At 45.6% G+C, this 144179-nt stretch overlaps 1 protein-coding gene across 1 annotated transcript; it reads left to right on the top strand.

The window, feature by feature from the left end:
• The first annotated feature begins 54310 nt into the window (after positions 1–54310).
• LOC143988051 (cytochrome P450 3A9-like) lies at positions 54311–126045 on the top strand. Its single transcript, XM_077487314.1, has 13 exons — positions 54311–54528; positions 63329–63422; positions 75338–75390; positions 77195–77294; positions 85243–85356; positions 85529–85617; positions 91656–91804; positions 102918–103045; positions 103891–103966; positions 112209–112369; positions 119225–119451; positions 120611–120773; positions 125425–126045. The coding sequence occupies exons 1-13, from the start codon at positions 54458–54460 to the stop codon at positions 125500–125502; spliced, it is 1503 nt and encodes a 500-aa protein (XP_077343440.1). The 5' UTR covers positions 54311–54457; the 3' UTR covers positions 125503–126045.
• Positions 126046–144179: the final 18134 nt, after the last annotated feature.

The following is a 144179-nucleotide window of genomic DNA, read 5'->3' as shown; positions in this document are numbered from 1 at the left end:
TATGGGTTTTTCCAAGTTAGCAGTTAGAGTATTTGGATCTGTTGACTTAGCATTTTTGGGGGAGGGAGGGTTCCAAATGAGTCTAGGCCCCCAAAAAATGGCCTCTTGCACTTTGCCTGAATTTGAGGACACCAGTAACATGTGTACACATTTTAGGGGCTGTTTAGGGTAAGCCAAAAAAATATAGCTGAAAAAAATAATTGTTAAGTTACCAGGCTAGGTGTGTATGGGCCCAAGATAGCATGCAGGGGAGGTTATTGAAGGAAATATGCATGTAGGCCAAAAAAGCGTCAGGAAAAGCTTACAGCATACATGAGGACAAAGAGGTCATTCACAACATATTACAATATTGATAATTATGTAATCAATAAAATACATTAACAAACATAAATACATAAGAGAAATAGGAAACCACCGCTCCAGGTCAGTCCACCAAGAGATTGCTCGTTCTCCAAGCAGATAGGGGTCCCAGGTGCAGGCTAATTGCGCAAACCAAGTAGATAAAAGATGAACAAACTCTGGACAGCTGCACTCCGGATCAGATGAAAAGTAAAAAGTGCCTTTTATTTCTTCAAACTAAAAAACCTCACATCACATAAATAACAGCAGCAAAGGGAAAAATGAAAAAAAAAATTCTGACAAGTTTCACGCTAAAACTAGCGCTTACTCATAGCTGAGTATCAGCTATGAGTAAGCGCTAGTTTTAGCGTGAAACGCATCAGTAATTTTGTTTTTCATTTTTCCCTTTGCTGCTGTTATTTATGTGATGTGAGGTTTTTTAGTTTGAAGAAATAAAAGGCACTTTTTACTTTTCATCTGATCCGGAGTGCGGCTGTCCAGAGTTTGTTCATCTTTTAAACATAAATACATAGAATGTGATCTTAAAAGGTAAAAACGTACCCTAATATAGTCCATCTGCGGGACTTGAATGATGGCTGAGCAGGTTTCTGGAATAATGACTCCCAGAGCCTTGGGGGGAGATCCCAGTAATAAACTTGAGTCCTGGAGACTTCTCCCCGTCGCCAAGTACCGCATGGTGGCTATGAGTCTTTGCTCTGGAGTGATGGAAAGCCTCATACATGTGTCCTGCTTCTTAATATAGGGTTCACCAATGCCAAGAGGTGGTAAAAGCAGGGATCTGTCATCTGGAGATAATTCCAAAAATCATCCGGATTATTATCCTGGAGCTCCGGCAGCAATAGCATATGACATAAATGGTCATAATTAAGCAACCAATTTTTTGTCCAAGAACTCCTGTTCCTGCACTGGGCTTGGGTCAAAGCAATAACTCCTAGCCCAATAATCACACGTTCTCTCCTCTGATTAAGCAACATGGCTGGTTGATGAATGCCCGCTCAGAAATTAACTGAAAAGGCACGAACCAACACTCACCAAACTTCTACTAACACGAAATTAGCAGAAGGAGCCCAAAGGGTGACGCTTGAGAAATTACCTTCCCCCTTATAGTCTTGTATTATGTCACTACGTTTGAGTTTGTCAAACGACAATTTGCGTACCGTTAATATGCAAGACAAGATCCTGGCACACGCCTTTTGACAAAAATAAGTTCAGTCGGGCAACAATCGTACCGAGTGTACTAGGTTTTAGGGCCCATTAATGCCATTGCATTTTGTTAATGAATACACTTTTCCACACATTTTTTCATACATTAACATGCACTGTATTAAAACAGCCCGTACACTCCCCCCTCCCTTTTTTTTCCTCCCCCCCCCAACCCCCCTTCTCCCCAACCCCCCTTCTCCCCATTCCCTCCCCGTCTGACTTGGTAATTACCAAGACAAGTTTAAATTAATATGTAGTTGCATATGTTAGTTTACACAATAGATGTATTGTATGACGAAGCTGAGATAGATCCGTATGTGTCAGGCGGACCCACTGTTGTTGTGAAAACTGAAACATAACCAACCAGTTTGTTTTTTTTGTCACGAAAAATTCAATAAAACTCTTTTGAATCCTCAAAGCAGCCCGTACATTGAGTGGGCTTTCAGTGCACTTCAATGCATTAAAAAAAAAAGAACACCTGTGCTATTTCTAGCCAATGCAGTACATCTCAATACATGATGTATTTACCTGTATTATGCCTGTTGTGCGCTTCAATGGAGGAACATTTTAACTTGGAATATATTCAGAATATATGATGGCACACTGCAATATAGATATACTCATGTATTAACATACACTGTGATAATGTGCATTAAAATGGGGGGTACCTCAAGTCAATGATAAAAGATACCTTGTCAAAAAGTGCAGAAAGACACACATTAGAATCTGTTCACAGCCACAGCCTCCATCCTATTCCTTAATGCTTGCATGAACTTCCTTTTGGGTACCACTCTCTCTAAAGGCTTGTACACACGGTCGGAGATTCTGACGGAATGTGTCCGATCGGACCGTTTTGTCGGATAATCCGACTGTGTGTGGTCTTCATCGAACTGTTTCCGTCGGAGTATCCGACGGACCAAGTTTTCCAACTTGTCGGTAAAATTTTCCGACAACATGATCCGATCGGACCTTGTCCGATCATGTGTAGAGAATTCTGATCGGACAAAGTGCCATGCTCAGATCAAATCCCTACACCAAAGCTATTGGCTACTAGCCTGAACGTAGTCCCATCGTAACGAAATAACGTCATCACGTTCTGAACGATCGGATTTTCCAACAAATTTGTTGGACCGTGTGTATGCAAGAGTTTCGGAAAAAATCCGACGGACAAAATCCGACGGATTTGGTTGTTGGAATGTCCGACCGTGTGTACAAGGGCTAAATGCAATCACAAGTGCCCTTACACATATTACTATGAACTACATGTCTCATCATTCACTGAGCCAGAATGCATGCATGCCCCTAATTGTTATTATTTACCTGAACCGAACAATACTTTGTTAAAATTAAACACAATTAAATAAAAAAGAAAAAAAATGTTAAATGTAAATCAAGATTGATTAAGGAAAATATTTTCTTTTATTGGTGAAGTGACAGCTGCTGTCAATCATTTCCCTGGAAGGAGGAGCAAAGGCATATCTTCTGTGGCTCCCCGTTTGTATTTGTGCATGCAGTGTCCCCACATCAGCATGTAGTCCTATTCACATAGAGTACATGTTAAAATGCCTTTATAGGGACCCTTCAAGAGATAGGAACCACCCTAAAACCAGAGAGTGACCAGCAATGAGAACACTGGATAAAACTGAAGGAAAGGCAGGTTTACTGTGAGTTTCAATTATGGGTTCTGTGTTTATATTAGTGCAGACAGTGTCCTCACATTAGCATGTAGTCCTATTCATGTAGAGTACATGTTACAATGGCTCTATAGGACCCTTCAAGAGATAGGAACCACCTTAAAACCAAAAAAAAAGTGTGACCAGCGATAAGAAGATTGGATACAACTGGAGGAAAGGCAAGGTTTAAAACATGAAGAAGAGGCACACTAAAAAATATTTACATCCAGAAGTTAAACTGCTAACAAATTGAGGGTTTATTATAAAACTTTATTGTTTGTAAAAGGCATACTGAAGATGTTTGTTTGTGGGTTACTGCTTTACACGTAATAAAAGGTGTTAAATGTTGGATATTGTTGTGTTGTTTTCCCCCTGAAGAAGTCAGAAGGCAAAATCTAAGTTGGGTTTTTTAATGTGTGATAAGCCGATATTTTAATATCTTGTGAGTAGTATAAATATTTTACTGTGGGCATGTAGTTTTTGGTCTGCACTCCTCTGTTCCCCATGCTAGGATTTTGACTATACTGTATATTTCATATGGTGATTATTTCTTCCATCTAGTAACTTCTGCAGTATGTTGCTCCTATGATACTTACCTGGGGCAGCTGTGGACAAGTAAATGTTTTTATTGTTTAGCTAGTTATGGAAATTTTTCTTGCCTTTTGTGTCCATGTTTGAAATCTCTCTCTAACTTCTTATCCCAATGACAATTTTGTAACAAGGAAATAAGGGCAGATAGCCTTAGTGGAGATACAGACAACAATGGTTCTAACATACTGTATCTTTATTCACTTATAAACTAATGACAATGTTTTGGGTGGAATTACACTTTAAACAATATATGCCTACAGAGGAAATGTAGAACCTCAGAAATGAAAAGAAACAAAGTATCATCTATTACACTTTTCAACAGAACAGATAACAGAAATTTTACCATGGAGACCTGCAGCCTATAATTCTACTTTACTCATTCAATATGCAATTTGACATAGATGGATGGAGGGAATTGATTTTATTCCATATACAGTAAATGTTGACAATTGTTAGATTAGCACATGTTTCATTAAGTGTAGGCCATTTGAATGGACACTCTAATTCCACGCACACACGAGCAGAAAGTCTGACAGAAAAAGTCAGATGGGAGCTTTTTATTGTATATTCTGAACGTGTGTGTGCCCCATCTGACTTTTTACATCGAAAATTCTGACGGACCTAGAAAGAGAACATGTTCTAAATTTTTCCGACAGAACCAATTCCTATCGGGAAAACCGCTCGTCTGTATGCTGTTCCGACGTACCGTACCGTGGTGGGTAGTAGTAAATGTGTAATGGTGAATGTGCACGTATGACGTATGGAAAACAGGCGAGAAGATCGTGGGACAACAATCAATTAAAAACAAAACCTCAGCCTGTATAGATCTGTAGACGTGACAGATCATGGATGTGAGCACAAGCAAAACGGAAATGCAGCGTAAGGAAACAACATGAAAAAAGGCATGTGACATGAAAGTTGAGAAACACTGGAAACTTAATAAAACACTGGAGACGCAAGAAACACTGGAGATGCAAAAGAAACACTGGAGATGCAAGAAACACTGGAAATGTAAGAAAAACATGGGACACGCAAGAACATGAGAAGAGAAAGAAACATGAAAAATGTAAGGAAAACATGAACTGGCATGAGAAACCATACCTTGCACGAGAAAACATACCTTGCATGAGAAAACATAAATTGCATGTATGACGTATGGAATACAGGCAAGAAGATAGTGGGCCAACAATCAATATAAAATGACACCACAGCCCTACAGAACTGTAGCCGTGACAGATCCTGGATGTGAGCACTAGCTAATGGAAAAGCAGTGAACTAAAGGGATGTGAAAAGCAAACGTGAGCAACATGGGAAAACGTAAGCAACATGGGAACACGTAAGGCGGCGTACACACGCGGGGACTGTCTGCCGAAACTAAGTTCGTCAAACAGTCCGCTCAAACTTTTGAATGAACGAACACGCCCACACACGGCACTTTTTGAGCGGACAAATACGGCAAACTTTGTTCGTCGTACTAAGTCCGCGCAACTTTTGAAATGAGCGGACTCGCCCACACACGAGGCAACAGTCCGCTCATTTCGAGCGCGTGTGCAGGTAGGCGGGGCCCGCGACGGAGACGTCGCGGGCTCCGCCGCCTGGAATGGACTTAAAGGGGAACCCCAACGCCGAAAAAAATCGGCGTGGGGGTCCCCCCAATGTCCACAACAGACCCTTGTCCGAGCACGCTACCCGGCCGGCCAGGAAAGGGGGGCGAGCGAGCGCGCCCCCTCCTGAGCCGTACCAGGCCGCGTGCCCTCAACATGGGGGTGCCTTGGGGAAGGGGGGGCCGCGCGGCCCCCCCACCCCAAAGCACCTTGTCCCCATGTTGATGAGGACAAGGGCCTCTTCCCGACAACCCTGGCCGTTGGTTGTCGGGGTCTGCGGGCGGGGGGCTTATCGGAATCCGGGAGCCCCCTTTAATAAGGGGGCCCCCGGATACCGGCCCCCACCCTATGTGAATGAGTACCCCTACCCATTCACCTGTAAAATAAAAGTACCCAAAAAAAAAACACAACACACGAGATAAAATATTTTATTGCACAGCTCCGGGGGTCTTCCGTCTTTGGGGGTCTTCTCGCCGGACTCCTCCGCTATCTTCTTGTAGCTCTTTTGCTAGCGGAGGAGTCCGGCTTTCTTCCTCCCCGCCGCCGGCCTCCTCTCCCGACTTCGGGGGTCTTGTCCCCCTCTTCGGTTCTTCTGCCGGGCCACCGCGCCTTCTTATAGCTCTTTTGCAGGCGGTGGCCCGGTCTTCTGTCGCCGCTGTCGCCGCCGCCTTCCGTTCTTCTTCTTCTTCTTGCTCTTCTTGTTCTTCTCCAGGAGATGTTGACACCTCGCTCTCTCCGGCCGGAATGCCAGAGCCGCGCTGAGCGGCCACTTATATAGTGACAATGGGGCGGTGTCACATGGTATATGTCACATGGGTTGGTCACATGGGTTGATGTCACATGGGGACTATGACATCGTAAGGGGGCGGGGTCACCATGTGACCAACCCATGTGACATATACCATGTGACACTGCCCCATTGTCACTATATAAGTGGCCGCTCAGCGCGGCTCTGGCATTCCGGCCGGAGAGAGCGACGTGTCAACATCTCCTGGAGAAGAACAAGAAGAACAAGAAGAAGAAGAAGAACGGAAGGCGGCGGCGACAGCGGCGACAGCGGCGACAGCGGCGACAGAAGACCGGAGAGGGGGACAAGACCCCCGAAGTCGGGAGAAGAGGCCGGCGGCGGGGAGGAAGAAAGCCGGACTCCTCCGCTAGCAAAAGAGCTACAAGAAGATAGCGGAGGAGTCCGGCGAGAAGACCCCCGAAGACGGAAGACCCCCGGAGCTGTGCAATAAAATATTTTATCTCGTGTGTTGTGTTTTTTTTTTTGGGTACTTTTATTTTACAGGTGAATGGGTAGGGGTACATTGTACCCCATACTCATTCACATAGGGTGGGGGGCCGGTATCCGGGGGCCCCCTTATTAAAGGGGGCTCCCGGATTCCGATAAGCCCCCCGCCCGCAGACCCCGACAACCAACGGCCAGGGTTGTCGGGAAGAGGCCCCTGTCCTCATCAACATGGGGGACAAGGTGCTTTGGGGTGGGGGGGCCGCGCGGCCCCCCCTTCCCCAAGGCACCCCCCATGTTGAGGGCACGCGGCCTGGTACGGCTCAGGAGGGGGGGCGCGCTCGCTCGCCCCCCTTTCCTGGCCGGCCGGGTAGTGTGCTCGGACAAGGGTCTGTTGTGGACTTTGGGGGGACCCCCACGCCGATTTTTTTCGGCGTTGGGGTTCCCCTTTAAGTCCATTCCAGGCGGCGGAGCCCGCGACGTCTCCGTCGCGGGCCCCGCCTACCTGCACACGCGCTCGAAATGAGCAGACTTCCCTCCGAGCGGGAACAGTTTGCTCATTTCGAAAGTGGCCTACACACGGGCGGACTGTTCGCTCAAACCAAGTTTCAGCGGACAGTTTTTCGGAATTTCCGAAAAACTTTGTTCGTCAAACTGTCCGCTGAAACTGTCCGCTGAAGCCCCACACACGAGCGGACTGTCCGCTGAAACACTGTTCAGCGGACAAAGTTGAGCCAACAGTCCGCCCGTGTGTACGCGGCCTTAGAAACATGGGACATGTAAGAAACATGGGACACGTAAGAAAAACATGAATTGGCATGAGAAGTGAAAAGATTGCATGAGGAAACCATAAATTGCATGAGAAACTGTAACTATATGAGAAACTGTAACTATATAAGTATAGTTGCATGAGAACAGTAAATTGTATGAGAACCGTAAATTGCATGACAAAATGTACATTGTATGAGAATGTAAATTGCATGAGAATGTAAATTGCATGAGAAAACATAAATTGCATGAGAACGTAAATTGCATGAGAACGTAAATTGCATGAGAAACCGTTAATTGCATGAGAACCGAAAATTGCATGAGAACGTAAATAGCATGAGAACGTAAATAGCATGAGAAAACGTAAATAGCATGAGAACGTAAATTGCATGAGAACGTAAATTGCTTGAGACTCCCTGGTGTCCAACTTTCAGCAATGACCCGGAAATGACGTGAGGCGGCGTGACTACACGAGAGCCAGCTACCATGTGGAGAGGAGGCAAAGGAGGACAGGCTTTATACAAACACAGGCTGACCTGCGGTCAGCCTTACACTTATACACCAATGACACCCAAATCTGTCTACTCCTCACCTCACTCCTTCAGTCTCCTCTCGCATTACTAACTTACTAACTGACATATCAGCATGGATGTTGCACCACTTCCTTAAACCAAATCTCTCTAAAACGGAGCTATTAATATTCCACCCTGCACATGACCCCCTCCATGACTTTTCCATCAAAATCAACAATGCATCAGGCTCTCCCTTCATGCCAGGGTACTAGGTGTAATCCTAGACTCTGACTTCTCATTTCAGCCCCAAGTCCAATTATTGTCAAACGTTTGTAGAATTCACCTCTGTAACATCTCTAAAATTCACCCCTTTTTAACAAATGAAACCACCAAACTCATCATTCACTCCCTTGTTATCTCTCGTCTGCCTCTCCATAGGCTATCCCCTCTTCAGTCTATCATGAATGCTGCTGCCAGACTTATCCACCTTATTAACCACTCAGTGTCTGCCAACCCTCTCCTCCAATCCCTACACTGGCTCTCAATCACCCAGCAAATTAAATTCAAAAATACTAACAACAACATACGCAGCCATTCACAACTCTGCCCCAAGCTACATAACCAATCTTGTCTCCAAATATCACCCAAATCGCCCCCTCCGCTCTTCTCAAGACCTTCTACTCTCAAGCTCTCTCGTCTCCTCCTCCCATGCTAGTCTACAGGATATCTCCAGAGCCTCTCCCAACTTCTGGAACTCGCTACATCCACTGGTCCGGCTATCCCCTACTCTTGCTACCTTCAGGTGATTAGGGCCCATTAATGCCATTGCATTTTGTTAATGAATACACTTTTCCACACATTTTTTTATACATTAACATGCACTGTATTAAAGCAGCCCGTACACTCCCCCCCCCAAACCCCCCCTCTCCCCATTCCCTCCCAGCCTGACTTGGTAATTACCAAGACAAGTTTAAATTAATATGTAGTTGCATATGTTAGTTTACACAATAGATGTATTGTATGACGAAGATGAGTTAGATCCGTATGTGTCAGGTGGATCCACTGTTGTTGTGACAACTGAAACATAACCTACCAGTTTGTTTTTTTTGTCATGAAAAATTCAATAAAACTCTTTTGAATCCTCAAAGCAGCCCGTACATTGAGTGGGCTTTCAGTGCACTTCAATGCATTAAAAAAAAAAAGAACACCTGTGCTATTTCTAGCCAATGCAGTACATCTGAATACATGATGTATTTACCTGTATTATGCCTGTTGTGCGCTTCAATGGAGGAACATTTTAACTTGGAATATATTCAGAATATATGATGGCATACTGCAATACTTTGTTAAAATTAAACACAATTAAATAAAAAAGAAAAAATTTGTTAAATGTAAATCAAGATTGATTAGGGAAAATATTTTCTTTTGTTGGTGAAGTGACAGCTGCTGTCAATCATTTCCCTGGAAGGAGGAGCAAAGGCATATCTTCTGTGGCTCCCCGTTTGTATTTGTGCATGCAGTGTCCCCACATCAGCATGTAGTCCTATTCACATACAGTAAATGTTACAATGCTTTTATAGGGACTCTTCAACAGATAGGAACCACCCTAAAACCAGAGAGTGACCAGCAATGAGAACACTGGATAAAACTGAAGGAAAGGCAGGTTTACGGTGAGTTTCAATTATGGGTTCTGTGTTTATATTAGTGCAGACAGTGTCCTCACATTAGCATGTAGTCCTATTCATGTAGAGCACATTTTACAATGGCTCTATAGGACCCTTCAAGAGATAGTAACCACCTTAAAACCAAAAAGTGTGACCAGTGATAAGAAGATTGGATACAACTGGAGGAAAGGCAAGGTTTAAAACATGAAGATGAGGCACACTAAAAAATATTTACATCCAGAAGTTAAACTACTAACAAATTGAGGGTTTATTATAAAACTTTATTGTTTGTAAAAGGCATACTGAAGATGTTTGTTTGTGGGTTACTGCTTTACACGTCATAAAAGGTGTTAAATGTTGGATATTGTTGTGTTGTTTTCCCATGAAGAAGTCAGAAGGCAAAATCTAAGTTGGGTTTTTTAATGTGTGATAAGCCGATATTTTAATATCTTGTGAGTCGTATAAATATTTTACTGTGGGCATGTAGTTTTTGGTCTGCACTCCTCTGTTCTCCTTGCTAGGATTTTGAATATACTGTATATTTCATATGGTGATTATTTCTTCCATCTAGTAACTTCTGCAGTATGTTGCTCCTATGATACTTACCTGGGGCAGCTGTGGACTAGTAAATGTTTTTATTGTTTAGCTAGTTATGGAAATTTTTCTTGCCTTTTGTGTCCATGTTTGAAATCTCTCTCTAACAGATGCCTACAGAGGAAATGTAGAACCTCAGAAACTAAAAGAAACAAAGTATCATCTATTACACTTTTCAACAGAACAGATAACAGAAATTTTACCATGGAGACCTGCAGCCTATAATTCTTCTTCACTCATTCAATATACAATTTGGCATAGATGGATGGAGGGAATTGATTTTTATTCCATATACAGTAAATGTTGATAATTGTTAGATTAGCACGTTTCACTAAGTGTAGGCCATTGGAATGGACACTCTAATACCACGTACACACGAGCAGAATGTCTGACAGAAAAAGTCAGATGGGAGCTTTTCATTGTATATTCCGAACGTGTATTTGCCATCTGACTTTCTACATCGAAAATTCTGATGGACCTAAAAAGAGAACATATTCAAAATTTTTCAGACGGAACCAATTCCTATCGGGAAAACCAACAACGGCACATTCTCTGAAGCAAGTACGAAACGGAAGCGCTTAGTGTGGTAAAACTAGCGTTCGTAATGGAGATAGCACATTTCTCAAATTCTGTGGTCTTTTAATGCAACGCATTCTTTTCTTCTTTATAATGCTAGAATAATAAAGTTGTTTTGCTGCTCATATTCACACAGAGTTCTCACCAACTTATTTCTTGATTATTTCTCCTGATCTCGTGAATGATCTTTTAATTTTTAAAAGCCAGATCTCCATAATAATGTTTAGAAGTTTTTTATAGTCTTTTCTTTTTTTTTTTTTTTTTTTTATCAAGATCTCCTTTTTTTTGGATTATTGAAAAAAATATTTTTTGATTATACATCACGGGACACAGGAGCTCATTACATAGTGGGTTATATAGGCACCTCTGGTGATTGGACACTGGTTAACCCCAATTAAGGAGAATTCCACCCCTATATAACCCCTGCCATATGGGAGGCACCTCAGATTTTTTTCGCCAGTGTCCATGGTGGTTGGTCATGTAAAACATGTGCTATGAAGAAAGCTCTGTGCAGGTCCCTGCGGGGGCCTAAGGGCTACAACAAACCGGATCCATATCTCGGGCCGATATTTTGACTCCCAAGATGGTATGGTACCCGGGCCTCGTCACCCGAAGAAACAAGGTATTGCCTGTAAGTCCTCTCCTATTGGAAGACTCTGGGAAAACCAGACTTGCCCGCCGTGATGGGTGAAGGCTGGGATCTGTCTGTTTTCAGCAATTCCTGCGGTGAGGACAGGTAAGGGAAGTTAATCCTATATATAATTATATTATGGATTTCTTCATTTGAGTAGTAGTATGTCTTACCTGGTTTCCACCACTGGAGGGAGTAAGAGCAGCCTGATGCATACTTACATGCCTTTCAGTACACACGCTCAGTGAAGCCTGGTTCTCCAGATGTCTCACGTCTCCACTGCAATCCCTGGCACAATATAGGTAATACAGGGGTCCCACGCAGTCTGGGGGTCCCGCGCAGCTCCGATGGAGCTTCCCTCCCCCCCCCCCTGGATTTCGGCGGTCCTCATGCATGCGCGCCGAGCGCGCTCCCGGGCTAATGGAGGAGGGGGGAGTGTGGTTGTGAGCCGTGCACGTCGGTGTGCACGGCGCTGTACTGCGCAGGTGCCAGGCGGCACTTTTAAAAAGCCCAGAGCATCAGGGGGCTGTAAGTGTGAGACACAGGAGCTGTGGGCAGTAAGCATCCCAAGGGATTGGATCCAGGCAAACCTAAGACACCTACTCAGCATTAGGTTGTGCAGTTTAAGCATATATATTTATTGTGAGACTTTAAGCACAACAGTGATTGCACTTTGTACTAGTACCTCTGCTTTGTAGCTTAGGACTATGTCTCCTCGTAAGAGGGTCTCAGGGGGAGGTAACAAGGGCACTGGTAAATCCCCACCTAGGTCCAGGGGTTCTAAAAATGCCTGTAAGTTACCACCCCCCCCCCCCCTGCAAGACTGGAGCCAGCCTCACAGGATGAGCCAGTGCCACTGTCAGGTTTTGCAGCCTCCCCTAATGTCTCAGCCCCGGTATCCGTCACTGAGGACTCCCTTAGGGCTACATTGGAGGGTTTTAAAGGGAGAATCATGAATTTTATTTCTGCTTCCCTGAAAGATAGCAGGAAAAGGCGTAGATCCCCTCCCTCTGCTGAGATTCCTCTTTCAGATGATCCTTCTGACAATGAGGAGAGATCCTTATCTTGGGACAGGGATCTTGAGCAGTCGGAGGAATCAGAGGAAGAGGAGAGAGTCCCCTCCTCCCAGGGGCTCAGAAAACAGGTGCAGTATTATACTGAATTGGTGCGTACCACATTCAGAATGCCTGCTGCTGAAGTCGCTACGTCCTCTGTTTCTTCCCTGGGAGTCAGGAAAGTCCCACAGACTGCTTTTTCCTTTCCAATTCATCCCTTAATGGATAAATTGTTGTATGAGGAGTGGGGACATCCCGATAAACTATTTGCCCCTCCTAAAAGGTTTTCTATGCATTATCCTCTGGAGGAAAGTTTCACCAAGAAATGGGGGGGTCCCATCTGTCGATGCGGCTGTTTCTTGCGTGAATAAAAACCTGACCTGTCCGTTGGATAATGCTCAGGTATTTAAAGATCCAACTGATAAGAAGCTGGAAACATTATTAAAAGCCTCCTTTTCCATGACTGGCGCTGTAGTGCAACCTACAGTCACAGCCGTGGGGTTGTGTCAGTTCCTCAAGCAACAGGTTATGCAGATGAGGCCTCCTTCCCAGTGAGGAAGTAGAGAATTATGTAGAAATACCTCAAATTCTGTGTTTCATGATTGATGCGATTTTGGATTCTGTCCAACAAGCATCTCGTTTGTCTCTCCTGTTGGTACACATGCGAAGGGCCCTATGGCTAAAGAATTGGGCAGCTGAGCTATCATGCAAGAAGCATTTGATTGGGTTCCCTTTTAAAGGGGAACGTTTGTTTGGAGAAGAATTAGACAAATTTGTCCAAAAAATTTCAGGGGGTAAATCTACTCTCCTTCCAGTCAAAAGGAGCAAACGTCCATCATTTAGGCGTTCTCTCTCTCCCGGAGCATCAAGCTCTAAGCAGTGGCGACAGCCTTCTCAACCCTCCTCTACAGGAAAGGCTCAAGGCCGGGCCCAGGGGCAGAAGAAATCCTGGGGGCGAAAGCCTGCCAAGCAGAGCCCAAAAGCTTCCGGGACAAGTGGGTGATCTCTTCGGTATCTCTGGGCTACAAGCTAGAGTTTCAGGAGATTCCACCTTCTCGCTTTCTAAGGTCAAGGATCCCCAGGGACCCAGTAAAGCAAAAAATGCTTAGATCACTTACTATCCCAGGGGGTGATAGTAGAAGTGGACCCAAAAGAACAGGGTTCAGGGTTTTACTCGAATCTCTTCACCATTCCGAAGCCAAATGGAAGTGTCAGACCTATCCTGGATCTGAAGGATCTGAACCGGTTTTTACGCATCCGGTCCTTCCGAATGCAGTCAATTCGCACTGTGGTCCCCTCCCTGCAAGGGGGAGAGTTTATGGCATCAATAGACATCAAGGATGCATATCTCCATGTGCCAATTTTTCCCGCACACCAAAAGTATCTAAGGTTCGTGGTTTTCAATTTGTGGCCTTGCCGTTCGGGCTCGCTATAGCCCCTCGAGTCTTCACAAAGATTCTGGACCCTCTCTTGGCAAACCTAAGAGCTCAGGGTATAGCCATCATGGCTTATCTAGACAATTTGCTTCTCATGGAGAAAACAGTAGCGTCCCTGAACCACAGTGTTACCAGAACGCTAGAACACCTGGAACGCCTAGGTTGGATTATAAACCTAGAAAAGTTGTCCCTACAGCCTGCTACCAGGTCGGAATACCTGGGTATGCTTATCGACACTGCTCAGGGCAAGGTGTTTCTTCCAAGGCCAAAAGCCTTGGCCATTGGGGATCTGGGGTGCCTAATTCTGGGCCGGAGATCTTCCCCCATTCGGTTGTGCATGAGACTGTTAGGGAAAATGGTCGCCTCCTTCGAGGCCGTTCCATTTGCCCAGTTCCACTCAAGGCCTCTGCAAAGATGCATCCTTGCGGCTTGGAACAGAAAGCCCCAGTCCTTGGATCTTCCTATGCGTCTATCCCCAGGGACACGCAAGAGTCTCATCTGGTGGTTACAAACCGAGAATTTGCTGAAAGGCAAAACTTTTCTTCCTCTTCCATGGAAGATTATTACGACAGATGCCAGCATGACAGGCTGGGGAGCAGTGTTGGAGGAGACGTGCTCGCAGGGGAAATGGTCTGCGATCGAGAAGCCCATAAATGTCTTGGAGATCCGGGCAGTTTATATGGCTCTCATAAAGTGGTCTTACAGACTACGGGGTCTCCCTGTTCGGGTTGAGTCCGACAATGCCACAGCAGTGGCCTATATCAATAACCAGGCTGGTACCAGGAGTCTGGTTGCACAAAAAGAGGTGAATCACATACTTGTCTGGGCAGAAAAGCATGTTCCATGCCTTTCTGCAGTCTTCATTCCAGGAGTGGAAAATTGGCAGGCGGATTTTCTGAGCCGCCAGCAGTTGTGCCCAGGAGAATGGGCTCTGCACCCCGACGTGTTTTGGAACATATGTCGCAGGTGGGGTACTCCAGACGTAGATCTGTTTGCATCCAGGTTCAACAGAAAACTGGACAAATTCGTGTCAAGAACAAGAGATGCACTTGCTCAGGGGTCAGATGCTCTGACAGTTCCCTGGGATCAGTACAATCTGATTTATGCCTTCCCCCCATGCCCGCTTCTGTCGCGGTTCCTGGGAAGAGTCAAGAGGGAGACAAAATTGTTTCTTTTGGTAGCCCCGGCTTGGCCCAGGCAACCGTGGTACGCAGAGATCATGAAGTTGGCAGTAGGCAGGCCGTGGATCCTCCCTCTCTGGCCAGATCTGCTCTCACAGGGTCCAATTTACCATCCTGCTTTACACAGTCTGAATTTGACGGTTTGGCTGCTGAGACCCACATTCTGAGAGACCGTGGGCTTTCGGGGCCAGTCCTTTCTACTCTGGTCAATGCCAGAAAGCCGGCCTCCAGGCTTATTTACTACAAAATCTGGAGGGCATATGTTTCCTGGTGTGAACTCAGGGAATGGCATCCTAGAAAGTATGTCATTAGCAGGATCTTGGCCTTCCTCCAGTCAGGCCTAGAAATGAATTTGGCCGTAAGCACTATCAAGGTGCAGATTTCGGCCTTGTCTGTGTTTTTTCAGAAGCCACTTGCATCGCATTCCCTGGTGTGGGCTTTCATCCAGGGGGCTATGCGGATAAGGCCTCCAGTCAAACCCCATGGGATCTGAATTTGGTTCTCTCGGCTTTGCAGGGGCAACCTTTTGAACCTTTGCATCTGGCTTCATTAGTTCTGTTGACTAAAAAATTGGTTTTCTTGGTAGCCATATCCACGGCTAGAAGAGTGTCAGAACTAGCAGCTCTTTGAAGCAAAGAGCCGTATCTAATTATTCATAAGGATCGGGTGGTCATGCGTCCCAACAGGTCCTTTCTACCTAAGGTGGTTTCGGGATTCCATTTGAATCAAGATGTAATCCTACCATCCTTTATTTCCGGACCCACAGTCCGCAGAAGAAGAATCTTTGCACACTTTGGATGTGCTTATTTATTTTGCCGGAAGGCCCTAGGAAGGGCCAGGCGGCATCAAAATCCACTCTCTCAAGGTTGATTAGACAGATTATTTCTCAGGCCTATAGTGTTAAAGGGAAAATCCCTCCTTTTCAAGTGAAAGCACACTCTACTAGGGCTGTAAGTGCTTCTTGGGCAGTGCATCACCAGGCCTCCCTGGCTCAGATCTGTAAGGCTGCAACTTGGTCATCAGTCCACACATTCACCAGATTCTACCAGGTGGATGTCAGAGGGCAAGAGGATATCGCCTTTGGGCGCAGTGTACTGCAGGCTGCAGTTTAGGTCCTCCGGTCCATGGCGGTCTATAATTATGATCTGTGTCTCCCTCCCCTCAATCTGAGCATTGCTTTGGGACATCCCACTATGTAATGAGCTCCTGTGTCCCGTGATGTATGAACAAGAAAATAGGATTTTTATATACAGCTTACCTGTAAAATCCTTTTCTTGAGAATACATAACGGGACACAGGGCTCCCGCCCCTCTTGGGTTTTACGTGGTTTCCTATTGCTTTGCTACAAAACTGAGGTGCCTCCCATATGGGAGGGGTTATATAGGGGAGGAATTATCCTTAATTGGGGTTAACCAGTGTCCAATCACCAGAGGTGCCTATATAACCCACTATGTAATGAGCTTCTGTGTCCTGTGATGTACTCTCAAGAAAATTTTTACAGGTAAGCTGTATATAAAAATCCTATTTTTCTAGTGATCTCAATATGTAATTTTATTTTTTGTGTGTCAAGTCACCACAATAACATTATGTAGCGGCCATAAACCTTGGCAGGGCGGCCTTAACTTTTGGGCTTACCGGTTACCTCTGCTTGGCTTGTTCTTCCACATCTAGGGGTTCCCAGGGTTAGTACCCAACAACTTTGGACGCTGACACCATAAAAGTCCTTTGGAAAGGTTTTTATTTGCAGGGGTAACATCCAACAAACACAGTCTCATATGGGAACAGAGGGCAAGGGTGAAGAAACTCAGGCACCTTGAACTGCTAATCATCCGAAAGTCTCTAATACCACCCAGAGAGTAGCCACTCGCAGCTGGGCATTTCAAAGCTGAACAAATCTCTAGCCAGAGATTATGGCAGTCAGTACTTTGATCTGGAACTTGCAAAATCTCTGACCTTGAATAATTGGTAACAGAAAGCGAGCAGGAACCTTTTCCTCAGTGCCTGGAACATTCTCTGTCTCCTTGGCAGTACTGGAAAAGCGTGGATCCGTTAGTGTCCTTCACAACCCAGCAACCAGGCACTTCTTGGGATGCCAGCTTGTTGGCCCTCCTCCGAAGCGTCCTCCCCCGGTCAGCTTGGTGCCCCTCCAAGATGAGAGCACACCCAGACGCCTTGAATCCTCCCTCAGTTACTGCGCCTCAGACCAGCCGGTTCCGAGACTCGGGAACAGACAGATCCTTACCCCAGACCAGGTGGGTCTATTGGGGTTAGTCAACCAAACCATGTTGCGGAGCGACACACGCTCCTGTGACCGGGACCCCTCGCGGGGCTACCCTGGTTCCGAATCAGGAACAGGCAGCTATGGCCTCACGAACGAACCCGGAACACGTGACTTCAACATCTTAAGTACCCTTCCCCAGACTCCTCAGCAGGGCCAGGCACACCCACCGATTGGCTCCGGGGAATGCGGATACCCAAAGCGTCCAACAAGGCCTGATTCTGAGCCTGTCATGTGCACTTAACTGTACACATGACCAGGCAGAACTCTAATACAGCCCAGCCAAACTGATGTCAAAGTTAATCCTGCGTAATTAACCCTCAGAACCCCTTTACTGTTCTGAGGCAAAAACTAAATTTGTACATGACAGACACCTTGTCCAAAGTGTCATCGCTACAATTATTATCTTGTATTTTTTTATTAACCTCAAGATGATCGGTGTCCCTTGTTAATTTGACATTGTCTTTTAGAAATGTACCTGCCTACTCGCAAACAAACTGTCCTTTTTGTAGAAAAACACATAGGCAAGTATTTTCAGAAAATAAAATCTCCATTTATTCTGGGTAAAAAAATAAATAGGAAGGCAACGCTGGAGAAACTTTTGGAATTTGCAAAGCCTTTTGGCCCCCAGGGCACACATCAAGTCTGTGGAAAATAAAATTGGTAGCTTGAGGAGTCCATATAATTTGGAGCCCAATCTGGTCCAGGACTCCCAGAGATTAGGACCAGCAGCAGATGACATATATGTCCCCAGGCTGTGGTACTACACCAGCTTGTGTCTTCTGTCAGACCAGACTGAACCACTTTCTTCTCTTGAAAAACGGGGTCCGTCATCTGGAGAAAGTTCCTGAAATCATCAGGATTATTCTCCTGGATCTCACGCAGCAGAGGCATATGAGAGAATTGGTCATGCTGGAGTAACCAATTCTTGGTTCATGAACTCCTCTTCGCCCTGTTCATGGACTGAACTTGGGTCAAAGTATGAACCCCAACACCAAGCCCCCACACAGCACCAACTGTACGACAAGTACATACCCACAAACATGGTTTCAAAACGGTCGGCTGGTCAGAACGAACTTAACAGAACGCACTGAAGAACAGCAAGGCCTGTGAAGAGCGAGCTGAAAATCAGCAACGAACGGACAAGAACGCACTGAAAAGCAGATGCGAACTGACTGCACGCACAGAAAAACAGATACAAACCCATAAGCACAAACTGAACAGCAGTTCAAACGATCGGAAAAGCAAGAGTCTGAAAAACTCGAATCGTCTCTAACCAAACCTCTACTAACACAAGATTAGCAGAAGGAGCCAAAAGGGTGGCGCATTGGGTATTGAACTTCCTTTTTCTAGTCCCATCGTACGTGTTGTATGTCACCGCATTCTTGACGGTTGGTCTTTGGTGTGATCGTGTGTACGCAAGACAGTTTCGTCGGAATTCCATCAGAATGCCGTCTGAAAAACCTTCAGAGTTCAGTTTATTCCAACGGGAAAACCGGTCATGTGTACAGTGCATTAAAGGTACCTATTTAAAAGAAAGTTATAATCTTATACATATCGGACTCCAACCTGACCATGTAACATAACTTTAGTCCAAAATTTGTAAAAAAAAACACTTACTATTTAGAGTCCTTGTATCAACAAAATCATACATATATGGTATCATTCAAAATGAAGTTGCTCTTTCTTAGTATGTCACCACTCTCGATGGTGGTGGGCACACACTTAGCATGCTTTGCACTGACTTTAAATGGCCTTATAGTAGGGCAGAGCAAACAACAAATTCTAATTTAGGAAATCAGTTCATTTTCAGGATTAATAATAATAATAATAATAAAAATAATAATATGTTTTTCATTGACAACTATAAAAAAAAATTTGTATATGTTTCCACAAAGTGTGCATTGCATGGTAAGTGCAGTGGCACCATGTGGTGCTCAGCCTACCTGCTAGTAGATATGCATTGAAGTGCAACGCAACACAATGTGCATTGCAGTGCAATGCACTGGCAAAAATTGTGCATGCACAATGTCTTGACAGCACAGTGCAATCCTGCATGATGCGCTGCACTGCAATGTGCATCTGTTGGAAGGTATGTTGGGATGCCAATCAGAATGGATGGCACTGCCTTACACCAGGGTTCTTAGCTTGATTGTGTGTAGGGTTGAGGTGATGACAGAAGTTGTGTCAACCTGGGTCTAACAGCAAAGTCACTGGAAGATTCCTGTCAGTGTTTGTAACATCACTGATACACTGCTGAAGTTACGCGCCCAAATGCTGAGTAGAACAAGTGAACCCAATTACTCCAGTTTCACCCGCTGATTTAGTGAGGGGAGCGGAAGATGAGATCCCCATAGAGAAGTTCTACTCACAGAACACTCCACTCTCACCCAAGTGGAAGGAGAGAGCCTAGACTCAGCTTCTGAGATGGTGGGAGAGGTTTTTGTAAAGTAACTTTGATGTGCGGTGTGCAAAGAATGCCCAGAACCGGATTTGCCTTCAGGAAGACAAGCTGTTCAGAGAAAGGGCCTGACGGATTCCACTGGGTGACTTGGAAGACCAAAGTGAGCAACTGGCAGAGTTCAAGAGGATGGGCATCATCCAAGAGTTATGGCACCCCTACGCCTCACCCATACTGGGGGTGTGGAAGAAGAATGGTGCCCGGGGGATGTGTATTGACTATCGCACACTCAAAAAAAGAAAAGACTGTCCATGACCAGTACACCTCCCCTTGGATAGAAGATGCCCTATAATGTCTGTAGGGGGTGAAGTGGTTCAGTGTTCTTGACCCGAAGAGCGTGTATTATTAGATTCCCATGCATCCAGAAAACCTAGAAAAGATGGCTTTCATTTGCCCATTAGGGTTCTTTGAATTTGACAGAATACCTTCAGAGTGCCTAGAGAAGGTCCTGACAATGCTTAATGATGAGGGGTTGAAGTTGTCCCTAGAGAAATGCCAGTTATACCAACCCTCTGTCACTTATCTTGGGCATATTTTCAATGGTGAGAAAGCTGTGATCTCCTAGGCAGGACCCACTGTGACTGAGCTGAAGTCATTCCTGGTGTTTTGTTTTTATTATCAGAGGTTCCTATAGGGCTTTTCCAAGATAGCGTGACCCCTCAATGAGCTACTGAGTGAGGAAGGTGAAATGGACAAACTAAAGCCCAACAAGCAAGCGAGAGGGTCTAGGACACATCAAGAATCAATCTAAGACCAGTGGAGTAACCAATGTAAGCATCCTGGCTTATGCAGACCCAACCAAGCCATACAAGCTGCATGTCGATGCTAGACAGGGGGCTGTACCAGGACCAGATGCATGATGGCCATTTTCTACCCATTGCGGATGTGAGTAGAAGCTTTTACACCCTCTAAGAACTACCCTACCAACATGCTGGAATTCCTTGCCTTGAAATGGGCAGTGGTGGATAGACAGAGGTTACCTGTATGGTGCAGACTTTATGGTCAAAACTGACAATAGCCACCAGGCATAGGTGGTTGGCTGCCATATCGGGATTCCATTTTAGTTTGCAGTATCACCCGGGGGTTGGGAACAAAGATAGACTGGAGAGAGCACAATCATTTGGCAAACAGGAAGTGCAGAGACATGGCTTAAATCAGGAAATTCATGGGAGGAGCAAAGAGTTCAAGGTTCAGCAGAAGTCAAGACACAATGGTTGTCCAATGGATTAGACCTAAAAGGGTATGTAGGCCACATAAGATAGAACTTGAAAATGCCATACGAGAAAGCCAAGACTACCTTGGATATCTGAAGTGCAGTGAAACAAAAGGAAATTTGACCTAAGAGTAAGCCCTTGTACACACAGTCGGACATTCCGACAACAAAATCCGTCAGATTTTTTCAGATGGATTTTGTCCGAAACTGGTGTTGCATACACACGGTCAGACAAAGTTGTCAGAAAATCCGATCGTTCAGAACGTGATGACATTCGTTTGTACGACGGGACTACGTTCAGGCTAGTAGCCAATAGCTTTGGTCTCGTAATTTGATCTGAGCATGCGTGGCACTTTGTCTGATCGGAATTCTCTACAAACGATCGTAAAAAGTCAGATCGGATCAGGTTGTCGGAAAATTTTATATCCAGCTCTCAAACTTTGTTGGTCGGACATTCCGATGGAGCCCACACACAGTCGGGTTATCCGACAACATGGTCCGATCAGACATTTTCCATCGGAATTTCCGACCGTGTGTACAAGGGCTAAGGGTGTAGGACTTACAGCCCAGTAATAGAGTTCTGCTAAGAAATCTAGGCATCTCCGGGAAGCATAAGTTAGCTGATCTGAGGAAGTCCTAGCCTTATTGCAGCTGCCCAGATTTCCATGACAACAGATTCACAAAGGAGGAAGAATAGGTCCACTAAAGATTTGGCACTGTAATCACCTTTTGTCACTAGCAGAAGCAGTTTGTATGTTCCAACAATCAAGTTCACATTGTACCCAAGCTGGCACCCAAAGATCATTCCCAGTGACCAGTTCCCAGTCTGTCACCAAACACAGATGAAATGGAAAACAGTGAGGAGAACATCTGCATAGGTCGACTGTGGCCACCTGTTCCGTCAGAGACCTCCACCCCCCCTTCCACTCTACCAGAGAGATAGATGCAGGTACTCTCAAGCCTGAGGCTCCCGAATTTATTCCAGTCAACCTCAGAAAGAAAGATGACCCTTCAACTTCCCTGAGTCTCATGGCATGTTCCACATACCTGGTCGGAGGCCGAAGTGCTGAGAGGGCTTCCCTTGCAGCTGAGTGCAGGGCACCCCTGGAGGTGATGACAGGGAGTGTTATGACCAAAGAAGCAGGGGTTGCCAGCTGTGACACGCTAAGTGATGAGACGTCTGCTCAATGGCGGCTGGACAAGCAGGATGCACTGCTGGGCAGGGCTCCCTCAGATAATTCCAGATGAGATTTGGCAGAAGGGAGAGCCAGGAGCAGGGTCAGGAACCAGGCCAGTTGTCATACACAGAATATCAGCCAGGGGTAAGGCAGCAAGCAAGGTTAGGAGTAAGCTGGGGTCATACACTGGTAATCAGGCAGCAGCAGGGTCCAGAAGAGCAAGCAGAGGTCATACATGGGTCAGCAGACAGAAGCAGTCAATTGAACAAGCCAAGGGTCAAAGACAGGTCGATAATGGAAATCCAATATTAACAGAAAATCAGGAACACTGAAGATCATCCAGCAACCATGTGGGGAGCTGGACGTATGGATTTCAATGGTTTTATTTGGAAGCATAGGATTAGAGTCTGAGGCTCTAATTGGTTTAAAAAAAGGGTGGGCTTGGGGCGCAGATCACTTAATATTCGCTATTGTCTTCCTTAACAGGAAGCGGGTCCTGAGACACAATTGGCCAGGAGTCTTAGGGCTCCTGGCCAATCGGGGTCCCAGGACCAACTTCCTGTTTGGCCGGAAGGAGAAGCAACCTCTGTTGCGGCCGGGAGGAGAAGCCCCGGCTCTTCCCTCGGCTGGAGCGAAGTGTAGCAGCTCTACCCCTTGTCCTTGATGATCCTCGTCATCTTTTAAGGTAAGGCCACCTTCTCAGGAGTTATGACATCAGTGGCTAACCAATGGCTAAAGAAAGAGAATACTGGACCTAAAATACAATGGGGTGATACTGGCGCAAGCGCAAAATTATGGAAAACAAGGCCGGGGTGGGAGAGCAGGGATTCTCAATACAGAGATCAGTAGTCCGAGTAAGGCCGGTGGAAGATGTAGATAGGGGAAATACGTCTCTAAAAACAGGCAACAGATCCAATGATGATGATGATGATGAGGGACAGTTCTGAACTTAGGGCAAGCCTCTTGAAGGGAAGCAGAAGCAAATTCCAGGAATGTGTAAAACGAAGATAGAGGCACCGCTGAAGTAAACTGTAACGTTTATCCAGTTCCGGATCCTGTACATATACAGAATGGCATGGCTGGGCAAAGTAATATACCCGTACGTTACTTTGAATTTCCCGCCGTTCGCGCACCTGCCGAGTGCTACGTGACCATAGTCGCGGCTCCCGTGGAATCGATCGCCGCGGGGATACCAACGATCATGTCACGGAGCTCAGGAACGGGGAGATGCCGATGTAAACAGCATCTCCCGTTCTGCCTAGTGACACCACACTGATCGTCTACTCCCTGTCATCGGGAGCAGCGATCAGTGTGGTGTCACACACAGCCATGCCCCCATACAGTTAGAAACACGCCCCTAGGAACACTTAACCCCTACACCGCCACCTAGTGGTTAACCCCTTCACTGCCAGTGAAATTTTCACAGTAATCAATGCAATTTTATAGCATTGATCGCTGTATTAATGCCAATGGTCCCAAAAATGTGTCAAAATTGTCCGATGTGTCTGCCAAAATGTCGCAGTCATGATAAAAATCGCTGATCGCCGCCATTACTAGTAAAAAAAAAAAATTATTAATAAAAATGCCATAAAACTATCCCCTATTTTGTAAATGCTATAACTTTTGTAAACCAATCAATACACTCTTATTGCGATTTTTTTTACCAAAAATATGTAGAAGAATACGTATTGGCCTAAACTGAGATACATTTTTATTTTTTTTATATATTTTTGGGGGATATTTATAATAGCAAAAAGTAAAAAAGAATGCATTTTTTTCAAAATTGTCACTCTTTTTTTGTTTATAGCACAAAAAATAAAAACCGCAGACGTGATCAAATACCACCAAAAGAAAGCTCCATTTGTGGGAAAATAAAGACACCAATTTTGTTTGGGAGCAATGTCGCACGACCGCGCAATTGTCAGTTAAATCGACACAGTGCAGAATTGCAAAAAACGCTCTGGTCAGGAAGGGGGTAAATCCTTCCGGGCCTGAAGTGGTTAATAAAACAAGGTATAAAAGCACTTACATCTGGGTAAGTGTTTCCGAGGCTAGCGAACCACAGCAGAAACCCAGCCAGCGCAGAGACTCACTCCACAGATTTCTCCGATGTGCCTCACTTCACTTACCCAGATGTAAGTGCTTTTATGCCTTGTTTTATTAAATGTTATACAGTTTTTTTGGCGGCACCTCTTTGTTTTACATTCCTTGATACAGTATTTCATATTGTGCAAATATGCTATACATACCGGCACATTATGGCAACTGTTCTGGCACCAGTATGGATTATTTTAATGAAATAACAGGCTTTCCATCTAACTTTGCTACCTATTTTAACCACTTTTCAGATCGGACCATTTTCCTGGCTTAAGACCAGACCACTTTTTGCGATTCGGCACTGCTTCTCTTTAACGGACAATTGCGCGGTCGTGCGACGCGGCTCCCAAACAAAATTGACATCCTTTTTTTCTCACAAATAGAGCTTTCTTTTGGTGGTATTTGATCACCCCTGCGTTTTTTTTTTTGCGCTATAAACAAAAATAGAACATTATTTTTTACTTTTTGTTATAATAAATATCCCCCAAAAATATATAAAAAAAACATTTTTCCCCTCAGTTTAGGCCGATACGTATTCCTCTACATATTTTTGGTAAAAAAAAAAAAAAATCGCAATAAGTGATTATTGATTGGTTTGCTTTTGGTTTGGTTTGATTTTTTACTAGTAATGGCAGCAATCAGCAATTTTTATTGTGACTTCGGCATTATGACAGACACATCAGACATTTTTGACACATTTTTGGGACCGTTGTCATTTATATAGAAATCAATGCTATACAAATGCATTGATTCCTGTGTAAATGACACTGACAGTGAAGGGGTTAACCAGGGGGTGGCAATGTAGGGGTTAAGTGTTCCTAGGGGCGTGTTACTAACTGTGGGGGGGCTGGGCTTTGTGTTAGTGAACACTGATCTCTGCTCCAATCACATGGAGCAGAGATCAGCGTCACTTGTTGCTAGGCAGAACGGCGAGATGCTGTTTACAATGGCATCTCTCCGTTCAGCCGCCCCGTGAGACGATCATGGGTATCCCCGCGGCGATCGAGTCCGCGGGATCCGCGACCGAACTCACGGGGGTCCCGACCGGCACGCACGCGATGGCAGGGCGGCATATTAAAACAGACGTACCTGTACACCAATATGCCTGCCCGTGCCATTCTGCCGACGTACATCGGGAAGTGCGCCGGTGGTTAATAGAATTCGTTAAAAAAATTTATATATATCAGACTGAGAAATTTGACACCATCAGCAAATAGAATCAAACAGAATACAAACATTATAAAAAAATAAATATATATATATATATATATATATATATATATATATATATATATTTTTTTTTTTATAATGTTTGTATTCTGTTTGATTCTATTTGCTGATGGTGTCAAATTTCTCAGTCTGAGCGATTTAAAAATGAAAGCACCTTAAAGTGGAAGTCCGCCTTAACACTTAAATTCTCACCTGCAATCATTAATGTGAGCCTAATGCCTCAAAATGAAAAAAACGAATCTGTTTTTCTACCTTTATATTTCAGTATCCAGTGCCATCACATAACTTCAATTCTACTCCCTTGTGAGTCTAAAAGCAGCCAGTGGGTGTGGTTACTGAAAGCTAGTGACATCACTTCCAGGGAGGTACCCTGTTCCTGTGTAGCCAGTGGGCGTATACAGGATGGGAGGAGCTGATCATAGGATGTAGATGCATCCTTACTGATGAAAGAACACTGGATGGAAACCTAATTCATGAGAAAGGAAGGTTCAGTGCACATAGAGTATAGTTGTGCACAGGAGAGGGGAGCTGGACGGGGGGGGGGGGGCGACTGTCAGTGTAGATTCAAGTGCTCTGGGGTCTCTCAGCTCACAGTCTACAATGTTCATAGTACAGGCAATCACACAAAGGCTCAGTTCTCACTTTCCACTAGTGTGAAGTCACAGCCCATTGATTTTAGAGGCACCTGTTCCCACTGTGCGACTTTGAAATTCAGCAGCTTTGAAAAGGTACCTGCACTACTTTGATGCGACTTTGATCCAGAGAGTGTATAGTTGGATCAAAGCTACACTCAAAGTCACATCAAAATCACACTTTAAATCATGCGACTTTGGGGTTGCAATAGTGGAAATGTGACTTGTCATGTGACTATGTGTCCAAAGTTGCATGACTAGTCACAGTCAATTAATTTTAATGGTACCCATTCCCATCTGTGCGACTTTGAAAATCAGTGACTTTGAAAAGTTAAGTATACTACTTTGATGCGACTTTGATCCAGAGAGTGTAAAGTTGTATCAATGCTGAATTCAAATTTGTAACAAAGTCACACTCCAAAGTCGCACTCTAGTCTGAGGCCGCGTACACACGGGCAGATTGTCTGTCCAACTTAGTCCGCTGAACAGTGTTTCAGCGGACAATCCGCTCGTGTGTGGGCTTCAGCGGACTTTTTCAGCGGACAGTCTGACGAACAAAGTCTTACGGAATTTCCGTAAGACAGTCCGTTCAAACTTGGTTTTGTCCGTCCAAACTTGGTTTCAGCGGACAGTCCGCTCGTGTGTAGGCAAGTTGGACGGACTAAGTATGGCGCATGCTCAGAAAGGGTTTACACGGCCGAAGGTTGCATTGCAGTGTATAGGACGTCGTTTTTCTAGTCCCGTCGTACGTGCTGTACACGTCATCACGCGCGCTTTCAGCGGACTGTCTGCTCATCGTGTGTGGTCAAGTCCGTTCATGCAAATTTTGAACGGACTGTCTGTCGGATTGTCTGCCGAACTTAGTTGGGCAGACAATCCGCCCGTGTGTACGCGGCCTTAGGCTACATTTCCACTTGTTCCTTTGTACCCCATTTCCTTCACATTTCTTCCCCAGCTCCCTCCGCAGTTCACAGCAGCTGGGTGTGTGCCACACCATGCACACAGTAGCACACCATGCACACAGTGCCCATCACAGTACCATGCAGAAACAACCACGTGGTTGTACACTGTAAAAAAATCTGCAGCATATTGCATTGTAATCTATCTTACAGTTTCTAACATCCTCTCTCTCTCACACAGATATACTGCGACAGGTCATCTCTCCTGCACGAATCTACGTACCTGTACGTCGGACCATGCAAGGAGGATAGCGGGCACGGGCAACCCGGATTTGCGCTGAGAAGAGACAGAACGGGGAACTGCCTATGTAAACAAGGCGATTCCCTGTTCTGCCTAGTGACATGACAGATCTACTGTTCCCAATGATCGGAAACAGTGATCTCTGTCATGTTCCTGGCAGCCCATCCCGCCTGCAGTTATAACACACCCAAGGAACACACTTAACCCTTTCCCTGCAAGTGTCATTTTTACATTGATCAGTGCATTTTTATAGCACTGATCAATGTAATAATGTCACTGGAACCCAAAAAGTCTCATTTGGGGTCAGATTTATCTGCCGCAATGTTGCAGTCCAACGAAAAAAATTATAATAGGAGATTCCTGCCAGTAAAAACAATAAAAAAAATAACTAAATAAAAGTCACAAAATCTATCCCATAGTTTGTAAATGCAATAACTTTTGCACAAACCAATCAATATATGCTGTGCTGCCCCAATAGGGCATAGAATTTATATAGATTGCTTTCCTAACCATTTTCTATGGACGTTTATAGTTAGTTCACATGCTGCCATCTAGCGACTATGTGATAATGCACTTGTTTTCTCAAGTTTATTTTCCCTCATGTTATGACATACTTCCTTTGTATGTAATGCTCCCACTTCTTCCTGTGTGTGTACTTCCTGTGTCATGGATGCAGCTACAAGCCACATGTAGTAGGGCACATGTATTCTGCATTGTAAGCTACAGACAATATCATATTTTGACCGCATAAATACTAGAACCTATTCATCTGTTTGTATCCTGTCATCTGCTGTAACCTGATGTTCAGAATAAAAGCACCTCTGTGGATGGAATCAGTATTTGGTGAGTTCACACGATCTGATACAGATTGTCTTCAGTGATTATATATTATACAGGCCAGGCATAGAGGTCTCACAAAGGATAAATCACTTCACAACAAGTGGAGTCAGAATATATGCCTATTGCGATTTTTTTTTAAACAAAAATATGTAGAATATATATCAGCCTAAACTGATGTATGCATTTTTTTTTGGATATGTATTATAGCAGAAAGTAAAATAAAAGGTTTTTATTTATAGCTCAAAAAAAAAAAAAACGCAGAGGTAATCAAATGCCAGCAAAAGAAAGCTCTATTCGTGGGGGGGAGGACAAACTTTTGTGTGTTTACAGCATCGCACGACCACGTCATTGTCAGTTAAAACAACACAGTGCTGTATCGCAAAAAATGGCCTGGTCATTAAGGGGGCAAATCCTTCCGGGGCTGAAGTGGTTAATAGAAATAATATCAGTTTTGACTGCACTTCCACTACATTCTATTTCATTTCTTACAATTACTATAGTAACAAGTACTCATTCTATGTCTTGTGTAGCCTTTGCTTCAGGCTTTAGAACATAAAATAAAAATGACATAAAAATAATAAAATTGGTTTTGATTTAGTTCACATAAACTGAGTGAGTTTTTTTGTTTCAATAAATTTTATTGTATATTGAATAGTAAGTATACATTAAAACAAGATCATATAATAATACATTAAATAAACAGCTTTGCAGATGATAAATAATCAAAGTATGTTTACAAAAAGGGTTTATAAGAGATAAGATTATGGATAATAAAGTTGACATAATAATAATTAAAAGCAAAAATTGTATTTTCATTGATACCTTTTATCACACGTAAGTTATATGAATGAGTTTATATCAACCAATGAGGTAATTAGTCTTTGTAATATAATTCCATTTTGTAGACTGCACTTTAACTACCTGCAATTAATATAGATAAAAAAACATGATACTCTTGTCTTGCTGAATGTTCAAAAACAAGAATCCTTTCTATTTTGTAAAAAGGAAGCTATAAAAGCAATGATGACAGCTTCATTATTGAGGACACTAATGAAAAGGTTTGCTAAACCGAGTATGAGGTCAAAGAAATTTGTTACATTACACCCGTATTAAGGTTCATCCAAATGGGGACAATGCTATGCTCTTTTCAAAAGCAGAAATTATTTTTGCAGTAAGTGGATTGTGACAAGCTGCATACACAATATTATGTGATCTCAACCTCCAGCAGTTACAGAAAATTAGATGCACTGAATAGGAAGATAACTGGAGTTAACCATTACATCCTAACAAAATAGAAAGCACTTGAAATAAACTCTAATAATTTGGTTACTTGAAAGTGAGAAACAATCAAAACCACAGATAGCAGATTGCTGTGGCTGAAAGCTGATGGAAAACTCCGAAACCGGCAACAAAATTGCCAGATGTATAGCCAGCATTAGATATGGAGACACAGAACATTTCTCTTTAGCCTGCAGTGTCTTACAACAGCCTTGCAGTTCTCTTTCACTTCTCATAAATAGAGCATATCTTGACCTTTGGCATTAAATAACTGGATGCCAATCTAGTGATTGAATGTGTAGAACACTTTCTGAACGGTAAAGAAAAAGGCAACAATGATTAAAAACACACATCTCCTCTAATAATGGGCTCAATTCACAAAACGGTATCTACCGCTTTAAGACCTGCTTAAGCGTAAAATACGCTTCTAAATAGCTGCATGCAGTATTTTTTTTTTTTAAATAGGTTTTATTTCTCATGAAACCATGCAATCATTTATTGCATGTTGTGATATCCGGTACTTCTGGTGCACACTTCTTTGCAGAAGGGAGAGATGGCAGAGGAGAAGAGAAGCCAAACATCCTTTCCCTTTTTAAGAGCCTCATTTGCCTTTACAGTTATGCAGTTTCATACTTTGCTTGGGGCACATGGTTCTCCATCAACAGGGGAGGCAGATACTGTATGTACAGGCTTGTGTATTACATTTGCTTTGTGTTCTTTTTACTGTGAACATACATTTCAATTCTACCATTTTAAAATGTTTTTTTTTTTATATTGTTATGAAAGGTGCTTAAAATTGTTTATTGCTCCTTGTAGGCATTTTATTTCCTTTTAAACAGGACAAAAACACGGAACATACGTCACCTGCTGCATCCTTAACCTCCCTGGTGGTATGATTATTTCTGATTTTAGGTGCTGAAAGCGGTACAATTATTTTGCATGGAAATTTGGCGTTTTATATTGTAGGCCTGCAATTCTTAGGAATAACTCTCTTAAATCTGTTCAAACAAGAGTCTAGTAGACATCCTGGGTATGATAAAATTTATAATATAATAAATAACTATAAATAATGATAACAAATAATAATAAAAATTATTCAATAATGTAATCAAATCCAAAAACACTGAAATTTGCTCATTTGCAGAATTGTTGCTGTCATTATATTTAGTGTTTGATGACGGATCTCCCCACAAATCGCTCAATTCTGCAAGTGATTCTAATTTATTATCGCTGTTTTCTAGCTGGTCTAAAATCATTTTGACATAAAGGGACACTTTTTGGTTACAATCTACAAATTACAGGCAGAAAAAAACTGTATTTATAATATAAAACTGTATGCAAGGCACTGGACAGACCACTAGGGGCAAAGAGGATGTGTATTTTTTTTTTATACAGTACTGTAATCTGTAAGATTACAATACTGTATGTGCATTGTGTATTTTAACTTTTTTGAATTTGGCGCCCATCTCCGCTCCCGCGCGTCGTAACGTCGCAGGGAACAGAGCTCAGCGGCACTCGGGCACTGTGTGAATCGAGCGGAGGACGGCTCGCACACACAGCGGGGGGACATCGCTGGATCCAGGGAACAAGGTGAGTAAGTCTCCCTGTATCCAGCGATGCAATCCCGAGTCTGACTCGGGGTTACCGCTTATGGTACCGAAATCCCAGCCCGAGCCAGACTCGGGATTACCGCCAGGGAGGTTAAAATATGTGTGGTCAAATGTAAGTATGTACCGTATTTATCGGCGTATAACACGCACCCCAAGTTTAGGAGGGAATTTTAAGGAAAAAAAACTTACATTTAAATGCCCATCAATGCAGCCTTATCAGTGTCCATCTGAAGCCTTGTCAGTGTCATTTGCAGCCTTGTCCTGCAGCCTGTCCATCATTGCAGCCTTGTCATGCAGCCTGTCCATCATTGCAGCCTTGTCATGCAGCCTGTCCGTCATTGCAGCCTTGTCCTGCAGCCTGTCCATCATTGCAGCCTGTCTATCATTGCAGCCTTGTGCATCGTTGTCCCCTTGTGTTAATTGCAGATTTTTTTTTTTTAAATGGCGGCGCCGAGATGTCCTTTGTATCTCGGCGGCGCCCGGTAGTTCTTCGGCTCTTCTCGCGGCTTGCGGCCGCCTTCGGCTCTTCTTGTGGCTTTCTGCCGCCTTCGCCCGTTCTCGGCGACTTTCGGCCGCTCTCGGCAATTCTCTGCGGATTTCCGAGAATGGCTGAAAGCCGTTGAGAATGGCCGAACGCTGCAGAAAGCCGCGAGAAGAGTTGAAGGTGGCTAAAAGCTGCCCAGAGGCTCAAAATCGCTCAGAAATCGCAGAGGATCAGTGTATAACACACACCCGCGATTTCCCCCCGATTTTAAGGGGAGAAAAGTGCGTGTTATACGCCAATAAATACGGTATTTATAATCATACCTACATGTATAAGTATATTGTTACTAACATGATTCTATTGTGTCCAATGGATGGTACTTCCTAAATTTAGGCAGGAGCAAGAGAGTGGAACAAAAAAAAAGAATGTTCCGAAGTCATTATAGTTTCCTACAAATCTTAAACCGCTTGACTTTAAAGTGGTTCTAAAGATAAAAGGGTTTTTATTTTTTGCCTAAACCCTTTCGCTGCCCGACCCTGTGCTCCATTTTTGCACTTTCTATTGCTTTTTTATTTTTCCCTTACAGCTTTCAGAGTTTGTTAAAGACCCCCCAAACCATATATATTCTGAAAGCACATGACCAGTAGAATACAAATTAGGTGCTATGGATTTTTAGGGCACAATGATATTTGTGCAAATGTTTATCAAAACAATATTGTCTTTGAAAATACACTAAAATCGTTCTTAGCAGATAAAAACCAGAGTAAATTTTACACAATTTCTACTAAATATAAAATTTTAACCTGTATTGAGTTAATAACAAATATTTGTAATTTTTAAATTATGCCTTTTTGCTAAATTGTGAAAATGTGAAAAGAATCTTAAGGTTTTCATTGTTCCCTTACAGCTTTCAGAGTTTGTTAAAGAACCCCCAAACCATATATTTTCTGAAAGCATAGGACCAGTAGACTAAAAAGAATGTGCTACTGATTTTTAAGGCCCCACGATATTTGCGAAATGTTTAACAAACAATATGCTTGCAAAATTGTTTCTAAAATCATTTTTAGTAGATATAAAACACAGAAAATTTTACAAAATTCCTGCTAAATTCCCACTAATTATAAAAGCTTAACTTCTGTTGAGTTAATAAATAACAAATATTTGTACATTTTAAATTTCACATTTTTGAGAAATAGTGAAAATCGGACGTATGCAAAAATTTCTTTAAAAATCTGGAGGTTTTCCTTTTTGACTTACAGCTTTCAGAATTTGTAAAAGACCCCCCAACCGTAAATTTTCTGAAAGCACATGGCCAGTAGATTAAAAAGAAGGTGCCACTCATGTTTAAGGCACTGCGATATTTGCGCATATGTTTATCAAAACAATATTTTTGCTAAAAATACACTAAAATCATTAATAGTGGATATATAAATGATAAAATGTACAAAATTCCTGCTAAATTCCTAGTAACTATAGCAAATATTTGTACATTTTAAGCACTTAACAATCGGCCCATAGCCAAATGATGGCTACAGGGCGGTTACTTAACTCTGGGAGGACGGACTATGACGTCCTCCCAGAATTCCGCTCTCGTGCGCCCACTGGGGTGCGCACTCAAGCACATCCGTGACCTCCGGGTCCACAGGACCCGGCACATCACGGATCATTGGTAAATGGCCGCTCATCGCGGCCGTTTACCACGTGATCGCTCAGTCAAATGACAGAGCGATGACTTGTAAACAAACCGACATCACGTCATGACGCCGTTTCCTCCTTCCCCTCTCTGTACAGTGGAGGGGAGAGATCAGTGACAGCACCGCTGTGGGCTAGATCTGTAGTGCCTACAGCGCTGCTTCCTGACAATTAACCCAGCAATGCCCTGCCAATATTTTGCAGTACCCAGCAATGCCCTGCAAATGCTCTGCAATACCCAGCAATGCCCTGCCAATACTCTGCAATGCCTTGCCAATACTCTGCAATACCCTGCCAATACTCTGCCATAAACTGAAATACCCAGCAATACCCAGCCATGACCTGCAAATACTCTGCAATACCCTGTAAATACTCTGCAAAAAACTGAAATACCCAGCAATACCCAGCCATACCCAGCAATACTCTGCAATACCCAGCCATACTCTGCGATAACCTGCAATACCCAGCCATACTCGGTGATACACTGCAATACCCAGCCATACTCGGTGATACCCTGCAACACCCAGCCATACCCGGTGATACCCTGCAATACCCAGCCATGCTCAGCCATACTCGGCCATGCTCAGCCTCTGTATGTGACCAGGCTGTGGAAGTCTCACACATGTGGTATCGCCGTACTCAGGAGGAGTAGGAGAATCTATTTTGGGGTGTCATTTTTGGTATGTACATGCTATGTGTTAGAAATATGGTATAAATGGACAACTTTGTGTTAAAACAAAATGCATTTTAACCACTTCCCGCCTGCCGGCCGTCATAGGACGTCATTGACTTTGTGCGGGGATATATGAATGATGCCTGCAGCTACAGGCATCATTCAGATATCAGCTTTTTCAGCTGGTGATTCCCTACACCATAAAAATGATCATAGCGGCTTTTCCGCTGCTTGATCATTCTTACGGGAGGCGAGAGGAGACACTCCTCCCCTCCCGCCACCCTACGGTGCTTCTACTGACTCACAGCTACGATCAAAGCCAGAATCGTTTTTAAAAAATTTTTTATTTCAGGTTTCCCAGTCTAGAGGTGAGATGTGGGATCTTATTGACCCCATATCTACCTGTAAAGAGGACCTGTCATGCCATATTCCTATAAGGCTGCTTTCACACTGGGGCGGGAGCGGCGTCGGCGGTAAAGCGCCGCTATTTTTAGCGGCGCTTTACCGTCGTTTTAGCGGCGGTCTGCGGGCGCTAGCGGGGTGGTTTTAACCCCCGCTAGTGGCCGAAAAAGGGTTAAACCCGCCCGCAAAGCGCCGCTGCAGTATTGCCGCGGTGTCCCATTGATTTCAATGGGTAGGAGCGGTATAGGAGCGGTGAATACACCGCTCCTTCACCGCTCCTTCACCGCTCCAAGAATGCGGCTAGCAGGACTTTTTTCACCGTCCTGCCAGTGCATCGCTCCAGTGTGAAAGCCCTCCGGCTTTCACACTGGAGGGAAAGGGGACGGTTTTTTTCAGGCGCTACACAGGCGCTATGTCAGGAAAGGCTGGCTGGGGACAGTGGTCCGTCGCCTGTCTGTGCGCGCCTGCGGGTGCATTGTGCGCGCGTTCGCGGTCGCGCGGCTGTTCGCGATCGAGCGGGTGCGCGCGTTCGCGTGCGTTCGCGTGCGCGCGCGCACGGTTACCGGCGCCAGGCGGGCTATTTAAACCCAGTTCTCCCTTCTGATCTTGCTGCTTGATCTACAGCGTTCCTGAGACTATTACCTGAATCTGATCTGTTTGTGTATTGACCCGGCCTGACCTGCGACCTTCCCTGCCTTCTGCCTGCCTCTGACCTCCGGCTTGTCTACGACTCTGCACCTGTCTCATCCTCTGGTCCATCCGTGCTCATCCGTTATCGACCCGGCTTGTTCCACGTTCCTGCCCCTGCCTGCTGCATCTGTTCCTGTACTGACTGTCTGGTTTGACCCGGCTTGCCTGACTCTTCTGTGTGCCTGCCCCTGAGTGATCCACCTGTTCCTGTTGGTCTCCTGCTGTCTACTGGTTCCTGTCTGCTGTCACCAGGGCCTGCTTGTCCAGCTACAGTTCCTGAAGTCAGCCAGATCCATCCACCGGCTGTTGATCCTGCCAGGCACTCGTGCTACCTTTGACTCCCGAGCCTCCTGTCACCATCATCAGGGGCCGTGAGTCGGGGACGCAAGAGAGGTCTCCTTCTGCATTCCGGGCTCACAACTAGGTACGTGACAGTATCAAGCAGCCATGACCGAGCCCGCGCAGGGAGCCTCTCCTTTGGATGAACTGTGTTTGCATCTGGCGGGTTTGACCCAGGCAGTTAAAGGCCTTCAAGAAAACTATTCCCGTTTGGAGGAACGTGTTCAAGCCCTCTCCCTGCCAGCTACTACCCAGGGGTCACCATCCGCCTCTGCCAGCATGCCTGCTCCACCAGCAGTGGTGATGTTACCCCCTGAACCTCAAAAGCCCACGCCTGAAAGATTTTCTGGTGAACGCAGCAAATTCAGGGCCTTTCGCAACTCCTGCGAGTTATACTTTGCTCTTCAGCCACGGACTTTTTCTTTGGAAGCCACCAAAGTAGGCTTTGTGATCTCCCTGCTCCAGAACGAACCCCAGACATGGGCACATCGCCTTCTTGACCGAAAGGCTGACGAACTTGCCAACCTGACCACCTTTTTTGACGCGATGGCCCGAATTTATGAGGACCCTCAGCTCTCAGCAACAGCCGAAGCCGCTTTCCATGCATTACAGCAGGGTCGCAGGGCCGCAGAGGACTACGTTGCAGAATTCAGGCGTTGGAGCGCAGACACCAATTGGAACGATGCTGCTCTCCGCTACCAGTTCCGGTTGGGTCTGTCTGATCCCCTGAAAGATGAACTCGCCCGTGTAGGGGTTCCTCAGACTCTAGATGAATTAATCAATCTATCCATACAGATTGACAGGCGCCTACGTGAACACAGGTCAGAGAGAGCCGCAGGTCCGTCACGTCCCACCTGGATGTTGCCAAGAGTGCCCAGTTACTCAAGTACTATGCCACCAGCTCAGTCTACTCCTACTACTGATGTGCCGGAGCCTATGCAGCTGGGTTTGCTACGACCAACGCTCACACCTGAAGAACGTCAGCGTCGCCGCATGAATGATCTGTGCATGTATTGTGGGGAGCCTGGGCACTACGTGAGGTCCTGTCCAACCAAGATCCGTAAGTGGCTTCCTCCTTCTGCTGATCAAGTTCTTGCAATCACCAATGCTTCCCCTCATCTTGCTCTTTCCGTTTTGTTGCAGCTCCCCGGAAAGAACATCCAGGTTCCCGCTATCGTTGACTCGGGAGCATGCAGCTGTTTTATGGACTCTGTTTTTGCAGCAAAACATCACATACCACTACGCTCCAAGACCCAAGGACTAATGATACATCTTGCTGATGGATCCGCCATCCGGTCTGGTCCTGTCACCCAGGAAACCGTCCCCATCTCTGCCAGCATATCCAATCTTCACCATGAACTTTTATGCCTTGACATCATCACCTCACCCTTGTTTCCTGTTATCCTGGGAATGCCCTGGCTCCAGGCCCACAACCCTCGCATTGACTGGACTAACAGAGATGTTACCTTCCCTTCACCCTATTGCTTCCAACATTGTCTACCAAGGACTTCCAACCAGCCCACAGCTCTGATGTGCCTGGATACAGAAGCTCGCCAATTAGTTCCAGAGGCATACCACGATTTCATGGATGTCTTCAGTAAGAAAGGTGCAGAGACTCTTCCCCCTCACCGGGTCTATGACTGTCCTATCGAGCTCCTCCCTGGGGCTGAAGTACCATTTGGAAGAATTTTTCCTTTAACTGAACTGGAACTGGCAGCACTCAAGGACTATATTGATGAAAATCTTAAGAAAGGATTCATCCGCTCTTCCACATCCCCTGCAGGAGCTGGCATTTTCTTTGTGGAAAAAAAGGACCATACCCTTCGGCCATGTGTCGATTATCGGGAACTAAACAAAGTGACCATTAAAAACCGATACCCTCTTCCTTTGGTGCCAGAACTTTTCCAGAGAGTGGGGGCAGCAGTCATTTTTACTAAATTAGACCTACGGGGGGCCTATAATCTGGTCCGCATAAGAGAAGGTGACGAATGGAAGACAGCTTTTCGCACCCGATTCGGACATTTCGAATATCTAGTTATGCCGTTTGGGCTCTGCAACGCCCCCGCCACCTTCCAGCATTTTATAAATGACATCTTTAGAGACTTCCTGGACCTATTCGTCATCATCTACCTGGATGACATTTTGATCTTTTCTGCCTCCATCAGTAGCCATCGTCAACATGTCAAGTGTGTGTTAGAGCGTCTCCGTCAGCATGGCCTTTATGCAAAACCTGAGAAGTGTGAATTTGAACAACAGAGTATACAGTTTCTGGGACTAATCATTTCTGTTGAGGGCATTAAAATGGACCCTCAAAAAATTTCCGCTATCCTTGAGTGGCCTGCTCCTGTGGATAAAAAGGGTGTTCAGCGGTTTGTGGGCTTTTCGAACTTTTATCGGAAATTTATTAAAGGATTCTCAGCCATCATCTCACCTATTACCCAGCTGACTAAGCAGGGAGTTCGATTTCATTGGACTTCTGAAGCTCAAACTGCTTTTGACACCCTTAAGAGACTTTTTACCTCCGCTTCCATACTGAAACACCCTGACCCGGCTCTTCCGTTTGTTCTGGAGGTTGATGCATCCGAAGTCGCCGTTGGGGCAGTACTCTCACAACGACAAGGCCCCAAGTCTCTTCTGTTCCCTGTTGGCTTCTTTTCACGCAAGCTTTCTGCTCCTGAAAGAAATTATGATGTGGGAGACAGAGAACTATTAGCAATAAAAGCGGCTTTGGAGGAGTGGCGGTACCTTCTGGAAGGAGCAGCTCACCCGATCTTGATCTATACGGATCACAAAAACCTGGAGTACCTGAAATCTGCTAGAAGGTTGAAGCCACGTCAAGCCAGGTGGGCGCTGTTCTTTTCCAGGTTTGCCTTCCATGTCACCTACAGACCAGGTTCAAAAAATACCAAACCGGACGCATTGTCCCGCATGTTCAATGATCCCAAAGTACCTACCTCTCCGGATACTATTCTGTCGGCGGAAAACTTTCTCCTTCTTCAGGAAGATCTGTTAAGCCGGATTAAGCAAGCTTCCAGTGAAGACCCCCCTCCTGCAGTAGCAAGGCTGCTTGCGAAAGACGGTCTGTTCTGGCTTGAGGACAAAATCTTCATTCCAGAAAATCTTCGGGCCACCATACTCGGGCTCTGCCATGACCATGTACTAGCCGGCCACTTCGGTGTCTCCAAGACGTCTGACCTCGTGCAACGAACATTCTGGTGGCCGCAAGTTGCAAAGGACTGCAAAAGATATGTGGAGTCTTGTTCCATCTGTAATCGCAGCAAGGGTAATAAGGCCAGGGCTTGGGGCCTGCTCAAACCTCTACCTGCTCCAGAGAGACCCTGGAAGTTAATCTCCATGGACTTTATTGTTGAACTTCCCCCTTCAGAAGGCCATACGGCCATCTTTGTGGTAGTGGATCGGCTGTCCAAGATGGCACACTTCATCCCCTTGAAGGGAACACCATCAGCACCGGAAACTGCACAAGTCTTTATCAGGGAAGTCATCAGGCTTCATGGAGTTCCAGCCAACATCATATCAGATAGGGGGGTGCAGTTTACCTCTCGTTTCTGGAGAGCACTATGCAGTTCCCTTGGCATCGAGCTATCTTTTTCTTCTGCATACCACCCTCAGACAAATGGGCAGACAGAGAGAACTAACCAGACTCTTGAGCAGTATCTACGCTGCTTTTCTTCCTTTTCCCAGGATGACTGGTTCTCTCTGTTGCCACTAGCTGAGTTCGCTTATAATAATTCCATCCATTCTACCATCAAGCAGACCCCGTTTTTTGCCAATTATGGTTTCCACCCATCATTTCTACCTAACTCTGTTCCTGAATGTTCTGTGCCAGCCGTTCTCAAGACTGTGGATTTTTTCAGTATCAACAATAAACTGTTGCAGGAAACCATGACCAGAGCACAAGCACTAAACAAAGAGACTTTTGATAAAAACAGACGGGGGGAACTGATTCTGAAACCTGGAGACCAAGTTTGGCTGTCTACAGTTAATCTCCGACTCGCTTGCCCTTCAAAGAAATTGGGACCTAAGTTTCTGGGTCCCTTCTCAGTCAAGAGGAGAATCAATGAGGTGGCCTACGAACTGGAACTGCCAGAAACACTTCGGGTACACCCCGTTTTTCATGTTTCTCTCCTGAAACCCGCCATCTCTAACCCTTTCCCAGGACGAGCCACAGATCCTCCTCCTCCTATCATGGTCAATGGTGAAGATGAGTTCGAAGTGGAGGCAATAATGGATTGCAGGAAGAGGAATAACTGTGTCCAATTTCTCATTAAATGGAAGGGGTACGGTTCCGAGGAAAACTCATGGGAGCCTGAAAGCAACATACATGCCAAGCATCTGATACAGGCCTTCAAGAGATCCCATCCTGAGAAAATGGCCCGGTTGGGCATCCGGAGGCTGCCCCTTGGGAGGGGGCAATGTCAGGAAAGGCTGGCTGGGGACAGTGGTCCGTCGCCTGTCTGTGCGCGCCTGCGGGTGCATTGTGCGCGCGTTCGCGGTCGCGCGGCTGTGCGCGTTCGCGATCGCGCGGGTGCGCGCGTTCGCGTGCGCGCGCGTGCACGGTTACCGGCGCCAGGCGGGCTATTTAAACCCAGTTCTCCCTTCTGATCTTGCTGCTTGATCTACAGCGTTCCTGAGACTATTACCTGAATCTGATCTGTTTGTGTATTGACCCGGCCTGACCTGCGACCTTCCCTGCCTTCTGCCTGCCTCTGACCTCCGGCTTGTCTACGACTCTGCACCTGTCTCATCCTCTGGTCCATCCGTGCTCATCCGTTATCGACCCGGCTTGTTCCACGTTCCTGCCCCTGCCTGCTGCATCTGTTCCTGTACTGACTGTCTGGTTTGACCCGGCTTGCCTGACTCTTCTGTGTGCCTGCCCCTGAGTGATCCACCTGTTCCTGTTGGTCTCCTGCTGTCTACTGGTTCCTGTCTGCTGTCACCAGGGCCTGCTTGTCCAGCTACAGTTCCTGAAGTCAGCCAGATCCATCCACCGGCTGTTGATCCTGCCAGGCACTCGTGCTACCTTTGACTCCCGAGCCTCCTGTCACCATCATCAGGGGCCGTGAGTCGGGGACGCAAGAGAGGTCTCCTTCTGCATTCCGGGCTCACAACTAGGTACGTGACACGCTATTTTTAGCGCTGTAACGCCTGAATACCGCCCCAGTGTGAAAGCAGCCTTACAAGGGATGTTTACATTCCTTGTAATGGGAATAAAAGTGATCAAAACATTTTTTTGGGGGGAAAAAAGTGTCAAACTAAAATAAATAAAGTAAAATGAACAATAAAAAAAAAAAATGTAAAGCGCACCTGTCCCCGTGTGCTCGCATGCAGAAGCGAATGCATACGCAAGTCCCGCCCACATATAAAAATGGTGTTCAAACCACAGATGTGAGGTATCACTGTGAACGGTAGAGCGAGAGCAATAATTTTGGCCCTAGACCTCCTCTCTAACTCAAAACATGTAACCAGTAAAAAAATGTAAAGTGTCGCCTATGGGATTTTTAAGTAGCAAAGTTTGGCGCCATTCCACGAGTGTGTGCAATTTTGAAGGGTGACAGGTTTGGTATCTATTTACTCTGCGTAACTTCATCTTTCACATTATGCAAAAACATTGGGCTAACTTTACTGTTTTTTTTTTTAAGCACAAAACTTTTTATTTTTTTGTTTAAAAAAAAAACGCGTTAAAAAAAGTCTGCGATTTTGATTTGGACTTTGACTGGGCCATTCTAACACATGAATATGCTTTGATCTAAATCATTCTATTGTAGCTCTGGCTGTATGTTTAGGGTCATTGTCCTGCTGGAAGGTGAACCTCCGGCCCAGTCTAAAGTCTTTTGCAGACTCTAACATGTTTTCTTTTAAGATTGCCTTGTATTTAGCTCCATCCATTTTGCCATCAACTGACCAGCTTCCCTGTCCCTGCTGAAGAAAAGCATCCCCACAACATGATGCTGCCACCACCATGTTTCACAGTGGGAATGGTGTGTTCAGGGTGATGTGCAGTGTTCGTTTTCCCTGACCAAAAAGTTTTCAGGCCAAAAAGTTCAATTTTGGTCTCATCTTGCCAGAGCACCTTCTTCCAAATGCTTGCCATGTCCTCAACATGGCTTCTCACAAACTGCAAATGGGACTTCTTATGGCTTTCTTTCAACAATGGCTTTCTTCTTGCCACTCTTCCATTAAGGCCAGATTTGTGGAGTGCAATAATAGTGGTCCTGTGGACAGATTCTCCTACCTGAGCTGTGGATCTCTGCTGCTCCCTGGCTGCTTCCCTGATTAATGCTCTCCTTGCCTGGCCTATCAGTTTAGGTGGCCATGTCTTGGTAGGTTTGCAGGTGTGTCATACTCTTTCCATTTCCGGGTGATGGATTGAACAGTGAAATGTTCAAAGCTTGGGATATGTTTTTTTTATAACCCAACCCTGCTTTAAGCTTCTCCACAACTTTATCCCTGACCCGTGTGGTGTGTTCCTTGGCCTAGAAAAAAAAATTAGAATAGAATAGAAATGAATGAATCTAAATAATTTGAAAACTGACTTTAAAAGGTGCCAACACAATTAGTAAAAAATACACAATTTTATCATATTAAAATTGCATATAAAAGCCATCAAGACAGTATCCATATGATCTTATACAATGATGATGCAGTATTTTCTCTCAACATGTTCCTGGCTCTCTATCTGCCAGACCCCCCCTCTCCTCTCTGCCAGTCCCCCCTCTCTTGTCTATCTGCCAGACCCCCCCCCCCCTCTCCTCTCTGCCAGACCCCCCTCTCCTCTCTGCCAGACCCCCCTCTCCTGTGTGTGTGTGTGTATGTGTGTGTCTCTCTCTCTCTCTGCCAGACCCCCTCTCCTCTCTGCCAGATCCCCCTCTCCTGTCTCTTTCTCTTCTCTCTCTGCCAGACCACCCTCTCCTCTCTGCCAGTCTCCCCTCTCCTCTCTGCCAGACCCCCCTCTCCTCTCTGCCAGATCCCCCCCTCCTGTATGTCTCTCTTTTGCTCTCTCTCTGCCGGACCCCCCCTCTCCTCTCTGCCAGACCCCCTCTCCTCTCTGCCCGACCCCCCTCCCCTCTCTGCCCGACCCCCCTCCCCTCTCTGCCAGACCCCCCTCCCCTCTCTTCCAGACCCCCCTCCCCTCTCTGCCAGACCCCCCTCCCCTCTCTGCCAGACCCCCCTCCCCTCTCTGCCAGACCCCCCTCTCCTCTCTGCCAGACCCCCTCTCCTCTCTGCCAGTCCCCCCTCTCCTGTCTCTCTCTCTCTCTCTATCTGCCAGACCCCCCCCCTCCTCTCTGCCAGTCCCTCCTCTCCTGGCTCTCTATCTGCCAGACCCCCCCCCTCCTCTCTGCCAGTCCCCCCTCTCCTGTCTCTCTATCTGCCAGAAACCCCTCTCCTCTCTGCCAGACCCCCCTCTCCTCTCTGCCCGACCCCCCCCTCCTCTCTTCCAGACCCCCCTCCCCTCTCTGCCAGACCCCCCTCCCCTCTCTGCCAGACCCCCCCTCCTCTCTGCCAGTCCCCCCTCTCCTGTCTCTCTATCTGCCAGACCCCCCCTCTCCTCTCTGCCAGACCCCCTCTCCTCTCTGCCCGACCCCCCTCCCCTCTCTGCCAGACCCCCCTCCCCTCTCTGCCAGACCCCCTCCCCTCTCTTCCAGACCCCCCTCCCCTCTCTGCCAGACCCCCCTCCCCTCTCTGCCAGACCCCCCTCTCCTTTCTGCCAGACCCCCTCTCCTCTCTGCCAGTCCCCCCTCTCCTGGCTCTCTATCTGCCAGACCCCCCCTCTCCTCTCTGCCAGTCCCCCCTCTCTTGTCTATCTGCCAGACCCCCCCCCCCCCCTCTCCTCTCTGCCAGACCCCCCTCTCCTCTCTGCCAGACCCCCCTCTCCTGTGTGTGTGTGTGTATGTGTGTGTCTCTCTCTCTCTCTGCCAGACCCCCTCTCCTCTCTGCCAGATCCCCCTCTCCTGTCTCTTTCTCTTCTCTCTCTGCCAGACCACCCTCTCCTCTCTGCCAGTCTCCCCTCTCCTCTCTGCCAGACCCCCCTCTCCTCTCTGCCAGATCCCCCCCTCCTGTATGTCTCTCTTTTGCTCTCTCTCTGCCGGACCCCCCCTCTCCTCTCTGCCAGACCCCCCTCTCTTCTCTGCCAGACCCCCCTCTCTTCTCTGCCAGACCCCCCTCTCTTCTCTGCCAGACCCCCCTCTCTTCTCTGCCAGACCCCCCTCTCTTCTCTTCCAGACCCCCCTCTCTTCTCTGCAAGACCCCCCTCTCTTCTCTGCAAGACCCCCCTCTCTTCTCTGCCAGACCCGCCTCTCCTCTCTCCTGTCTCTCTCTCCTTTCTGCCAGACCCCCCTCTCTTCTCTGCCAGACCCCCCTCTCTCCTGTATTTCTATCTCTCTCCTGACCCTTTTTTACCTCCCTCCCCCCACCTCTTTCCCTCCTCAGGTGATGGGGGCCCTAATCATTTCTAACAGCAGCCTGTGAGTGAATGCTCCAGCTCCCACACTTCCTGGCTCGAAGCAGCTCTCGGTAAGGCAGTCTAATGGGGGTCTTTAAGGGCAGGGGACACTGATGTGGGGATCCCTGATCTATCAAGGGGGGGACTGATATAAGGGAAGGGGAATCTGAGCTAATGGGGGGAGTCTGTGGGGAGGGGGGTTCTGACTGCTGTTGACCACTTAGAGACCCCCTATTATATCAGCACCCCCTCCCCCTACTTTGAGACCTCTATTAGATAAGGGGAACTCTCTTTATATAAGCACCCCCTTTAGAGACCCACATTATGATATAAGGATCAGTGTGTCCTTATATCAACCCCCTTTTTAGAGACTGGTCTCCTCTCTGCCAGACCCCCCCTCTCTTCTCTGCCAGACCCCCTTCTCTTCTCTGCCAGACCCCCTTCTCTTCTCTGCCAGACCCCCCTCTCTTCTCTCTCAGACCCCCCTCTCTTCTCTGCCAGACCCCCCTCTCCTCTGAGACTGGTCTCTAAAGGGAATCTGATATAGGGGACCCTGATCTAAAAAAAATAAAAAATAATAAAACATGCAGTGCAACCTCCCCTTATAATTATATTAATTCAAATGTGAAAAAATAAATTGTAAATGATGGTGGAAACCCCCCAGGATAATCCAAGTATTAATACACTCCAATCTTATTTAAACATACATATTGTTCAATTTCCACAAACATACAATAGTGTATGAATAGTGGTGTAAATCCATTCCACAAGGTGTTGTGCTAATATCCAACGTATATAACTCAAAAGGTGTTTATAAATTGGATATTAGCACAGCACCTTGTGGAATGGATTTACACCATTATTCATACACTATTGTATGTGTGTGGAAATGAACAATACGTATGTTTTTTTTTTTTTTTTTTTTTAAAGATTGGAGTGTATTAATACTTGGATTATCCTTGGGGGTTTCCACCATCATTCACAATTATTGAGGTTGTGCTGCATTTTGTTTCAATTTAAAAAATGTTTGGGTCTCTAAGGGGAGGACTGATATAAATGGATTCTGATCTAATGGGTTCCTCTATGGGGGTCCCTGTATTATGGAGGGTGTAATACTGACCCCTATATTAAGTGTGTGACACTGACCCTGTGTTATGGGGGTTAACACTGACCCCTGTCTTGAAAAGGGGGGGTGATACTGACCCCTGTATTATGTCACCTAGGATTGCCACCTGTGTGGGGTCCACTTGAATAGCTCAGGTTTTCAATCGTGTCTGAATTTCTGCCTAAGACCCAGTCACATTATTCAGATGGGACTGTGGCTTTGCAAGTTACCAAGATAGTTGGACACCAATCCGTTGCCACCTGATAAAATTGGCCACACAAACTGTTCGCCGCGGAGTGTTACATGCGACGCATTATTGCTCTCCTCCTGGTCTTTAAAATCCTATAGAGTATAGCACAAAAAAATTTGCCATGCACCACTAAAGTGTTCGGGTTTGGCTTGAAGAAAAGGTGGCAACCCTACCCCTAAGTGAAACAAACGCAGATATACAAAGACATGTACACACACATGCACACAGACATTCAGACACAGGCGCACAGGGGAGGGCTGGGCCAGGGGGCAGGGATGCAATTGCCCCCTGGGCTGCTCTGATATGCGGTGGCAAAGGCTGCGTTGTCATCAGCTCAAAACCGCAACATGCACAGTTCTTGAGCTGCCGAGTCCAGTACTGTGAGCCAGCGATGTCTTCATGTCAGGGCTGACAGTCTGTGTTACACAGCACAGCCCCGCCCAGCCCCTCCCTACTCCACACCATTGGCTGGCAGAGGCTGGACCTGCTCTCTGCTCAATCTGAGCAGTTGGCTGGAATCCAGTGAGGCTCCTGGGAGGCTGGGACCATCCAAGTAAGTGAGCTCCTCCTCTCTCCTGCTCTCTGCAGCCAAAGAGTTTTTTTCTAGCAGCCTGTGCCAGTACCTTGCCCTCCTAGGGCTAGGTGGTATGATGAGGGCTCTCACTGACATGCTGCAGTTTGGCTGCAGTGCTGGTGTACTGGCAGTCATCCTGCATGTTGCCCCTGGGACATAGAGGATGCACATTTTTACTGCATGTTCTGAAAGTGCACAAAACATCCTGCATGCTGCATGTTTGGTGCACTTTCAGAACATGCAGCAAAATGAGTAACCTAAAAGAAGTCTGAGGGGGTGTGACACCCGCCAGTACACCCGCACTGCAGCCAAACCGCAGCACACCAGTGTGAGCCTAAATGCTTGTATTCACTTGCAGCAGCCACTGCCACTCCTCTGAAAAGTGATCCATGCTCAGGTCACTTTTCAGAGGCATTTGACAGGCAGTGAATAGTCGATATCACATTTCATCCCTGCCTGCTTTAACCCCCCTAAATGCCAATCCCTGCAGGTAATGACACAGTTCACTTTGAACTCCACCTTATTTCCATTACTCTCTGTAGGTATTAGATGTGGTCTCACCTTTTATTTGCACATCTAACACCAAAGGGTACTTTCACACTGGGGCGATGTGGGCGGTAGTGGTACAGCGCTGCTCGTTTTAGTGGCGCTTTATCATTGTTTTAGTGGCGCTAGCGGGGCACTTTTAACCCCCACTAGTGGCCAAAGAAAGTGTTAAAAACGGCCGTGTTGCATTCATTTCAATGGGCTGGGCACCTCTCCCAAACCGCCCCAATAATGCTGCTTGCTGGACTTTTCAGAATGTCCTTCAAGCGCACCGCCCCAGTGGGAAACCTGGGGTGGCATAAGAAGTGCTTTACAGGTGCTATTTTTTAGCACTAAAACGCCTGTACAGCGCCTTCAGTGTTAAAGGACCCTAAAGAGAGTTCTGGAAATAAGGTGGAGTTCAAACACCTAAGTGGAGCCCCCCTTTCAGAAGATTTGAGGATATTATTAAACCCAGAGACTGGTGGACTTAGGCCACAATAGACAGATTGAAATTCTGCTGGTTCAGCAGACATTTCAATCTATCTCTGTGCAGACTGGTTGTACAGAATTTGACTCCATCAACTGACAGTACAACCAGCGTGTCTTTATGCTTTTTAGCAATCAGTGCTGGCTGCTATAGCTGCCAGCAGTGATCACTGTATTCTGATGGCTTGGAAACTTTCACCTCAGAGCACACACCCACACATGGCTCTTATGGAAGCTTGGTAATTCAAGTTCTGGGCTTCCCTAACATTACAGCCCTGTGGGGCTGTGACCAAGTCTGAGCAAGAGCTGGGATATGACATTACTTACCTCATATCCCTGCCACTCCTAAACCTGCTCCACTGCAGCACCAGGCCCACAATGCCCTTAATCTGGCCTGTGCTCCGGCATGCGCCTGCATGTGCATTTCTTACTATCCGCAATTGAGACAGGAGGAACCTGCACCCTGGAGAATCTGGTGTTCATGCCGGGGAGACAGCAGGACTTGCGTGTTTAGCAGGCAGTGTCAAGCAGTCTCTCTCTCTTTGGGGCAATGTGGAGCAGTCTCCCTCTCTCTCTGTACGGGGAATGTGGTGTAGATGGGTGGTGAGCTGATTCAGTGGTTCAATGGGCCACTTGACTGGACTTGCCCCCCAGGCCTAAGGCTGCCAGCCCTCCCCTGCAGGCGCATGTACAACTCTTTAAAAAGTTGCAGTACAGTAACTTTACACAGCTGGGTACTGCACTGTAGGGGGAGGCAGAGAGCACAGCACACACTCCCCCTCCCTTTACTTTCACTTTGTTTTCCCAGTGCTGATGTACAGTTCAGCTCTAGATTGGGAGCTCATCTGACAGCTTTTCTCTACCAGCTTGTCACAGCACCCCTGAGGACCTCCAGCGGGCGGCGGTACCCCGATTGAGAAAAGATGCTCTAGTCAGTCTGTTACCTAGGAGAAGAAAGGAGAGTAGAGAATGGAGGAGCAGAGAGGAGCCCCACCATCCTTGACTACCTCGCTGTGTGTTTCTATTAATATACACAGTGTAGGGAGGCACAACGCTAGTCCTTGGCAGTGGTCATGGCACCAGCTTAAACTGAAAGAGAAAGAGCAGTTGGGACTTTATATGAGACCAGGACTATCCAGTACCCAGGTCTCCATCCCTGATAATGTAAAATATGAATGGAAATTGGGGCAAGGGGAAAAAAATGGGACTTTATATGATAACACACCCCTCGGGTAGGATGGGACATACAATATAATATCTAGGATATTCATTGGTGACGATAATGGACTTAATACAGTGATTGATATGCGTTTAATGAATTCAATAAATATGATACAAATTAGTAAAGCATGACTGATACATCATATCATAATAGAATAACATAGTAGACAATGTATCATATGATAAAATCAGTATCAGCAGTACATCCAGAAAAGTCACAGAACAAGATAAACATCTTGTATTAAATAAATTGATGACTCATCCAGATAAAACCCATGGTATAGACATGGTTGCTGTGACATGACATCAAATATAAAAGCTCTACGCGTTTCATGGATTTGTATCCACTCATCAGGAGCAGCTAACTGGGGATGCCTAAAATGGATTATAGGTAAATACTTAATGTTCATTAATTAACACAGGAAGAGAGGGAACAGCAACTAGATATAAAGTCACATTTTTTTCCCCTTGCCCCAATTTCCCTTTATATCCAGCTTAAATTGAATCGTAGGCAAGGAATAAAAGCTGAATACTTAGTAAGTGCTTAAAGGATAAGTTCACGTTTGGAACATGTTACTTGTTAAGGCCCAGTTTACACTGATGCGACAATCACTCTGACATTGGTGCATTTGTTGCATCAGAATTTGGACCCCATTCTGTCAAATGGAACCGTTCTAATCGGTGCGACTTGAGTCCCTCCGACTTTGGTATGACTCGCATGCAAGTCATGCCGAAGTCAAACTGGGATCCGACTTTGAAGTCATAGGCAGTGTGTACCCGGGCTAATGTCATGGCCCTTCAATACATGGTATCAAACTACTGCAGTGCATTCATTTTTATTGGCTACCAATGCATATAGCTAGTGCATCACATTGCCTTACGTTGCTTGTGCAATTTGGTGCATCACAAAACGTAGATATGAACTTGTGGGGTGCAGTGCTTTGAGGCTGGGTTCACACTATCGCCGCATGTGGCTCACAGCAGGGGTCTTGTGTGTCCCCATTCACCATTTCAGGTCCGATTTCAGCCTGAATTTTTGCCTGAATTCGAACCTGAAACGGACCAAAAGATGCACAGAACTCCTGTTCAATTCACACTGGACCCGCAGTAGAGATATGTGAATTGGCTCCATAGAGAGCCAGTCACAATCTCCTGCTATGCGATTTGGATGCGGAAGAACCACATCCAATTCACAATAGTGTGAACCCAGCCTAAAAAAACAAACAAAAAAAAAAATGCTGTAGGTGTGTTAAAACCTGTGTTGTAAAGTGTTGGTAGTGATATTTAAAATAAATGGCATGTATTTTAAAATATGAAGTGGTGAATGTAAATTTAACCTTAAAAGGAACTTTTTGCACGGAAAATAAAGGTTATTGCAAACCTCCTCTGATTAGCCATTGATTTTAATAGATAAAACTCTTCCACGCTTTAAAAAAACATACGTACACAATCCAGCTATATTATGTCACATATTCAGTCACTCGCAGAGGTCACTGTTTGTCTCACCGTGGTCCGGATTCCTAGGTTGGTAACTGATCTCGGAAACTGCGGCAGATCCCGGGAAGCAAACAAACGCTCGCTCTGGAATGACGTACGGCTGCTCGGTACGGCTGCGTGACCGAGCAGCCGTACGTCATTCCAGAGCGAGCGTTTGTTTGCTTCCCGGGATCCGCCGCAGTTTCCGAGATCAGTTATCAACCTAGGAATCCGGACCTCTGCGAGTGACTGAATATGTGACATAATATAGCTGGATTGTGTACGTATGTTTTTTTTAAAGCGTGGAAGAGTTTTATCTATTAAAATCAGTGTGCACTATGGATCATGTTTCTGATCTTTCTTATATGTGAGGGTGGAGATTCGCTGGATTTGAGGTGCACTATTGAGGAATCCTAGGAACCAGTTATTATCAGATGTGCCTAAAATCTTTAGAATTGTGGTAAGTGCATTACCATAGGGAGTGTCACCGTGCGTGGAGTTCTGCTCACATTGGCGTTTTTGGTGGATGGCTTGGAGACAAAAATATGAGACAGCTGTACATGGTATTCAATCAGCTTCTAACGTCAGCTTGTTCAATTAACCAGTGGACAACTGGGCACTTAAACCCCCCCCTCGTGACCAGACCATGTGGGGTGGAGATTTGCTGGATTTGAGGTGTACTATTGAGGAATCCTAGGAACCAGTTATTATCAGATGTGCCTAAAATCTTTAGAATTGTGGTAAGTGCATTACCATAGGGAGTGTCACCGTGCGTGGAGTTCTGCTCACATTGGTGTTTTTGGTGGATGGCTTGGAGATGGATCTTCACTTCCCTTCCCTTATGTACATTTGAGTTGACTGTTCCTATCTGCACCGTGAGGACTTTACACCCTGTTGGAATTTCTAGAGTCTATGAACTTTTATTCTCCTATCTTCTATGAGATTATATTAAGCGCTGTCAATATAGTATATCTTACATTGTGCATGATTCAGGAAGTGTATATACTATATATTTTGAATGTATTTAATCTTTTTTATGATAGGTGCTTATTAGTTGGCATCCTGCTGTGAGCGCTGGGATCAGTGGGGAATATTTTTCTGTAAATACTTTTCAGTGATATTTATATTATGTCTGATGATCTTACTTATTTAAAATTGAGAGGTAATCTCACTGCTGAGTTTAAAAAAGTAGTGACCGCTTTGATTCACAAGGGTGTCAGGCCGCGTACACACGCGCGGACTGTTCGCCCAACTTTGTCTGTCAAACAGTTTCGGCAAACAGTCCGCTCAAAATTAGCATGGACGGACATGGCCACACACGACGGACGAACAGTTTGCTGAAACCGTGCGCGATGACGTGAACGGCACGTACGACGGGACGAAAAATACGACGTCCTATACACTGCATTATAACTTTTGGCGTGTAAATCCTTTCTGAGCATGCGCGGAACTTAGTTTGACGAACAAGCCTACACACGAGCGGACTGTTCGCTGAAACAAGGTTTCAGCGGACAGTTTTTCGGAAATTCCGTAAAACCTTGTTCGTCAAACTGTCCGCTGAAACTGTCCGCTGAAAGCCCACACACGAGCGGACTGTCCGCCCAAACACTGTTGAGCGGACAAAGTTGGGCGAACAGTCCGCCCGTGTGTACGCGGCCTCAGTCTGGCCATTTTCTCCAAACAGGAGGGAGACGTGCTCATTCCACAGGCACCAGTGATTTCTGTTCTTTATCATCTTCCTAAAACCCATAAGGGGTTAGATCCCCTTAGGCTGGATTCACACCTATACAGTTTTAGTGCTTTTTGCATTTTGCAGATTTGCACTGCAGTCCATTTAACATGGTTTCCTATGTAACACGTTCTATAGTGCAAATCTGCAAAATGCAAAAAGCACAAAAACTGCATAGGTGTGAATCCAGCCTTCAAAGCGGACCTAAAGTGTTAGGCATCGAGTCCCTTAATAATGGAAAAGGGGCACAATATGAGACCACTTACTTGGGATTGTGGCCACCCCATATTATTAAAAAAATAAAAATTTTATTGCTATCCATTCACTTAAATAGCAGTAATTAAGTGATTACTGCCGCTTTAAATTTCGGTAACTGCAGGATTCAGGAGAAGCAATGGAATGTGGAGGAACGTGCTGGAAGCTAGGAAAGCCTATTTAAGGGGCTGCTGGGCTGGGAATTTCCCCCCCTTTCCTGCAAGGGACACTGGATTAGGAGCTCCCTCCCCAGTCATAAGCACTATTATGTAGTTGGGTCACCCTGGATTTCTAGAGGGGACGTTATATCGATATGTTAAAATTAGGTATTGCTGCTTGAGTTCTGAAAACTGAGAAGTTACAAAATGTTGGTTTCATTAAAGTAATGCTGTTTTATATGATCAATAAATAAATGCTTGTTTTATTTTCATATGTTAAACCAATAAAGTGCAGCGCCCTATATTTTCTTTGTATTTACATTATCGGGAGTAAGTGATGGATGTTAATGAGTGTGGTCTATAATCTAAAATAATTAGTATATGGGTTGACCACCAATTTCATATAATGTATTTGATCATGTGCAAAACTGTCTCTAATCAGGATGTTGCTAGGACAACTAGAAAACTGCGGGATCATCTCCATAATCATGCTTGTAACATGGAGAAAATAATTCCACTAATATGGCAGGGCATTTTTAATGATATACATGGAGGCAATCCCTCAGCCTTACAGATACAAGGCATAGAAAAAAGATACCTTTAGACTAAGAGCCTCATGCACACTGTACAATAAAATAATGTTATAAAAAGGCCAGTATCTAGGCAGAGTTTTTCTAAATGTATTGCTTTTGCAATAGCGTTTTTTAGCCTTTTCTCCTTGTTGTTTTTTTTTTATGGATCAAAAATGTTAAATGCTGGTGAGCTGCGTTTTTGCGCGTGTATCTGCGTTTTTACAGCTGAAAAACTCCTCAGAGCCCACTAGTTTGGGTTAAAAAAAAAAGCCCCAGCCAAAAACTGCTGATAACAGCCTATGTGTGCATGGACACATAGGATAACATGATGGGGAGTTTATTGACTGTAGAAAAAATATCTGAAGCCAAAAACAGCAGCTGTAGAAACGTCCAGTGTGCATGAGGCCTAATGTAAGCGACAATTTTTTTCTATATTCCAGGAGGTTTAAATTATGAATGGGATCTGACTCATTATTATGAATGAACTTTTTTTTTTTAGAATAATTTAATTCAGTATTATGGACTCTAAAAAAAGATAATGTATAATCCAATGTTAAGGCATAATGTTTTTAAATTTGTTGGTTAATATGTAATGTACGTGTAGGGGGGCAGGGTGGTGGTTGTATGTCACATCCTCCATGTTGTCCTCCTCATTGGGGGCCAAGCAAGGATCACATGAGAGACCTACCCCGAGGTACGTTCTTCTAGGCTATGCTAGGCACTTTGTAGAGGGTCACTTTATTACACATATGGGGTACCTCTACCTTTGTGCCTCTTCATCAGGGCCTTGGGACAAAGCTGATGCTGCCATAGGGGAATACTCAAACTTATGGTGGGCCTTTACTTTTAGAGATGAACGTACACTATGTACACTGGCAGTGCAACTGTTCGTCAGTTAACTCCTATGACAATGTACACCTTCTCTGTAATTTGTATTTAGGAGGGACACGCTGAGCTAATGTCCACATCCACCATTTTCTATGACTACTGCCCAGTAGCGGCGTGGGCCCCACCGTGCACTCTGTGGGCTCCAACTGTGCACTTTACTTAAGGCCTCTTTCACAGGACCGATCCATTCAGGTCTGCCTGTCAGTTTTTTAGGCGGACCTCAACGGATGCTCCATAGACCTCTCTATATGCTGGCATTGGTGAATGACCTGCTGTTCTGGGTCTCATTCTCCATCTTAATTTCCTACGGGTCTCACAGCCGCGCTAGTTTTTTGTCAGGGGAACCCTCCTGGTGCTCTGCCAGAGCACTGACCAAATTTATATCTTGCAGGATAAGTGGGCCAAACTCAGACAAGAACCTGCCAAAAAAAACAAAGGAACCTGTAATGGCATTAACTCCTACCCTTCTGGCTGGGACAGCATTTAACTAACTGTTTCAACCTGCCCACATATGTAATTTCATCTTTTTATGTCCACATGACAATGTTTGTTTTTGTCTTAACAGGGTATTTGATAGTTGGAATTGTGCTACTTATGTTAAGAATTTATCCTAATATATTTCATAGTTTACACATTTTCTGTTTGGCTTTTGGAGAGAGAACTATCTGGATGTGATTGGTTTCACCTGGTCAGTGACCTGTGCGTGTGTATCAGGTGAATGTCTCAGGGGTGGCTTGAGAGGTTATGAGTAAGCGCTGGAACAAATGGGAACATACCATAGATGGATTGAAATTTTGCTTAACCAGCCAAATTTCAATCCATTGATGGTCAGCTTTACGACTGCCTAGATGAGGCAGTGCGACTTCCATGTACATTTTCAAATGTTGTAAAACTAAAACCTTTAACATAAAGTTTAACACTAATTGTTAGACCTGTGCAAATGAATGTAACCAACTGTACTGATAATACTGAGTCATATAGACAGTAAACACTGATATAATGCTTTTTCACAGTATGAAAAATAAATGTCAAATATGACCCTATTTATACAACCTTTGTTTTTCCAGATCTTTATGGCTTTTAAAGCACTGTTCTAATTTCCCTATATACACTCTTGCTTCATTCAGTTGTTGCACAATACCTTCGCTTGGAATGTATGGGCATATATTTATCAAATCCTAGCACGGCCTTCTTGGGCCAGCCCATGAGATCATATGACTGCTGTGTAAGACACAAAGGACATTGCTGAGTTTGACAATAAGGAACTGAAAATTAGCTGTACTATGTACTAGGATACAGCAAATAAAGAGGTAGGGTGAAGGAGACATAGAAGGCAGTAAAAGCTTATATTTAGGACGGTAGAAGTCATAGAAGAATCATGAACTTCATCCCCAGCTTCTCTTCAGAGACCTGGATCCTAATAGCTTTATTTTGGGTTCTCTTTTTAACGTGAGTATAATATAGGCTGATATACACAATGTACACATTAGTATGCTATACATACAAGACGTATGATTTAGTTACAACATTACCCGTGTACATACATGAGACCGCACACTTCCTATACAGATACAAGTATACCTAACAACAGCTTGTGTATTTATTAACTTTCAGTAGATGTTGTGCAAATACATTTCTCATAATGTGATGTGATGTGATTTCCTAAATTAGGTAACCAAGTTCAGGAATTAAAAGTTACTTGTACACCTGTCTTGCAGGCTTCTATTGTATTATATTCAATTAATGTAATGCAGTGAAAGAATTACGCATGTTTTGTTATTATAAAAAATAATATGGTGAAACCCTGGGCTATATCATAGACACAGGAGTTTTCTAAAAAATGCTGGATAAGTGATTGTGTTGATAATTATATGCTACAGTATATCAACTTACTGACACAGCTATACTTTGTTAGGCTGAAAAGAAATGATTGTGTCCTAGGTTACTTATAATATGCATTGGCTGTTATGACCTGCATAGTTTCTGGTATATAGATTCAAGAATAACTACGTTTTATTTCTGGATAAGGCTTCATGTACACGGGACGTTGTTCAACCTCTCCTGAACAATTTAACTTGACAGCTAGAAACCGGCGTCTAATAACGGCCGTTTAGCCATATTTACATGCCGCGTTTAGCCGCATTTGCGTCTAGGTGCATTTGAAAAAAATATAAATGTATATTTGTTTTCAAAACGAAACACGGTGTAAGGGATCTTCCCGGGGTAGGGTGTGTTTGGACACAGTTCACAGCAGACTTGGACTTGATAAAGCAGACCTTGGCGTTTATTCTTGGTACAAACAGTCCAACAACCAAAATATACAGCAACACCGTGCTTCTTGTGTATAACAGGAACAAAGTAATAACAAAAAAACAAACAACCTAGCCCGGCTGGGCGCTTACTAAACAGGTTCTTCTCACCTATCTGACACTTATAAACACAGCGTCTTTCGCCTGGATATCGCAGGGTGGATTTTAGCTTCAGCAGTGGCTGTGCTTGCAGCTTCCTCAAACACACAGACTGTTCGTTTCCCTGGCTGAGAGCAATCACCTGCAGACCCGCAGAGCCTTTACCTTCCCAGGCTAATTAGGATCAAAGCTCACCTGATCCAAAACCCAGAACTGGAACGAGGGATGGGGGGTGTGGAATGACAGGTCCCTCTACCAAACCTACCTGCCATTCCATATAAATCCAGGCCCGGCAAGATTTAAATAACAACTCAGCAGCATATTGCTGCTGAGAAACTGATCCATCCTGGACTTACCATCTCACACTGTGTAGCAACCTAGGTGAGATGTACACCCCCTCAACCACTTCTCCAGTGACATGTCTACATATCCCCCCCCTCTTTTTCAGACCGGAGGGCTGAGCCTTTTGTCCCCACAGACAACTCACCCTTGACAATGCGTCAGCATTTGTCTGTAATTTCCCTGGCCTGTGTTCCACAGTGAAATTAAAGTTTTGTAAGGACAGAAACCATCTAGTCACTCTTGCATTTCTCTCCTTGTTTAACTTCATCCATGTTAGGGGGGCATGGTCTGTCACCAACTTGAATTTCCTGCCTAGCAAGTAATACTTTAAAGATTCTAGGGCCCACTTCACTGCCAAACATTCTCGCTCCACAATGGCATAATTTTTCTCGGCCGGGGTTAATTTTCTACTCAAGTACGTCACCGGATGCTCCTCACCATTCACTACTTGTGAGAGTACTGCACCTAAGCCTGTGTTAGAGGCATCTGTCTGGACCAGAAATTCTCGCCTGAAATCGGGGGTGACTAACACAGGTGGTTGGCACAAGGCAGACTTAAGGCTTTGGAAAGCCTTCTCGGCCTCTGGGGTCCACGTGACCATTGCTGTCTTTCCGCCCTTTGTCAAGTCAGTTAGTGGAGCAGCAACTGAGGCAAAGTTCGGCACAAATCTACGGTAATAACCCGTAATACCCAGGAAAGCTCTAACCTGTTTCCTTGTCAGGGGTCTAGGCCAATTCTGTATTGCCTCAATTTTATTTAGCTGTGGCCTAACCAATCCTCTTCCAACAATGTAGCCCAGATATTTGGCCTCTTCTAGGGCTACAGCACACTTCTCGGCATTTATGGTCAACCCTGCATCACTTATGGCATCCAACACAGCCTGTACCTTACAGAGGTGACTTTCCCAATCAGGGCTAAAAATGACCACATCATCGAGGTAGGCGGCTGAGTAATCACGATGTGGTCGCAGGATCAAGTCCATCAACCTCTGGAAAGTTGCAGGCGCCCCATGTAACCCGAATGGCATCACTACATACTGGAATAGCCCATCAGGGGTGGAGAATGCAGTTTTCTTTTTAGCCTCGCCAGAAAGTGGAATCTGCCAATAGCCCTTTGTGAGATCGAGGGTGGTTATGTACCTGGCGTTACCTAACTTCTCAATCAACTCATCTACCCTGGGCATAGGATAAGCATCGAACTTGGAGACCTCATTCAACTTTCTGAAATCGTTACAGAACCTCCAAGTTCCATTGGGCTTTGGGATTAGCACAATCGGGCTGGACCATTCACTCTGTGACACCTCAATTACCCCCAGATCAAGCATACGTTTTACCTCGTCAGATACGGCTTTTCTACGTGCCTCCGGTATCCTATAGGGCTTTAGGTTTACTCTGCTTCTAGGCTCAGTTTCAATGTGATAATGGATGAGGTGGGTACGCCCTGGGAGGTCAGAGAACTTGTTTTTGTTTTTCTGTAAAAATTCCTGGGCCTCCTGTTTCTGTGACACTGATAGAGCATCGCCTACTTTGACTGGAGGGATTGGTGGTGACAAATTATTAACAGTATTTGTCGCCACCAAGGATTCCCTGTCTTTCCAGGGCTTGATCAAGTTTATGTGATAAACTTGGAAAGGCTTCCTTCTACCTGGTTGGTGCACCTTGTAGTTCACCTCACTGATATTTTCAACAATTTCATAAGGACCTTGCCACTTCGCTAAGAATTTACTCTCAACAGTGGGGACTAGTACAAGAACCCTATCGCCTGGGTTGAATGTCCTGATTCTTGCGGATCGGTTGTAAATTCTACTTTGGGCCTCTTGAGCTCTCTGGAGGTGTTCCCTTACCAGGGGCATTACAGTGGCTATACGGTCCTGCATTTGTGCTACATGCTCAATAACACTCTTGTATGGGGTGGACTCACTCTCCCATGTTTCTTTTGCAATGTCCAGTAGACCCCTAGGGTGACGACCATAGACCAACTCGAATGGTGAGAACCCTGTGGACGCTTGGGGCACCTCCCTAATAGCAAACATGAGGTAGGGTAATAAATGATCCCAGTCACGACCATCTTTTGCCACCACTTTCTTCAACATATGTTTCAAAGTTTTATTAAATCTCTCCACCAATCCGTCCGTCTGGGGGTGGTATACAGAGGTACGGATGTGTGAGATTTTAAATAGTTTGCATAACTCCTTCATTACTTTCGACATAAATGGCGTACCTTGGTCAGTTAGGATTTCTTTGGGGATCCCAGTCCTAGAAAACATATAAAACAACTCACGTGCAATTGTTTTAGATGCAGTGTTTCTTAAGGGTACAGCCTCAGGATAGCGGGTCGCATAATCCATGACTACCAAAATATACTGGTGTCCTCTAGCTGACTTTACAATGGGACCCACTAAATCCATGGCAATACGCTCAAAAGGCACCTCTATAATAGGGAGTGAAACCAAAGGACTGCGAAAATGTGACACTGGGGCACTAACCTGACATGTGGGGCACGACTCACAGTATTTTTTAATGTCATCATATATGGCCGGCCAAAAAAACCTCTGGAGAACCCTCTCTCGCGTTTTGTCAGTCCCCAAGTGTCCCCCAAGAACATGGTTATGTGCCATGTCAAGCACCTGACGCCGGTACGGCTTAGGTACCAGAAGCTGTTCCACAATCTCATCCTTAATCTTATTGACTCTATAGAAAAGATCATTAGTCACCGAAAAATGTGGAAACCTTTTTTCAGCATCTGGTTCCTGAGGTACCCCATTCATTACAGCAACCTGCTCTCTCGCATTTTTGAGAGTGGGGTCCTGTAATTGTGCAGCCCCAAAATTATCCCTAGACACCTCTAAGTCTAGTATATTTTGCTCAGTGGGAGGAGCCTCCTCCTCCCCAGCCAGGACCTGTAAAGGAAAACAATCATTTTCATCCTGCATACTTTTATCATTCACAGTGGACAAGGCAACCCCCTTAGAGGTATCCTCACTCCTTTTGGGGATTTTTCTTTTTTTCCAGAGAGCCCAGAATAATGGAAAATCGCGCCCCAATATTACATTATGCATGAGGTTTTTAACCACACCCACTTCATATTGTACGGTGCCTTGTTCAGTCCCGACTTTAGCCAGCACTATAGGGTACACTTTTGTATCACCATGTATGCACACAACACTCATATGCTTTTTAGACTCTAAGTCCCCAGCCACCAGGCTAGCATGCACCAAGGTTACGAGGCTTCCCGAGTCCATTAACGCCTCAACGGGAAGGTCATTGATGGTAATATTGCAGATTTGCGGTTCAGTCTCTAGTCCAGGAACTGCAGCACAAGATGGTTCCGCAAACAGCGACTGACGCCGGCTAGCGTCACACTCCATGGGTTCAGTGGTAAGAGGGCAATGGGCCGACACGTGTCCCGCCTCATGGCATCTCCAACACTGGATAGGGCCTGGTCTCTTTGGCAAGGAGTCCTTTTCAGAGCCCCTTAGCCACCCGGGACCATCACCAGTCTTTTGTCCCTGAGACACCATTTGAGCCCTTTTCCCCCCATCAGCACCCCTCCACACTCCCCCAATAGATGGAAGTCTCTTACCAGCTGACGGCACAGATCTGGCGCTCCGGGGAGGTGAAGATGCTGCAGGAACATCACAGAGGTAGTCCTCAGTCGCCTGGAACCTCTCCACAAGGTTGACAAGTTCGTTTGCGTTCTTAGGATCACCTTGTCCCACCCAGCGTTGCAGGTCAGTAGGAAGCGCTCGGAGGTAGCGATCCATCACGACCTTCTCTAGGATTTGTGCAGGAGTAGAAGTGTCTGGCTCCAACCACTTTCTTGCCAAATGGATTAGGTCATACATCTGGGACCTCGCTGATTTGTCCAGACTGTAGCTCCAGTTGCGTACCCTCCGGGCACGGACTGCAGTAGTAACTCCTAGTCGGGCAAGTATCTCCTCTTTTAGCCGAGTATAGTCCTTAACCTCTTGCTCACTGAGGTCATAGTAGGCCTTTTGAGGTTCACCTGTTAAATAGGGCGCAATTACCTCTGCCCACTCAGCGGCTGGTAACTTCTCTCGCTCAGCCACGCGCTCAAATACTGTTAGATAGGCTTCAACATCGTCCTCAGCAGTCATCTTTTGCAGCGCTTTCTGCACAGTCCTTCTCCCAAAAAAAACCTCTGGAGCGGCTCCCATCACTGTGGGTGGATTAGCAACCACAGGCGCCTCTCGATTTGCTATCAGGTGCTCGATAAGTTGTTGTTGTGCAGCCATGGACTGTTCATGTCGTTGCTGTTGTTGCAAACTCACTTGCATAAACTGCTTCAGCATCTCCTCCATGTTGCTGGACTGTTCTTGGAGTGTAGTTGCAGCTTTCACCCAGGACATCAGCAGCTGTAGCCAAGTCTGTCCACACCGTTGCCCCTAGCAACCCTGTTGCCCGCTACCTCCACCAATTGTAAGGGATCTTCCCGGGGTAGGGTGTGTTTGGACACAGTTCACAGCAGACTTGGACTTGATAAAGCAGACCTTGGCGTTTATTCTTGGTACAAACAGTCCAACAACCAAAATATACAGCAACACCGTGCTTCTTGTGTATAACAGGAACAAAGTAATAACAAAAAAACAAACAACCTAGCCCGGCTGGGCGCTTACTAAACAGGTTCTTCTCACCTATCTGACACTTATAAACACAGCGTCTTTCGCCTGGATATCGCAGGGTGGATTTTAGCTTCAGCAGTGGCTGTGCTTGCAGCTTCCTCAAACACACAGACTGTTCGTTTCCCTGGCTGAGAGCAATCACCTGCAGACCCGCAGAGCCTTTACCTTCCCAGGCTAATTAGGATCAAAGCTCACCTGATCCAAAACCCAGAACTGGAACGAGGGATGGGGGGTGTGGAATGACAGGTCCCTCTACCAAACCTACCTGCCATTCCATATAAATCCAGGCCCGGCAAGATTTAAATAACAACTCAGCAGCATATTGCTGTTGAGAAACTGATCCATCCTGGACTTACCATCTCACACTGTGTAGCAACCTAGGTGAGATGTACACCCCCTCAACCACTTCTCCAGTGACATGTCTACAACGGCTAAACGCAAGTTACTGCATTTAGCCACGTTTGGCATTTAAAATGCCTCTAAACACAGCTTATTAATGCATTTTTTTGGGTTCCAAAAAAAGCCTCTAAACACAACTGCCTAGAAACGACCCCGTGTACATGTACTGATAAGATAACAGAGGAGAGTTCAGGAGCAGTTGGAAAAAAAAAGTTGGAAAAAAAATGCCCAACTGCTCCTAAACATCCGTTTACCAGCAGCAGTGTACATAAGACCTAAGGGTAGAGCTATACCCCTTATATCTTCCTACATGTTTCAGTCTTGATTGCTAATTTAATTAAGGCATTTAGAAAGGTATTTGAATAGGAGGTGATTGGCAGTGCTTGTGCCAAGAGGGCAAAACATGACAGAAATGTCCCATCAGAATGGACCAATATTGGGGAGACATATTTGGGGCAGTTCAGTAAAGCATTTGAGATACTGTAAAATTCCAGCGGTGTAAAGATAGTCAGAAGCTTTGCACTATATTCACAAAAACCCATGCAAAATGTATATCTTTATTACCAATGTGTGCAAAAAATTCTTGCAGTTCTTACTTGCAACACTTTTACTGTCTGTCCTGATTGTTGTGACAAATTCATAAAGAATTCAGATTCTGTCAAATTTATAGAGTGTGGGAAAAAAAAAATGAGTGCAATAGATGTCGCAACTTGTGTGCAATAGATGTCGCAATCAGCCGCAGAGTTGTCTCAGAAAAATTATGTCTGCACACAATACTTGGATGGATCAAATCACAGCAAGTTCAGCAGGGACAGGCCAAGATTTGATCCATCTCTGGGCAGGCTGGTTGTACCCAAGTCATTCCATAAATCAACCTGGGCACAACCAGCCTGTTGAATTGTTTTCATGTGATCACTGCCAGCGGCTATAGCCATCAGCAGTAATCATTGTGTTCTGCCAACAGGGAAGGCTCCCCGCCAGCAGAACCCAATAGCGCTGTGGGGAGGGTTTCCCCCATCAATTCTGATTGTGGTGCAGGGGGAATTGTGCGTGCTGGAAGGAAAGAACATTGCATAATCTATGGGTTTCTTTACACAGGCAATACATTTTACTCAACATAGGAGAGGTCTTATTTATTCCCACTTTGCTTTTTACTAATATGATGTATTTATATATGTAAGTATTTCTTTATGAATTTTATTACAACAATAAGGACAGACAGTAATAGTATGGCAACTGAGAACTACTTGAATGTGTTGCACACGTCCGTGCTAACAATGAAAACGTTGCAGCGATTCATAATTTGACACAAGGCGTGCCATTACATCCACACCACCAGGAATGTGTTGCACAAATGCGTTAATGAACTGCCCTTTTTATGTTGGCCATGCAAGAAATCCCCAGCACTAGTAATGAAACTCTTTTACTACATTAAATAGCAAACAACCAACATGATAGTTCAAAAGAGCACACAGGGCCTCTATTATGTGAAGAAGACATTTCCGTTAAAAGGTTATGTAAAGATTGCAGGTATGCAGCCTAAACTAAGACTTTTATGTGAATACGGTATAGTAGTATAGTATAGACGCATATCTAAATCTAAAACCAAAAATGTTTTGCAGCTATTGGATGTGGTGACTACATTAGTTTTCCTTTGTCAGCCTAAAACAGTTTTAGCACATACAGAAATTACCTGTTGATTTTCCCTGAACAACATTGCCCTTGTCTTATTCTGTGAGCTGCAAAAAGGCACAAACATCCTTATCCTGTAAAAAGTGTTAGGCTGGCCATACATGGTTCGAATCTCAAACCGGCTGAGATTCGAACCGGTAATGGGCAAGCTGAATGTGCCAAGTTGATAGATTCTCTTGCGATCATCGCCAGCAGCTGCTAGCAATAATTACTGTCTTCTCCTGAAGGGGAACCCCCCCCACCGGGACAAGACAATTGCTTCTTCCCCTATCAACACTATCTGTAGCAACACCACAGGTTGCAGGAAAGAAATTTGCACCATGTATGGTCTAATTCAACCACCTTGTATTGGAATTGAGCAAAAGCAGATGTGTTTAGTCCAGCCCGTGTGAAATCCATGACACCTTCCATAGATACAGTGGAGAGAAGAGTGTAGACATGCGGGGCAGGAAGTGTGTTATTTGCAGCATTACTTGGTAAAAAAAAAAAAAAAACCTTGAAAGAAGAAAAGGAATGCAGCCCCCACATCCAAGGATTAGTAAACTGCAAAAAATTACATAATTTTTGGGGGTTTTATATACGCTTTAACATTAACTAAGCTATGCAAATCTATGCTACATTTTGATATTTCGAGAGAGAAGTACAAACTGATACTGTGGTTTCAAAATAGTGTTTTTGTATTATTATTTTATGTTGCATAATTTTCCATTTACTTGTACTTTATATGTATAATTTATATTTTTTTCTATATTTTTTTTCTACTCAGTTATGGCGTATGGCCATATGGAATATTTAAGAAGTTAAAAGTTCCAGGCCCCTATCCAGTTCCATTTATTGGAACATTTCTTGGATATAGAAATGTAAGTATGTGATTTTATCAGAGACCCAAAATTCACAATCTTTATCTACCTGAGAGTCATATTTAGTCTAGGTTCACACTGACAGAGGGATTGAAATTGTGCGAGTTCATCTGAACTCGCATGATTTCATACCTGCATGTCAGTCCGACTTCGGGAACGATTTCAGAGACATCTGTGCGTGTTCTTGTACAGATGTTTATAGAAATCGCACCTCAAAGTTGCCAAAAGTAGTACAGAAACGACTTTTGGGAATTATTCAGATGGTGCCATTGCCGGAAATAGCCACCGATTTGATATGTCAAATCGCATGCCAAATCGCATCAATGTGAACCTAGGCTCACTGGTATAACATTGTATGAAAAAATATCACTTGGCTGATGATATTTAATGATGTGCCTGTTTATGGTGCATTATTTTATGGTGATAGACTATGCATATGGTAATAATGTATATTAAAAAAGTTTGCCTGTTTTACAAAAATTATTTAGGAAAAAATTCTCTGGTAATTACTATATATCCGTGTGGTGCTTCCTGGATAAATGAAGGACCTCTTTAAAGTCCAACTTCAGCCAAACATTTTTTTTTTGTTTTAGATAGAGCAAAGAAGGGTTATAACCTCTGTCGGGTTTTTATTGCCATTTGTGTCCCATTTAGGCAGATTTCTATTCTCTTTCTGTCAGAACAGAAAAAAGTAAACAAAGACAAGAATAAAAACCTAAGCGAAAATGCCAGTACCCTCCAGGAACAGCTGCATATACTAGTATTCCTGTATGAATAGTATGCTTATACTGTATAAATCTGAACAATATGTAACAATGACATGACAGACCCAGTAAATCCTACCGGATACTTGTAGTTGTATTCAAATGATATGTAAGTAAAACACTAGACATGTGCGTTTCGTTCCATACGAATCTCAAATTCGTACGAATTTCCCTAAATTCGTACGTTCGGGAGGATCCAAAATACGAATTGCCATGCGTCCGAATTTTGTACGCAATACGAACTTTTGTTTTACGAATTTCGGATCAGTTGTCGTTGCATCGACGACTCATTATGCTTATTACGAGGGGCTCCCACCATCCCTGTACTATGCTGACTTCCTCCTGGGGCTGTACCTCTGCTGTGCTCATTATGAGGGGGTTTCCACCATTCCTGCGCTGTGCTGACATACTGAGCACAGCAGGGGTACAGCCCCAGGAGGAAGTCAGCACAGCACAGGGATGGTGGGAGCCCCTCATAATGAGCACAGGGCTGCCATGCACAGCTGCTCCAGTTTTGATCCCCCGCACTGTACGGGGTCACTGGAAATTGTTTGGTATTACCAAGCATGTGCTCTCCGCACATCCCCGGTGACCCCAAACAGTGTGGGGTGATCTATCGAAACTGGAGCAGGCGAAAACTGGACCCGCGGTGCATGGCAGACAATCCGCTTCTCTCTTTCATTTTCAAATCTTAACGGAACGATCTGAAAAGAAGCTGATTGGTTGCCATGGGCAACTGCTCCAGATTCTGTTCGCTCCAATTTGGATCAATTTCCCTAAATGTCTTTTTATTTGTTCTAGCAGTCATATGTGTAAATGAGAAGAATGGTGGGGGCACACCAGGGCACAATGGAGCACATCAGGATACATTGGGGCACATCAGGGCATATTGGAGCACATTGGGGCACATCGGGGCATATTGGGGCACATTGGGACACATTGGGGAACATTGGGGCACATCAGGGCATATTGGAGCACATTGGGGCACATCAGGGCATATTGGAGCACATTGGGGAACATCAGGGCACATTGGGGCACATCAGGGCATATTGGAGCACATTGGGGCACATTGGGGAACATCAGGGCACATTGGGGAACATCAGGGCACAGTGTTTACCAGCCAGCATGCAGAGTAGCGCAGGAAGCATGTGTAATAAGTTCTCTCTCGGCTCCTTCCTGGTGGCACCTCCTCTCTTCTTGTCCATCCCAGATGATGTCACAAGCAAATAGGGGTAGATGAAAAGCAAAGGGAGGGATTGTGTGGAGGGACAGGGACCAACTACTAAGACCAAATGGCCATCTCTTTTTTTTTTTTTTGATTTATATAATCTTTATTTATTTTCCATAATAATTTTTCCATTCATAAACTTTATACAGTTAAACACTCCGTTTTCCACATTAACATTTCCCTCCCCCTCTCCCCCCCCCCCCCCTCACGTACATAACAGGAAGGAGCAGTGGGCCCCTCATACACAAACTATGACCGTGTTACTCTCTATACCTCTAACTTCTTATCACCTATACCACATATTCTCTCTCTCTCCTTCTTCCCTCCAGTCGTCATTCTCTCCAGTTCTTTATACTGTGTAACCCAACTTGTCTAACCATGGTTTCCACATTTTATTAAATTCCCTAAAATTCCCTCTCCTTACATATACTACTTTTTCCTTCCAGATCGTCTCTGTTATTAGTTGTCTCCACTCCGCTACCGATGGGGAGTTTTTTGCCTGCCACCTTTGCGCTATTAGCTTCCTTGCCTGGAACATACATCTCATTACTGCTTTATTTATACAGGCCGGCCCTCCTATTCCTTCATTCAGGCCCAATAGGCACATTCTGGGGTTCCCATCAACCGACACTCCAAATGTTTCATTCAAGTCAGCAATAACTTCTGACCAGTAACGGAACAGTTTAGGGCACCTCCAGAACATGAGATCCCCTGTCGCCTGACATCTCGGGCAGCCATCATCTTCCCTTCGCCTAAACCTGTATAGCCTCTTCGGTGTATAATAGGCTCTATGTAGCAGCATTAGATGTGACACCCTCTGGGCTGGTGAGACAGATATCAAGTGTCCTCCCTCCAGTATCCTCATCCACTGCTCATCTGAGAATGTTCCTACTTCCTCTTCCCATTTTATTTTACTTTTAAGTTTATCTGGGGTTTCTATGCTCCCTTCACAAATATATGGATACATTTCTGCTATAAACCCTTTTGCACTATCTTCAGATTTTAATCTATTATAGATGGGGGATTTGCTCCACACTGGCCCCGGTGCACCAAATTGTTTCGATAATGCGTGTCTGATTTGTAAATATTTATAAAATGAGTGTTTTGGTAGATCATATTCCATTCTCAGTGTATTAAATGTTTTTATTATACTTCCTTCATACAACTGGGCCAGTCTGTCAATCCCCCTACTTTCCCAATCTTTGTGCCTCTCTATCATTCCCATTTCCTGTAGGTTCAGGTTATTCCATAATGGGGTTTCTTTGGTCATCCCTTCTAGACCCTTTATCGCTTTTACTGCCTTCCATACTTTTAGAGCGAGTTTTATTGTGGGCGTTCTATAGGGAAATGAGTTTGCCTCCAAGGCCCCTACTATGGTTTTATGAGGTGTCCCAGTAATCATTAACTTCCTATTTATATCTCCACTAAGCTCATTGCTCGTCCCCAGATGTTGCAATTGTGCAGCTAAAGAGTAGCTTCTTGGGTGAGGTACTGCCATTCCTCCTTTCCTTGTCGGTAATTGCAGAATTTGTAGGCCTATTCTTGAGGTACCTCCGCTCCATATGAGTTCTCTAAATAGTGTTTCTATTTTTTTAAACCACTTTATATCTATCCATAACGGCACATTATGCAACAGATACAATAACTGTGGCATCCATAGCATTTTGATAAGATTGCATCTCCCTGCAACCGAAAGAGGGAGTTTCTTCCAGATTTCGATTTTATTTTTAAATTTAACTAATAAGGGGGCGATATTATCACTTATATACCTTTTTGCATCACTTTGTATGTATATTCCTAAATATTTTATTTTCTCCACTACTTCTAACTGCGGGATTGTCGATATAGTTTGACTCTCCAGTGTATCTACAGGCATCAGAGATGATTTTTCCCAATTTATTGTTAATCCCGAGAAGCTGCTAAAATCCCCGAGGACTTTCATCCCCTGCCTGGTTGACTTCTCCACGTCCCCCAGATAGAGGAGAATATCATCGGCGTATAGCGCAATCTTTTCTTCCCTCGCTTTTCTTTTAAAGCCTTCCATATCAGCATTAGATCTTATTGCAATGGCTAATGGTTCCATTGCAAGGGCGAAGATCAGGGGTGACAAAGGGCACCCCTGTCTTGTACCTCTTTCTAATAATATCTTATCTGAATACTCGTTGTTAACCCTAATTCTAGCACTAGGACCATTGTATAAGATTTTTATCCATTCAATGAATGAGGAGCCAAAGCCAAATTCTCTCAGAACTCGCCAGATGTATCTCCATTCAAGACTATCAAAGGCTTTGACTACATCCAAAGCCATAATTGCCCTTTTCCCTATGTTTTCCGTTGGTATCTGTATATTAAGGTATAGTCTTCTAATATTCATGCTAGTTGATCTACCGGGGATAAATCCTGTCTGATCAGGATGTATTAATCTGGAAATAATTTTATTCAGTCTGGCCGCCAGTACCTTAGCTAGTATTTTTGCATCCGTGCACAGAAGTGAGATAGGTCGGTAAGATTTAGTTTCCAACGGATCCTTCCCCTCCTTGTGCAGAACGATTATCGTTGTCTCCGTCATCGAGGTAGGCAATCTCCCTTCCTCCTTTACCCTATTTAACACTCTGAGAAACTCTGGAAGCAGTACTTTCCCATAGTATTTATAGGTTTCCAATGGAAGACCGTCTGGTCCTGGAGACTTCTGGTTAGCCATTGCTGTCACTGCAGATTGAATTTCTTCTAATGTTAATGGGGCTTCCATTGTCTCTCTCTCCTCCTCGGTAAGGGAAGGGACTTTAATATTTCCAAAAAACGTTTCCATCTCCTCGTCTCCCCTCATCCCCTGCGATCTGTACAGTTTTGCATAGTATGATCTAAAAGTATCTATAATCACTGAATTCTGAGTTGAGATTTCTCCCTTCTCTGTTCTGATCGCGGGGACGATGGATGGCGAGGAGTTGGTCTTCACTAGGTGTGCCAGCATCTTCCCGACACTTTCCCCCTCCCCAAACGCCACTTGTTTCTGGAATAGTCTTTTGTTCTCAGCTTTCCTGATAATCATTGCTTTATACTTCTGCTGTGTATCTAACCATACCTTTCGTTTCTCTGGGGAGGGATTTACTATATATTCTCTTTCTGCTCCTACTAACTCACTTTTAACGGTATTCTCCCATTCTCTAGATATTTTCTTAATTTTTGCCACCTGTTGAATAAGGATACCTCTGAGGTAGGCCTTTAATGCGTCCCATATTACTCCACTTGCAGCGGTATCCTTATTGAGCTCTATGAACTCTTCTAGCTGGGATAGTACTTTGTTTGCATCCCCAATAATCTCAAGCCATACTGGGTTCAGTTTCCATACTTTCGAGGGACTTCTCCCCTCTAAGTTAACCGATACCGTCACCAATGAGTGATCCGACACCCCCCTGGGTTGGTATACTATTTCCCTTACCACTTGGTTAGCTTCTTCGTTCCCCAACACTAAATCTATTCTTGAGAGTGAAGAGTAAGAACTTGAAAAACACGAATATTGTAGGAGGTCCGGATTCCGAACTCTCCACAAATCAAATAGTCCCCCTTCTTGCATAAACCTGGATAACCGACTCTCACCCTCTCTCTGCAAATTTGTCCCTGATGGGAACCTATCCTGATTTTTATTTATAACCTCGTTGAAATCTCCCACTGCTACTACTGGGATCCCAGATTTACCTACTATAAATTCCATTAGATTATATAAAACATCCAGTTTAAACGGGGGTGGAATATAAATATTTGGAATGACATACTCCCGATTTTCAATTACACAATGCAAAAATACATATCTTCCTTCTTTATCGATGCTGGTCTGCCGACAGTTAAACGCTACTTCTTTTCTTATCAACACAGCCACACCTCTTGAATAAGAGGTGTGGACTGAGTGAAACTGAGTGGGAAATTTCCTGCTGTAGTTCTTCAACTTGGAGTCCTCAGTTAGATGCGTTTGCTGTAAGCAGACCAACCCGATATCACATTTTTCGAGGGCATCAAACACCGCTGCTTTTTTAACTGATGTACCCATCCCTCTAACGTTCCAGGAGCCAATATTCATAACTCTATCCTGCATACCTTTCCAGAAAACAGTAAAAAATGACAGGAAAAAGGGATTGTCTCAATATTATAATTGATCTCATAGGGATGTTCTCTATGCCCCCTCTGAAAAAAAGTTGCGAGATGTGAGGGAACAAAAGGAGAGAAAAAAAGCCTACTCAAACTAAAATTCCTAATAACCTTGTGTATCCTTTTGAATATTGTGATACCATTCTGTCCCAAACTTCCCTTTAGTGAAAGAGAAAAGATAAACTTTTCATATATTCCCAACGTTATTTTTAATTTATCCTCTATTACTGTGCAATCTTTGCCCTTTTCCTGTCCAATATTTCCCCTTTTATTCCTTGTTCCTACTCCCCACCCCTCCCCATACCCTTCTGGGTTACCCCTAGGGGCTTTTCCTGTGACCGTTACAACCTCACCCATACCTTCAAACTCCCTTCTCTTCCCCACCCATTCACATACTACCTTATCCCCCCTCCCCCCCTCCCTAACCCAACTTCCCTTAAACCCAACCTGTGCCTCATTTTTTTTTTTTACCCTTCCTAATTTCATCCTTTATACTGTGAGTGACCCACCTCCCACCGTTGCATGTGTATATACATTGTGCCCGTAATTCAGGTGCATTGTACCCACTATATCTCCCCGTCCGAACCCACCCCCCCCCCCCCCCCCAACGACATCAGTCAGGGGTGAGGGGAAGAGAGAGCAGGAGGGAGCAAGGAGAGTAAAGGGATGGACAAATCAAAAAAAAAAAAAAATGGACTAAACAAAAAAAAAAAAAAAGGGAGAGAGAAGAAAAAAAAAAAAAATAAAAAAATAAAAAAAATGGCCATCTCTGCTGCAGACAGTCAGTTCAAGGAATGTTCAGAGTGAGGGAGGGTACCCCAGCTTTGGAAAATTGATTTTCAAAAATGCTAACTGCTCCATTAGCTGGGGGGACAGCTGGAATCTTTGGGGTGACAGGATGTTTCCCATCACAGAAAACACCCGCTCACTCTGGACACTTGTCGGAGGGCAGGACAGTAGCTCCTTGGCAATATCTGTGAGGGCAGGCCACTCCTTGCTCTTCTCCTGCCAAAAAAAACATTGGATCTGTGGTGGGGTGCACTGGTGGGGCTTACAAATAGGACATGACAACCTCCTTTGCTGATATGGGTTTCCTGGGGTGCACTATACTGGAGGTTCCCATTAGGGTGTCAAGTGCCTCAGCCAAGACAGAAGATGCTCCGCTGGCAGGAGCTCTGCTCACTTCACTAGATGATGCATGGGAGAGGGGTCTTCAATATCTTCTTCCTCCCCTTCCTCTTCTCCCAGCCTTACCATCTGCCTTTCCCTCTGACGCACCCTGTCGATTAGTCTGTCCCACCATGTTGTCAGAGCACTACACTGCACAGCCATTTTGCCCTTGATGCGAGGGTCACACATGGCAGCCAGCATCAGTTCTGGGCAAGAGGCAGTCAACTCCTGCGTGCGCCTGCCCAACTCCATCAGAAATGTGTTTAGCAGAGCCAACACATCAGGTTGAGGGCCACCATCAGGCAAAGGTTCCTCAGCCAACTTGAACCGCTCCAATTTGCTCTGAAGGTGGTTGAAGAGTGGGAGCACATGACCAATGCTGGCATCCTCGCGGCTTAGGTGTTCTGTGACAGAGAGGAAACATTTGAGGACTGCCACAATCTGCCCAATTATGGCCCAGTCCTCCCTGCCTAAAGGTCTCTCCGTGCCAATGTTATGATCACAGGCCATGGCATGGAGAGCATTCTGCTGCTCAAGGATGCGTTCCAGCATTGCTAGGGCTGAATTCCACCTAGTCCTCACATCCTGTTTTAGGCAGTGTTCTGGAAGGCCTGCCTTCCTCTGTTCCACCCTGAGGAGGTGGCTGTCCCTCACACTCAGATGGAAGTGGCCAGCCATCTTCCGACAAGAGTCCACCACTTTGGACAGCCTTCCATCGCTGCCAGAAATGGTCTCCGGTGTTTGGAGGAGTGGCCATAATACTTTTCTCCCCTAACAGCACTGCATGGTGGTGCACACGCATGTGCTGGTTCATGCCACTATTACTGAGATGCCCTATGTCTTGGCTCCGGCTGACCTCCCTGCCACAGTGATTGCATTTGGCCTTCTGACCGACACCAATTCTTTTAAAATGCTGCCAAATGCTGGAACGGCAGCCACCACCTCGGACACTACCTGATGGAATCCCTTTTCCACTGCAGTGGTCACACTCTTTCTTTCTGAGGTTCGGCAGGAGCAGGAGGAAGAGACCTGAACATCCCAGATATTTTGAGTTCTGTGATGGATTGAGGTCTAATGGTTGCATTGGCCCATTCTGATGCTGGAGGCTTAGAAAGCACTTGGGCGGGGGTCTTTTCAGGAGAAAAAAGTAGTGGGGACTGAGGGGAGATACTTTCTGGGCTGTCGGTGGTGCCAACATGGGTAGAGGGCTGGAAATTAAATTTGTCTACAACAATGTCAGGAAAGCCTGCTTTCACCTCTTTCATGTTGCCAAGGGAACAGTGATCATTAGAAGCAGTAAACGCTGTCTCCTTGCTGACCAGTGCCAAGCTCCCTGTAGTGCTGATGGTGATGGCACTGGCAGCAATGGTGGTGGTGACATCATTATGAGCTTCAGCCTCCTGACATGTTTCCTGCTGCATGGCCAGGATCTCCAGCTTTGGCTGTACAAATGTATGTGCACTGGGAACCCCTTTGGCCTGCCCTCTTCCATAAAAGGTACCAATGGGCAGCATGCTACCAGCAGCAGTGGCAGAGGTGGTAGCGCCACTTTTGCTATGAATTGTGCTGCTGATTCTAGGAGGTAAATCCTGGAACAGCTGGCGACGTGCAAATGTCTGCTGTTTGCCAGGCTCTTTACCACCAGCAGTCTTCACTCCCGTTCGCCTCAGCTTTATGGGAGGTGAGCTGAGCTCAGAGGGCGCAGAGACAGAACCTCCCACCTGCTGCTCACGTACACAGCTCATAGCTCTCCCTCTCCCAGCAGCACTCTTACTGCTTTTTTGGCCTTGTTTGCTGCACATTTTTCCTTTAAAAGTTAGAAAAATGTAGACAAAAAAAAATAATATGATTTTGATTGCAGCAAACTAACACCAAAATCACCAAATGTGCAAAAATATTATACCAACAGAAAATAACAAAATATTAACTAAATGAAACAAGAAATTAAAAAAAAAAAAGATCTCTCAAAACCAACCAAAAAAGAATAAAACCAGAAACTAAACACTAATGCCGCGTACACACGATCAAACAATCCGGTGGAAAAGTCCGGCAAACTCAAGTCCGCCAAACAATCCCCCCCGCGTGTAGCCTCCGGCATACTTTTTTGACCCGACAGTACGGCGGACTTAGAATTTCGGTTTGCACAACAATCTGCCCGCCGTACTCGCATTTCGGCAGACAATCCGGCCGTGTGTATGCCAGTCCGCCGTACTTTTGAAATGAGCGGACTTTTCCCGCCCGGAGAAATGTCCGCTCATTTCGAGCGGGTCTCCAGGTAGGCGGGGCCCGCGAAGGAGATGTCGCTGGCCCTGCCGCCTGGTATGGACTTAAAGGGGAACCCCAACGCCGAAAAAAATCGGCGTGGGGGTCCCCCCCAAGTCCACAACAGACCCTTGTCCGAGCACGCTACCCGGCTGGCCAGGAAAGGGGGGCGAGCGAGCGCCCCACCCACCTTAGCCGCACCAGGCCGTGTGCCCTCAACATGGGGGGTGCCTTGGGGAAGGGGGGGGGGGCGCGGCCCCCCACCCCAAAGCACCTTGTCCCCATGTTGATGAGGACAAGGGCCTCTTCCCGACAACCCTGGCCGTTGGTTGTCGGGGTCTGCGGGCGGGGGGCTTATCGGAATCCGGGAGCCCCCTTTAATAAGGGGGCCCCCGGATACCGACCCCCCACCCTATGTGAATGAGTATGGGGTACAATGTACCCCTACCCATTCACCTGTAAAATAAAAGTACAAAAAAAAACACAACACACGAGATAAAATACTTTATTGCACAGCTCCGGGGGTCTTCCGTCTTCGGGGGTCTTCTCGCCGGACTCCTCCGCTATCTTCTTGTAGCTCTTTTGCTAGCGGAGGAGTCCGGCTTTCTTCCTCGCCGCCAGGCCTCTTCTCCCGACTTCGGGGGTCTTGTCCCCCTCTTCGGTTCTTCTGCCGGGCCACCGCGCCTTCTTATAGCTCTTTTACAGGCGGTGGCCCGGTCTTCTGTCGCCGCTGCCGCCTTCCGTTCTTCTTCTTCTTCTCCTTCTTCTCCTGGAGATGTTGACTCGACGCTCTCTCCGGCCACAATGCCAGGGACGCGCTGCGCGGCCACTTATATAGGGACAAGGGGCGGTGTCACATGGCTTTATGTCACATGGGTTGGTCACATGGGTTGATGTCACATGGGGACTGTGACATCGTAAGGGGGCGGGGTCACCATGTGACACCAACCCATGTGACATAAAGCCATGTGACACCAGTCAGAGTTGATGTTCAAAGCTTATCTGGGTAATTCTGGACAGGTCTACAACTTATATACGCTATTATTAGCCAATCATTGCATAGAACATGGGTGTGGTTAATACAGAGGTGTACATTGCATATCATTAATTATGCCATCTGCTTTCATGACTTATAGCCATGAGTCCTGTGGCCCAGACATACTGAGACACAATTTCTTTATTTAGACAGTACAGAATAAAACTGCTTATGCAAGCTATATTTTCTTATATGTATGCTTTATAGGAAACCGCTGCAGTCTGTAAATACAGAGTTTAAACTAACTAACAAGTTAACCCAAGTTAATCTTATATGAACTTATAAAGATGGAGTCACTCCGGTTCAGCCATATCACAACAATCCCCTCTAATCCTGTAAATGCCATGTCCATAATAATTTGAACAATGTGATTCACAAGTTCACTTCTGTACATAACAATGCCAAACCACAGTCAGTTTGAGAAATGAAAACCTTTTCACCACATAACACCATGCTCAGAAATACCAGGCATGCATGTCAGACGTCACTATACTTTAGCAAACCAGAGTGTCGTCCAAGTGCCTGTACCTCTAAAACTCATGACCAAGAGTCCATCTTTGATGGACCATAGTAAGAGGGAGAGAGAATGGTGAAATGTGTCTCCGGGATCGGGCATTGTCAAAGCCTAGCAAATTACTGACGCGTTTAACCATAATGGTGTCATCAGAGGCACATACGATGGCTCTAATGAACTCGGACTTAAATGTCAAAAGGGACAAAGCTGGTGACAAGTGAACAAACCAATACTCCCTTGGCATGTCCCAACAGGACTTGAAATCAAAATTCCATTGCATGATATTCCAACCTCCTGTATATGTTTCATTGCATGATATTTATCTGCGCGTGGCATAACATACTATATAAAACATTTTTTGTAAAACTACGTGCTTTAAAGTTTGGATAGCAGCATCGAGCATAAACTGTAGGTCTCCGTGGTTGGCCAATAGAGTCTTTCCAAAAAAAAGAGGAATAAGATGGCACAAGAACCAACAGGCAGAGTCTCTTATGTAAATAAATAAGTCCAATATAATGTACAGAGTGGGGGATCAATGTAAATAAGTAAATAGTCAATGTGAATATACACCATCGGCAGCAACCCTGAGAGGAGAAGCAAGACTCTGGAAAATACAATAGGGGAAAAGCAAGGCACACCTTGCTTTTTCCCAATAGAGTCTTTCCTGTTTGCCCAAAAGTTTTTACAATGTCACTGAAAAAAAGTTTGGATGTTAGGTGGCATATAATATTAATCATCTGCAAATATGCATGTTTATTTGTGTATGTTTGTGTGCTTATATATTTGATTATTTTTCAGGGTGTGGCACAGTATGATGTGGAATGCTTTAAAAAATATGGAAAATTATGGGGGTGAGTTCAAAGCTACATTTTGTTTTTTAATAATATCAGTTTCTAGTTGAGCTGACAATTCTAAATTATAACCTATGTAGCCAGGTGCTGAGCTACAGCAATATGGAGATGAAGACATTGATCGTTATTCTTCTCTCCCTTTATTGAGATACTAATGTTATACTGGCCAGCAGGAGGCGAGCTAAAGCCCAAGCAAGCCCATAGACTTCTATGCAGAGTGCTCAGAATCCCGGAAGTTGTATTTTTAGATGGCAGCCATATAATGGCTACGCTATAATGGTTACAATAGAAATCCCAATAGGCACTGTGCGGTTGGAGGAGTGAAGAGATGATTTTTATTAAACTGCCCCTGAATGTTCTTCTTGGCTTCTTGGAGGGAGTTAAAAGAGAGCACCTCTATCTGAATATTCACCTGCCAGCTGGAAACCATAGCAAACGGAGATCCAAGCTTGTGATTGGGAGCGAGGACACCTGGGCAGCGCGGCGCTGTCCACGTGACAGGACCTGCACTGCTGTCACAGGGAGAAAGAAGACTGGAGCATTTACTCACCTTCTCATCACTGATCACCAGAGACTACCTTCTAAAGCAAAAGGTCACCGCTGAATCCCAGGAACTGGTAAGAGGGCTAGTCACTGCTGATCCTGTTAGAAGAGACTGAGCCACTCAGACCAGGACACTAAGTGTACCCAGTCCATACTGCACCCTCTACTGCACTTATTCCAAACCTGGACTGCACCTATACCAAGCCAATACTGCATTACAGTGAACCTTCAACACATCTGAACCACATCTACCTTGCAGCTGTGCCGAGATTATACCATACCTATAACTGACGCTATACAGCATATACTGGGACTGTCATTAATTGCACTGATGCTTTTTAAAGAGCCCCAACAATAGCTGGCAGAATAACATCTCAAAAGACCCCCCTCTTGTAATAATTAATCTGCAAACCCCTTTGTTCCCCTGCCCCCTCAGCTACCATCCTCCTTTTCTTTGGACTGTGCATACCCAGTCGGTCTAGAACTGGCATCGCCACCATAAATGCACTCTGGCAGTAGAGTTCCAGCACTCAGTAGATTAAACTCTACTACCGCCCATTGCTGCACTTGAGGTGGTCTTGCTACTGTTTATGCTGACCTGGATGGCAAATGTCATCTAATGCCTAGTCTTTGTCACTTTGTATGCTAAATTGCATTATTGTTATTGCAATATCCCATTTTACGCTTGCCTAGTTACCAATCATATTGGGTGACAATATATTAAGTTTGCCTTTGGTGCCTGTTTTCTTTGATATAGCACTACTACTAGGTACTAAATATTACCTTTAGTGATTTCCTGTGATATTGTACGTTTAAACTCTCAACCTGTTGTGTTAGATGGGCTGTGTTTATTTTGGAAAAGGTCAAACTAAAGAACAGAGGACCCATCCTAATCGGAGGCTTCTAATGGGTTTGTGTTACACGAGTATTTACTTTCAGCTTCCAAAACTGTCACTAGACATGAGAAAAGGGCCACATAGAGGCAGCTGACTATAGAAAACCCTGGAAAACCCAAAACCTTGACCACAGGAGATAACTAAAACTTGTAAAAATGATCACCCTGTACTCTGGGGCTTCTGAGGCACTCTGGGTGCATATGATCATTCATGTAGAACTTATAGAGGCTAGAAGCCTGCTATACATAGCTGATGACAGATTGCTTTGGTTTTGAATATACAGATAAAAAAAATGTATGTCTTTTTTAGCTGCTCAACAATTAATTTTTAGCTGTAAATTATTTCTGTTGTATATTTTGTTGCAGATTGTATGATGGAAGACAACCAGTTCTTGCAATTCTAGACCCTGCTTTAATAAAAGCCATACTGGTAAAAGAGTGTTATACTAACTTCATAAACAGAAGGGTAAGTGTCCTTGGGTAAATTATTCAACAATAATTTCTCTCAAACACCAGCAATAGTGCATCATCATGATACCTCGTGGCTTCAGTTTGTGTAAAAATAGCATTACAGGCTGCACATTTACAAAGGTGGCTTTATGCATTTACAACAGAACTACGGTATACCTACCTATATACTATACTCACTCACCAGTAAATCAATGCTTACAAGTTCCTTGTCAAAGCTGCCATCTTTTCTCCAGCCTCTTCTGGGTTCAGAATCTTTGGCCATCCTAATTGGTCAGGCTGGGATGACGTAACCCCTGTTAATTTTGACAGATGCTAGAATTGTACACTAAGCTGCGCATGTATCACGTAATACAGATAAAGTATCCCAAAAAATTATGCTAAAAGTTTGGATACCATAAACAATTATTTGATTATTAACCACTTGCTTACTGGGCACTTAAACACCCTTCCTGACCAGACCAATTTTCAGCTTTTGGTGCTCTCACACTTTGAATGACAATTACTCAGTCATGCAACACTGTACCCAAATGAATTTTTTGTCCTTTTTTCCCCACAAATAGAGCTTTCTTTTGGTGGTATTTGATCACCTCTGGGGTTTTTATTTTTTGCACTATAAATGAAAAAAGACCGAAAATTTTGAAAAAAAACGCATATTTCTTTGTTTCTGTGATAAAATTTTGCAAATTATAATTTTTTTTTCATAAATTTTGGCCACAATTTATACTGCTACATATCTTTGGTAAAAATAACCCAAATTAGTGGATATTATTTGGTCTTTGTGAAAGTTAGAGAGTCTACAAGCTGTGGTGCGAATCGCACAAAATTGATCACATCTGATGTACTGGTGGCCTATCTCATTTCTTGCGACCCGAACAAGTCAGGAAAGTACAAATACCCCCCAAATTACCCCTTTTTTGAAAGTAGACATTCCAAGGTATTTACTAAGATGCATGGTGAGGTTTTTGATGTTGTCATCTTTTTCCCACAATTCTTTGCAAAATGAAGATTTTTTTTTTCTCACCAAATTTTCAATGTAATAGGTTATTTCTCTCACATGGCATGTGTATACCACAAATGACACCCCAAAATACGTTCTGCTACTCCTTCTGAGTATTACGATACCAAATGTGTGAGACTTTTACACAGCCTGGCCACATACAGAGGCCCAATATTGAAATAGCACCATCAGGCGTTCTAGGAGCATAAATTACACATTTCATTTCTCAACCACCTATTACATTTTTGAAGGCCCTGGAGCACCAGAACAATGGGAATGCCCACAAAGTGACCCCATTTTGGAAAGCTAACACCCCAACGTATAATCTATGAGGCATAATGAGTCGTTTGAATGGTTTATTTTTTTTCCAGAAGTTTTGGGAAAATGTGGGAAAAAAATGAAAACGCATTTTTTTTACGCAAAGTTGTCAATTTATAAGATATTTCCAACACATAGCATGTACATAGCAAAAATGACACCCCAAAATACGTTCTACTACTCCTCCTGAGTATAACGATACCAAATGTGTGAGACTTTTACACAGCCCGACCACATACAGAGGCCCAATATTGAAATAGCACCATCAGGCGTTCTAGGAGCATAAATTACACATTTCATTTCTCAACCACCTATTACATTTTTGAAGGCCCTGGAGCACCAGAACAATGGAAATGCCCACAAAGTGACCCCATTTTGGAAAGCTAACACCCCAACGTATAATCTATGAGGCATAATGAGTCGTTTGAATGGTTTATTTTTTTTCCAGAAGTTTTGGGAAAATGTGGGAAAAAAATGAAAACGCATTTTTTTTACGCAAAGTTGTCAATTTATAAGATATTTCCAACACATAGCATGTACATAGCAAAAATGACACCCCAAAATATGTTCTACTACTCCTCCTGAGTATAACGATACCAAATGTGTGAGACTTTTACACAGCCCGACCACATACAGAGGCCCAATATTGAAATAGCACCATCAGGCGTTCTAGGAGCATAAATTACACATCTTATTTCTCAACCACCTATTACAGTTTTGAAGGCCCTGGAGCACCAGGACAATGGAAATGCCCACAAAGTGACCCCACGTGGCACTGACGACACGTGGCACTGACAGATGGCACTGGAGGCAGATGGCACTGGAGGCAGATGGCACTGGAGGCAGATGGGGCTGGCAGATGGGGCTGGCAGATGGGGCTGGGGCTGGCACTGGCAGATGGCACTGGCAGATGGTGCTGGCTATTTGCTCTGGCTAGTTGCTCTGGCAAATGAGGCTGGCAGATGGCACTGCGGCTGGCAGGTGGCACTGGGGCTGGCAGGTGGCACTGGCAGGTGGCACTGGGGCTGGCGGCACTGGGGCTGACGGCACTGGGGCTGACGGCACTGGGGCTGACGGATGGCACTGGGGCTGACGGATGGCACTGGCGCTGGCAGGTGGCACTGGCAGGTGGCACTGGCGCTGGCAGGTGGCACTGGCAGGTGGCACTGGCAGGTGGCACTGGCAGGTGGCACTGGCGGCACTGGGGCTGGCGGCACTGGGGCTGACGGATGGCACTGGCGCTGGCAGGTGGCACTGGCAGGTGGCACTAGCAAGTGGCACTGGCGGCACTGGCACTGGCGGCACTAGTGGTGGCAGGTGGCACTGGCAGGTGGCACTGGCGGCACTGGCACTGGGGCTGACGGATGGCACTGGCGCTGGCAGGTGGCACTGGCAGGTGGCACTGGCACTGGCGGCACTGGGGCTGACGGCACTGGCGGCACTGGGGCTGACGGACGGCACTGGGGCTGACGGACGGCACTGGGGCTGACGGACGGCACTGGGGTTGACGGGCGGCACTGGGGCTGACGGGCGGCACTGGGGCTGACGGGCGGCACTGGGGCTGACAGGTAGCACTGGCGCTGGCAGGTGGCGCTGGCAGGTGGCACTGGCGCTGGCAGGTGGCACTGGCAGGTGGCACTGGCAGGTGGCACTGGTGCTGGCGGCACTGGGGCTGACGGCAGGCACTGGCGCTGGCAGCAGGCACTGGCGCTGGCAGGTGGCACTGGCGGCACTGGCACTACTGGCAGATGGCACTGGGCTGACAGATGGCACTGGCACTGGGGCTGACAGATGGCACTGGGCTGACAGATGGCACTGGCACTGGGGCTGACACTGGCACTGGGGCTGACACTGGCACTGGGGCTGACACTGGGGCTGACACTGGCACTGGGGCTGACACACAGATCGCTCTCCCTCCTCACACGCTGTCTCTGTGTGAGGAGGGAGAGACACGGCAATGGGAGATGATCTCATATGTTTACATGTTTACAGATGGGGCTGGCAGATGGGGCTGGGGCTGGCACTGGCAGATGGCACTGGCAGATGGTGCTGGCTATTTGCTCTGGCTAGTTGCTCTGGCAAATGAGGCTGGCAGATGGCACTGCGGCTGGCAGGTGGCACTGGCAGGTGGCACTGGGGCTGGCAGGTGGCACTGGCAGGTGGCACTGGGGCTGGCGGCACTGGGGCTGACGGCACTGGGGCTGACGGCACTGGGGCTGACGGATGGCACTGGGGCTGACGGATGGCACTGGCGCTGGCAGGTGGCACTGGCAGGTGGCACTGGCGCTGGCAGGTGGCACTGGCAGGTGGCACTGGCAGGTGGCACTGGCAGGTGGCACTGGCACGTGGCACTGGCGGCACTGGGGCTGGCGGCACTGGGGCTGACGGATGGCACTGGCGCTGGCAGGTGGCACTGGCAGGTGGCACTAGCAAGTGGCACTGGCGGCACTGGCACTGGCGGCACTAGTGGTGGCAGGTGGCACTGGCAGGTGGCACTGGCGGCACTGGCACTGGGGCTGACGGATGGCACTGGCGCTGGCAGGTGGCACTGGCAGGTGGCACTGGCACTGGCGGCACTGGGGCTGACGGCACTGGCGGCACTGGGGCTGACGGACGGCACTGGGGCTGACGGACGGCACTGGGGTTGACGGGCGGCACTGGGGTTGACGGGCGGCACTGGGGCTGACGGGCGGCACTGGGGCTGACGGGCGGCACTGGGGCTGACAGGTAGCACTGGCGCTGGCAGGTGGCGCTGGCAGGTGGCACTGGCGCTGGCAGGTGGCACTGGCAGGTGGCACTGGCAGGTGGCACTGGTGCTGGCGGCACTGGGGCTGACGGCAGGCACTGGCGCTGGCAGCAGGCACTGGCGCTGGCAGGTGGCACTGGCGGCACTGGCACTACTGGCAGATGGCACTGGGCTGACAGATGGCACTGGGCTGACAGATGGCACTGGCACTGGGGCTGACAGATGGCACTGGGCTGACAGATGGCACTGGCACTGGGGCTGACACTGGCACTGGGGCTGACACTGGCACTGGGGCTGACACTGGGGCTGACACTGGCACTGGGGCTGACACACAGATCGCTCTCCCTCCTCACACGCTGTCTCTGTGTGAGGAGGGAGAGACACGGCAATGGGAGATGATCTCATATGTTTACATATGAGATCATCTCCCATTGGCAGCTGCGATCGCGCTGTGAACGGCCGCTTTGATTGGCCGTTAACGGCGATCTCTATTTGCCTGTCTCCGGGAGACACGGCGAATACAATACTTCCGCGATGCGCGCCCCCGGCGGCGCGCATTGCGGAAGTAAACACCAGGCCGTCCAGGGACGGCCAGGCGAAGGAACCCGCCCGCTCTAAGGCCGTCATTCGGCTATAGGGCGGGTGGGAGGAGGTTAATGAATTCATGAAAATGCCACACACAGAGAAATAACCACTAGCTGAGTTTTCTAACATGTAGGGGGTATTTTTAAAAAGATTTGCAGAGCTATTCATCCTGTGACACTGCATGAACACTTGTTCTGTGTGAAAGCGAACAAAAATGAATGGTATAAGGCTATTTTCTCGTTAGGTCAAGTGTTTTCATTCATACAGAATAGAGTAAATACAGTAAAACCTTGGTTTGAGAGTAATTTGGTTTGAGAGCGCTTTGCAAGCAAAGCAATTTTTTTTTTAAATAAATTTGACTTGATATACAAGTAGCATCCTGTCACAACTGAGTATAAAAGGGAAGAGAGACATCTCTAAGTGTAGCAATATGATTAAATTTAATGGTTACATTTAATGAAGGTACAACATTTAGAAACTCACATGGTTGATCATTAAAACAGAAACATCTAAGTATGCAGGCATCCAAGGGTAAAGATGTCCACATAGACCATCCTAATCACCGCCATTGACGTCGTCCCTTCCACGCTGCGCTCCACGGCTGGTTCAAGACATGCTTTCAGATTGCTCTACTGCAGGGTAGTCTTCCCATTCATGATTGCAGACTGACATTGGTGAGAGCTGGCGGTGCAGAGGATGGTCTATGTTAATAGCTTTAACTCGGATGCCTACTTAGATGTGCCTCTTTTAATCATCAACCATGTGAGTTGCTAAATGTTGTACCTTCTTTAAATGTTACCACATTGCTACACTTAGAGGCGCCTCTCTTCTCTTTTATACTCCGTAGCTCCTGCTGGTTTTGCTTCTAATCCCCTTGTGGAGGCTTCCATTTGTGGATGGACATTTTATGTGTAGCACTGACCCCCGAAAGAGCGTCTGGTTTAATTGAGCTTACCGTTACCTTCTTGACCTCGTGTACGTCTAGGGGTTTCCTGAGGTAGATGGCCCAAAGAACTGCAGAAACTGACGCTGGATTCACTTTTGGTATATTTATTTGATAACAAGTAGACAGAACAGTCTCTCAATGAAGGGTAGAGAGTTAGGTAGGAAGATCAGGTACTCTTGGAACTGCAAAAGATAGGAAGTCTCTCACTATAGAAATCCAGAGAATTACTGCTCACAACTGGATTCTCACAGCTACCGGATAAAACTCCTCTCACTAGAGCTAGCAGCCGATAGAGTGTTTGAGCAAAGCGAAGCCTCTGCCACAGACTTGCATATAGAACACTTGAACAAAGTCTCTGCCATAGACTTGAACGTAGAACACTTGCGAATAAAGTCTCTGCCACAGACTTGGATGTAGAACACTTGTGAATAAAGTCTCTGCCACAGACTTGGATGTAATTGAAGGATGTAGATAAATTTAGAGAGCCATCATACGGTACCAGTATCTTGCAGCCAGTCCGGCGATACCGTATGAGTGTAGGTTCACTTGCTTCAACTGAGCCTCCAGGCTCTTTCTGAGAAGCCAGCCTTCAGACTCTTTCTGAGAAGCCAGCCTTCAGAGTGGCCTTCTCCCAAAGAGTCCTCCCCTGGGTGCTTTTCCAGTTGCTGGGCCTCTCCACAGCTGAGAGGGTACGGACCACCTTTGAATCCTCCTTCCAGTTACTTTGCCTCGAGCTAGCCAGCCCAAAGACTCAGAATTGGATGGATCCACACCCCAGGCCATAAGGGCCATGGGGGCTGGTCAGGAGGACCCATGACCAAGCAGACAGAAAGATCTTCTGGACCGGAACCCAGAAACACGTGATGTCAGTACCTTAAATACTCTCTCCCAGAATGCACAGCAGGATGACGCTCCCACTGGGCTGGTTCTGAGAAAGAATGGCATTCAATGCGCCTAGCTAAACTGCGTTCTCACACTTGTCAGTGGTGACAGCAACACCTGTGGCTAAGCAGAACCCATTGCAATCTAGCTAGACTGGTACTGAAACCATAATTTGGTATAATTGACCCTAAAACCCAACTGTGGTTTTAGGAATTTTAAATCTTCAGGAGCCGCCGCTACATATGGTTACACAACCTGGTCGCATTGCTATAATCTTTTTATATGGACTATAAACTGAAGGACTTATGAATAAATGGTTGGAGAACGAATCATTTGAGTTTCCATTATTTTTTATGGGGAAATTCGCTTTCATATACAAGTGCTTTGGAATACAAGCATGCTTCTGGAATTAAAGAGGAAGTAAACTCTGATGGGTTTACTTCCGCTTTGATTCCCTGCAAAGGTAAAGCATAATGGACTACTATGCATCGCATAGTAGTCCATTATGTGTCACTTACCTGACACAGGAGCCAGCAAAGTCACCGCTGTCCCCTGTAGTCCGGAGCATCCATCTTCTCAGTGGGTCTCGCTGCTCCGCCGCTGTCATTAGACGAAGCCGCGATGACGTCACTCCCGTGCATGCGCGCGGGAGCCGCCACTTGTGGCATATCGCCGTTGACAGCTGCGTGCTCAGTGCACCTACGTGCCGCTGTCTACGGCGCATGCGCCGTAGACAGCGGTGCCTGTCTTTCGGCAAATATCTCCTAAACCGTGTAGGTTTAGGAGATATTTCTTGGACCTACAGGTAAGCCTTAATCTAGGCTTACCTGTAGGTCAAAGTGGTTTGTAAGGGTTTACAACCACTTTCATAATGCTCTCAATCCAAGGTTTTACTGTATATAATTCATCATCAGCTCCATCTAGTCACCATAATGCTATATATTCCTGACTATTATTATTATTAATACTTACTAAAATGAACATCATCACATTTTACTCATGCTAAAAGATAATTATGCAGTGTATATATATATCAGCAATAATTGTGTTATTATTGAATTAATTTGACCACTTTGTAAGGACAGGATTATTAATGTCAGCGGATGAGAAATATATACAAAATATAGAAATCCAGATTTCTGGGAATTGCATTCTTTTTTTTTTCTCAAATCCTCAGTACATTATTGCCAATAACATTATTGATATACATGTTAACATGAACTATACTATCACCTTTTTAGAAAGATTATGCAACCCTTAATTCTTAAGATGGCGTATTAACACTTACTGTTAATACTCTTTTTCTTTCCTTCCTTCTCTAATTAGTTACCTTCATTTAGGAATTACTTTGGTATGACTTGTGTCTGACATTTAAAAAGGCACTCAGGCTGCAAAGTATTTCTGTGTAAACTATAATTCAGACAACAAAAATGTATTATGAAGATTATTATTTTTTTCCTCCGATACAGAGTTTTGGTCTTAATGGTCCCTTTGAATCAGCTCTAACAATTGCGGAGGATGACCAGTGGAAAAGAATTCGTACAGTGCTCTCACCCACATTTACCAGTGGAAAACTGAAGGAGGTAAATGTTATTACTCAGCTTCTGTGTATCTCTTGAATACTTCTTTTTGTGGACTGCTATTTTAGGATTGGTGAACAAATGAGATCATTCTGTACAGGATATTGCCTCTCTTTATATTTCTGCAAGAATACTTAGAAGTTGATTATTCTAAGCTAAAATCTCTACTCTTTAGATGTTCAAGATAATGAAAGACTATTCTAACACACTGGTCAAGAATATACAAGTTTATGTTGCCAAAGATGAGCCATGCCTATTAAAGGAGTAAGTTTCAATGTAAATGAAATAACATTAAAGTTGCACCACAGGGAGCAATTGAGAAAAGTGTGTTGTATGGCATCACTCCACTAAAAGCACATACATTATGCTTACAGCATACGAGCTGACAAGAGGAATGCACAGAGTGAGCAGAGGGATGACCTCATCAGTTTATTGCTGTTGCTTCAATGACCAATCAGCAGGTTGATTATGTGTTTTGGCCTAGTGTTTTTGACCAAATTGTACTGCTGCATTGGCAGTAAAGTATATGTACTTCAGTAATGCATGTAGCTGCTTGGAGCTCAGTTATTAACTGAAAAGCATGAAGTGCTCTACCATGCACAGAAATGATGAAAGTCTCCATGGCTACAGTGTAAAAAAGTAACAAAGCTTTGTTCATAATGTTGTTATTACTCAGACAAATGAACTGTCCTATTTTCTGTGTCTGGGAGGAATCCTTAATGGTCATCATAATCATGTAAAGTTCCTGTAAACATAGGAATCATTTTTGAAAGCAGGGCTGCTGTTAGAAATCATGGTGCACCCATACAGCCTACCTGACAGGGCCCCCACCTGAAACATACATGTGCACATGCTATATCAGTGATGCTATACCTCGCAGCCATGGCAGGCATTATACCCCAATCCAATAAGACTATTCAAGTGAATAGCGCTGCTCTGCAAACATCCCACAACTGCGTGCAAAGCACATCGTTGCAGCATGCTAGTTTAGGGTTAAAGCAGGTGGTAAGGAAGCAATATGCCTCCTCACTGCCTGTCAAATGCTCTCTGAAGAGTGATCCAAATGCAGACTGTTCTTTAGAGAGCAAAGCACATGTGAACGAGTTCCTTTTGTTTTTTCTTTTGTTTTTTATATAGATGTACTGTCCTGTTGGAAGGATTTTGGTGAAATATATGTAGCACTGACTCCCGAAGGAGCTGCTGGTTTTATTGGGCTTACCGTTACCTTCTTGACCTCGTCTCTGTCTAGGGTTTCCCGTGGTAGATGGCCCAAAGAAATGCAGAAACTGACACTGGATCTTCTTTTGGGTTATTTATTTGAAATAGAAACAGGATCTCTCAGTTTAGAGTAGATGATTAGAAGGAAGTACAGGTACTTTTGGACTGCAAAAATAGAAAGTCTCTTATAAAAGAAATCCAGAGAATAACCGTTTCACAGCTGGATTCTCACAACCTCCGGATAGACCTCCTTTCACTAGGCCTAGCAGACGGTAGGGTGTTAAGTAAAGTAAAGTCTCTGCCACAGGCTTGGATGTAGAATACTTGAGAAAAGTCTCTGCCACAGACTTAAATGTAACCGAGGGACATAGACAAATTTAGAGAACCATCATACGGTACCAGTATCTCTCAGTCGGTCTAGCGATACCGTATGAGTGTAGATCCATGAAATGTCCTTCAACTGAGCCTACAGGCTCCTTCAGAGAAGCCAGCCTTGTGCATGGCCCTCTCCTGAAGAGTCCTCCCCTGGATGCTTCTCCAGTTGCTGTGCCTCTCCTTAGATTAGACGGCACTGGACCACCTTTGAATTCTAAGGCCTCGATATCCATTCAGGCCTGTCCCTGCGGTTACTTTGCCTCGGGCTATCCAGTCCGAGACTTGGAATTGCATGGATCCGCACCCCAGGCCAGGATGGCCATGGGTGCTGATCAGGAGGACCAGGACCAACAGAAAATATCTTCTGGACCAGAACCCCGAAGCACGTGATGTCAGTACCTTAAATACCACCTCCCAGAGTGCACAGCAGGAGAACACTCCCACTGGGCTGGTTCCGAGAAAACGTGGCACTCGATACACCCAGCTAAACTGCTTTCTACCACTTGCAGGCGGTGACAGCGACACCTGCAGCCAAGGAGAACCAGCCAGACTGGTACTAAAACCATAATTTAGCAAAATTAGACCTAAAACCCAACTGTGGTTTCAGGAATATTCATTTTCAAAAACATAGCGCATACTCATCAGGAGCCGGCGCTACATATAAACAGACCCCTAATGTCTCACTTTTGAGAACTGAGGGACAGTAGCACAGATGAATGAATAAGAAGCGCTTGGAGGCTTCCTGTTCATTCACAAACTGAGACATAGTAAACTGTGTTTGTGATGAATGGACACAGTAGTGACTGGTACAGATCAGTCATTGTGTTAATTCAGTAAAGGAAGGGGCCGGTAAATAGAATAATAGAATGTTTAAGGCCAAACCGCCCGCATCCCCCCTTCCCCCGTGCCCTCAGCAGCTGGTTGGAGAGGACTGAAAAGAAGAGAAGAGAAGCCAGCAGAGCTGCGGGGGAGGGGGGCACAAAGGGGGCTTTGAGAACACAGGGGTAGCAGTGATCAATGTGAGAGTGGGGGAGGGTGAGGAGAATAAGCACTGCAGGAGGACCACAAAGCACTGCAGGGGGCCACAAGTGGAGGCAGTACAGTTGGCCCTCCTACCTGGCAGGTGCTCCGGCCCCCCTGTTAAACTGATTGGGCCAGGGCCCTGCCTGATCAGTAGCCCTATATGAAAGCATGCCGCCACTACAGCAGATGCAGGGGAATTGCTGTATAAGCTAAGACTCTGTCTAATTGTATCAGTCTAGTAGGGACTGAACCTCACATCCCCTTTCATATTAGTAAGGAATGAATTTACTAACATTTATAATATACCTTCAACAAAGTCAGGGTTTTTAATTGAAGCCAAACTAGAAGCAAAATCTTTTTTTTTGTTTTGGATTGGTGAAAGATTAGAACATCTGTCCAGGTTTTTATTGTTGTCTGTCTGTGTCCCCATTAGGGAGATTTACTCTCTATCAATCTGTCCTGGTGACCGTTACCACTGAGATCGAACGTAGAACAGGAAGAGAGGGGAATCTTCCAATGGCAAAAATAATTCTGGTGACAACCACAAATTCCCTTACTTTGAAGGGAATTCCTCTTGCATCCTGTTTTGGGAATGGGCAGGAAGTGAAGGGATATCTCCCCAATGGGACAAAAAAAAACTTATTGGGGTTATAACCCTCCCTGGCTCTATCCAAAATAAAAAACAAAATGTTTTATCTTTAATTCGACTTTAAAAGAAAGCTGCCCCTGTATATTCCAGGAACCAAGGTTTGCACATTACGTAATTGATGACTAGAGCCCAATCCAAGCAGTCAGAATGAGCCTGTATCCAACAATTAATCTCAAGAGAGGCAGTAACTGCATTTCACATTTGCTTTAATTTAGCATTTGTATAAAACACTTGCCTTAAAAGGTTTGTAGGATTTTATTTTTTACATAAAAAATTGAATATGCGGACTGACGATAATAGGCACTGACAAGTTGCATTTTTTAAAGTTTCCATAGTTACAGGCTAACTCTTCATATTCCTTCATCCAAATCTATCAATCCACAGCAGTAGGCTGCCCTTTGAGGAGGATGATGCTTATTTGATGGGGAAATAAAAGAGTGAGTAACATCTGGCAAATCTGTTTTTAAAAATAAACACATTATGCCCATGTACAAATTCAGGCAATGAGAGCATGATCAAAAGCATCCGCAAAGTAGCCCTGACATATACTGTAAATCAGTCACCAGTTGTGTGCATTATAAATATTTGCTAAGCAAACGGTGATGTTTAAATGATATATACCGGGAGTAGGCAGCCTTTGAGAGGCGGAGATCTACCTGAACAACATGAAAGATCAAAGATCAACGGGGTTCGGCGCCATAAAAAATAAAAATAAAAAAAATAACCTGCAAGACCTAACTAATAGTAAGGAAAACTTAAAATAAATATAATATAACAAATTTCACTGTAAAAATTCCAACAGCATCAGATGATACACAAGGATGAAAGAAATCTCCCTACATAAGTTTTACATGTATATCTGCTGTCTTCAGCTTTATATACTGTTTAGAAAGTGCACATTGTTTTAGGAGATTTTTTCTCACTGGTCAGCACTGCAGTGAAGCCTGGGCATACAGCCAAGACAGCTGATTGGAGGAAAGGCACACACCCTCTCTCCTCATAGGTAGAGACTTTCAGCTATGTCCCTTGAATGCTTCAGGGGTCTGCTAATCTATTTATAGCACCCTCCCCAACACAAAACTCTGACTGATTTTATCATATGTGAGGGAGGACTTTTCAGGAGTTAGCAGGCTGATAACAGAAGAGCGGAGCAGGAGACAGCTACGGGACTTAGTGCTCTGAAGAGGGATAACAAACAACTGCAGATATATTTGCCCAGCTCATATTTAATGAATTGGGTTTACATCCACTTTAAAAGTGGATTGTGTCAGTCAGTAGGGCAGTGGACAGTGTCCGCAGGGCAGTGCACTTTGTCAGTAGGGCAGTGGATGGTGTCAGTAGTTTTTATTTTTTACTATTTTTTTTGAAGACACGTTGGGAGGCTTTGGTAAAAGGGCAGCACATCAGGGTCTGGGAAGCAGAAAAAAAGAGGAACAAGGACGGGAGGGGCAGCAGGAGAGGCATTTACTGGAACCGATGCCCTGGATCTTCCTCCTACAGCAGCTGTATGCTGGTGGGAGAGAGAGGAGGAGAAGCTGACTTTCAGCTGCTGAAGGAGGAAAATAAAGGGGATTGTCGGAAGACAGGTATTTTAAAATCTGAATTCCCATAAAGTGGCTGGGGATTCGAGCTTTAACGCCCCCCTACCCTGGCACCCTAAGGTGGCTGTTTAAGCACCATGGGAGGGAAGGGGGGGAGAACATTGCTAGGGGTGAAATAGGGGTCAGAGGTCACTAGTATGGGGGAAAGGGGAGGCAGAGATCACTACTGTGGGGAGGAGATATGAAGGGAGGTAGTATGTGGGGGAAGAGGCTTCCTTGTGTCGTTGCCGACTCAGCATGCAACAGTATGTAATGTCAGAAGGGGGCGGTTCCACTAGGTGACATAGCCAGGTGTCCCCTCCACTTACCTGTATAAGTGGAGCCTGCAGTAGATGGTGGGAGTGTTTTTGTTTTATTTTTCAGATTACGTTGGTCAGCGTGATTGACGATGGATTTACATCAGGTGACACTATTTTTTTATTTTTTTTTTAATAAAGGAATTGTCAAAGAATGTGTTTTTATAACTTATTGACACTTTTTTGGTGAATGGGTAGGGGTACCATGTACCCCATATTTTATCACATAAGGGGGGCTGGGATCTGGGCGTCCCCTTATTAAAGGGGGCTTCCAGATTCCGATAAGCCCCCTGCCCACAGATCCCCACAATCACCGGCCATGGTTGTGGGGATGAGGTCCTTGTTCCCAAACAATGAGGACAAGGTGCTCCACCCCCCCCCCATGTTTAGGGCATGTGGTCTGGTATGGTTCAGGAGGGGGGTGCTCGCCCCCTGCCAGGCTGCATACCCGGATAAGGGTTTGGTATGGATCTTGGGGGGGGGGGGGGAACGACCCCACACCATTTGTTTTTTAAATTCTGGCGTGGGGGTTCCCCTTAAAATCCATACCAGGCCCGAAGGGACCCCATGCCATTTTTTCTTTGCTTTTTAATAGCCAGGTGATGGCAATTGCAAACGTGAGTCAATTTAAATGATTTGACTTGTTTTTTTTTTTCTTTAGAAATGTCACTTTTGCTGCAGCATGTTCTATATATGTTACAGATGCGACACTTTACAGGCAGACTAAGAGGACCCCCCCAGGCACTATGTTTAAAGGAATTTTTCATTTTTATTGTTGCACTTTAGGCATTAATCACTGCTCCTGAAAAAAAAATGTTTTGCATTGATACATGTCCCCAGGGCAGTACCCAGACCCTGATACCCCTTTTATGGCCAATTGCTTGCATATAAGCTTTCAAAATGGACACTTTTGATTTTTCCTGTTTGGCTCCCATAGACTTCAGTGGGGTTCTCCGTTCAGGTTAGAACTTTTCACCTGGGAGTTTTGCTGCGAACCAAACGGGGGTGTTCGGACCTTGTCTAGTTACTCATTGAAAGAGCAACACATTTTTTGCAGGCAGAAAAGATTTCCAATTGGCTCTGTATAATCATGTGCAGTTTAAACTACTTCTGAGTCACTTTCTTATTTTCCTTCTCTAGTGTTCTGGGAGCTTACAGCATGGATGTTGTCACCAGCAGTTCCTTCAGTGTGCACGTTGATTCTCTGAACAAGCCCGATGACCCATTTGTTTCAAACACCAAGCAACTTTTAAAGTTTGGATTGTTCAGCCCATTGCTGATCTTTCTAGGTAAAGTGATTTTTATTTACAGTTTAAAGCCTATATTTATTAAAAAGGAGCTCCTAACAGCAAAATACACAGTTGTATATAGTGTGACAGTGTGAGGCCCTGCCATTGTGAAAATGTAGAAGAAAATGACAAAAGATTTGCAATAAGGCTTAATGAGAGGTCCCAGACTATTGTTTCTGAGAGGAGAAATATGTGTTTTTTGCTTTCCCTAGATCCTGTTAACCTGAATCAGGACCTTGAGCTTGAAGTTTTCAAAGTGTCTTGGGTGGGAAGGAACCTTCAACCCTGTGTCTGTATTTTGCTAAATGCCAGCAGCCTTTTCGAGTACACAGGGTCATTATATACTCAAGCCTGGGGACAGCTCAGGGCTCCCAATTTTGAAACAGCTCCCATATTGGAGACACAATGTCTCACCCAAGGGTCAGAGAGGCCCCAGCCAAGAGTCAAGAGACAGGAGGTCTCAAACAAGGGTCAGAGGTGCCCTAGCCAGTACCCAGGAGGCCTTGTCCCAGGAGTCAGGTCAACTCCTATTGAGATGTCAGGAGAACCCCTATCCAGAGGCCAGGAGTGGGCCATGCAACAGGGCATTGCAACTACAGACTAAGTGAGCCAAGAGAACCAGAAAAGCTGAGCAAGATAGTAAAAGGGACTGGTAAGAAGAGCAGCAGTGCTGCTGACAATTGATCCTGGTGGCTTGGCATTTTCAGTTGACTATTCATGTTGATATGGAAGAACCCCTGCATTCTGAGGTGCCTCCCCTGTTTCCAGGGAGAATGTTCTGGAAGAGGGGCTGGGCCTAGAACTGGAGTGGCAGGCAGCTCATGTGGGAACCCTGACCAATCCCCAACTGGAATTGGCAGGGGGCAGGCCTCCCATATAAGCTGAGGTAACATGCCACTGAGGAGGAATAAAATCTAAACAGATATAATAATATATAACTGTGCAATGTGCAAACAAATAAAATAAATATGAATGCAAAGTTTGTGAGTCCTGAGATGACTGAAATGTCTTTGACAATCTTTCAGAAAGCTGTCACATGTCTCAGAAGCCTGGGCTGCCATTGTGGCTGGGTCTGCTGGTTTGAATATACTGACCATCCATAGAAAGTGTACAGATATCTCATTAATATCCACCATGCTATTGGAGACTTCTGGTTCATTGTTAAAATGCTTGATTAGCTCCTGCAATAAGGGCCCATCTGGAAGGTCAGCACACGTGTCTTCTTTTTATTTCACCTTGAACAAAGATCCTTCGGAATAATCATGGGTTTGATTTACTTTAGGTGGACTTTTCCTCACAGAATGTTCTCATTTCAATAATCACAGGACTCACAAACTGTGCATTTACATTTATTAGATTTTTTTTTTTGCACATTACACAGTTCTATATTAGGTTTATTTTGTTTCCTTTTTTTAACTTATTGCTATATATATATATATATATATATATATATATATATATATATATATATATTTTTTTTTTTTTAGCTTATTATATATACATATGTCTTGCATTTTGATTATATTTTACTTAATATATTCAATATATCGCTAGTGAGTGCAGAACACTCTCCGTATTCAATACTATAGAGGGTTTGTACTCCACGAGCCAAAGATTGCAGACAACATGAGTGTTCAAGCCAGAAGAAGGCCAAGAATGTAGTCAAGTGGACCCCGTTTGCCACCGTTTCATATCTGGATCAGCTCTGGTGCTGTGCTGCTTTGTGCCTATGGAAATACCCTGTACGTTTGCCTATCAGAAGTGACACAGACAAATCAACCATGGATAAAGTGTAAACATGAAGGAACTTTTTTTTTTTGAAAAAGAAAGGAAGAAATTAAGGAACTTTTGATCAAATTTCTGCCAATGCCTATTGAGCCAAAGGACTTGCATCTGAATTGCAGCAGAACAATGACCTTGGAGAAGACAAAAGAATCAGCATTGCAGGTTCTGACCAACCCTGGGCAACAAGAGAGTGCTGCAGTGGAAAGTATGGGACCCTGCCAGCATCCTCCCAAGGCGGGGGCTAAAATGGTGTAGGTAAAACTTTTCTATAATCATCCCAATGTCTTGTGCTAGCTCCAAAATAGAAGAAAAGAAGTTGGAAAGTACCGCTGTACCATTGTGATGTGGCCTGTGCATCAGATTATGCTCTATGAGAAATCCACTGTGCAACCATTACCCTTAACCCTTAGGTTACATAGGAGATGGTTTGTTGTTGTTGTTACAGGTTTTGCTGACTGATGCTGTACTGCGATTTGATATACAGGCCACAAATTCATATCTACCATCAGGAATAGGGATAGTTTGGAAAACTCCCAAATTTAGCCAGATTTCAATATAAAAGTCAAGTAGGATCATGGGTTGGAAGAGTTTTCATGAACTGTTTGACTCCCTGCTTTGTGGTGTTTGGGTGCTTGGGCTTATTAACACACCTTGATGTCACAGCACAACTTCAGGGTAGCAAACTTGATGACCCAAAATTTTAAGGACTGCTTTTGTGAATTGAACCACAGAAGGAAAATCTCCAAACACAAGTTCCAGAGTATCTTTTCTCACAACACGTACATAGATCATAGAACCGTAATGAGAGGGGCAAAGTTGTGTTCATTCTGGACCCACGGTATTGCATTAAACTGAAATTTTTTTCTGCATTACTACTGTTTAGCCAGTTTAGGCTTGCAACAGAAAGATAGCTGGGTTTTATCTGGTGTAATGCTGCTTATTTTTATCTTGAACGTTGAGTCATGCTAATGCTCTGATGCTGATTACTAGACTTCTTTTTATTTTAGAACATGAGTGGGGTAATGTTAATTTTGAGGATATGTTATGGGTTCTACAGGGGGTTGTTGTTTATCTTTATTAATAAGTTCCCTAAGTAACCCACCTTCTCCTCTGTTTGGTGGGTTTTCCCCGGCTAAAGGAGAAAATGCGCATGTGGGAGGTTACAGTGAAGATGATAGGACAAGGGCCTTACCATTTTTCAACCTTCCCGAGGAGGTTGAATCTAATCTAATCTTAGGATACTATTGTAGCACTGCCCCCTTGGGGGCTGCTTGATAATGCATGTTTTTTTATGCTACCTTGACCCTGTGAACTCTCCAGTCCCTTTGACACTCTAGGTTCAGACATGTTATGTATACCTTTAAATGACACACAGACATGAAGCAAATAGTTTCATCCCTCTCAGACTTTACTTCTTTGAGAGGTGAAGACTAGAATTATTCAGCCAAATCCTAGACCAAGGCTAGGTTGAAATAACAATATAGCAATTAATAGCAATAGCAATTAATAGTGACACATGAATGCAACAATATACACAATCGCCATAGGGTATATAGAGAAGCTATCAATGAATGTAAGGAAAGTGTCCACTTTAAAGGAAACCCCTGGACTGACCTATAATACCTTTATCCTAATGAGAGATAGTATACTATAGTGACCAGTTAAATGTTCCCTTTAAGAGTAGTAACCACACTGTCCTAACTGCAAGGCCTTGCACTGTCTTCACCAGCAACGTTGAAGCTCATAGAACAGAGATTCCTGGCTGCAGCAAAGGGATGATGAACAATGCAAGATAATAAATCGCAGTTGATAGCAATACTATTTGTAATCCAAGAGAATGTTGCAGGTGTTCTGTGCAGAAAGTGCAGTACTTGGCAAACAATGGAGTCTGTGGGCTAAATCCCCCTCACCAATCCTGATAGACCTCAGAGTCACCAACAAACGATTCTTCCTCTTACAGGTTGACAGGGTATCCATCTGTGGACTCCGTGATCTGGTTATGCGGTATTCAGAGCTGCTGCAGAGCGTTGTTATGCCAGCAACTGACAGCTGGATTCGCTGGGGCTGGAACAGTGGAACATGGATCGCATGCTAGGCCGCAAATCCTCTTACAGAGTGGTGAAGTGGTGCTCAGTAAAATCCAGGAAGCAAGAGAGCATGGCCTAGTCCACAGATCCCTATATAGTCTCTCCCACAATTCCTCTGTGAGCAGACAGTCTCTTGGGAGATGCGATTTACAGTCAATTCTGCAATATCAGCAATGCCTATGAAGGGAACTATATCTCCCACAATGCCTTTATCTATGCTTCAGGAGATGTCAGTGATGGAAAATCCAGCACAAGGGGGACATAGAAGCAGGGCTAGAATAGTAACAGACTGCAAAGTCAGATAACCATAATCCACTCCCAGCTACACTATATCACTGGCCTTGATGATCATCTCAGGCGTTTTTGTGTGTTCCTCCCAGATGGAGTTGAAAGCAGAAGAATAAGTGGCCCAAGACCTAGTTCCAGTATCAAAAGGATGCTTAAAAGATGAAATTGAAGAAGTATTTTCTTAATTAAAGAGAGCTGTTACAAGTAAAACAGCTAAAACATTTTGCAAGGAAACCTTTGTGTGTGGACTCCTGTTACAGGGTTCATACAGATTAATTTTAAGGGGGTTTCCCCTTGCTGCAGAGAGTTTGAGAATGCAGAGTGTGTCAGAATTAGCAAGCCAAAGAGAACTTGGGGTGTAGTGAATCAAATCTAGCTCCTTTTTGCATTGGAAACCATTATTTCTACGCCATGAGGCCAAGAGGGACAGATGAGTGATTTGTCCACAGGAGCCACATGTGAAAAAAATCTGAAGCCAATCAAAGCTCCCTGCTCTTAGGTGTTGGCAGAATCAGCCTGCTACAAATGAACGGGCTGGCAACACACCAAAAATGGTGCATTCACTATTTCTAGTGCAGCGCAATGTAACATTTATCTGTTTCTTTTCTATTTATGTTGTCTATCATTTAAGTATATATGCTTTTGTGTGGCCCCCTTGGACGTGTCAGCGGCTAAACCTGAGGCTCTATATTTACCAGGTTGACCACCACTGATATAGCTACCACCTGTAATACATGTGAAGGCATCTGCTGCCATCTACTGCCATCTATGTGAATACCAGTGCTCTTAAAATAGCATAGTTATTTATGTATGCACTTCCTTTCTCTGGAGGGCTGTGTTAAAAACCCTTGAAGGATGTGGCTATAGAGATTTTTTTGAGATAACATGTCCACATGCAGGAGATGCTGCTGTTTTTTTTATCCAGACCAGAATCAGAGACTATTAGGTGATTGTTCTGTATGTTTAACTGTACCTGTAACTTCTTGATCTGAATCCTAGTGAAAGAAAAGTCTCTGTCCTATTGGTATTATCTCACATGCACAGTGCCAGATAGCTTGTTCTGTGCTGGTATATGTGTGTAGTAATCACCTTCCAGTATATTAGTGGGTGAACTAGTTTATTGCAATATAATTTATATACAGCTCCTGTTATTTTAATTAACCCTGTTCCTTCTAGTCTGGGAATCTGTAGCTAGTTTTGGCTCAGAGCTTAAAAACCTGCATAGGCTAGAGCCAGTTTAGGCATCCAAATGTCCCAGTAAGAAGTTAGAGGTCCAGCTGCATTGCACATTAGAAGTTACTAGAGACTAAGAAGCAGAGTAGATAGGCTGACCCTGAGTTCCAGCATCACACCACAGCTTTTGCTGGTGAGAAGCTATGCTCCAGATCAGTTGGACAATAGCTGGAGGATCTCCTCATCACTACTGACTGTCTTTAGGTCTTCAACACCAAGACAGAGTTGGCTGCATTCATCTGTAGGTATCTCTATTAACTATATATACCAGGGTTTATGTGCACAAATTTCTAATGGACTCCTGCCAGACCCTGTTGATAGTACTTGTTTTGTACATTGGATGTACTGTATCCACTATTATTAACCTTTTATTATATAAAGTGTGTATTCTTCCCATACTGGTGTGTATCTGTAGATTAATGGTAAATGTTATATGCTGGCTGTAGTAGTTCCTCTTTCAATTACATTGATAAGATTACTGGTTAACTTTCCAGGAAGGGAATCCCTCCTGCTCACAGAGGCCCTGTCCAGGGTGGAGACAGTGAAAACTTTATTATTGTAGCGCTCACCCCTTGAGGGGCCTGCTGAGTACATGCCTAGGTCTCCCTTGCTAGTACTGAGGCTGCCTTCCACCAACTCAATTCCACGCACACCAACAACACAGGCTCAGTCTTGGGCAGTAGTGGTCCAATTTCTTGATATGGAGAGCCACAAGTGTACCACCCCCCCCCCACAAACACACATTATGTCAGTTTGAGAGGAATCAGACATACAACGGGATATGGTCAAAGAATATGGTCATGATACAAGAAAAGGTCAAGGGAGTCGGGTCAGAGCCTGTTACAAGAAATGGTCAGAGACTGCAGACATGTTAATAGAAATAGTCAGATGCTGCAGACATGTTACAAGAGATGGTCAAAGATTGAGGACATCAAGCAAGAGATGGTTGGAGACTGATGACATGATACAAGAGATGGTCAGAGACTGTGGGCACGATGCAGGAGGCTGTTAGAGCCTGTGAACATGACAGAGCAGTTGTTGGAGACTGGGAACATGCTTCAAGAGAGTCTGGAATGCAGGGTTATTGCACAAGGCTGCTAGAGATCATTGCTATAAAAGGGCAATAGGGAAACACAGATTAGTGTCTGCAGGGGCCTTGAGGGCCACACAAAAGTGTCAAAGGGCCACATATGACTCCCAGGCTGCAGGTTGGGTACCAAGGGTGTTGGGGATGTCGTTTTGTGAATTTATTGCAGAACACCTGAACAGGAGGGGACTTGGGGGTGTTCAGGATACTCCAAAATGATATCAGGAATCAACAGGAGGACACACTTCTATCACCAATCCTTATAGCTGCATACGCACAAAAGTCCCACAGTAGGTCTTACTCACAACGTCCCAAGAGCTGACTGTCACCCAGCTTCCACATGACACTTTTCAGTGAGGGAGACAAAAGATTCTTATCCAGACTGGAACTCCAGGACAGTGCCATCCAGAAAAGGCCTTTAGCAAATCTTCTTTAGGTCCTTAGCCCAAGAACTGCTGAAACCAAAAACCGCAAATATTCTATCACGCTTCCTAGGCAAAACAGCCCCAGGAGAACTAGAAATCTCCTAGAAGAGGAAAGAACAACACTCGGGAAAGGCTTCACACATATTTATCCCTTCCCTAGCCAACTGGTGGACACCACCTCCAGACATTGGCTGAGGTATGATAAATATTCATAACTAAGTGATTGACCCTTCTGCTTCTTCTAGAAACAGGCAGGAGCAATTAATTAATCACCCAGCTTAGGAAACCTCGACCAGACCAAAGTAACAGATCCTTGCACCACTGAATACAGTGAAGCCAAAAACTAAGTTTAGCCTAAGCCCCCGTACACACGGTCGGAGAATCCGTCGAAATGTGTTCTATCGGACCGTGTTGTCGGATAATCCGACTGTGTGTGGTATGCATCGAACTGTTTCTGTCGGAATATCCGTCGGACCAAATTTTCCAACTTGTTCTGATCATGTGTGGAGAATTCCGATCGTACAAAGTGCCACGCATGCTCAGATCAAATTCCTACATCAAAGCTTTTGGCTACTAGCCTGAACTTAGTCCCATCGTAACGAAATTACGTCATCACGTTCTGAAAGATCGGATTTTTCGACAAATTTGTCCGACCGTGTGTATGCAACAGTTTCGGACACAATCCGACGGACAAAATCCAATGGATTTGGTTGGCAGAATGTCTGACCGTGTGTACGGGGGCTAACAGAGGCAGGGTGCTACATCATCAAACCCACTCTTCCACTTAGCAGAGGTTCTGGTTTTCTTATTTACCTACAGGTTTAGTACATTAACCTGTTTGTGGAGGCCCATTTCTCATAACCCCCCAAAAGAGGGTGATACCTGTATACCGTATATAAAAATATTGTGAATAAAAAGCTTCACATACTTTTTTTTACAGTGCTATAAATAACAAATTTTGTAGCACCAATGATAACTGGCTAGATGTGTGTGAACATCGCTCTAGGTCAGTCTCCCATCTCCACCACCACTAACACACAGACCAGGTGCTGGCCCCATCCATCACGGATTCCAATGAGCAAAAAATAATTCTGGTTAGCCGCACGTCCAGTAAAATCATCTTTATTTCAGAAAGTCCATAAAAACATGTCCAAAAACAACAAATAGAGGGGAACAGCATCACCAGCTAACGTTTCACGCTCCCTTACAAATGCCCACTACAGATTATATATATATATATATATATATAAAAATATATATGCGCAACAGTTATTTGTGATTGGCTCTGACTCTAGCATTGTCATTAGAAACTCAGACAAGGGTGGATCGGTGGTAGTGCTTGACTCCCATACATACAGAGATGAGGCTTTATGCCACTTGTCAGACAAAGATACCTATGTTCAACTCATACCAATTCCTTCACTAAAAATTTGAAATCCCTAATGTGTAGAGCAGTTAGAGCAGGTATTTTTTCTCAAGAGGAAAGTGATATTTTATCCCACTAGCTCCTAATATGCCAGGTTTTCCCAAAATACATAAAGGGTTAAATCCACTGGTCAGCAGACCAATTGTAGCAGGCATAGGCTCTTTAAATGAAAGGCAAAGTCAATGGGTTGATCACCAACTTCAGTCAATGGTGATCGAATTACCGTACCTGGTTATCTCAGATATACCAAACAATTGTCCGACTTGCACGATTTTGAATGGCAGCAGGATTCTACTGTATATTATATTCTTTGATTCCACATGCTTTAGGTCTCCAGGCTGTCACTTTTTTCCTGCAGTGTTTCAGCAATTATTCATTGGTTCATCAAGAATGTATCCTTCAAACTCTGGATTATTTGTTAACGCACAACTTCTTCATGTTCGATGGGGCTTGCTACCTCCAGAGGTGCCGGGCTTCTATGGGTTGGTGGGAGCAATCTTTGGTGTCAGCAAGCTGGCATACTTTCGCTACATAGACGATCTTCTGTTTATTTGTTCCCCAAAGTGTGGAAGTCTGGATGATTGGCTTGATTATCTGAACGATAATGAATTAAATCTAAAATTCACAGATTCTAGCTCGATTTCTTCCCTGGATGTGAACTTGTCCAATAAAAGGGAATCAGATTATATCTGGACTTCACAAAAAGCCAACAGCTGGAGCCAATTTGGAACACTCTCTGCACACCATAAAAAGAATCCCCGTCGGCCAATATTTGGGACTCTGCAGAGTATGCAGTGATGATACCAATTTTGATAAAAACAAATCCAAATTGACCCCGACAACCAACGGCCAGGGTTGTTGGGAAGAGGCCCTTGTCCTCATCAGCATGGGGATAAGGTGCTTTGGGGTGGAAGGGCCGGGTGGCCCCCCTTCCCCAAAGCACCCCCCCATGTTGAGGGCATGCGGCCTGGTACAGCTCAGGAGGGGGGGGCTGCTCGCTCGTCCCCCCCCCTTTCCTGACCGGCTGGGCTGCGTGCTCAGATAAGAGTCTGATATGGACCTGGGGGGGCCCCCACACCGTTTTTTCGGCGTAGGGCTTCCCCTTTAAGTCCATACCAGGTGACGGGGCCAGCAACATTCACTTCCTTCACTAGTCTGCCGGAAAAGTCCGGTTGTGTGTGGGCAGGTCCGCACGTTCGGAAAGTCCGTCGGACTTGCCGACAGTTTGTCCACCAGACTAAGTCCGCCAGATAGTCTGATCGTGTGTACGTGGCATAAGTTAAACTTCTCCACAACTTTATCCCTGACCTGTCTGATGTGTTCCTTGGCCTTCATTGATGCTGTTTGTTCACTAAGGTTCCAAACAAACCTCTGAGGGATTCACAGAACAGCCATATTTATACTGAGATTAAATTACACACAGGTGGTCTCTATTTACTAATTAGGTGACTTCTGAAGGGAGTTGGTTCCATTAGATTTTAGTTAGGGGTATCACAGTAAAGGGGCTGAATACAAATGCATAGCATACTTTTCAGATATTTATTTGTAAAAAAATTTGAAAAACATATATCATTTTCCTTCCACTTCACAATTATATGCCACTTTGTGTTGATCTATCGCATAAAATCCCAATAAAATACATTTACATTTCTGGTTGTAATATGACAAAATGTGGAAAATTTCAAGGGTTATGAATACTTTTTCAAGGCATTGTATTTCTGTAGTGGACATTTGTGTGTGAGCTATGACTAAGCACTAAGGGAGCGTGAAACGCATCAGTGGTGATGTTGTTTCCCTTTATTTGTGTTTTTGGGCATATTTTTATGGACTTGCTGAAATATAGGCAATTTTACTGGATGTGTGGCCATTCAAAATTCAGTTTTGCTCAATAATAATCGGATGTATAAAAATCATTTACACTGCCTGAACTGCTACTTATTAAAGAGGAAGTAAACCCCTTCAAACCACTTTGACCTACAGGTAAGCCTAGATTAAGGCTTACCTGCAGGTCCAAGCAATATCTCCTAAACCTATATGGTTTAGAAAATATTTGCCCGAAAATGGGCACCGCTGTCTACGGCGCATGCGCCGTAGACAGCGGCGCGCAGGCGCACTAAATGCGGCAAGTCCAAGAATGGATTTGCCTAATTTGTCGACTCCCGTGCGCATGCGCGGGAGTGACGTCATCGCGGCTTCGCCGAATGGCAGCATCGGAGCTGCGAGACGCGACTCCCGTGCGCATGCGCGGGAGTGACGTCATCGCGGCTTCGCCGCTGTCATTGGTCGGAGCTGCGAGACGCCACCAGCAAGATGGACGCGGCGGACTACAGGGATCAGCGGCGACTTCGCTGGCTCCTGTGTCAGGTAAGTGACACATAATGAGCTACTATGCGATGCATAGTAGTCCATTATGCTTTACCTTTGCAGGGAAAAAAAGAGGAAGTAAACCCATCAGGGTTTACTTCCTCTTTAAACATTATACAGTATGTACATATTTCTTAAGAATATGTAAAGAGGAATCAGAGAATGTAATACCTGGATTCAATAAGTTTAACTTTATTTTTGTAATAAATAATATAATAAATAATAATAATCATATATATGATACATTCAATGAGGTAAATGTACAATATATGTGTGTAACGTGCTAAATAAATTGACATATAAGTAATAAAAATATATATATAATCAAGCACTTTATACAAAAAATATATACTAGAAATATGTTGCATTAAAAAAAAAAAGAAATGATCTCTGGGTGACATTACTTTTTTGTTTTCAGTTATTTTCCCATTCCTTCGTCCTATTCTGGAGGGGCTGAATGTCTCCTTGTTTCCAAAAGAGTTTTTAACTTTCTACATGAATGCTGTTACTAGTTTCAAAGAAAAGCGTCAGAAAGGAGACCACTCAGTAAGTCCTCCCTACAAATAAATAATGTGTATACTAAGATGATCAGTGACATAATATTGTGATAACAATATGACCATACACAAGCCACGTTTTCTAGAAGTTTTGAGTGCAACTATGGTATAGCCACAATAAAAAAATAAAATAAAATATGATGTAGTCTGTCAATAACACAGCAGTATTACGTAAATGTATTACTTTTTGCTCCTGTCAGTAGAAATATCATTTTTCCTCTTCCTGTAACAGACCAAGCTGGCCAGCAAAAATTGTCAGATACAGTTTACAGGGGGTCCCTGCCTCAGCTTTTACAGAAGTTAATTGGACCAGCATGTCAGCCAGAGGGGAGGTCAGAAATGGCAGCTTACCTACTTCCCTCTTCGCAGGTTTCCCTGAGGGCCGCTTCACACCTATGCATTTGAAAGCATGCTTGTTAGCCTTGAGGTTTTTATTGTTTTTAATATGTTAGTTCACATACAGTACATGCAGCATGTTGACATGCATTGACCAAAAAAAGGTCATGTCCATCAGTTTTAAAGGGTTTTGAGAGAAATGGCAACGAATGTCAATGCATAATGATGCACATCAAAAACACTCCGCAACGTAAGTTCATAAGTATGAATCCAGTCTTACAGATGTTTCTCTCTTCTGAAAGGTATATCCAGAAAATTCAATTCAGACATAGGCGCTACTCAGTATTTATTTACGAATGCAGTGTGTTGCCTGATGCTTGCTTTTATGATAAAGGTGGAAAGTGGCATAAAAATACAGATCTGGCGATCTGGCACTGTCTTCAATTTTTTCAATGCAATGTATGTCATCACGTTTGCCTGTTATGTTTTAATCAACAGGGTCGTGTGGACTTCCTACAGCTTATGCTAGATTCCAAAACAGAAGACATCAGTGGTCTGGACAAAGAACAAAAAGGTAAGCTGACTTATTCTTGACTATATCATTATTCTTTCTTTTAATTTACATTAACATTTACATGGTGCTTGAACCTCTTAAAATGAACAGAGCGGGAGCCCTTGGTTCTGGGAAGAAGCTCTGGCACGGTAGACCGGTCCTTTAGAGCACACACGCCGCTGACGTCAGCAGCTACATGCAGGGTGAATGTCTCCTAAACTGTGCACGTTTAGGAGATGTTCATTTTACCTACAGGTAAGCCGTATTAGAGGCCTTTGAGAGTAACCTCCTAGGGTGGGGGAGTTGAACTCAGGCCTGGGCTCGGGTGCGGAAGGGACCCTGCTTCAAGACACATAGATGGATCCTGACCAGGAGGAACGGGAGCAAGGAGAGGACAACAGGATAACACTGCCGGGCAAATCTTCAGTGAGGAAGACAGCCAGGAAGGCTGGCGAGTGTTGCAGTCAGAGGACTGAGAGGCATATCTGAAGGGACTAGGTTCAATCAGTCTTGGGTGGATGCAGATTCAGTCTGGGAGGACTGTCAAGAAGTAGCCAGGAGGGCTAGTGAAAGGGACATCTGCAGCCAGGCGGGCTGGCAGTGCCTGAAGAGGTAATACTGGGTTCAGTAGCCGCAGGAATAAGACAGATAAGCACTAAGACGTCTTTTCTGCTACACTAACAAAGGGGCCCGTGGTCCCTGCCTGCAAAGGGCACTGAGGGATCTGACTGAATCTGTGTTGGATCATCTTTTCAGTGCTAGCTAGTCCTGGGAGATGTAGTTTTATAAGCAAGATTGTGCTAGAGGTAGAAGAGGAGAAATGTATTTACAGTATACTGTGTGTATATAGTTGTGTCCCTAAAAGATTCTGTGCCGATCAAGTGGGCATCCCATAATAACACTATCCCCTATCCATGTTCAACTCCCCTAATAAAATACAAAAACAAATCTGCAAGGACTGATTCCTGACTCCAGGTGTGGAAAATGTGTGGGCTCCTACCGGGGTAGCACTACACATTTATTACTAGATATGTGTGTGTCTATTTTGCTGGTTGCAACCCACAGCCAAGCAAAAGGTATTATATATATTGGCGTCCTTATGCTTGCAGTTATTTATATTCAACCAGGTGTTTCGGAGGGGCTGAGGTTGTTCTTGGAGTCAAGGTTCAGTCCAGAGAATCCAAAATTACCAAGCTGCTCCTATGGGGGATGGCGCTACATATACTTGCACGGTTTTTGAAGGAACTCCGCAGATCGGGTGTTCCAAACATTTTGGAGAAGTAACCACACATGTTCTGTGGATTTAGGCTGCCTCATATCCTTCTGTCTCTTCATGTAATCTCAGATTCGATTATGTTGAAAACAGGGCTCTGTGGGAGTCATACCATCACTTCCAAGACTCCTTGTTCTTTTTTACACTGAAGATAGTTCTTAATGACATTAACTGTATTTTTGGGGTTGTTGTCCTGCTGCAGAACAAGTTTTGGGCCAATCACATGCCTCCCTGATGATATGACATGATGGATAATTACCTGTCTGTATTTCTCAGCACTGAAGACATCATTGACCCTAACAAAATTTTCAACTCAATTTGCAGAAATGCATTCCCAAACTTGCAAGGAACCTCCACCATGCTTCTCTGTTGCCTGCAGTGCTCATTGTACCGCTATCCAACCCTTTGGCAAACAAACTGCTTCCTTAACCACTTGCCGACCGCCGCACGACGATATACGTCGGCAGAATGGCACGGGCAGGCATATGGGCGTATATATAAGTCCCTGCCTGCCCGCGGGTGGGGGGCCCGATCGGGCCCCCCCCCGGTGCCTGCGGCGGTCGGCATTCCTTCGAGAGCGATCCGGGATGAGGGGGCGGCCATTCATTCATGGCCACCCCCTCGCGATCGCTCTCGACGAATGGAAATCCCCGGTGACATCACTTCCTCTCCTGTAATGTAAACACAGGAGAGGAAGTGATGTATTCTCTCCTCCGTGTCGGTATTTTTCGTTCCGACACGGAGGAGAGCGGATCGGTGAGTTGCACCAACACTCTACACACACAGTAGAACATGCCAGGCACACTCACACCCCCCCTTTACCCCCCGATCACCCCCCCAATTACCCCTGCCCCCCAGTCACAGTGACACCAATGTAATTTTTTTTTTTTTTTTTTTTTTTTTTTTTTTTGCATTGGTGTCATTTGTGACTGTAATAACTGTTAGGGCAGTTAGAGTTAGCCCCCTTTAGTTCTAATGTGCCCCCCTAACCCCCCCCAATAAAGGTTTAACCCCGTGATCACCCCCCGTCGCCAGTGTCACTAAGGCTGGGTTCACATTGCAGCGGTTTATGAGAACGAATGTGATTCGCACCGCACTGCAATGCAAATCACATCCGATCTCTGTGCGATTCGAGTTCAGCCATTCGCCGCACCCGCCACACCCGCCGCACCCGCCGCAAATTCGCACGGGACCCTTTTTTTGGCCCGCAGCAGAATCGGATCGCATGGGTGTTCACACCATGCGATCCGAGTTTGCAGATCGCACTGCGATATGCGAACTGATCTGGGGGTGTCAGTAACATTTCACTGACACTCCCAGCAGTTCGCATAGGGCAGTGTGAACTGCCGCCGGGAGGCATGCGATGCGGGAACCCGCCGCGGATTCCCGGCGTTTCCGCATCGCTCCAGTGTGAACCCAGCCTAATAAGCGATCATTTTTCTGATCGCCGTATTAGTGTCACAGGTGACGCTAGTTAGGCAGGTAGGTATTTAGGTTCGCCGCAGCTTTTTATAGCGCCAGGGACCCCCATATACTACCGCATAAAGCCCCCTGATTGCCCCCTAGTTAACCCTTTCACCTGTGATCACCATATAACTGTTACAGGTGACGCTGGTTGGTTAGTTATTTTTTTATAGTTTCAGGGCACCCGCCATTTATTACCTAATAAAGGTTTAACCCCCTGATCACCCGGCGGGTGTCATTTGTGACTAATAACTGTTAGGGCAGTTAGGGTTAGCCCCCTTTAGTTCTAAGGTACCCCCCTAACCCCCCCAATAAAGGTTTAACCCCGTGATCAACCCCCGTCGCCAGTGTCACTAAGGCTGGGTTCACATTGCAGCGGTTTGAGAACGGATGTGATTCGCACCGCACTGCAGTGCAAATCACATCCGATCTCTGTGCGATTCGAGTTCAGCCATTCGCCGCACCCGCCACACCCGCCGCAAATTCGCACGGGACCCTTTTTTTGGCCCGCAGCAGAATCGGATCGCATGGGTGTTCACACCATGCGATCCGAGTTTGCAGATCGCACTGCGATATGCGAACTGATCTGGGGGTGTCAGTAACATTTCACTGACACTCCCAGCAGTTCGCATAGGGCAGTGTGAACTGCCGCCGGGAGGCATGCGATGCGGGAACCCGCCGCGCATTCGTGGCGTTCCCGCATCGCTCCAGTGTGAACCCAGCCTAATAAGCGATCGTTTTTCTGATCGCTGTATTAGTGTCACAGGTGACGCTAGTTAGGCAGGTAGGTATTTAGGTTCGCCGCAGCTTTTTATAGCGCCAGGGACCCCCATATACTACCGCATAAAGCCCCCTGATTGCCCCCTAGTTAACCCTTTCACCAGTGATCACCATATAACTGTTACAGGTGACGCTGGTTGGTTAGTTATTTTTTTATAGTTTCAGGGCACCCGCCATTTATTACCTAGTCTCACTAGTGTACCCCTAAATTTAGGGGTGTCTACTTTCCAAAATGGGGTCATTTGGGGGGGGTTTGTGCCATCTTGGCATTTTATGGCCTTCAAAACTGTAACGCCCTTAGAAAGCCTGAAGGCGGTGCTTGGTTTTCGGGGCCCCGTACGCGGCTAGGCTCCCAAAAAGTCCCACATATGTGGTATCCCCGTACTCAGGAGAAGCAGCAGAATTTATTTTGGGGTGTCATTTCACATATGCCCATGGCATGCGTGAGCAATATATCATTTAGTGACAACTTTGTGAAAAAAAAAAAAAAAAAAAAAGTTTGTAATTTTCCCGCAACTTGTGGCAAAATATAAAATATTCCATGGACTCAACATGCCTCTCAGCAAATAGCTTGGGGTGTCTACTTTCTAAAATGGGGTCATTTGTGGGGGTTTGTGCCATCTTGGCATTTTATGGCCTTCAAAACTGTAATAGGTAGTGAGAAGTGAACTCAAAAATTTACGCCCTTAGAAAGCCTGAAGGCGGTGCTTGGTTTTCGGGGCCCCGTACGTGGCTAGGCTCCCAAAAAGTCCCACATATGTGGTATCCCCGTACTCAGGAGAAGCAGCAGAATTTATTTTGGGGTGTCATTTCACATATGCCCATGGCATGTGTGAGCAATATATCATTTAGTGACAACTTTGTGAAAAAAAAAAAAAAAAAAAAAAAAAGTTTGTAATTTTCCCGCAACTTGTGGCAAAATATAAAATATTCCATGAACTCAACATGCCTCTCAGCAAATAGCTTGGGGTGTCTACTTTCTAAAATGGGGTCATTTGTGGGGGTTTTGTGCCATCTTGGCATTTTATGGCCTTCAAAACTGTAATAGGTAGTGAGAAGTGAACTCAAAAATTTACGCCCTTAGAAAGCCTGAAGGCGGTGCTTGGTTTTCGGGGCCCCGTACGCGGCTAGGCTCCCAAAAAGTCCCACATATGTGGTATCCCCGTACTCAGGAGAAGCAGCAGAATTTATTTTGGGGTGTCATTTCACATACGCCCATAGCATGTGTGAGCAATATATCATTTAGTGACAACTTTGTGTAAAAAAAAAAAAAAAATTTTTTTTTTGTCATTATTCAATCGCTTGAGGCAAAAAAATAAAATATTCAATGGGCTCAACATGCCTCTTATCAATTTCCTTAGGGGGTCTACTTTCCAAAATGGGGTCATTTGGGGGGGTTTTGTACTGCCCTGCCATTTTAGCACCTCAAGAAATGAGATAGGCAGTCGTAAACTAAAAGCTGCGTAAATTCCAGAAAACGTACCTTAGTTTGTAGATGTGACAACTTTTGCGCAAACCAATAAATATACAATTATTGACTTTTTTTTTACCAAAGACATGTGGCTGAATACATTTTGGCCTAAATGTATGACTAAAATTGAGTTTATTGGATTTTTCTAATAACAAAAAGTAGAAAATATCATTTTTTTTCAAAATTTGCGGTCTTTTTACGTTTATATCGCAAAAAATAAAAATCGCAGAGGCAATCAAATACCATCAAAAGAAAGCTCTATTTGTGGGAAGAAAAGGACGCAAATTTTGTTTGGGTACAACATTGCATGACCGCGCAATTACCAGTTAAAGCAGCGCAGTGCCAAAGTGTAAAAAGACCTCTGGTCATTTACCAGCAAAATGGTCCGGTCTGAAAGTGGTTAAAGCCTGCTTCTCCTTCTCTCCCTCCCACAGGCATTCTGAAGCTGCAGGAGCTAAATAGAGATTAATTCTTCTATATGCAGCAGCCCCCGCCGCCCCTCCTATTCAGCTTCTTTCTGCTGCCTCCCCCCCCCGTTCTCAGCCTCCTGTGCTATCCAACCCCCCTGTGCTATCTGGCCCCCCCCAGTGCTCTCCACCCCCCCCTCCCCATGCTATCCAGCACCCCAGTGCTTTCCACTCCCCCTGTGCTCTTCACCCCCCAGTGCTCTCCGTCCCCCACTGTGCTTTCCAGCCCCCCCCCCCCCCCCCCCCAGTGTTGTTTCCTGGCCTCCCCACCTCTGCCAGGATGTCATGGGCTGTTCAGGCTAAAATGCCCGGGCCTATTTTTTTGTCCCCGTCTTGGCCTGGTAGATAAAAATTGTTTTCGGATTGATCACATGATAGTCTGATCGTTAGTACACAGATTTCGACAGCCCGTCCAACTATATTAGAAGGGACAAACACAGAAACTTTGCTCGGATGATAGCCCAGCAAACGACAATCGTTTAATCAGTACTGTATGTGTCCGCTAAAAATCAATAGACAAATATAGCACATGATCGGACATAAGAGATGGGAGAACAATGCAAATGGAAATAGCCAAAGAGGCCACACGTATTTGACATATTTTCCTATACGTAGCTATGCCAATAGGAAGGTTTTCCAGAATCGTGATACAAAAATCATACATTTCGTAGAGCGCATTTTGCACTGTTGTAGTCGATATTAGTATTATGCAACGAAATGCGAACGATAAGTCGTACGATTTTCTGATTGCGTGTACGAGGCATAAGATGGCCACTTCCTTGGCTGTAAAGGATAGAAAGTTCTGCTTTAATGTGATAGACAAGACTAATATTAAGATTTGTGTTTAACAACCCTGTACTGGAGCAGAAGTTTGTGTTGAAGGCTTTAAAGTGGTTGTAAACCCTTTTAAGGATAAGCATAAGGCTTACCTATAGGTAGTTGAAATATCTCCTAAATGTGCACCGTTTAGGAGATATTTCACTTGTGGCCTCTTTGGCTATTTCCATTTGTATTGTTCTCCCATCTCGTATTTCCGATCATGCTCTATATTTGTCTATCCATTTTTAGCGGACACATACTGTACTGATTAAACGTTTGTCGTTTGCTGGGCTATCATGTCGTCATTGGCGCATGTGCTGTGAAGAAGCGGTCCACTGTGCTGTTTCTTCCCCCAGTGTGTGCCATGACTGACGGCTCCTGCACGCATGTGTGGGAGTGATGTCATGCGACTCCGGCCAGTCACAGAGCTGGAGTACACGGCTCCGGAAGAAAGAGGGGCGAAGATGGACACGGCCTGCACAGGGGACAGCGTGGGCTTCGTTTGCAGGTAAATGTCTTATAATGGGCTAGTATGCGATGCATACTAGCCCATTATGCTTTTCATTTCCAGGCCTTGCGGGGAGCAAAAGAGGAAGTAAAACCCGTCAGGGTTTACTTCCTCTTTAAGAAATCTGTTTAACCACTTCAGCCCCGGAAGGATTTACCACCTTCCTGACCAGAGCACTTTTTGCGATTCGGCACTGTGTCGCTTTAACTGACAATTGCGACATGGCTCCCAAACAAAATTGACGTCCTTTTTTTCCCACAAATAGAGTATTCTTTTGGTGGTATTTGATCACCTGTCTGTTTTTTATTTTTTACGCTATAAAATAAAAAATGAGCGACAATTTTGAAAAAAAAACACATTATTTTTTACTTTTTGCTATAATAAATATCCCCCAAAAATAGAGCAACAATTTTGAAAAAAATTCTATATTTTTTATTTTTTGCTATAATAAATATCCCACAAAAATATATATACATAAAAAAAAAATTTTTCTCAATACGTATTCTTCTACATATTTTTGGTAAAAAAAAAAAATATCGCAATAAGCGTTTATTGATTGGTTTGCGCAAAAGTTATAGTGTCTACAAAATAGGGGATAATGGCAGCAAAAGTTATAGTGTCTACAAAATAGGGAATAATGGTGGCAATCATCGATTTTTATCGTGACTGCGACATTATTGCGGACACATCGGACAATTTTGACACATTTTTGGGACCATTGCCATTAATACAGCGATCACTGCTATAAAATTGCATCGATTACTGTAAAAATGTCACTGGCACTGAAGAGGTTAACCACTAGGGGGTATGGAGGGGTTACGTGTGTCCTAGGGGAGTGTTTCTAACTGTCTAGGGGATGGGCTGTGTGTGACGTGACACTGATCACTGCTCCCGATGACAGGGGGCAGACGATCAGTGTCCTGTCATTAGGCAGAACAGCTCCGTGACACGATCGCGGGTATCCTGGCGGCGATCGAGTCCACAGGTACAGTCACGGAGCTCGCAGCAGGCGCGCATGGCGGGAAATTTAAAGTAAGGTACGGATTAGTTACTTTGCCCAGCCGCACCATTCTGCCGACAGCGGTCGGCAAGTGGTTAAAGCTTGCTGATGCTTTACAAATGCTTGCTAAAACCCTGCAGTACACATTGCTCTTTTACAAGCCGAAGCCCATTTGTACAAGGTTTAAAAACACATACAAAAGGTAGTTCACATCTTACAAACCTATACTGAAGCATGAAAGTTGCTGCAAAATTCTTTCTGCTTGAAAATAAGGTCTAAAATCTTCTAAGGATACTAGAAGGATATGAACATGTTAGGTCTGTATTGTTAACAGTCTGTCACAGGTGTAACACTGACCCTAGAACCCAGAAAGCACCAAGATTTCACCAATCCAAGAAGTGTATACTAGACTTTGCTGTAGAATAAGCACAATTTAAAATATCATTACTAGAACTCATAACCCTTGAATCCATCTCTACAGCAATGACAGATTCGGAAATAATGGCCCAATCCCTTATTTTTATACTCGCTGGATATGAGACCACTAGTTTGACGCTGAGCTATCTATTTCATAACCTCGCAACACACCCTGATGTACAACTAAAACTTCAAGAGGAAGTTGACTCATATCTTCCCAACAAGGTAAGAATCTAGCTGGTGATAAGCAGCTTTAAATCTGTCATTTACATATAACACAGTCTCATGAACTTGGTGTTGAGTTATTCACTTGAAGGTCATCACAGAGGACAAGGGGGCACTCTTTACGTCTAGATGAAAAGAGATTTCTTCTCCAAATATGGAAAGGTTTCTTCACAGTAAGGCCGCGTACACACGCGCGGACTGTTTGCCCAACCTTGTTCGTCAAACAGTTTCGGCAAACAGTCCGCTCAAAATTTGCATGAGCGGACTTGCCGACACACGAGCGGACTGTTTCAGCGAACTGTTTGGCAAACAGTTCGCTCAACTTTTGAAATGAACGGACTCGCCCACGTAAGGAGGAGGCAAATCCGCCCATTTCGAGCGCGTGTACAGGTAGGCGGGGCCCGCGAAGGAGACGTCGCGGGCTCCGCCGCCTGGAATGGGCTTAAAGGGGAACCCCAACGCCGAAAAAAAAATCGGCGTGGGGGTTCCCCCAAAGTCCACACCAGACCCTTGTCCGAGCACGCTACCCGGCCGGCCAGGAAAGGGGGGCGAGCGAGCGCGCCCCCCCTCCTGAGCCGTACCAGGCCGCGTGCCCTCAACATGGGGGGTGCCTTGGGGAAGGGGGGGCCGCGCGGCCCCCCCACCCCAAAGCACCTTGTCCCCATGTTGATGAGGACAAGGGCCTCTTCCCGACAACCCTGGCCGTTGGTTGTCGGGGTCTGCGGGCGGGGGGCTTATCGCAATCCGGGAGCCCCCTTTAAGAAGGGGGCCCCCGGATACCGGCCCCCCACCCTATGTGAATGAGTATGGGGTACAATGTACCCCTACCCATTCACCTGTGAAATAAAGTACAAAAAAAAACACAACACAGGGAAAAAATATTTTATTGCACAGCTCCGGGGGTCTTCCGTCTTCGGGGGTCTTCTCGCCGGACTCCTCCGCTATCTGTGTGTAGCTCTTTTGCTAGCGGAGGAGTCCGGCTTTCTTCCTCCCCGCCGCCGGCCTCTTCTCCCGACTTCGGGGGTCTTGTCCCCCTCTTCGGTTCTTCTGCCGGGCCACCGCGCCTTCTTGTAGCTCTTTTGCAGGCGGTGGCCCGGTCTTCTGTCGCCGCTGCCTTCCGTTCTTCTGTCGCCGCCTTCGGTTCTTCTGCCGGGCCACCGCGCCTTCTTGTAGCTCTTTTACAGGCGGTGGCCCGGTCTTCTGTCGCCGCTGTCGTCGCCGCCGCCGCCGCCTTCCGTTCTTGTTCTTCTTCTTGTTCTTCTTCTTCTTCTCCTGGAGATGTTGACTCGACGAGCTCTCCGGCCGGAATGCCAGGGACACGCTCCGCTGCCACTTATATAGTGACAATGGGGCGGTGTCACATGGTATATGTCACATGGGTTGGTCACATGGTGACCCCGCCCCCTTACGATGTCATAGTCCCCATGTGACATCAACCCATGTGACCAACCCATGTGACATATACCATGTGACACCGCCCCATTGTCACTATATAAGTGGCAGCGGAGCGTGTCCCTGGCATTCCGGCCGGAGAGCTCGTCGAGTCAACATCTACAGGAGAAGAAGAAGAAGAACAAGAAGAAGAACAAGAACGGAAGGCGGCGGTGGCGGCGGCGGCGGCGACGGCGACGACAGCGGCGACAGAAGACCGGGCCACCGCCTGTAAAAGAGCTACAAGAAGGCGCGGTGGCCCGGCAGAAGAACCGAAGGCGGCGACAGAAGAACGGAAGGCAGCGGCGACAGAAGACCGGGCCACCGCCTGCAAAAGAGCTACAAGAAGGCGCGGTGGCCCGGCAGAAGAACCGAAGAGGGGGACAAGACCCCCGAAGTCGGGAGAAGAGGCCGGCGGCGGGGAGGAAGAAAGCCGGACTCCTCCGCTAGCAAAAGAGCTACACACAGATAGCGGAGGAGTCCGGCGAGAAGACCCCCGAAGATGGAAGACCCCCGGAGCTGTGCAATAAAATATTTTTTCCCTGTGTTGTGTTTTTTTTTGTACTTTATTTCACAGGTGAATGGGTAGGGGTACATTGTACCCCATACTCATTCACATAGGGTGGGGGGCCGGTATCCGGGGGCCCCCTTCTTAAAGGGGGCTCCCGGATTGCGATAAGCCCCCCGCCCGCAGACCCCGACAACCAACGGCCAGGGTTGTCGGGAAGAGGCCCTTGTCCTCATCAACATGGGGACAAGGTGCTTTGGGGTGGGGGGGGCCGCGCGGCCCCCCCCTTCCCCAAGGCACCCCCCATGTTGAGGGCACGCGGCCTGGTACGGCTCAGGAGGGGGGGCACGCTCGCTCGCCCCCCTTTCCTGGCCGGCCGGGTAGCGTGCTCGGACAAGGGTCTGGTGTGGACTTTGGGGGAACCCCCACGCCGATTTTTTTCGGCGTTGGGTTCCCCTTTAAGCCCATTCCAGGCGGCGGAGCCCGCGACGTCTCCTTCGCGGGCCCCGCCTACCTGTACACGCGCTCGAAATGGGCGGACTTTCCGAGCGGGAACAGTTTGCTCATTTCGAAAGTAGCCTACACACGGGCGGACTGTTCGCTCAAACACAGTTTCAGCGGACAGTTTTTCGGAATTTCCGAAAGACTTTGTCCGTCCAACTGTCCGCTGAAACTGTCCGCTGAAAGCCCACACACGGGCGGACTGTCCGCCCAAACACTGTTCAGCGGACAAGGTTGGGCGAACAGTCCGCCCGTGTGTACGCGGCCTAAGAGCTGTGAAAATGTGGGGTAATTATATTTTTATAAAATTTTCATCTTTCCACATTTTGTTATTTGGTAACTTCCCAAGTAACCTTTGCAGCAGTAGATCACTTATGGCTATAATCTATTCCACGCTGTTATCAGCAAGCAGTAAATCAAAATTGAAGTGAGCTGGCTGTAAACACTAAGGGGAGGTTGCATTTTCTTCCCACAAATAGAGCTTTCTTTAGGTTGTATTTAATCACCTCTGGGGTTTTTATTTTTTGCTAACCAAACTAAAAAAGACCAAAAATTAAAAAATTCTTTTTTTTTTTTTTTAGTTTCTGTCATAAAATTTCATTTTCACTGACGAGACGGCACTGATGAGTTGGAGTAATGGGCACTGATAGGCAGCACTGATGGGCACCGATAGGCGGTACTGATATTCAGCACTGACAGATGGCTCCAATGGACATTAAGACCCCTTTCACACTGGAGCGTTTTTCAGGTGCTTTAGGGTTAAAAAAAGCACCTGTAAAGCGCTTAACCACTACAATACAGGGCACTTTCACCCCCTTCCTTCCCAGCCCAATTTTCAGCTTTCATCGCTCTCGCGCTTTCAGTGACAATTGCGCGGTCATGCTACACTGTACCCAAATGAAATTGTTATCATTTTGTTCGCACAAATAGAGCTTTATTTTGGTGTTATTTATTCACGACTCCGTTTTTTATTTTTTGCGATATAAGCGCAAAAAAAGCGGAAATTTGGAAAAAAAACAATATTTTCTTTTTTCTATTTGAAAAGAAATCCAATAAAATCAAATTTTGTCATAAATTTAAGCCAAAATGTATTCTGCTACATGTTTTTGGTAAAAAAAATTCCGTTAACTGTATAATAATTGGTTTGTGTGATCACGGACATATGTACGCAAATGATCATGTACATATGTGTGCAGGTGATCACGTACATATGTGTGCAGATAATCATTGGGACATGTGATTTTAGTGGGACATATGTGGGGGACATGTTTTTATTATTAGGGACATGTGTTTTTATTATTTGGGGACATGTATGTTTTGGGGACATGTGTGGTTTGGGGACATATGTGGGGACTGTGTTTGTACTGTGTGGTGTGTTGTGTGTTGACACTACACTGATGATCAGTGAGTAAAAAGCTGTAAAAAGCAGCCCATACTCACTGATCATCAGCCGGCTGCAGCGTTCTGCTCTCCTCTCCTCAGCGATGACTTCCGTGTGAGGAGAGGAGAACCGATTGCCTAGCAACCGGCTGTTTGTTTACATCACATCACGGCCGTGATTGGACACGGCCGTCATGTGATCAGGAGGGCCAATCACAGAGCCCTCCTGCCGATCTCAGATGTGCCGTGTCCGGGTGACACGAGCACATCGGGATCGCGCCGCTGTGCGGGCACGCGATCCCGCTACTTCTGAATGACGTTCAGGAACGTCCTATCAGGAGTAGACGGCTCCCACCCGGCCGTATATATGCATTGGCCGGGTGGGAAGTGGTTAAAAGAAGCCTCATCTGCAATCCCAATGTGAAAGCCCAATGTGAAAGCCCAAGTGCTTTAAGAGCCCTTTCTCATGTCAATGCCCGAAAAATGCTCATAAAGCACCGCTTAAACTAGCAGCGCTTTACCAGCATTTTTCGAGCATTATTGGGGTGCTTTTATCCCCTGCGCCCACACAGCGCAAATAGAAAGCTCTATTTCTATTTCCAAACTGCTGCCAAAAGCGTTTAGCAGGCGCTTCCCATTGATTTCAATGGGAAGGGGCATTTTGGGAGCGGTGTATTCACTGCTCCAAAAGCGCTGCAAAGAAGCTGCTTGCAGGACTTTTTTTGACGCCCTGCCAGTGCAGTGCCTCAGTGTGAAAGCACTCGGGCTTTTACATTGGAATCGGCTTCTTTCAGGTGGTTTACAAGCGCTTTTTTTTAAAGCTAAAGCGCCTGAAAAACGCTCCAGTGTGAAAGGAGTCTAATAGATAACACTGATGATGAGGTACTGACAGGTGTTACTATTGGGCTCTGATTGGCACTGTGGTGGGTTCTGATTGGCACTGATTGGCAGCTGATGGGCACATCTGATGGGGGCTGTGCTGATAATGTGCTGATTATCAGCACAGAACCCCCCCTCTAACAGGGAGAGCCGCCGATCGTCTCTCCCTGTCAGCGCGAACCGAGGAATGCTGTTTCCCGGCACTTCCTGGTTCCCACGATGATCAGCTGTGATTGGTCACAGCTGATATAATGGTAAGAAGCCTCTGTCAGAGGTTCCTTACCACGATCGGAGATGCGGCGTGTCAGACTGACATGCTGCACTAGTGATCACCACGCTGCACACCGGCAGGCTATCCTTCCAGACATCATATGACACCCAGTCAGGTTAACAGAATCACTTCCTGGCCATCAATCTGCTATAGGCTGGGCGGGAACTGGATGTAAAACTTTTGTGGGGAAAAAAAATATCAAATAAAAAAATAATATAGCATATACAACTGCGACTCAAGTCATATTGTAATTGAATGTTATTAAAAAATATTAATAAATCTGCAGCTCTGTAATATTCTGTAAAATTCGGTGCAATATGGCTACCTGGAGGAGTTCTGTACAGAGACTGTAGCCTAAACCTGAAGAACATGCTTTGATAACAAAGCAAATGATGAAACAGCTGTCTCCAAGTTTCAGATGTGCCTGTGGAGTAATAACTGCCACTGATATATCACTGTTCATTTTATTTGAACAGCAAAATTTGGATTATTATGCAATCCAGCCTATACTTATGTTCTTTATAAAGTGGAGAGTTACTCTTGAATATGGATCTGTGTGCAGCGATAGAGGGATTTGTGCTGGCTAAAGAGGGAGAGTTCAGAAGTGGGACTGTATCCTGGTTGGGCCAGGCTGGGCCTTGCCTAGAGTTCCCAAGGGTGTTACTGTATATCTCACTCTTCTGTCCCTATGAATAATGGGATCTCTGGGGAGCCCCAGACAAAAGCATTACAATGGTGGCATGCTGTCTGGCCCAAGCCGGGGAAAAAAAAAATGAAATCCTTTTATTTCATTTTGCTTACCTAGCTTTAAAAATGCCAGTTCTAAAGCTGTTGATACTGCCATCATTAAATAAGAATAATTATGTAGGATGACAGCTCTGACTTTTTATATTTTGTTGTTGCCATGCTTGTTCTAGGTCAGCCATTCACTAGTTATCAAAGCCAGAATCAGCATGATGAGGGTCTGGAGCTTGGACTTTTAAACCCAAATTAGCTTTGGAAGCTTTTTTCCATTCTCACAGATCCACTTTAAACAGCTTTCAGAGGTTTTAGAAAGATCTGATTTGCAGATAAACATAAAATGTAACTTTTAGTAGAATCAATCGCATCCAGTCCACTGCACTTTTCCCCATGATTTATTTTCTTTGGTTATTTTTCTACTTATTCACTTTAGGTTTTTTGCCTACCTCTGGATCAACACATCAGCAAATATAGAAAGATTATTGTAATGGAAAATTCATTTTACAGAACAAATATTTCACATTTCTCAGCTTTAAATGGAAGCATGTTATATTTATTTTTAACATAAGCCTTAGCTACATCAATCTCACCCAGTCCAGTAGAGCTTTGTTTCCCCCTGATATTTTTCTTTGCTTATTTTTCTACTTTTTCACTTTTTTTTTGTCTACCTCTGGATCAACAATTCAGCAAATAAAGAAAGGTTACTGCAATATAAAATTAATTTTACAGAACAAATATTTTGCACTTCTCAGCTTGAATTTAAAGCATGATATATTGATTTTGTAATGTAAATAGCATACATGTACTGCGTCTGCTGCCATGTAATGTCACATGTGCTCCTGCAAGCAGCCATGCCAATACACATTCTACAGGCACGGTTAACCGTTGTCACTATCATTATGCCAATGCAAAACAATGATTTGCGGCTGGAGTATATGTAGACAGGAAGTGGCTAAAAAGGCTGGAAAGGATTAGCAGCACTGAGATGCAAAAAATTAATACAAAAAGGTGAAAAAATCATTTATTGACTGTAATTGACTGTATTGACCTTAGTAAACGAAATGACAGCATTTGCATATATAATAAAGTGTGATTTTTTTTTTCTTATTTGCCTGAGTGTACTTATTTAATGTCACCCCCTCAGGCCAGCCCAACTTATGATATTCTGATGAAAATGGAATACTTGGATATGGTGATTCAGGAGACTCTCCGAATGTACCCTCCTGCAGGAAGAGTGGAGAGGGTTTCAAAGAAAACAGTTGAAATCAATGGTGTCACCATACCACAAGGAATGGTCTGTATGATCCCAGCATATGTGTTGCATAATAACCCAGAATACTGGCCAGAGCCTGAAGAGTTTCGACCTGAAAGGTATAGTACAGAAGATACCGGCATACTGTTCATAGATTCCCATCCTTATTGGACCTTACTGACCCATTTCCCAGCTTCAAAATTAAAGTTAAAATATTGATTACAATTTTAACCTCAAGATAATAGCTATAATAACCATTATACATCCGAGCCAAAAAAGCTACCTGAATATACACAGATCATATATGGAAAAAATACAAGTAGCTGGGTGCTGTGATTTCCAGATGTCAAAAAGACATTTCACTTATTTTGTGGATCTCCCTTTGGACCACACTCTGCAGAGGTTACGTTTTAGTATCACATTATCAAATCTGTTAAACTTATATGATGTAACTCACTGGCAAAGGTCATATTGAACAGTTAGACCAACACTTATATAGATGCAATTGCAATTGTGTCAATTGATACTCCTATTAATTGCAAGAGCAGTGGAGCCCCTGACAGATACATTTAGGATTTCAATAATCAGGGCCTCTGCTTCAATAGCCTCCTGAAAACAATAGAATTAAATGCAAATGACAGAATTCAATGCTTGAGAGATTCATAGAGACTCTATTGACCCTTATCGTTTCCTTTGGCTAACACTCCAGTTTGACCCTAAACTGGAAGATGTCAAGCTCTTGACATCAGTCCCCAGTGACAACTTTTTAAATAATTATCTGATATGAACCCGACAATCAAAAAGGTGGTCATCCGAAAACCTGCAATGGATTATACTTACTGAAATAAGAATTTGTCATTGCCCATATAAAGCCAATCAGATATTTTTTTTTCCAATTGTAGAATTATATAATGTATGCAAGTATTTTATTATCTTATGCAAAAAAAAAGCTTTCTTAGAATAGATCTGAAACATAACTAGTAGTAATATAGTATAGTATAAAAACAGTACATAGTAAAGTACCATTTCTCGAATACCTGATCTGATCCAACATTCCAAGCTTTACTTATATAAGTCACCCACTCTGTTGGTATTGATATGTACCCAGGAGAGGTATATTCCTCTCTTGTCTTGTTTATGTACATTTGATGTATAACTACTGTTATAAGGTTGTGTGCTTTATTCTTACAAAAGACCCCTTTTATAGCCTAAACGAAAAAAAAAAAGACTACTACAGACCATAGTTATCATTAGGCAGTAATATTTTTTTTTTTGCAGGTTTAGCAAGGAAAACAGAGAAAGTCATACTCCATACACTTTCATTCCCTTTGGAGATGGGCCACGAAACTGCATTGGAATGAGGTTTGCATTGCTAAGCATGAAAGTAGCAATAGCAGCCATCCTTCAGCACTTCACATGTCGACCCTGTGAAGACACGCTGGTGAGCTAAATCTCTGCACTTTTTTATAAAGATAGTATTATCCATCTCACTTTACATGTACAGTACATAAGATATATTTGACAAAAGAGTTAATTAAGGTATTATCTTCTTTAGTTCTTAAAGTGGAATTCCAGATAAAATATTTTTTTTAGTTTTGGATAGAATTGGAGAAGTCTAGAACCCATGCCATGTAGGTGATTCCGTTGGGCTGGTTTTCTCCCCCGTGCTTTGTAGGACCAGTTTTTTGTTGCTATCTGATCGAAGTTGTGGATTCGGCAATAGGAACACCTGTTTATGAGCTTGTGAAAGGCTTATAACCTTTTTTTTAGTTCTTTTACAGTTTGTGTCCCCATTTTGGAGATTCTTGCTCATGAACTAGAAATGAAAGTGAGGAAAAAATCTCCAACAGGGAGTCAGACAGCAATAAACTGGGAAAAGACCTTACTCTACTCAATCCAAAACAAGAAAAAAAAAAGTTTTGATTGGAGCCAAGCTTCATCATTGACAAAATCCTGCATTCTGTTGAAATTTATCTATAGCCAAAACTTATTTATTTTTGGATAGACTGGGTAAGTTTAGAACTCTGTTGGAGAGAATCGTTCACCTCCTGTCTGGTAAAAAGGATGTTCCCAGGACAGGAAGTGAGAGGGAACCTCTCTATCAGCTACACAGACCGCGTAAAAAGCAATTTTTACGCATTGAAATGCTGGAACATTTGTCCACTTTTTATTGTTTTCTGTTTCTATGTTGCAGTTTTTCTTTACTTCTTGTCTGGTAAAAGGTTACCCCCAGAACAGAAAGTGAGGGGAATCTCTCTAACAGGGCCCTGGATAGCAGTAAAACCTGTCAGGGTTTCTAACCTTTCCTTGTGTTGTCCAAAGCTAAAAGAAAAAGTTTTGGGTATAAATACACTTTAATCTCGATGATGGTTGCTGATATACCTGAAGGTTAAATTTGTGAGCCCCTAGATGACCTTTAACATTGTATTAGTATACTTCTTTTTGGAGTTATACTCGATTATAAAAGTATTCCTATGTACTTTTCCTAATGGTATCATTTATTTTTGGTATAGATGTATGTGACCATATCTAAAGTGTATCGTAAGCCAATCCTCCAAAGACATGCTGGTAGCATAATTGGCCCCTGTCTAAATTGGTCCTTGTACAGTGCCTTGCGAAAGTATTCGGCCCCCTTGAACTTTTCAACCCTTTGCCACATTTCAGGCTTCAAACATAAAGATATAACATTTAAATTTTTTGTGAAGAATCACCAACAAGTGAGACACAATTGTGAAGTGGAACGAAATCTATTGGATAATTTAAACTTTTTTAGCAAATAAAAAACTGAAAAGTGGTGCGTGCAAAATTATTCGGCCCCTTTACTTTCAGTGCAACAAACTCACTCCAGAAGTTTAGCGAGGATCTCTGAATGATCCAATGTTGTCCTAAATGACTGATGGTGATAAATAGAATCCACCTGTGTGTAATCAAGTCTCTGTATAAATGCACCTGCTCTGTGATAGTCTCAGGGTTCTGTTGAAAGCGCAGAGAGCATCATGAAGACCAAGGAACACACCAGTCAAGTCCGTAATACTGTTGTGGAGAAGTTTAAAGCCGGATTTGGATACAAAAAGATTTCCCAAGCTTTAAAAATCCCAAGGAGCACTGTGCAAGCGATCATTTTGAAATGGAAGGAGTATCAGACCACTGCAAATCTACCAAGACCTGGCCATCCCTCTAAACTTTCAGCTCAGACAAGGAGAAGACTGATCAGAGATGCAGCCAAGAGGCCCATGATCACTCTGGATGAACTGCAGAGAACTACAGCTGAGGTGGGAGAGTCTGTCCATAGGACAACAATCTGTCGTACACTGCACAAATCTGGCCTTTATGGAAGAGTGGCAAGAAGAAAGCCATTTCTCAAAGATATCCATAAAAAGTCTTGTCTAAAGTTTGCCACAAGCCACCTGGGAGACACACCAAACATGTGGAAGAAGGTGCTCTGGTCAGATGAAACCAAAATCGAACTTTTTGCCCACAATGCAAAACGATATGTTTGGCGTAAAAGCAACACAGCTCATCACCCTCAACACACCACCCCCACTGTCAAACATGGTGGTGGCAGCATCATGGTTTGGGCCTGCTTTTCTTTAGCAGGGACAGGGAAGATGGTTAAAATTGAGGGGAAGATGGATGCAGCCAAATACAGGACCATTCTGGATGAAAACCTGTTGGAGTCTGCAAAAGACCTAAAACTAGGACGGAGATTTATCTTCCAACAAGACAAGGATCCCAAACATACAGCAAAATCTACAAAGGAATGGTTCACAAATAAACGTTTCCAGGTGTTAGAATGGCCAAGTCAAAGTCCAGACCTGAATCCAATCGAGAATCTGTGGAAAGAGCTGAAAACTGCTGTTCACAAACGCTCTCCATCCAACCTCACTGAGTTCGAGCTGTTTTGCAAGGAAGAATGGGCAAGAATTTCAGTCTCTCGATGTGCAAAACTGATAGAGACATACCCCAAGGGACTTGCAGCTGTAATCGCAGCAAAAGGTGGCTCTACAAAGTAATAACGCAAGGGGGCCAAATAATTTTGCACGCCCCACTTTTCATTTTTTTATTAGTTAAAAAAGATTCAAAAATCCAAAAGATTTCGTTCCACTTCACAATTGTGTCCCACTTGTTGGTGATTCTTCACAAAAAATAAAAATGTTATATCTTTATGTTTGAAGCCTGAAATGTGGCAAAAGGTTGAAAAGTTCAAGGGGGCCGAATACTTTCGCAAGGCACTGTAAGTGTATGTATTAATGTGAGTTAGAGAACTTATGACTAGTACAGAAGATGAGAAAATTGGACAAATGATAATTTGTTTTTTGAATGCTAGTTTCATATTGGACCCAAGGTGGATTATTAACGGTACGAAAATGATCGCAAGACAGAATATAACTTCCTGCATACGTAGCAATGCAATGTGCACTGTACAACCAGAAGTGATGTCATTACGTGTGACCCTCTTCCAGCCATGCCTATAAATATACAATTTACAAGGGGCGATGATTTTTTTTGTCCACATGTTGATTTGTCAAAATTGCGTTTTTCCCTGAGGACATGCTCAATTCCACCATTCCGATAGCTTCTTTATTAAAACAACAAATTCCAAGGAGTATCATCATAATAACCAAATGTCATTCAGAAAACATGGTGTTTGAAGGCCCAATAATAGTATAATATTTTTTTTCCTGTTTGTTTACATTTTTCAGTGAAAAAAACCTTGTTTTCATTGCCCTACATATTGCATGCTAAAAGCTGTTCATCTTTATTATTTATTTTTTCAAAAAGTTGGGAGGTATGCATATGGAATCTATTTTACCTACAAAATTGTTAGCATTTTTGTCTACTAGTCCTGAGATTTACACAACCCTGCCACATAGCACAACCAACCACATGACCTGGCATTTCTCTGCTCCTGATAAACAACATAGCTAGGTCACTCCCCTGGTCCCAGTCTGTGATTGGACAGTGAGGGAACAGCAACAGGCTTATGAAGTTGTCTATCTTCTACTAGTGTGTTCTTTCGCATCAAATGTAGCATGTGAATGCAAGGAGGCTGATTGGCCCAAAGTACTATCTCTTTCTCTCACAGTCTTCCAGTATGCTGAAATCAAGTATGTATCAATGTATTATATTAATTGCGTTTAAAATATATTTATGATTTTTTTTTTCAATAAACACATGGCTGCTTTCATTGGTATATTTTGCATATCTTCCTAAATATTAACTTTAAACCTTTGAAATTAAAGCACATTCTCATAAAGAATGTACGTGCCTCATTCCATAACATTTATTGTGTTTATCCTGTCTGCTCTCTCCTTCCTCTCCTATCTGCATTCACTGAGTCACTTCTGAAAGTTTATCCTAACACAAGGCAATCCATGGTGACACTACGCCCCCCCCCCCCCCCAACTATGCATGTTTCCCTGTGAGAATGTGCAGAGGGACAGTCAAGTCCACTCATGTCTCAGATTACACTCAGCTCTGTGCTGTGCAGTATGTGACTTCAAATACCCTCCCCATACCTCTTGGAAGCTGAGAAATACCACCTGTGTATTTTAGAAGGCTGTAGAAGAGAGAATGTTGTAGAAAAATAGGTACCACTTATGTAGGAGGATTTCATTTATCACTGTGTATCACCTGAGGCTAGTCACTTCAGAGCCTATGTAAGGGTTTAATATGTTAAGCAACAGGTTTCTGATAGTGGCAATAGTATGAAAAAAAGTTACTTACACTACAATAGGCAGTCTGCCACCCCATCTGTTCTGTAAAAGGAGCCATCTTGAACACTAATTATTATAAGTCTACATTCACCAGATGCATTTTTAAACACTGCAGTGCATACTGTATTACATATATTGACATTCATACTATGTAGGACATAGCTTATTGAAAACCACAAAGGATGCAACACGCATTAAAATGTATACAAAAAGAAAACATAGCTGAGGAAAAAGATACATCAAAATACTACATTAAGTTCGAAAATTGCAATTCATTTTACCAAAAAGCGTTTATTGTAGAATATAATTTGCTTTCCTGGCTTTGTTAGCTATGGTGCTTACAGGTTTGTTTCCTTTTTTTTTTCCGGTGTACAGATCCCAATGGAGTTCAGCACTCAAGGTTTCATGCAGCCCAAGAAACCAATTATTTTGAAATTTGTATCTCGATCTTGAAAAAAGAACGCCCAAATAAAGAATGGGTCCTCTAACTGTAGATTTCATATTGCTTTTCGTATGTTCTTAATAAAAACTATAAATAAAGTGCAGCTAAACTGAAAAACATAGTATGTGATATATAAATGTGCACAAACTTTATGAAATGACTTTTATGACACTTATTTTTCTGTCACTGCAGTTAGTTTTTCTCAAGTGTTTATCATTTCTAAGTTCTCATTTTGCAGTAGTAATGAGTATGATAACCTGGAGCATGACTACACATTATTATGTGTAGGGAAGACCTTTTTAGGAAAAAAACAAACCCTTGTAGACAAACTAGATTTCTTGCCAGCAAATTTTTGGAGAATGATATTCTGTGCATAAGTTGTTTTTTCACTATGCCCTTTATCACGCTGATTTCTAAATAGAGAGGTCTGCCTTCATTGTAACCACCTGGTGCAATCAAACGGTTGTAATCAGAAAACAGCGGTGTATGCAACCCTAGATGTGAATAAAACTTTGAAAGTTTCTCAACAATAATAAAACTCCCATTACAAAGGATGTCTGGAATTTGACATTTATGTTTGCTCCGACAAGCAATGAGCCAGTCGCACCAACAGTGAATACGATTCCTATGGCATACAGAAGGCCTCCAGGATTGTCATAGTACAAGGAACAACATCTATATCTGCCAGACCAACATTGTAGGTTTTGATATATGTACCCATTTAGGCTGGGTTCACACTTATGCAAATTGGATGCAGGTTTCTCCGCATAAAATTCGCACGAAATTAGAGTGTGCCTAACTCTCAATGAAGCCAGTTCACACACCTTGAAGAAGGGTCCTGTGCATCTTTGGCTCAAAATCAGGTGCAAATTCAGGCAGAAATTCAGACCTGATTCACCCCTGATTCACCCCTGATTCACCCCTGATTCACCCCTGAATTCGTGTACAGGAACGCAACGGACCTCCTGCTGTGAGCCACGGCCGTAGCAAGTGTAAATCCAGCCTCACTCAAGGCACTTTGCATACCAAAATGATTATCATATCATTTTCTGTGCCCATATGAAGCATTTCATAATTTGTTTTATGTATAATAGTTTTTTTTATGTATTATAAGCAGATAAATGTACAAAATGCATGAAATGGCTGCATGAAGGCCTGGTTCACACCTATGCATTTTTTTAGCGTGTCTTCAGTTTTGCAGAAACACACTGCAGTCCATTTAACATGGTTTCCTATGGATGTACAGTAGTTCTCATCTGTACATTTTATGGAAAAGGCCAGGGAGTTTTTTCTGGTTTTTGGTTCCATAGACTTCAATGGATGAAAGCATGTACAGTAAGGCTTGATTCACACTAAAGCGTTTTTTGATGCATTTTGCATAAATGCAGGGAGATTTTTTAACATGGGTTCCTATGGAACATGTTCACATCAATGCATTTTTGTGCCTCTGCGTTTTTGGAAAGGGTTGGGGACTTTTTTTCCATGCAAAATGCAGCGTTTTGCATGTAATGGAAGTCAATGGACCTGCATCAAAAACGCAAGTACCGCATTTTTACCACGATTTTGCGTTTTTTTTTTTTAAAGTAATTTTTTTTCACTTTATATAGCTGGTTGCTAAGCAACCACAGTGTAAAAAAAATGCTAAACGTGGCAAAATCGCAGTTAAAAACGCGTCAAGCACCGCAAAAAGCACTGCAAAAATGTTCAAACGCAACATGCATAGATATGAATCGAGCCTAATACCTCGGATTGTGAGTAAGGTGGTTAACGAGCGTTTCACAATACAAGCTATTATTTTTTTAAATCCCGGCTCGGTTTGAGAGTGTTGTCTCGCAATACGAGCATGATTCAAGCCTTTGTGGTGTGCAGTACCGCATTTGGCCAGACATGCGGGGGCGCCAGTTACATTCGGAGCCACTCTGATGCACTCTGAGCCTCTCAGTGTTTCTGAGTGTATCCGAGCGGCTCAGAGCGGTTTCCGAGTGTCTCCGACACCCCCCACCTCTGGCCACATATGCTACTGCATACCGTAGAAGTCACTGTGGAACTAATTATCTGAGTTTCCATTGACTTCTATGGGGAAACTCGCTTTGATATACGAGTGCTTTGGATTACAAGCATTCTTCTGGAATGAATGCTCATAATCCAAGGTTCCACTGTATTGGAAAACGCAAAATGCACCTGCAATATGCAAACTGCAACCTGCATAGGTGTGAATTAGGGATGAGCTTCGTGTTCGAGTCGAACATACGTTCGACTCGAACATCGGCTGTTCGCCCGTTCGGCGAATTCCGAATGTTATGGGCCGTTCGCGCCAAATTCGCGTGGCGCTCACGGCCCACAATGCACTGCGTCATCGCAGTGCATTGCTGGCTCATGATTGGCCAAGCATGCACTGTGACCTCGCATGCTTGGCCAATCACAGCGCCAGCAGTGAGGAGAGCCATGATTGGCCACAGGCAGGATGCCTGTGGCCAATCATAGCTCAGGCTGTGTAGTACACGCCCCACACTATATAAGGCCGCCAGCGTGGCGGCCTAGTGTAGTGTGTTGGCGTCTGAAGCAGTTAGTGGGTGTTCTGTGTACCTTCAACACAGTACACACCGATCGTTTTCGGCCGATTTTCGATCTTGCTCTTCTGTAGTGGTTGTTGTCTGTGTGCCCTGACCGCAGTATACACCGCTATATTCACCTCACCTATATAGCTAGTGATCTATCTTTTATAATAGAGCTTGCAGTCAGTAGTGTTAGGAGCTTGTGCGTGCTGTCTGCGTGCTCTGTACCCAGTACACACCGCTATATCCACCTACATAGCTCTTCTCTATTTGAGCCCACTTGCCATCTGCAGGAGTTATTGGAAGTTGTGTGTGCCTCCAGCACAGCACAGTATACATCTGTATATACCCCTTTATCTCTGGTGTTCTATAAAAAAGGCATCTGCAGGAGTTAGTGGGTTTTTTGTGCCTCCAGCACAATATACACCTGTATCTACCCTTTATTGCTGTTCTCTAATAGAGCCATCTGCAGGGCTTAGTGGGTGTTGTGTGACTCAATTACAGTATACCCCTTTATCTCTGGTGTTGTATAATAAAGGCATCTGCAGGAGTTAGTGGGTGTTGTGTGACTCCAGCACAATATACACCTGTATCTACCGTTTATTGCTGTTCTCTAATAGAGCCATCTGCAGGGCTTAGTGGGTGTTGTGTGACTCCATTACACTGCTGTTTTACCCAACTCCCTTCAGGCCATTACCATGTCTGGAAGGCCAGCAAGGAGAGGCAGACAGGCGCGAGCCGATAAAAGAGGGCAAGCAGGCTCTGTGTCTAGAGACAACAGTGCTGGTCGTGGACGCGGTGCATTGTCATCAGCACGTGGCCATGGGACACGCTTGTCCTTCTTTTCGGCAGTGTGGACATGTTGAACCGCAACATGCCAACAACTTGGTAAAGTGGATGACCAAGCCCTCTTCATCCTCCTCATCCTCTCTCACCCAGTCTCAGGGTACTAGCAAAGCAGCTGCCAACGCATCGTCTTCCCTCCTCTCAATGTCATCATCAGTGACTCCTTCCCTAGACCCACCACGTCCTCCTGAGGAGTCTCCTGAACTCTTTGAGCACAGTGTTGGGTACATGCTCCAGGAGGATGCCCAGTGTTTTGTGGGCTCTGATGATGACACTCAGCTAGAGGAAGGCAGTAGCGTGAGCGCAGAGAGAGGGGATGCTCAAGAAGGACAGCAATCTGGCAGTCATGTTCCACAAGCTGCAGCATACTGCCAGGTTTGCTACAGCGATGAAGAGGGAGGGGATGATGAGGGCACTGACTCCACGTGGGTGCCTGGAAGGAGAGAGGAGGAGGAGGAGGAGGCACATGTCCAACGAGGCAGGATGCCCTCCGGGGGCCAGCTTAGGGGCAGCACACCGACTGAATCACACCGCAGAGCTCCGCCTGTGCAGGGCGCTGCCTCTGCGCGTTATTCTAAAAGTTCTTTGGTGTGGGCCTTTTTTGAGACGAGTGCATCAGATCGCACCGCTGCTATTTGCAACATATGTCTCAAGCGTATGTCGCGTGGCCAAAACATCAGCCGCTTGGGCACCACATGCTTGACCAGACATATGTTGACCTGCCATGCAGCTCGTTGGCAAGCGTACCTCAAAGACCCACACCAAAGAACAAAGCGGACCTCTCCTTGCTCCTCATCAGTTGGCATCTCCAACCCCACTAGACCTTCAGTCCTCTCTGAAACCTGCTCTGAGAGGAATGAAGGTGTAGAATTAGGTGTGTCACAGCCAAGTGCTTCCAGGCACTCTGCTAGCAGTACACCCACGTCCGATTATAGCAGGCAAATGTCCCTGCCCCAGCTGCTGGACCGGCGAAAGAAGTTCACTCCCAGCCATCCACATGCCCAGCGGTTGAATGCTAGCTTGGCTAAATTGCTAGCACTTCAACTGCTGCCTTTTCAGTTGGTAGACTCGGCCCCCTTCCGTGAGTTTGTACAATGTGCGGTTCCTCAGTGGCAGGTCCCCAAACGCCACTTTTTCTCACGGAAGGCGATTCCGGCTCTCTACCGGCATGTGGAAGGCAATGTCCTTGCCTCGCTGGACAGGGCGGTCAGCGGTAAGGTGCATATTACCGCTGACTCATGGTCCAGCAGGCATGGACAGGGACGTTACCTGTCTTTCACGGCCCATTGGGTCACTCTTCTGGCAGCTGGGAAGGATGCAGGACAAGGTGCAGTAGTGTTGGAGGTTGTTCCGCCACCACGCCTCCAAAATGCTACTATTGGTTGTGACACACCTCTCTCCTCCACCCCCTCCTCTTCTTCTTCCTCCATGGCCTCTTCCAGTGCTCTGTCCTCAGAACCAGCGGTGCTCCGTAGGCGTTCCAGGGGCTACGCAAGTACGCAGGCAAAACGATGCCATGCCGTGCTTGCGCTGGTTTGTTTGGGGGACAGGAGCCACACTGGGGCGGATGTTTTGTCAGCTCTGCAGGGGTAGGCCGAGAGGTGGTTGACGTCACGCCAGCTTAAGCCAGGAATGGTGGTTTGTGACAATGGCACCAACCTCCTCTCCGCCCTCCGACAGGGACAACTGACCCATGTGCCCTGTGTAGCTTACGTCCTTAACCTGGTGGTGCAGCGGTTCTTGGGCAGGTACCCCGGCTTACAGGATGTCCTGAAGCAGGCCAGGAAAGTCTGTGTGCATTTCCGCCGATCATTTAATGCCTGTGCTCGGCTGGCTGAGCTCCAAAAGGAGTTGAACCTGCCCAAGAACCGCCTTATATGTGACATGCCCACCAGATGGAACTCAACGTTGGCCATGCTGCAGCGGCTGCACACGCAGCAGAGGGCCATCAATGAGTACTTGTGCGACTACGGCACCAGGACAGGGTCAGGGGAGCTTGGTTTTTTCTCACCACGCCAGTGGGGCATGATCAGGGATGCATGCACTGTCCTCTCACCGTTTGAGGAGGCCACAAGGATGGTGAGCAGTGACAGTGCATGCATCAGTGACACTGTACCTCTTGTCCACCTCTTGGAGCATACGCTGCGTGGAATAATGGACAGGGCACTTGAGGCAGAACAGAGGCAGGAAGAGGAGGACTTCCTTGCCTCTCAAGGCCCCCTTTATCCAGACAGTGTTCCTGCTGTGCCACCCATCACACAGGAAGAGGATGAGGAGGAGGAGGAGGAGGATGATTGTGTCAGCATGGAGGTGGAGGCTGGCACTCAGCAGCAGCAGCAGCAGCAGCAGCAGTCTTGTAGGGATGATTTACAGTCCCAAGAAACACGTGGACTTGTACGTGGCTGGCAGGAGGTAGCTGCGGATCATGTTGTCCTTAGTGACCCAGAGGACTCCGGACCGAATGCCTCAGCTAACCTACACTGCATGGCCTCCCTGATCCTGCAAAGCCTGCGGAAGGATCCTTGTATTCTTCGGATCAAGGAGAGGGACCATTACTGGCTGGCCACTCTCCTTGATCCACGGTACAAGGGTAAGGTTGCCGACCTTATCTTGCCATCGCAGAGGGAACAGAGGATGAGACATCTCCGGGAGGCCTTGCAGAAAGCTCTGTGCAACGCGTTCCCAGAGACTGGGAGGTTACAAACTCCTGGTCCTGGACAACGTGTTGCTGAGGCATCGGTCAGAAGGAGCGGTGGAGAAGGTGGCCGTCTGACTGATGCTTTCAGACAATTTTTTAGTCTGCAGCCCCAAGGTATGATTGGTTCCAGCACCCATCGCCAGCGTCTGATTTACATGGTGCAGGAATACCTAGGGGCAAGGTCAGACTTGGACACCTTTCCCACCGAAAATCCTCTGGCTTACTGGGTCTTGAGGATGGATCACTGGCCAGAGCTTGCACAGTATGCAATTGAGCTACTGGCCTGTCCTGCATCCAGCGTTCTTTCGGAACGCACCTTCAGTGCTGCTGGTGGCTTTGTTACCGATCACAGGGTGCGCCTATCCACCGAATCAGTTGATCGACTGACCTTTATCAAGATGAATCAGTCTTGGATCACCCACAGCTACCAAGCACCTGAAGCTGATGTAACAGAATAATTTGTTTTGAAATATCACATCCCTTCAAGACTGCCTATGCTGATGCTGAGTGACTGTCCTGTTATGTTGATTGTCTATCCTCTTCCTCCTCCGCTGATATGTTGGAAGAACATTTCTGGTTCTGGGTGATGCCATCAGCCCAATTTTTCTGCCCCTGTTTAACAGGGGCGTTTAAGTACAATTTTTGATGCAATGCTTTGCAGCAGGGCTAATTCCTGCAATAAAACTAGAGTATATGGCAGAGGTTGCAGTGTGGTGACACATAACAGGAAAAGGAGATCCGCGCTGTAGCCGTCATTCGGCTATAGCGCGGGTCCCAAGTGGTTAAACGGGTCATGGGTACTAGCATAATAACATACTGGTCACTGCGAACGACTTTTGAACTTTGACCTCTTGACCTCCAGACGGAAACCCCTGTCTCGGAGGCTATACCTAAATCGTTGCAGTGACCTACCCCTTTTAACCCTTCCAGGTTAACCCCTCGTAACCTGGAAGTACCAATAAACCACCCCCATCCATGGATGGGTACAACAGTTTACTACCCGTACCTCCCATTATTACCTTAAAACTGCCAAAGAACCGCCACAGCCCGAAAGGGGTAAAGCCTTACCCTTTTGGGCACCTCCACACTCGCAGCCCTCGCTGAATGCCCTCCTGCAAGCCTAACGTCCACAGATCCGTCCCGACGTCATTCATATGAACGCCATCACTCCGCAAATACCTCCACGTTTCCAGTTCTAATTCCTTATGTCTGACTGCAAGGCCCCCATTCCTGATGAAGAACTTGCTGACCTCCTTGTTGACCTTCACCCTGGCCCTGTCTACCTTCTTGTCCGATAGGGCTCACCTCCAAGCCATCCTGCCCACCATGTCCGACCATACCATAACCATATTAGGGTAAGCAGCCTTTAATCGTAAAAAATCGCATTTTATGTCCCGGATGAGATCTCTCATCGACCTGGCCCCCATGTCATTGCCCCCCACATGAAAAAGCAACACATCGGGTGACCTGTCCAGGCGTGAGAACCTATGCACTTCTCCAAGCACCCTGTTCCACCTCATGCCAGGGATCCCAATCCAACGAACTTGCGCCTCCTGCCTCGGTATGCGAAGCTGCCTGCCGTTCGGCCGCATATCCGCTCTCTTTGCTCCCCAAAAAACGTATGAAAGGCCCAGTATCCATACCAAGCCCACTTCATAACCTGAGGAGAAATAAAGATTAACACATATGAAAAAAACACTAACAAACCCATCCGAACCCCCAGCCCCAAAACTTGAAACTAAGAAAAATTACATTAATCTAACAGCTGCAGACGGACATGCAATTTAAACCTGTCCGAGTCCCACCTCCCAATTCGCCTAACCGCCTCGACACCCAACCCCGCTCTAGAAGCCTCGGTGGCAGCCCCAATCCTGAAGGAGTGAGAGGAAAAATTGGTTGGGTCAAAACCCGCCGCCACCACGCATTTACGAAAAACTTGGACACAAACTGAAACTTGGACAGGTAAGTGCCATCCAAATGTATTAGGAATGGGGCAGAGACCGCCAGCCGCACCGCCAGGAAGCTTTTCACAGCCCTAACAGGGCAGAGTGCCACTTCCCCTATCCTGGCCAACTCCACTCGCAACCCCCTACCCTCCTGGTCGGTCTTAGACCGCCGAATCAGGATTCTAACCCCAGCCTGGCCCAGTTCCACATCCTCCCGCGCCAAACCCCCCGCAACCCGCTTTGACGGGCTGACCAGTTCACTAATCCGCAACGCCCCAAAAAAGGCGAAAGCCACCCAGAAAAGCGTTCGCTCATAGGCCGAACGATAAACCCCCACCACAGCCCGACTCAGGGCAAGAAGAAGGTCAAAAGAGACTGGTCGCCTCCCATCCCTCCTCTTGTGCGCCCGCCTGTAGCCTTTCACCGCTTGTCTTAGCCAGAATTCCTTCGTGAAGTCCCGCTGACCCTGCCATTTAAACAAAAAAGCCAGCCCAGCCAATTTCCGATCAATGGTGGCTGCCGATACCCCCTTATCCAGAAAACCACTAATGAAATAAAACACCGCCTGAGCCATGCCCGCATCACCCGGGGGCCATGCCGATAGCTGCCAAACAATCCGACCATTCACGCCACACCCTCGAGTAGGCCCCCCACGTAGCCTTACATACAGATTGCTCTATCCAGCTTGCCGCTGTTCTAGCGCAATGCTCCACAACCCCGCGGGGCAGTCGATCCCGTGATGCTCCGCCTCCGGTGCCAGTCCCCAAAACCTGTCCCACTGAAAATGAGACAGAGCATCAGCAATTGCGTTGTCAACTCCCGGCAAATGCACAGCTGTCAGGAAGACCCTTCTCACAGGCGTCCGAGTGGCGTAAGTCGCAGGAGATATTGAACCCGGCCTGTTCTCGACTCTGCTGTTTGCTGCCTGCCCCCCCGACTTTGGCTTTGTACCCGACTACTCTCCTGGATTCCGTTTCTGTACCTGATCTGCCCGCCTGTGCCTGACCTGGACTGTAACACTATCCGTCAACTGTAAGTTGCTTGTTTACCGCTGTTGTACTACAGGACACCTCCCAGTCTTCCACCATACCCGGCTGTTGCTCCCTCTGCGTTTGTAGCCTTCTACCTCTTGCTGCAGACTACTGGACTCTTCCCACTTCCGCAGTATTCCGTTTGCACCTGCATCCGCTCTCGGACTACAGAACCCCTCCGTTGTTCGATGTTCCCTGCGATCACTTGCATCCCGTTGCTGGACTACAGGAATCCTTCTGCTGTCTGCTGAACCCTACCTCACCTTTGCCTGCATTCCGATACTGGACTACAATACACCTCCACCATCAACGGTCTGCTGCTTCTTACACCTACCATCCGGTCAGGCACTTGTGCCCCTCTGTGCTCCTGAGCCCCTGTCATCACTACCAGGGTCTCTTGAGTCAGAGGTCTACGAGAAGCCACTCCCTGCACTCCGGGCTCTGCCTTAAAGGTACGTGACAGTATCAGGCAGCCATGTCTGAGCCCACGCAGGGAGATTCGGCTATGGATGATTTATGCCGCCATCTTGCTGGACTTACCCAGGCTGTTAAATCTCTACAAGAAGGCTATTCTCGGTTGGAAGAGCGTGTCCAGGTCTTATCTACCACAGGCCCTACCGTGCCGGGAACTTCTTCTGCACCATCAGTGGTTATGATGCCCCCTGAACCCAAGGTCCCAACCCCGGAGAGGTTTTCGGGAAATCGCAGCAAGTATAGAGCTTTTCGCAATGCCTGTGAACTGTTTTTTGCACTTCAACCCAGAACTTTCTCTCTTGAATCCACTAAGGTGGGTTTTGTCATCTCCCTCCTACTGGGTGAGCCCCAGGCATGGGCTCACCACCTTTTGGAGCAAAAAGATACATGCCTTAACAACCTGAATACCTTTTTCCAAGCAATGGGTTTGCTCTATGAGGATCCTCAACAAGCGGCCACTGCGGAAGCAGCCTTATATTCACTTCAGCAAGGCCGTAGAGCGGCAGAGGACTATGCGTCCGAATTCCGGCGCTGGAGTTCCGATACTACCTGGAACGATGCCGCTCTGCGATACCAGTTTCGCATGGGACTCTCTGAACCTTTAAAAGATGAACTGGCCCGGGTTGGTGTCCCAGCAACTCTTGAAGCCCTTATCAATCTCTCCATCCAGATTGACAGACGTCTGAGAGAACGGAGAGCAGAACGCACTGCCGGGCCTTCCCGACCAGTCTGGATGCTACCCCGTGTCCCAAATCCCCCTGCACATCCTGCTGCTGACACTCCTGAACCCATGCAACTGGGCTTACTTAGACCAACTCTCACCACCGAGGAACGACAACGCCGACAGCTCAACAATCTGTGCCTTTACTGTGGGGAACCCGGACACTACGTGAGATCCTGTCCTGCCAAGTTCCGTAAGCATTCTTCTGTGTCCTCTCCTGTTCTACCTGCTGTGCCTAGTAATGCTTCTCACCTGGCTGTTCCTGTTTCTCTTCAGCTTCCCGGAGGGAACATTCAAGTCGCCGCGATAGTTGATTCTGGAGCGTGCAGTGGATTTATGGACTTATCGTTTGCCCAAAAGTTCCAAGTACCCTTACGGCCCAGGGCGAAGGGATTGTCTGTACACCTTGCCGATGGAACAGCTATCAAATCTGGGCCGGTGACACAAGAGACATTTCCTTTGACAGCCACTATTTCCGGTAACCATCAGGAACAACTCTGCCTGGACATTATTGAATCTCCTCTTTTCCCTATCATACTGGGTATGCCCTGGCTTCGGGCACACAACCCGCAAATTGACTGGTCCACCGGAAACATTTACTTTTTCTCTCCCTATTGCCGTCAGCACTGCCTCCAAGAAGCAATTAAGGTCTCACCCCATTTGATGTGTATGGAGACCGATGTTGAGACTCGCCAGTATGTTCCTGAGGCCTACCATAACTTCTTGGACGTGTTCAGCAAGAAGGGGGCAGAAACACTTCCCCCTCATAGACCCTATGATTGTCCGATTGAAATCCTTCCCGGAGCCGAAATCCCTTTCGGGAGGATATTCCCCTTAACGGAAGTAGAACTGGAGACTCTCAGGACTTACATTGATGACAATCTGAAAAAGTGGTTCATACGTCCTTCTACTTCCCCAGCAGGGGCAGGAATCTTTTTCGTGGAAAAGAAGGACCATTCTCTCCACCCTTGTGTTGACTATCTGGACTTAAATAAGGTTACAGTCAAAAACCGGTACCCATTGCCTTTGGTGCCCGAATTATTTCAGCGCCTTGGATCAGCCGTTATCTTCACAAAACTGGATCTTCGCGGAGCCTATAATTTGGTCCGTATCCGAAGCGGGGATGAATGGAAGACGGCCTTCCGTACCCGCTTCGGACACTTTGAATATCTCGTAATGCCCTTTGGGCTATGCAACGCTCCTGCGACTTTCCAGCATTTTGTGAATGATATCTTTAGAGATTATCTCGACCTGTTTGTCATAGTGTACCTGGACGACATTTTGATTTTCTCCCCCTCTTTGCCCGCTCACAGGGAACACGTTAAAAAAGTTCTCACTCGGCTTCGTCAACACGGCTTGTACGCAAAACCTGAGAACTGCGAGTTTGAACGTCGCAGCATTCAGTTTCTGGGGCTGATTATTTCGGTGGATGGAATTAAGATGGACCCGCAAAAAGTCTCGGCCATCCTGGACTGGCCAGCTCCTACTGATAAGAGAGGAGTTCAACGCTTTGTGGGGTTTGCAAACTTTTATCGTAAATTCATCAAGGGGTTTTCTACGATCATCGCCCCGATCACAAGATTAACTAGACAAGGTATCAAGTTTCAGTGGACTCCAGAGGCACAGGTTGCATTTTCCTCCCTTAAAGAGCAATTTGTGTAAGCATCTGTCCTGAAGCACCCTAATTCTGCGCTACCCTACATCCTCGAGGTGGATGCATCCGAAATTGCAGTGGGGGCAGTCCTCTCTCAGAGACAGGGCCCAAAGGCCTTATTGCATCCGGTGGCGTTCTTTTCACGTAAGTTATCTGAAGCGGAGAGGAATTATGATGTCGGGGACAGGGAGCTGCTCGCTATCAAAGCTGCACTTGAGGAATGGCGCTATCTCCTGGAGGGAGCAGCTCATCCCATTCTGGTATACACTGACCACAAGAACTTAGAGTATTTGAAGACTGCTAATAGGCTGAAGCCACGTCAGGCCAGATGGGCACTTTTCTTTACAAGATTTTCCTTCCACATTACCTATAGGCCCGGATCGAAAAACACCAAACCCGACGCGCTATCTCGGATGTTCAGCGAACCCGAAGTTCTTCAATCCACAGATACCATCCTTGCACCCGGAAATTTCCTTATGCTCCAGGAAGATCTTTTATCCAAACTCAAGCGAGCTTCATCTTCAGCTCCGCACCCATCAAACACCACCCTACATTCTAGCAACGATTTGTTATGGCATGAAAATAAGATCTACGTGCCCCAACAACTACGGGTTGCTGTTCTCAAATCCTGCCAGGACCACAAACTGGCCGGCCACTTTGGGGTACACAAGACTGCCGAACTTCTCCAACGCACCTTCTGGTGGCCTCAGCTGCTAAGAGACTGTAAGCTTTATGTAGAATCCTGCATCACCTGTACCCAGAACAAGGGTAGCAAGACCAAAGCCTGGGGGTTGCTGAAGCCACTCCCCATTCCAGAAAGACCTTGGAGAATGATTTCCATAGACTTTATTGTAGAATTACCACCGTCAGAAGGCTATACCACTATCCTTGTGGTGGTTGACAGATTTTCCAAAATGGCTCACTTTCTGCCCATGAAGGGTACACCTTCTGCTCCTGAGACCGCAAGGATCTTCATTAAGGAGATTGTAAGGCTCCACGGTATACCTGCGAACATTGTTTCCGATCGTGGGGTGCAATTTACATCAAAATTTTGGAGAGCTTTGTGTAAGTCCCTGAAAATTGACCTTTCGTTTTCTTCTGCCTACCATCCCCAGACCAATGGCCAGACTGAGCGAACAAACCAGACCCTTGAACAATATTTGCGTTGTTATTCTTCTTTTTCGCAAGACGATTGGGTATCCCTTTTACCGCTTGCCGAGTTCACCTACAATAACTCTATTCATTCTGCAACTAATCAGTCTCCCTTCTTCGCGAACTATGGTTTTCACCCTCAGTTCTTATCAGCCAACATCCCAGAATGTATGGTTCCAGCGGCTCAAGAAACTTTGAACTTTTTCTGCACCAATAACAAGTTGCTTCAAGAAACGATGGCAAGAACCCAAGAACGCAACAAGGCGGTTTTTGACAAAAAGAGGAGAGGGGAGCTCGATCTAAAACCCAGAGATTTAGTTTGGTTGTCTACTCTGAATTTGAAATTAACATGTCCATCTAGAAAACTGGGTCCAAGATTTGTGGGTCCCTTCCCAATCACCAGGAAAATTAATAATGTGGCTTATGAACTAAAATTACCGGAATCGCTGCGTATTCACCCAGTGTTTCATGTGTCTCTTTTAAAACCTTCAATCCAGGATCCCTTCACTGATCGGAACGTGGGTCCTCCAGAACCTGTGCTTATTAATGGTGAGGAGGAATTTGAAGCAGAAGCGATTTTAGATTGCAGAAGGAGACGCAACCAGGTCCAATATCTAGTGAAGTGGAAGGGGTATGGTCCAGAAGAAAACTCCTGGGAACCAGAGACTGGTATCCACGCCAAGAGGTTGGTTCTGGCATTCAAAAGATCTCACCCAGGTAAGATGTCCCAGTTGGGCATCCGGAGGCTGCCCATTGGAGGGGGGCAATGTCAGGAAGACCCTTCTCACAGGCGTCCGAGTGGCGTAAGTCGCAGGAGATCTTTTGCGCAGTTTCAAGAGCGTTACCGCGATCAGCGGTGCGCGCGTGCGAGCGTGCACGCGGTGCGCGCGCGGCCGTTTGATGCAATTGGCGCCAATAGCGCTATTTAAACTGGATCCATGCTTCACTGCCTTGCTGCCTGATCAACAGCATAGAAGCATGGATCCAGTTTCAACAGCATAGATGAAAGCATTCACCTGTAAACACCGTAAAACCAAATGCCGAAGAAGCCTGACAACCGGCCTTGAGGCCGCCGTCAGCCGATTCACCACCTGCACCACCCCCAGATTGTCGCAATTGAACCTCACTTTCAGGTTATGAAATGCTTCCTCCCAAATTGCAACAGCCACCACAATAGGGAACAGTTCCAACAGCACCAGGTTTTTTAACAACCCCGCCTCAGACCACTCAGACGGCCATCGTGCCGCGCACCATTGTCCCTTAAAAAACGCTCCGAACCCCGTGGAACCTGCAGCGTCCGTGAACAATTCCAGGTCAAAATTACTGATCGGGCCGGACATCCACAGTGCCGGCGGCAGAAAACCCGCCCCATGGGCATGATCCGACCGGCGAAGTTCAACTTCTCTAGCAGCGACTGCAACCGCTGCAGTTGCACCTTACGCACTCCAATCATCCCACGCAGTTCCTCCTGAAGTGACGTCAGCTTGTCCAATGGTAACCTGCACTCCATTCTCGCGGAATCAATCACGATCTCCAAAAATGTGATGCAGGCCTTGGGCCCCTCTGTCTTCCCAGGAGCCAAAGGAACTCCAAAGCGCTCCGCCAAATGTTGCAGCATTCCCAAAAGGACAGCACACACCGTGGTGCCCGCCGGGCCAACACATAGGAAGTCGTCCAAATAATGGACTACCGAGTTGATGCCCGACACGTCACGGATAGCCCACTCCAAAAAGGAGCTGAATTGCTCAAAAAAGGCACAAGAAATAGAACACCCCATAGGAAGGCATCGATCCACATAAAACCCCCCCTCCCATGTGAAGCCAAGAAGTCTAAAACTGTCCGGGTGCACAGGAGGCAGGCGAAAGGCCGATTCAATGTCCGACTTCGCCATCAAGGCCGTAGCGCCGCACCCAAGCGATCGCCGCATCAAAAGAAGTGTATGTCACCGCACACTCCTCCGGGGGGGATAGCGTCGTTCACAGAACCCCCTTTTGGGAACGACAAGTGATGGATCAGCCTAAACTTATTAGGTTCCTTCTTCGGCACCACACCGAGAGGCGAAACCACCAGGTCCGGGAAAGGCGCCTCCCTGAATGGGCCGGCCATGCGGCCCAAGGACACCTCCTTGCCAAGTTTTTCAGCAACAACAGCTGAGTGCTGTAATGCGGACTTCAAATTCTTAGCCAGGGGTGGAACCGAGGTCAAAGTACAGGGGATCTTGAAACCGGAAGTAAAACCGTCTTCCAACAATTTTGCTCCCGCCCTGAGGTTGTCGAACTTCCAACCCCCGGCTGAAAAAACGTGTTAGGAGCCCGCGCCGCTGTCATGAGCTTCATCCACAGGCTAATAGCCTTGTGATCCCAGCGAAGAGATGGTCGGACTGCCATACGTTGTCTAAACTGCTCATCATAACGAAGCCAAGCCGTACCACCATACGTCCTGTGCGCTTCACTGATGGCTTCTAAATACACGAACAGCGCCGAACAGTGTTCCGGTGTCCGTTCTCCCACGATGCTCGCCAGGATGGCGAATGCCTGTAGCCAGTTGGCAAATGGGATTAACCTGTACCGACGCTTCTCCTCATCCTTCTTCTTCCGTTCCTCGGGCTTCAACCTATCCAGGTTGAACTTCTCCAGCGGCAACAAGGTGAAAATCTCGATGTATCACCTTTCCAAATCTTCTCTTTCACCTCTGTCTTCAGGTGTGCTCCGAGCGGGCCCTCGAAGCAGACGTATACCTCACTCTTCGCCGCATCCGCCAAATGGACCGATTCAGCCGTCTTGTCAGCCTGTTTAACTGTGCCCCCATCCGCTGGGGCCCAGCCGGGGCTGCTAACGGCTCAACCACCGACGCACCCCGCTCAACCACCGACGAACTCCGCGGGGGCAGCCTGCACCCCAGTCACCCCTCCAGCTGTGCCGGACACAGGCGTATGCGCCTGGGACCACGCGTGAGCCGGCCCGCCCGCACCCCGCTGTTCAAACTTTTGCACTAAATCTTTGAGTCCCTGCAACAAACCCCCCAGGGCCTCCTGACCCGCCTGACCGCACTCCCTCTCCCCTGCCACAGGGAGGTCCGCCCCGGGCCCTACAGCCCTGACTCCCCCCGCAGTAGCTGTACCCTGCGGGCTACCCCGTGCAAGTAAATCCTGTAACAAGGAAGAAAAAACATTAGTAGAAGCACACTCACCGGGCTGCCCAGGACTGGGCCTTGCAGCCGCCTCGTTCGGACCCACCACCGCCGACCGGACCTGGTCGTCCCCTCCGTCCGACTCCGACAGTTCCCCTTCGGACCTTCCGCTATCGACCTCCAGCTCCCTGCGAGGAGCGCGAACTCCAGATGCACCAGCTCCCCCGTCCTCGGATCTGCGGTGTATGGGGTGTGACTCCCTCCTTCCGTGGCTGCCCGCCGCGCTCATCCGTAACGGCGAAGCGCTCCTCTGCCTCCCTTCCGGCCAGCTGCTCCTCTCTGGCGTCACCTCGGAGGCCCCCCGGCGGCATGGCGCCCCCTATGCCCGCCTCTGGGCTGCCTGGGACTGGGGGCCGCGTTCACGGGCAGGACCCCCACCCGCTCAACCACCTGCTCCCGCCGCCTGGGCTGGTTGTTGCCACCCGCACTGCTTGTGTCCTTTAGCCGCCCCATGCATCGGCGCCTGGCCGGGGGCGCCGAGCCCTGTGAAGCCCCCGTCTCTCCCAACGCAGCCGCCTGGCCTCTCCTTAGCCCACTCCACCCGGCTGACCTGGAGGCCCTCTGGCCGGAGGAGGCCGCCACCTCAAGGGTCTGTGATGTCCCTGCCGCTCCTCCATCCCCCCCAGGGTTGCCGTGCGCCCTGTGATGGTGCCCCCCCGGGCCGGCCTCTGGGCTGTACCGCTCGGGCGGCCTGGATCGCCGCGCCAGAGGTGTAGCCACCGCTCCCCCGCCGGCCGCTGCCTCCCCCTCAGCCGCCATGGCCGCTATCTGGGCCCTGAGCCATGCGGCACCCCGACTGGCTACCGCCGACCGCAAGTTTTCCAAGAAATTGTCACCTGCCGCCATGGTCACGAGTGCCGCGCTGTGCTGTGCTGCACTGAGCGGGAGGGTCCGATCACTTCCTCCTCCGCTCTGTGACTGAGCGCAGCACGTGCTGTAATCACGGAGCTATGCGCTAGGCTCCGCCCACCTGGCCTCCTTAAAGCGGCCCTGATCTTCCCTAAAAATGGCGACTGTGCAGTCCAGCACATGTCATGCCGTCCCTGCGCCCACCCCCTACGGCTGCTAGCTCCGGGACTCTCTATATTTGAAGGTAATTTTGATTCCTTTTTGACATATTATCTGTTCAAAAAGCAGACAGAAAAGGAGAAATGTGTCCCACTGGTAGTCACCTATAACATATGCCTGGACTTTTCAAGAAAATCACAAAAATACAGCTTCTCCTGCTAAAGCAGTGGTTATCAACCCTGTCCTCAGGGCCTACTAACAGGCCAGGTTTTATCTATTACCTTGGGGAGATGCAGACTAGAATACTGCAATCACTGAGCAGCAAATGGTATCACCTGTGATGTATTTCTTGCAAACCTGGCCTGTTAGTGGGCCCTGAGGACAGGGTTGATGACCACTGTGCTAAAGGACTTAAAATTTAGAGAAAAATTCCGTCAGTTGCTTCTCCTGGAATATCAACAAACACCTTGATGTTAGAAGAAAACATCCCATTGGTTGCAGATTCTTCAAGAGTCTGTTCCAGGACATCCTATTCCCTTGAGCCATGGTATCATCGGGATTGGTGAGCGGCCAGAAGCCCACCCTGTGTATACCCCACAAAAACACTGCATGCAGACACCTTTATCCCATCTCTTTACATTAAAGCCTCAAAAAGGAAATACTATGCACATTTATTTTCTGTTGCTGGTCGCCATTGCACAGCAATCTTTCTGGGCCATTCTTGTGCTAGCTGAAGAGTAATGCCGCGTACACACGATCGGAATTTCGGCCAGCAAAAGACAGATTCGAGCATTTCATCGGAAAATGGGACCGTGTGTATGCTCCATCAGAATTTAGCTGGCCGAATTCCTGCCAGCAAAAATTTGAGAGCATAATCTCAATTTTTCAGATGGAAAATCTTTCTATCAGAAATTCCAATCGTGTGTATGCAATTCCGACGCGCAAAAACTCATGCATGCTCAGATTCAACTATGAGATGGATGCTATTGGCTACTGGGTATTGAACTTCCTTTTTCTAGTCCCTTTGTACGTGTTGTACGTCACTGCGTTCTTGACGGTCGGAATTTGGTGTGACCGTGTGTATACAAGACAGCTTGAGCGAAATCCCGTTGGAATTCCGTCGGGAAAACCATCAGAGCTTTTTCCCACCAAAATTCCAATCAAGTGTACGTGGCAAAAGAAACATCTATATCACTAGGACTTCTCCGCTCTCCCCACCCCACGCCACTTAAAGAACTCTGTGCATATTAATATCTGTAGACATTAAGGGGAACTCTACTCAGAGATTAATTATTGCATTTCTTGTTGTTGTAACTTGTTTTATAATTGTGCCACAAACTTGTTGGGCCTGTGACAACAGGGATTTAATGGGGCAGTCTGACATAAAAGGTCATTCTCTTCTTCTTTATACCTG

This window comes from Lithobates pipiens, unplaced genomic scaffold (genome assembly GCF_037356315.1).
Source record: "Lithobates pipiens isolate NorthernLeopardFrog02 unplaced genomic scaffold, aLitPip1_a1.2 Scaffold_18, whole genome shotgun sequence".
NCBI lineage: Eukaryota > Metazoa > Chordata > Amphibia > Anura > Ranidae > Lithobates > Lithobates pipiens.
This window is presented reverse-complemented; position numbering and strand designations above follow the sequence as displayed.

Excerpts from the sequence above, each read along its gene's own strand:
- LOC143988051 (XM_077487314.1), top strand. The coding sequence starts at position 54,458 with ATGAACTTCATCCCCAGCTTCTCTTCAGAGACCTGGATCCTAATAGCT. Across the intron at positions 75,391-77,194 it reads AAATATGGAAAATTATGGGG|ATTGTATGATGGAAGACAAC; the intron begins GTGAGTTCAAAG and ends ATTTTGTTGCAG. Across the intron at positions 103,046-103,890 it reads GTCAGAAAGGAGACCACTCA|GGTCGTGTGGACTTCCTACA; the intron begins GTAAGTCCTCCC and ends TTTAATCAACAG.